Genomic DNA, 144179 nt, shown 5'->3' with positions numbered 1-144179 from the left:
CTCGGCTACTGTCTCCCAGAAGAGAGGTCTTGGGATAGGACCTCCTTGAAATCCCCTCTTCTCTGCTAGAAAAACTTCTTGACATCAGACTAAAACTGAATCACTGAGCAAGTTGGAAGGTAGAATTGGGGGTATTTTCACCAAAAAACGTTTTTAAGAGTTGATACAAGACTTTTTCTAGGATATACGGAAACAAACCGGAAAAAGTGCTCTGGGTCCTCCCGGAGCCCGTCCCCTCAATCTATACACACCTTCCCTGAGCCCTGTCACTTTCTCAAGTCTGTTCTTGCACCCTCTCCGTCCAACTCCAGATTCTGGGAGAAAGAAGTCACCCCCTCCTGCCTCTCACCCTATCAACCCTGCTGACCTCCACCTCCCCACGCCCTTCCCGCCCCTAGCTGGCCTCCCTCTTTGTGGGACCCCCTGAATGCCCTGCCCCTGTGCTCTGAGGGCCTGGTCACCCCTGCAGCGGGGTCCTCCCTAAGCTGCCAGGACACAGCTACCTCTCCGCTGACTCCTCCCCGCACCGCCCCAGGGTCAAAGCTTCTGGGTTCCCTTCTGGGCCTTTCATTCTTTCTAGGCTGTGCTGTCTTTCTGCCTCACACCCCTACACTAAATGGGTTCTGAGTCTATTACCTTAGCACTTTCTCACTCCTGATTTCCTCAGTCTTCTGGTTGCCTATAAGTACTGCCTTTTGCATGTTCTACTAACATCTCCAACTCAATGTGCTGGTAATGCAACAAGCATTCATTCTTGGGACTTCCCTGGTGGTCCAAGACTTGATGGTCTCAATGTAGGGGGCCCAGGTTTCATCCTTGGTCAGGGAACTAGGTCCCACATGCTGCAACTAAAGATCTCACATGCCTCAATCGAGATTGAAGATCCTGTGTGCCACACCTAAGACCTGGCAGCCAAGTAAGTAAATCCATTAAAAAAAAAAAAAAGAATTTATTCTTTATCTGCATCATCCTTCTGAAACCAAAGCAACAAGAGTTCCTCCTTCAGTGCTCTGTATTGTTTTTTAATATATATATTTTAAAAAACAACTTTAGGTTCACAGCAAAGATGAGTGAAAAGTACCAGAAGAGTATTGATAATTCCCATGTACCCTCTATCACCCCAACACATAGCTTTCTCCACTGTCTACATCCCAAGCCACGGTGGTGCGTTAGTTACACTGTGAACCTACATTGACTCTTCATCATCCCCAAAGTCCATGTTTACATTAGAGTTCACTTTAGTGCCGTACATCTTATGGGGCTGGACAAATGTATCATGACATGTATCCACCCTTATAATATGCTACAGAATCGTTCCACTGCCCTAAAAATTCTCTCTTTGCCCCTCCTATTGACCCCTCTCTCTCCTAGTCCCTGGCAACCACTTATTCTTTTATTGTCTCCATAATTTTGCCTTTTCCAGATTGTTATATGTATGCCATACAGTATGTAGCCTTTTCAGAATGCCTTCTTTCACTTAGCGATATGCATTTAAGTTTCCTCCATGTCTTTTCACAGCTTGATAACTCATTTCTTTTCAGTGTTGAATAATATTCCATTTGACTTCACATTCCAGGATGTCTGGCTCTAGGTGAGTGATCACACCATCATGATTATCTTGGTCGTGAAGATCTTTATGTACACTGGGCCTTAGAAAACATCACTATGAACAAAGCTAGTGGAGGTGATGGAATTCCAGTTGAGCTATTTCAAATCCTGGAAGATGATGCTGTGAAAGTGTGACACTCAAGTTCAGTTCAGTTCAGTTCAGTCGCTCAGTCGTGTCCGACTCTTTGAGACCCCATGAATTGCAGCATGCCAGGCCTCCCTGTTCATCACCATCTCCCAGAGTTCACTCAGACTCACGTCCATCGAGTCCATAATGCCATCCAGCCATCTCATCCTCGGTCGTCCCCTTCTCCTCCTGCCCCCAATCCCTCCCAGCATCAGAGTTTTTTCCAATGAGTCAGCTCTTCTCATGAGGTGGCCAAAGTACTGGAGTTTCAGCTTTAGCATCATTCCTTCCAAAGAAATCCCACGGTTGATCTCCTTCAGAATGGACTGGTTGGATCTCCTTGCAGTCCAAGGGACTCTCAAGAGTCTTCTCCAACACTGCAGCTCAAAAGCATCAATTCTTCAGCACTCAGCCTTCTTCACAGTCCAACTCTCACATCCATACATGACCACAGGAAAAACCATAGCCTTGACTAGACAGACCTTAGTCAGCAAAGTAATGTCTCTGCTTTTGAACATGCTGTCTAGGTTGGTCATAACTTTCCTTCCAAGGAGTAAGCGTCTTTTAATTTCATGGCTGCAGTCACCATCTGCAGTGATTCTGGAACCCCAAAATATAAAGTCTGACACCGTTTTCACTGTTTCCCCATCTATTTCCCATGAAGTGATGGGACTGGATGCCATGATCTTCGTTTTCTGAATGTTGAGCTTTAAGCCAACTTTTTCACTCTCCTCTTTCACTTTCATCAAGAGGCTTTTTAGCTCCTCTTCACTTTCTGCCATAAGGGTGGTGTCATCTGCATATCTGAGGTTATTGATATTTCTCCCGGCAATCTTGATTCTAGCTTGTGTTTCTTCCAGTCCAGCATTTCTCATGATGTACTCTGCATAGAAGTTAAATAAGCAGGGTGACAATATACAGCCTTGACGTACTCCTTTTCCTGTTTGGAACCAGACTGTTATTCCATGTCCGGGTCTAACTGTTGCTTCCTGACCTGCATATAGGTTTCTCAAGAGGCAGGTCAGGTGGTCTGTATTCCCATCTGTTTCAGAATTTTTCACAGTTTATTGTGATCCACAGAATCAAAGGCTTTGGCATAGTCAATAAAGCAGAAATAGATGTTTTTCTGGAACTCTCTTGCTTTTTCATGATCCAGCAGATGTTTGCAATTTGATCTCTGGTTCCTTTGCCTTTTCTAAAACCAGCTTGAACATCTGGAAGTTCACGGTTCACGTATTGCTGAAGCCTGGCTTGGAGAATTTTGAGCATTACTTTGCTAGCGTGTGAGATGAGTGCAATTGTGCAGTAGTTTGAGCATTCTTTGGCATTGCCTTTCTTTGGGATTGTAATGAAAACTGACCTTTTCCAATCCTGTGGCCACTGCTGAGTTTTCCAAATTCAAGCTGGATTTAGAAAAGGCAGAGGAACCAGAGATCAAATTGCCAACATCTGCTGGATCATGGAAAAAGCAAGAGAGTTCCAGAAAAACATCTATTTCTGCTTTATTGACTATGCCAAAGCCTTTGACTGTGTGGATCACAATAAACTGTGGAAAATTCTGAAAGAGATGGGAATACCAGACCACCTGACCTGCCTCTTGAGAAACCTATATGCAGGTCAGGAAGCAACAGTTAGACCCGGACATGGAATAACAGCCTGGTTCCAAACAGGAAAAGGAGTACGTCAAGGCTGTATATTGTCACCCTGCTTATTTAACTTCTATGCAGAGTACATCATGAGAAATGCTGGACTGGAAGAAACACAAGCTAGAATCAAGATTGCCGGGAGAAATATCAATAACCTCAGATATGCAGATGACACCGCCCTTATGGCAGAAAGTGAAGAGGAGCTAAAAGCCTCTTGATGAAAGTGAAAGAGGAGAGTGAAAAAGTTGGCTTAAAGCTCAACATTCAGAAAACGAAGCTCATGGCATCCAGTCCCATCACTTCATGGGAAATAGATGGGGAAACAGTGGAAACAGTATCAGACTTCAATTTTGGGGGCTCCAAAATCACTGCAGATGGTGATTGCAGCCATGAAATTAAAAGACGCTTACTCCTTGGAAGGAAAGTTATGACCAACCTAGACAGCATGTTCAAAAGCAGAGACATTACTTTGCTGACTAAGGTCTGTCTAGTCAAGGCTATGGTTTTCCTGTGGTCATGTATGGATGTGAGAGTTGGACTGTGAAGAAGGCTGAGCGCCGAAGAATTGATGTTTTTGAACTGTGGTGTTGGAGAAGACTCTTGAGAGTCCCTTGGACTGCAAGGAGATCCAACCAGTCCATTTTAAAGGAGATCAGTCCTGGGTGTTCTTTGGAAGGAATGATGCTAAAGCTGAAACTCCAATATTTTGGCCACCTCATGCGAAGAGTTGACTCATTGGAAAAGACTCTGATGCTGGGAGGAATTGGGGGCAGGAGAAGGGGACGACCGAGGATGAGATGGCTGGATGGCATCACCGACTCGATGGACATGAGTCTGAGTGAACTCCGGGAGTTGGTGATGGACAGGGAGGCCTGGCGTGCTGCAGTTCATGGGGTTACAAAGAGTCCGACATGACTGAGCAACTATACTGAACTGACCTGAATATCCCATTGTCTGGGTATAATATCTATTCACCTACTAAAGGACATCTTGGTTGCTTCCAAGTTTTTGGCAATTATGAATAAAGCTGCTATAAACATCTGCGTGCAGATTTTTGTGTGGATTTAAGTTTTCAGTTACTTTGGGTAAATACCAAGGAGTGTAATCGCTGGATCATATGGTAAGAGTATGTTTAATTTTATAAGAAACTGGTAAACTGTCTTCCAAGGTGACTATGGTGACTATACCGCTTTGCATTCCCACCAGCCATGAATGAAAGTCCCTGCTGCTCCACAGCCTCCCCAGCACTTATTGCCTCAGTGTTTTGGATTTTGGCCATTCCAATAGGTGTGTTGTGGTATCTCATTTTTGTTTTAATTTGCAGTTCCCTAATGACATATGATGACATCTTTTCCTATGCTTACTTGTCATCTCTTGTTTGGTGAGTTGTCTGTTCAGGACTTTGTCCATTTTGTAATCAGGCTGTTTGCTTTCTAATTGTTGAGTCTTTGGAGTTCTTTATATATGTTGGATAACAGTCCTTTATTAGATATGCCTTTCGCCAATATTTTCTCCCAGGCAGTGGCTTGTTTTCTGATTCTGTTTACATTATCTTTCACAGAGCAGAAGTCTTTTACTCTAAAGAAGTCCAGCTTATCAATGATTTCTTTCAAAGACTGTGCCTTTGGTATTTGTGTCCGAAAAGTCATCACAGTACACCAGGTAAACTAGGTTTTCTCCTGTATTATCTTCTATAAGTTTTCTAGTTTTGGGGGTTTTACATACAAGTCTGTGATCCATTTTCAATCAATTTTCTTGAAGAGTGTGAAATCTGTGTAGATTCTTTCTTTTTTCTTTCTTGCTTTTTGTGCCTGTGGATTTCCAGGTGTTCTAGCACTATTGTGGAAAAGACTATCTTTTCTCCATTGTGTTGCCTTTGCTCCTTTGTTAAAGATCAATTGACTATATTTCTGGGCTCTCTATTCTATTTCTTGATCTATTTATCTATCTTTTGCCAATGCCACAGTGTGTTTTGATTATTGTAGAACAACGAACTTGTTCCAAATGAGGAAAGGAGTATATTGGCTGTATATTGTCACCCTGCTTATTTAACTTCTATGCAGAGTACATCATGAGAAATGCTGGGTTGGATGAAGCACAAACTGGAATCCAGACTGCTGGGAGAAATATCAGTAACCTCAGATGACACCAACCTTATGGCAGAAAGCAAAGAGGAACTAAAGAGCCTCTTGATGAAAGTGAAAGAGGAGAGTGAAAAAGCTGGTTTAGAACTCAGTATTCAAAAAACAAAGATCATGGCATCTGGTCCCATCACTTCATGGTAAATAGATGGGGAAACAATGGAAACAGTGTCAGACTTTATTTTCTTGGGCTCCAAAATTACTGCAGATGGTGACTGCAGCCATGAAATTAAAAGATGCTTGCTCCTTGGAAGAAAAACTATGACCAACCTAGACAGCGTATTACAAAGCAGAGATGTTACTTTGCCAACAAAGGTCCGTCTAGTCAAAGCTATGGTTTATCCAGTAGTCATGTGAGAGTTGGACTATGAAGAAAGCTGAGCGCCGAAGAACTGATGCTTTTGAACTGCAGTGTTGGAGAAGACTCTTAAGAGTCCCTTGGACTGCAAGGAGATCAAGCCAGTTAATCCTAAAGGAAGTCAATTCTAAATATTCATTAGAAGGACTAATGCTGAAGTTGAAGTACCAATACCTTGGCCACCTGAAGCAAAGGACTGACTCATTTGAAAAGACTCTGATGCTGGGAAAGATTGAGGGCAGGAGAAGGGGACGGCAGAGAATGAGATGGTTGGATGGCATCACTGACTCGATGGACATGAATTTGAGCAGACTTCAGGAGTTGGTGCTGGACGGGGAAGCCTGGTGTGCTGCAGTCCATGGGGTTGCATAGAGTAGGATACGACTGAGCAACTGAACTGAACTAAGTCTTAAAGTCAGATCTTCCAACTTTATTTTTCTCCTTCAGAATTAAATTGGCTATTCTGGGTTTTTTGCCCCTCCATTCAGATTTTAAAATCAGTTTGTTGATATCCACAAAAAACTAACTGGTATTTTGATTAGGATTGCACTGAATCTGTCGATCACACTGGGGATAATTGACAGCTTGACAAAATTGAGTTATTATCTATAAACATGGAATATCTCTCTATTTAGTTCTTCAATATCTTTCATCAGAGTTTTGTAGTTTTTGTCATATAGACCTTATATATATTGATTTATACATAAATATTTCATTCTAGGGGATGCTAGGTAAGTGATAGTGTGTTTTTAACTTCAAATTCCTCTTGTCCCTTGGCTGAATGTAGGAAAGTGATTGCTTTATGTATATTAACCCTATATCTTGCAACCTTGTGATGATCATTTATCAGTTCCAGGAGTGTTTTTGTCAGTTATTTCAGATTTTCTATATAGATGATCATATAATCTAAGAAGAAACACAGATTGATTTCTCCCTTCTTAATACTTTTTTTTCCCTTCTTTTGTTTTGCTGCATTACCGAGGACTCCCAGGACAATATGGAAAATCAGAGAGACAGGGGCACCCTGGCCTTGTTTCTTGTTCCTTAACAGGAACAAGCGTTTAGTTTCTCATCATTTAGTATGAGGTTAGCTGTAGATTTTTTGTAGATGTTCTTTATCAAGTAGAGGAAGTCTCTTTCTATTTCTAGTTTACTAATAGTTTTTATCATGAATGGATGTTGACTTTTGTCAAATGCTTGTTTCTATGCCTATTGATGTGGTCACATGATTTTTCTTCTTTAGCCTGTAGATGTGATGGATTACATTAGTTGATTTTCAAATATTGAACCAGCTTTGCATATTTAAGATAAATTCCATTTGGTCATGGTATATAATTCTTTTCATACATTGTTGGACTGGATTTGCTAATATTTTGTTGAGGATTTTTGCATCTATGTTCATGAGAGATATTGGTATATAGTTTTCTTTTCTTGTATTATTTTTGTCTGGCTTGTATTCAGGTAACGGTACTCTCATAGAATGAATTGGAAAGTATTTCCTCGGCTTTTATCTTCTGGAAGAGATTGTGTTAGTAGAAAACTGGTATAATTTCTTCCTTAAGAAAAGTAAAGTAAAAAAATTCACCATCTGGGTGAACCCATCTGGGACTGGTGCTTTCTGTTTTGAAAAGTTATTAATTATTAATTAAATTTTGGTAATAGATATAGGTCTATTCAGATTGTCTGTTAGTGTTCTCAGTGCTTTTGAACTGTGGTGCTGGAGAAGACTCTTGAGAGTCCCTTGGACAGTAAGGAGATCAAAGTAGTCAATCCTAAAGGAAATGAATCCTGAATATTCATTGGAAGGGCTGATCCTGAAGCTGAAGTTGCAATACTTTGGCCACCTGATGCGAAGAGCCAACTCTTTGGAAAAGACCCTGATGCTGGGAATGATTGAGGGCAGGAGGAGAAGGGGATGACAGAGGATGAGATGGTTGGATGGCATCACTGACTCAATGGGTATGAGTTTGAGTAAGCTCTAGGAGTTGGTGATGGACAGGGAAGCCTGGGGTGCTGCAGTCCATGGGGTTGCAGAGTTGGACACGACTGAGTGACTGACCTGAACTGAATATTCCACTGTCCTACAGTTTGTTTATCCATTCAGTTGTTTCTAGAATTAATTTTTATTGGAGTATAGTTGATTTACAACATTGTGTTAGTTCCCGCTGTACAGCAAAGTGAGTCAGTTATACAAATACACACATCCACTCTTTTTTAGATTCTGTTCCCATATACGTTATCACAGAGCGCTGAACACTCAATTGTTGAATGAAACATTTGCGCTGTCTCCAGATTTTGACTGTTACAAGTAAGGCTTCTATGAACTTTCACGTGTGTCTGTCTTTCTACATTTGCTTTCCTCTTTGGTCGACACTGCAGAGTGGAATGATTGGATGATACGGTAGGTATATATTTAACTTTTAAGAAACTGTCAAACTCTTTTCCAAAGTGGTGGTACCATTTTACATTCCCTCAACAGTGTATGAGAGTCCTAGTTTTTCCATATCCTTGCCAAGACTTCGTATGATCAGTGTCTTTTCTTTTTAATTAATTAATTTTAATTTTAGGGTAATTACTTAATAATTTGAGCTTCTTTTTTTAAATTAATTAACCTATTATGTTGTGGTATCTCACTGTAGTTTTAATTGGGCATTTCCATAATGACTAATATTGTTGAGCATCTTTTCATGGGCTTATTTGCCCTCCATATATTTTCCTTAAAAAATATCTCTTCAAATCTTTTGCCCACTTTTTATTGGGTTGTTTGTTTTCTTACTGTTTTGAGAGTTCTTTATGTATCTATAGATACAAGTCCTTTATGAGATAATATGCTTTATAAATATTTTCTTGTGTTTTTAAAAATAAGCTTTTAATTTTAGAATAGTGTTAAATTTACAGAAAAATAACGCAGAGAATTCCCACATATCCCACACCCAGCTTTCCCTGGTGTGTTAATGTGATACATTTGTTACAAGTAATAAACCAATTGTTATTGTTCAGTGGCTAAGTCCTGTTCAACCCTGTGTGACCCCCATTGACTGTAGTCTGCCAAGCTCCTCGCCATGGGATTTCTCAGGCGAGAATACTGGAGTGGGTTGCCATTTCCTTCTCCAGGGGATCTTCCCACATCAGGGATTGAACCTGTGTCTTTTGCATTGCAAGTGGATTCTTTACTGCTGAGCCACCACAGAAGGCCAATAAACCAACACTGCTATATTAATAATAATTATTATTATTATTTTGGCCACACCACATGGCATGCAAGACTTTAGTTCCCAGACCAGGGATTGAACCTGAGATCCCTGCAGTGGAAGGGCAGACTTAATCTCTGGACTTCTAGGAAATTCCCAGATTTCCTTACTTTTTATTTAATGTCCCTTTTCTGCTTCAGTATCCCATCTTGGACACTATACTTAGTCTCCTTAGACTTCTTAGGCTGTAACAATTTCTCAGACTTTCCTTGTATTAATAACCTTGACAGTCTGAGGATTTTGTAGATTATCCCTGGTCAAATATTTTGTGGTGTGTCCCTCCACTGGGGTTTTGTTTAATGTTTTTCTCGTGATTAGACTGGGGTTATGGATTTGGGGTATCATTTTTATCATACTATATCAAGGGTATGTTAACGTTGATCACCTAGCCAAGGTTGTTTGTCACGTGTTTCTACTGTAAAAATACTCATATCCCCCCTCTTTCCATACTGCATTTTCTGGAAGGAGTTCACACTTAAAGGATGGGAAGCTATACCATACCTCACAAGTAGGATATGTATTATTTAGACTTCTCTGCATGAGATTTGTTTCTTCTCCTCTATTTACTTACTCAGTAAATTTATTTATATCAGTAGGAACTCATGGATATTTATTTTCTACTTTGAGCTATAATTCAACACTGCTTCACTTATTCTATTGTGCAGTTTTTCCCAGCTTTGGCCACTGGGCTGTCTTTCAGTTTGGTCTGGGTTCCTTTGACATGTCTTCATGACTGTGTGGGGGGGGAGGCTGCCTTTTTGTGTGTTTTGTTTTGTTTGAGTAGTTTCTTTCTTCTGGCACTGCAAGATTCTCCAGGCTCATCTCGTATATTTCCCGTCCAAGTCCTGCGTGCGTGTGTGCTCATTTCAGTTGTGTCTGCCTCTTGGCGACCCCATGGACTGTGCCTTGCCAGGCTCCTCCGTCCATGGGATTATCCAGGCAAGAATACTGGAGTGTGTTGCCAGGGGATCTTTTCGGCCTAGGGATCGAACCAGCATCCTGCATTTCTTGCATTGCAGGCAAATTCTTTACTGCTGAGCCAGGAGAGAAGCCCATTCATGGCCTAAAATCAATTTTCTAAAAATCCCTTGTTCCTTTCATTGGAGAATGGTATTAGAAACCAAGATCTGGGCACTAAAGTGCTCATTTCTAATAGTGTGTGATTGCTTCTAGGCTGTCTCAGTTGTTACAGCAAGGAAATATATGTATACAAATCCATGTATATAGATATGCCTATACATATTTCTATATATAACCATCTGTATCTATATTAAGTTGAACATGAGTTTATACTAATGTCTCTAACTGTAACCCACAAATCATTCTGTCATTCTAGCCTCCTCTCCTTGCTTACGTTTATCACTGCATAGTGAGAAATCCAGCTTCTACAATCCACTATCCATTTATGTAGCTGTTCAATCCCAGTATATACACATACCAGAATAGAACTGTGAACCTGTGCCCCTGCAGGAAATAACTTTACCAGCCAGAATCCCGTACTAAAGTACCATTTCTTCTGACTTTAATCCTATTGATGGGACTCATTCATAATCTCCTCTAGCGAGGTTGTTTCATACATTCATTAACAGATTATTTTGTCACAATCTGCATTCTTTTATAGCTGAGCTTGGGCCTTCCCAGGACAGAAGTCCCCATCATGTCCCTAGACTGCCCCCCTCTTGTTTGTAGAAAAACTTTAGCCTCCTAGGCCTTCTCCAAGTTCCAAAGAATAAATTTAATCAGAAATGTGAGAAAAACCCAAAAGAAAGGAAAACAGTCAAACAAGGCAAAATAATAATAATTTTGGCATTAAATAAGCTCAAAGACCTTTAGTTCGTCCTCATGGGCTATAGACAGTATTCTGGGTCATACACTTTGAGCAGTTTTGCAGATACTGAAACTCTCACCAGGTGGATAAAGTTTGCTGATCTCAAGCCATAGACCCTGATCTAGAAGGTTGGAACTAGAAGGCTGATGATGCTGACTCCTGATTACCTCACCATCAACCAATCAGAAAAATGTTCTTGAGTTGATCACACACTTCCCAACCCCTTCCCTCATCCTGTCTTTAAAAACCTTTCCTTGAGAGCCATCAGGTCTTTTAAGCACAAGCTATCTGGACTCCTTGCTTAGTGCCCTACAATAAACACTACAGTTTCCTTCACTACAACCCAGTGTAAACTGACTTTACTGCACATAGGTGAGCAGACCTGATTTGGTTCTGTAACACTTTCCTGAGATTGCTCAGTTCCCCAGATGAATTTCTAAATTTGCAAGCAGTATGGTGTACTCTTTGTGCTGTAAAGTAATGTGCATTTAAAATTAACCCATGACCTTTCTTTCATCACTGAATAATACTCCCCTGGATAGATGTGCATGGTTTCTCTACCCATTAACCCATGGAAACATCTTGATCACTTCCAGTTTGGGGCAATTATCAATAAAGCTGATAAAAACATTTGTATGTAGGTCTTCGTGTGGACATAAAGTTTCAAGTCAATTGGGTAAACACATAGAAGTGTTATCATTAGATCAAATATTTAGCTTTGTATGAAACTGCCAAACTGTCTTCCAAAGTGGCTGTACCACTTTGCATTCCCACTGGCAATTGTTTCTTATCCTTGCCAGCAATTGACATTATCAATATTTAAAATTTTAACCATTCTAATAGGTATGTCATTTTGTTTCAATTTTCAATTAAATTTAAATTTTCTTAATGACAAATGATGTTGAGTGTGTTTTCATATCCTTATTTACCATCTGTGTGTTTTCTTTGGGGAGGTATCTGTCCATATCATTTGCCCATTTTTTAATTGGTTGGTTTTATTTATGTCAAGTTTTAAGAGTTCTTTGTGTATTCTGGATACAAGTCCCTTTTTTTATACAAGTCTTTTTTTTTTTAATACAAGTCCTTTTTCAGAAATATGTTTTGCAAATACTTTTTCCTAGTCTGAGGCTTGTCTTCTCATTGTCTTAATGGTGTCTTCTGAAAAGATTTTTATTTTGATGAAATTCAGTTTATTAACTTACTCTTTTATGTATCCTGGTTTTGATGTCATATATAAGAAATCTTTGCCTAACCCAAGATTATAAAATCAATGACCTTTTATTAATGTTAATAATTAACATTTAATTAATAAAATTAAAACATTTTCTCATGTTTTCTTCTAGAAGTTTTATAATTTTAAGTTTTATGTTCAGATCTATGACAAATTTTGAGTTTATTTTATATATGGCATGTTATGTGAATCAAGATTTTTGTTTTTTGGCTGTGGGGAGTTTTGGACATACAGATATCTGATCATTTTAGCACCATTTGTTTTAAAAACTACACTTTCTCTATTAAGTTGCCTTTGTAACTTTGTCGAGAATCAGTTGCCCATATATGTTGGTTATTTTTGGATTCTATTCTATTCCATTGATCGATTTGTCTATCTTTGTGCAAATACTATATTGTCTTGATTAGTCTGTCTAGTCAAAGCTACTGGTTTTTCCAGTAGTTATGTATGAATGTGAGAGTTGGACTATAAAGAAAGCTGAGCACCAATTGATGCTTTTGAACTGTGATGTTGGAGAACACTCTTGAGAGCCCCTGGGACAGCAAGGAGATCCAACCAGTCCATCCTAAAGGAAATCAATCCTGAATGTTCTTTGGAAGGATTGATGCTGGAGCTGAAATTCCAATACTTTGGCCACCTGATGCAAAGAACTGACTCATTTGAAAAGACCCTGATGCTGGGAATGATTGAAGGCGGGAGGAGAAGGGAGCGACAGAGGATGAGATGGTTGGATGGCATCACTGACTCAATGGACGTGAGTTTGAGTAAGCGCCAGGAGTTGGTGATGGACAGGGAAGCCTGGAGTGCTGCAGTCCATGGGGTCACAAAGAGTCAGACACGACTAAGTGACTGAACTGAACTGAACTATAGATTTATAAGTTCTGAAATCAGGTAATGTTAGTTCTCCAACTTTGTTCTTTTACAAAGACAGATTCAGAGTGATGCTCGGGCTACTCATTGCTATCACTGAAGTAAGACCTTCCTGCATAGTCTGCCCAATACTGCATGAATTATGAGTTTTTCCAGCCAGGCTGGTGGAAACAGGTGCTATTCCCAGATGGACACTGCTGTCTAATCCTTTCGGATTCTCTTTCCCAGCTGTTGGTAGTTTTCTCAACCGCATATGCTGACTGGTTCTCTGTCTAACACTCAAGAGATTCCCCTCTGTAGATCTAGCGGTAGCCTCTGAGCAGGTCTCTCCTCTCAGGTGCCCTTTCCTGTGACTCTAGACTCCTTGGCCTGCTTGGACTCTCATGTCCACTCCTCCTCTCCAAGAGCCCCTCAGGCTCTGCCTCAGTCTCTCCTTGTGCATGGCCTGAAAACCCTCTCTAGGCCCAGCATGTGGTTTCCCATTTTGTCCAGTGCCTTGATGACCTTCCTTCACATCTGTCTGGTTGTTTGGGGTCGTTTTGAGGACAGGCAAACGCAATCTGTATTACACTATCCTGGGAAGAAGCTAAAGGATTTTAATGTCTCTGGCTCTGTCTGACCCAGGAGCTCAAACTCAACTGCTTGCGACTCTGTCTGCTCTGAGAGACCAACAAAAAAGATAAAGAGAGGGCTTGCATGTGGCCCAAGCCAAGCCAAGGGACCCTGCCAGACGCTCCTAGCTCCCAGGAAGAGCAGAAAAAGTGGGCAGAACTGGGCTTTGCTGGGTTGAGAAGGGCCTCTTCCCTCCAGAAGACTGAAGGGAGACCCTGTTATGTGAGAGGCTTGCCTCTGGAGGGCTCCCAGGAGCTCAGAGCTCCCCCCAGTGCCCGTGTGGTGCCAAGGACTGGGGGGGCAGGGGCGGTGTCTCAGGGTGGACACCTTGTGTGCTGAAGGTTCTGGGCGTGGGACAGGTGCAGCCCTGAAGTGTCAACCTGGCGACTTGCTGAATGTGCAGAAGCCCAGGCCCCTGCCACCCACCAGGATGGAGACTAGGATTCAGTGGGGCTGGGCCTCTGAGTCCCCAGTGAGTTTGTGGCAGCAGGTGGTTTGGGATTCCATTCTGAGAGGCCACGGGCATCTTTCATCAAGAGTAGATGAGGCTTGGGGTGCACAGGCAAGTGTGGAAGGAAGGAGGCCAGGTAGACAGGCAGAGGTGCGCTAGGAAGGGGGCAGCTGTCGGCACCCCTTTAAAGTCTGTTGAGCCCTGGGCTCCCTCTCATCCCAGATCTTATCTCAGTGCTGGCCCCGGATGGTGCTTTCTCCAGGGTACCTTGGGATCCCTGGGGCAGGAGGAAGGGCAGATCAAAGGGCAGGCGCCCCAACAAGGGAACCTGAGATGGCTTCTTTGTCTGCACCCCAGCAAGGCCCGCCCTGAGACAGGATGGATGGGAGCCCTGGGCCAGGGGGTTGGGAGGGAGTGTGAGCAGAGAAACCAAATCCTGATGCATTCACTGTGGACAAAGGGAAGGGCTTGCAGAGGGGCTCAGCCTCCTCTCACAGCTGCTCTGGCTGAAGGCTTCCGGCACAGTCTGGGGACATCTAGGTCAGTTCTCTTCAGAGGCAAGAAGGACCCAAAGGGGGTAGTGGTTTGCACGCCTGTCGGTTGGGGACTTAGGCCCACTCACTAAACCCTGCTTTTAGCTGATTCGAGAGGGGCCCTAGGAGCAGAGCTGGGGTTAGGAGGAGTAGGAAGCAGCGCCAGCCCCCCATCCCAGACTCTCAAATGCCAGACACCCCCGACATCACCATCCTCCTGGGAAAGCAGCCTAGCCACTTGGGTGTAACTCTAACCCCAGGCTTGGGGCTCCCCCACATCTGGAGCCCCAGCTGCCGACCCACCATGGAGGCTGTGAACTCTTCCCCCTAAGTCTGCCTGGTCCCACCAACAGAAGAAAAGCCGAGGGAGCAGCAGCTGTCTCCCTGGGGCGTCGGGGCCACAGGCGGGCGCCGGTGCTCGCTCTGTAGGGGGGTGAAGGGGGAGGATCTGGGTTTCACTTGCTTCTATGGTAATTTGGGGCCTTGCAGTTGGTGTTAAGTTGGGGGTGTATTGGGGATACAGTTAACCTTATTGTAACTTTGGTCTGAATTCAAGGAGACCCAGAGAGACTAGGACCCTCAAACCATATACCCCTGCCCCTCTGCAAGACCCCTGCTGGTACCAGTTGGATTCCACATAAACTTACTGGTCCAAGCACCCAATTCAGCCAGGCCAGGTCTGGAGGTGGAGATGGGTGGAGACTGGGCAGGGAAAACCCAGCGGCAGCGGGGGTGTGAAGGCCTGAATTCAGTCCTCTCTCCTCCAGTTTTCTCACTCCCCTTGATCCTCCCCCTAGCATTCTGCCTGAGGCTGGTTGTTCTCAAGCCCACCCAGGCTAGTTACTGAGTAACAAATTATCACAAATTCAGCAACCAACAACAGTGCATTTATTATCTCATGGTTCCCACGAGTCAGAATCTGGGTCCAGCTTAACTGGGTGCTCTGTTTGGGTCTCACAGGCTGTAGTCAAGGTGTCCGTCCGGCTGCTTCCTCCGTGAGTTCGGCCTCTTCTGAGCTCACGTGATTGTTGGCAGAATTCAGTTCCTGAGGCTACAGGGCTGAAGTCCTGATTTTCTCCCTGGTTGCCAGCTGAAGGCTACTGTCAGCTCCCAGAAGCTGCCCACACTTCATTGCCATGGGGCCCTCTCCCAGCCCTCTCACTGCAGGACACTTTCCTTCTTCAAGATCAATAGGAGGATCTCTCTGACCTCAGTCTCTCTTTGAGGAGCTTTTATCTGATTAAGCCAGGCCCACCCAGAATCAGCTCCCTTTCAATGACTCATCATCCACTGATTTGGAACCTAACTATAGCTGCAAAACTTCATTACCTTTTTCAAATTCTACCAGATTCTGATCATGAGCGAGGGAGGGGATTATATGAAGGTTTGACTCACTGAATATCCCTCTTAGCCCTGCCTCTGCCACATCAGCCACTGAGGGTCTTTGTAAGGTGACTACCCTTCCTCCTTCTGTAGAGCTCCGCCATCTCTGGACTGTGGCAGCAAGAGAACCAATTACCTGGTCAGGGACCTGTGTGGACTCTTCTTTTCTTGATTACCTGTCAGCAAAGGGCTGAGATGTGTACAAGGCAAGGCATGGGGAGGGGCGGGGAGAAGTGGCAAGGCTGAGACCCATCGCTGGAACTCACATCCTCAGGGATGAGGCCAACCCCATAAAGAAGTCACTTTAGGAAGCTTCCAAGAGGAGGGATGGTCTGAGCTGACTCCGGTGGGATTTTGAAGGCAACCAAGGTTGGGAGTGGAGGAGAAAGGGCTGCTCTGGCTGAGGGACAGGCTGAGGGAGGTGAATTTGGGGAACAGTGTGCCTATTGACAACAGGGGCTTTATTTGTTTATTTGACCACACTGAGGCAGTGTGGGATCTAAGTTCCCTGACCAGGGATCAAACCTGTTGCCCCCTGCATTGGAAGCAGAAAATCTTAACCACTGGACCACTAGGGAGGTCTCTACCACAGGGCTTTGGCTGGAGAGATCAGACTAGAAAGCAGATGCAGGAGGGCTGAGAACGGCAGGCTGAGGCGGCAGTGTAGAGCCACGAACCTGAACCTCCATGAGCCGGGGACGACACGATAGCCTGCCGTGACCACATCCTGGGAGGCCCGCGCCCCTTTCTAATTTGAGCCCCCACTCCAAGCCAGACACACACGGTTTGGTGCTGCGAACACAATATTGAATCAGCAGAGCGGGGATTTCAGGGATCTGAGAGACACAGACACTAACCAAATCACCAATTCCATCTGGAATATGAACTCAGAGGAGAGAAAAGGGTGTCGTATGAGCAAAGACCTGGTCCCTGACCAAGTCTGGTGAGTCCGAGGAGGCCACGGAGGGTGAAGGTGGCTGGGTCATCACACCCCAGCAGAGAAAAGAGAAAACCGGAGATTGGGCCCGGATTCAGACTGAAAGCAGCTGCCCTGTCCCCAGTTCTCGCCCTCTCTAATAGCAAAGGCCACCAGCACGTGCCCCTCCGGTGTGCCCAGCTCAGGGCCCTCCCTCTACCTTCACACGCTGGGAAGGAAAAGCCCTCCTCCCCGGGCACAGAGCCCACAGCGGGGTGTCCCCAGGAAGTGAGAGCCACTCTGTGTGACCACAGCAGGCCCAGGGCCCTTCCCCACCGCCTCGATGCTCCGCACCCCCAGCCCCAGCTGTTCTCACGCCCCATCGCCCCAGACGCAGCCCCGAGAGCTGCACAGCTGGTGGCCTGTGGGGCCGAGGGCCTGCCAATAGCCCTGGGAAGGAGGGCAAAGAAGGGACACCTCAGACAAACAGAGCTGGCTCCCTGAGCCAAAGCATACACTGCTCGCTCGGAGGCCTGAGTGAGCAGGCTGGCCAGGGGCTGGGCTTAACCCTTTCCCACCCAGCAGGGCTCCATGGAGCCCCGGGTACTCTCATCTCTGCCTTTCCCCTGCCTCCAGCCAGATGTCTCCGCCCCTCCACCATCGCAGCAGACTCCTCTGGCTGGACAAAGGGAGTCCTTCCCTGCTCCCCGTGGGGCAGATTGGTTCATTTTCACAGAAGCAAGACACGGGTCTTGTCCCCAAGGGGCCAGGGTCTGGAAGTTGTTTCTGCTGTTTGACCTTGCTCCCTGTCTCTGACTTGGTCACTGGCGTCCATCTGCTCCGGCAGCTGCTGACTCCCCTCCCCGACTGGCCCTGATCTCCAGGCAGAGGAACAGGAGACATGTCCGGGAAGAGCAGGGGCACAAGGGACGGAGGCAGGGTCTGGAGGCGGCTCCAGACCCTCGGTGTCCTGAGGGTGTTGCCTTGTTCTGGACGAGGCGCAGGGCAGCAGGTGAAGCCTGCACCCCCATCTCAACCCCCCACCCACTGACAGTGTGTCCCTAGGCAAGCTGCCGAGGTCTCTGCTGACTTGTGTGTCAGATGGGCCAGACTGTTGGAGCTGCCTCCCCAGGGCTCCCAGGAAAAAAGAGGCAGTTCATGCAAAGCACCCGCTTAGCCAGAGCTGCTGGCTGCTGCTCAGACGGCAGGGCCAGAAAGCTCCAGGCAGAGATGGAGTCTGAGCCATCTCCAGCTCACTCGCCAGGGGCCGGGGCCAGCAGTCCTCAAAGGAGATCAACCCCAGCTGTGACAGGTGATATAGGAAGGTACTCAGCAGGGTGAGCAAGCGTCTGGATGGGTGGGTAGGAAGCAGAGTGGGGAAGGCTGGGTGTCAGACAGCGGCTGTTTGTCCATCTCTCTGTCTGCGCCCTGGCGAGCAGATGGAGACTTAAAGGTAAGTAGGTGCCAGGCCCTGCACCCAAGACAAATACTCAGAGAGACACAAGGCTACAGGAGCAGAGAGCAGACATCCTTCATCCTCGGGTGGGCAGAGGGAGAAGAGGCTCGGGGCTGTTGGAGGGAACGTGTGACTGGGACGAGATAAAGAAGCCCTGTGAGACCAGGAGTGAAAGGCTGTGAACGCCAGACAAGGAGCTGGAAGTGTGGAGCCATGGAAGGTTTAGGCCCAGAAGTGATTGTTCAGATGTGGATCTTGGAAGGACCACTCTGACTGCCGTGAGGAGAAGAGATGGGAAAGGCTGGCCTGGGCGTGGCAGGGAGTCCAGATGGGCCAAGCCTGTGATTTTTGGAGAAAAACCAGTAGCTCCTGGCAACTGACTGGACCTGCAGAGGGGAGAAGACCTAGGTTTCCCTGAGCTGGACTGTGAGTGTCCCTGCCCTGTTCAGTCCAACGCTTCTCAACACGTCTGCTGGGGGCCAGAGACAGCCGTGAACAAGCCAGACGTGGGCCTGATGAGGGCCTCGAGGAGATCCTAGCCAGTGGGGGAATCAGCTGTTATGCAAACTGCACTGGGAATGCTGGCTTCTGAATTACCGCAGGGATGGGGATGGGCTGTTTGCTTTAAACTTGAGCTCCCTGAGGGCAGGGGCTGTGTCTCCCCTTCACCCTGGAGCTGCCTCAGGTCGAGGAATGTTTTCTCCATGAGGCTGGAGGCTCGCTGAGAGAGGCTCTGCTTCCTGTTGGCGCTGGGGCTGTGGTCTGGCAGCCAGGAGCCTGGCCGCTCCCCACACCTCCCGGGAGGCCTGGAGCAGAGGGAGCGGGTCATGTCCTCCTCCAACGCTCTCCAGCCACCCACCGCTTGCCGGGGAGCCCACAGCTCCTGAGGTGGCAGGGCCACCCCTCTATCTGAGAAGGGCCCCTCGGGGTGTGACCAGGTCAGGGGAGGGTCAGCTCTCCACAGGGGGTCTCCGCAGGGGCTCGCCGCCCTCCCCGAGCTCCACCCTTACCTGCCTATTCTCCCCCAACTGTAAGCTCACTCAGCAGCCCATGGCAAGGGAGACTGCTAAACGGGGCCAGGTGGGAGCTGGGCTGAAGCCAAAGGCCTACACGCATCCTCAGGAGGGGCTTGAGGGCAGGACCAGCATGGAAGAAGACGCGTGAGAGGCTGCCAGAGCAGGGAGGGTCTAGAGCCAGGAGACAGAGCCTCTGCCCTCAATTCCCAGGGGCCTTGGGCAGGCCCTTCCGTCCTATCAGCCTGTTGACCCACGAGGTGACGGGCCTGGGTTAGTCGCTGCAATCCCTCTGGGCTTCACTTTTTTTTTTAACTTTAAAAAATTCAAATAGGGACAATACATCTTGGAAAACTGTAAGATTAGGAGACCTCCTGTGAGAGCCCCAGGAAGCCCAATGAGAGGAAATGCTGTGCAGCGTGGGGGAGGTTTGAGGCTGACGCTGAGGAAGCCTTCCTGGGAAGAAGGAGCTTGAGTCCCTGGACAAGCCCGGGGTCACTGCTGTCCAGGGCTCCAGCTGCCTGGGCAGCGGGAGGGACCTGTGAGCAAAGCAGTGTTGGGAGATACCTCTGCCCTTGTCGCTGGGATAGCAGGACTCTGTCCTGGTCAGGCTGGATGTCTGATCCTGGCCCTCATGAGATCTGACTTTCGACCTTTGGCTTAATCATAGAGTGAGGTTGTTTGTCCAGTCACCCCACACCATTAAGATTGTGCGGAGTCCAGTGCTGGCTCTGAGCAGGGCGGGAAGTCTGTCTGAGGAGGAGGCACAGCCTCTGCCCTCAGGAGCCCAGTGGAGGGGCAGTTAGCTCTCCCCCAGGGAAGAGACCTGTCACAGGGACAAACAACCTGGGAGGCAGGCGAGCCCTCCTCACCCCTCCTCTAGGGGCAGCTGGAGCCTGAACTGCATGTGAATCTGAAACTAGATCAGGGAAGAGCTGGCAGCGGGTCGGCAGACAAGCCCTTGGCTGTAAGGGACGAAGGCTGGGTGGGAGAGTGTACACTGTGGGCAGATGTTCAGGCCTGGGAGAGGGGCGTGCTGGGCTCTCGGTCCTCCATGCTGGTGAGTGTGCTGCACACAGAAGATGCACGAGGCATCGGTGACGATGTGAGGCGCAGGTGTGTGCACTGCTGGGGCAACACGTGTGGGTGAGCCAGAATGCAGCCCACAAGGGGAGCAGGAACTGGGCCAGTGTCTGCCCCGTGAGGTGGCGCTGGGAAATCTGCCCCTGCTCCCTGGACCTCAAGGCCCCTGCACACAGGGAGGGGTCGGCAGACGGCTGCGTAGGCCCCCCCAGCTCCACCAGTCTGTGCTCTGAGCATCTGCTCCAGGGGAGCCCCAGGGGCCCTGCCCGCCCACTGCCAGGCTTTCTGTCTCCCCTTGATCCCTGGCCTTGGCGCCCCAACAACTGTGCCTGACCAGCAAATGCAGACTGAGCCAGCTGTTGCTGTGACATCCATTCTCCTTGGTGGGCCTGGGCGCTCCCACCCAGCTCCCCTAGCTCCTGTCGCCCACCTCCCTCCCAGCTACACCCACATCTGGGAATTAGGCAGGGTGACACCTAAAAGCCTCCAGTGGCCGTGGAATCCCAGGGGGTTCTAAGCCTTAATCCACGAGCTGGGAGAGACCAAGGTAACAAGAAGTTCTGCTCCCAGCACCCTCAGAGCCCCACTTTCTCTGCCCCAGGGCTCTGGGAGGATTCCTGGGGCACCAGCCCAGAACAGGGAAAAGGCGCCTTATTTGCATAGCACTTTCATCTGATTTGCACGTGCCTCCTGGTTTGGCCATTTCTAAGCAACCCTAGAATTTGGATCTCACAGGATGCTGAGCCGTTTCTAGGAGCTAGCTTCTCTCCATCTCCCACTACCCAGGTGCCTCCTAAAGGGTAGTCACATGAGCGTCCCTGCAAATAATCCACCTGCCAATGCAGGAGACGCAGGTTTGATCCCTAGTTCAGGAAGATCTCTTGGAGAAGGAAGTGGCAACCCACTCCAGTACTCTTGCCATGGACAGAAGAGCCTAGTGGGCTATAGTCCATGGGGCCGCAAAGAGTCAGACACAACTTAGTGACATCAAAGGACAGTCACATGCACAGAACTCTCCCTCCACTTAGCTGCACTTGCACACAGGCACAAGAGGATAGCAGCCTCCGCCTACAGGCAGAAATGCAGAGTCCTGGGCCCCAGCCCTGTGCACCCTCACCATTGGCCCACGGAATATACACTGAATATACACTCACAAGTGTAACTGCATACTTCTGTCTTCACACGCACTCAAAACTCACACACATTTGTCTACACACAGCCTCAGGGCACAAGCAAACACAACTCAGCTTCACATAGGAGTTGGGTGGGTTACACACAGTCTCTGTGCCAGGGTGGGCTGCCAGTGAGGTGCCCTATGCAACAGATCCCACCCAGCCCCTGAGATGGGCAGGACTGGCAAGGGCACTGCTGTGTGACTGGCTGGGAGGAGACAGCGCAGCTCAGGTGGCTATTTTTAGTGGCTTTACCACCAGCAGGTCCCTAGGATACACAGTCAATGTAGCAATCCTTTAGTCAGAGGTTTGTCTTCCCTGAAATATGGTTTCATCCTGCATTTGCTATACCATTTCTGGTCCCCCAACCCCAGTCCTCCTGCCCTTATTGGTCCCCGAACAGCTTCCTTGGGTGGGCCTGGCTTCTGACTTTATTCACCCTACTCCCTACCAAGCACACCTCCCTGCCTTCTCCAACATGGACACTCAACACCTTCGTTCGTGCCCTCTTCCTAGGTGGGCTTCCTTCCCTGTTCTCTCAGCACACTTCTATACATCCTTCAAGTCCCACCTTGAACGTCACATCTCGGGTGAATCCTTCTCCAGTCTTACCAGGCAGAAGTAATCTCGTTCCTCACTCTGTAAATCCAGAGGCAGAGCAGGGGGTAGAAAGACACAGTTGGCCCTGGATATCTGTGTAGAGGATGTTTAGGGGTTCAGAGGCTTTATTTGAAAGGAAGGGCAGGGGGCTTTTCAGAAAAACATAATTACATGGTGAGTGTCTGGGTGTAAATTATATTTTGTGTTTATTTTCGGGGAAGAGCATAGACACCAGAATCAGACAATGCTGCTTCGACCATTTCTGCTGTGCACCTTTGGGTGAGTGTTACAGCCTCTCAGGCCTCAGTTTCCTCATCTGTAAAATAGTCTCATGGGGGGATTATGAGGACCCCATTAGAGCTTAAATATTTATGGCTTAAATTCTCATTTCACTGAACAGTACAGACTAATTTGGCTCAAAGGATTTTTGCTCACTTCTCTGTCTCCCCACTGGACTAGAATTTCCTTTACAGCAAGGGTTATGTCTCCATCTACAAAATGGGGATAATAATAGGACAGACCTCATCTGCTTATTGTTCTTGTTCAGTCACTAAGTCATATCCGAGTCTTTGCAGCCCCATGCACTGTAGCAACTCCAGGCTTCTCTGTCTTTCCCTGTCTCCCTGAGTTTGCTCAGGGACTCATGTCCATTGAGTCAGTGATGCCATCCAACCATCTCATTCTCTGTCACTCGCTTCTCTTCTCGCCCTCAATCTTTCTAGCATCAGGGTCTTTTCCAAAGAAGTTGGCTCTTTGCATCAGGTGGCCAAAGTACTGGAGCTTCAGCTTCAGCAACAGTCCTTCCAATAAATATTCAGGGTTGATTTCCCTTAGGATTGACTGCTTTGATCTCCTTGCTGTCCAAGGGACTCTCAAGAGTCTTCTCCAGCACCACAGTTTGAAAGCATTAATTCTTCTGCACTCGGCCTTCTTCATGGTCCAACTCTCACATCCGTACATGACTACTGGAAAAACCATAGCTTTGACTAGATAGGCCTTTGTCAGCAAAGTGATGTCTCTGCTTTTTAATACATTGTCCAGGTTTTTCATAGCTTTTCATCTGCTTATAGTGAGGATTAAACAAATCAATTCATGCAATACACTTAGAAGAGTTTCCTGGCACTACTCAGTATTTACTATTATAGTTATGACTACATACCTGATTTAACTCCTACAACAATCTTGTGTTGGAGATACTGGCTTTCCACTTTGTAAGTGGAAAGTGGACTCAGAACATTTAGGGGCTTCCCACGTGGCACTATTAGGGGCTTCCTCACCAAGGTCACACAACGAGCATGTATCAGAATCTAGATTTTAATCTGGATTTGGCAGAGTCTTAATCATGGGTCAGGATGTGACAGTTCTGGGCAGACAGATCAAATGTCCAGCCTAAGACTTCCTGACATAGCTTATTTGCCTAAGTCCCCGCCCCTTACTGTGTGGCCCATAGGCCTGTGTTTCATCTGGACTCAGCAACTGATCATAGCGTGGGGTCCAGGCTCAGAGAACCAGATACTCGAGTTCTGTGGACGCTAGTGTGACCAGGGCTGTAGAGAGGAAGATTTGGTTGATAGGGTCGCAGTGATGCGCGGGGCACACCCAAAACCTCAGCTTCAGCAAACTGCTCAGGGTAAGGCGATGCCGCAGCGCCCTCTGTTGGCCAGAGGATGTGGCCATCTTGAGCGCTCCGATGATGAGGGGGGAAAGAGATTGCTTGCAGACGCTTGCTGTCCAGTCGCTAAACCTTGGGCGACTCTCTGCAACCCCGTGGAGTGCTGCACAGCAGGCTTCCCTGTCCTTCACTACCTCCCTGAGACAGTGAGTCAGTGTCACTATCTCGCTATCACTGAGTCATAATAACTTACCATCTAATCATCTCATCCTGTCACTCCCTTCTCCTGCCCTCAATCTTTCCCAGCATCAGGGTCTTTTCCAATGAGTCAGTGGCCAGCGTATTGGTGCTTCAGCTTCAGCATCAGTCCTTCCAGTGAATATTCAGGGTTGATTTCCTTTAAGACTGACCTAAAGGAGTTTGATCTCCTCGCTGTCCAGGGGACTCTCAAGGAATGCAAGCTTCCTAGGGCCCTAGGAGTCAGTGCCCACTGAAGTGGTCATCTGAGCTGGGAAAACTTTAGTGACTCCTACATCAATCCCTATTTTGTTGCTGGGAAAACTGAAGCCAAGAGAGGGGTGATGGTTGACCCCCCCAAAATAGCTGGGGCCAGGGACTGGATGAGGCTGGCTAAATCCCAGGGGTGGTGTCACGGAATGACCTAGGCACCCTCACCGGTCAGGCTCCCCACCAACCACCCCAGCACAACCTACAGACCACTCCAGATCTCCTAGCTCTGCCCCTTCCTCCTGCCCCTTCTACCCAGTCCCCTCTTGTAAGAATTCTAGAATCTCCTTGTCTTGTCTCTTTGCCACCATATTCTCCAGTCCTCTTCAGAAGCCCATCTCAGGAAACTGCCCGTGCTCTCTTACAACCAACTTCTCATGTAAAACCTTCTGGTTTTTTCTTATTTTTACCCCCAGGAAATGAAAACTTTAATTTCTTTCTTTTATTTTTTAAATTAACTTTATTGGGTTTTCTTTTTAATTACAAACCACCATACTACATGTTCTTTGTAACAGCTAAACAAACCACAGTTATCTAAAGAAAAACTTGATAAATTTCTCCCTCCCTTTCCAGCCCCACACCCCTGAGATCACTAACGTGGCTGAAGGAGGGCTGTCTTGCCTTATTGTTCTAAGGCTGTTCACTAAGCAGGTAGGAAGAATTGAAACCCACTATGTGCTGAGCCCTGTGCTAAGCCTGGGCTACGGGAAAACAAGACAACCACGATGCCCACTGCTCTCATGGGGCTTACATTCTAAGCCCCATGAGAGAGTGAACATTTCAGATAGTAATGCAACCTCTGGGTGGGGGTTGGGGCGAATGGTGGGGTGATGGGCTGGGAGTGATGAGTTCTGGGGCAGGGACCAGGCTGGTTTGGGTGGAACAGCAAGGGAAGGGCCCTTCAAGGAGGGACGTTTGAGTTGATGCCCAATAGAGGGCGCTGTAGACCACTGTTTGAATGTTATTCTAAGGGCCCCAAAAAGCCTCTGAGCATAGGAAGGGGTTGCACAGAGACCCCTTGGAAGAATGGAATGAGGCTGAGCCAGTATGGCTGACAGGAGACAGAGGAGAGAGAGAGATTTCTTTTTTCAGATGTTCCTTCTTTTTATGTAAAATGGGCTTAGACTATATACATTTGCTCATCTCTTTTTCCTTCCAGCGCTTTAGTCAGAAAATGCAATTCTAGTTCCAAAGGGACAGCAGTTCACACTCTGAGCAGCCAGCACCCCACAGATGCCACAGCCCCAGCTGTTAATCAGTCTTTTAATTTTTTCAATCCAAAGGGTAAAAAATACATCACAGGGATTTGAACAACAAAATTAATAAAGTAGTATTGGATTACAACCCAAAGCATAAAATAAATATACATGAGTCCATAGTGGTTTTAATAAATGATTGAATAAGTTAATAAAAGGGGAAAGAAGAATTCCAGGAAAATGATGCAGTCAGTTCATCCTAGAAGAGGGGCTTTTCATCCCTCCCTCCTTAACTGTGGGCTGCACATAACCACATCCTTTTAAAGAGTAGAGCATGGAAGAGGCAGGCTAGGGAGTGAGGGATAACTACAGAGAAAGAGCCTGACAAACGCTGCTGCAGCCAGGTAATCCAGGTCAACATCAACTGTCATAAGGCACGTTGACATTATTTGTTTCTGAGTCCAAACTGGCTCAGTCTGTTCACTGCACAGTTCAGTTCAGTTCAGTTGCTCAGTCATGTCCGACTCTTTGTGACCCCATGAATCGCAGCACGCCAGGCCTCCCTGTCCATCACCAACTCCCAGAGTTCACTCAGACTCATGTCCATCAAGTCAGTGATGCCATCCAGCCATCTCATCCTCTGTCGTCCCTTTCTCCTCCTGCCCTCAATCCCTCCCAGCATCAGAGTCTTTTCCAATGAGTCAACTCTTCGCATGAGGTGGCCAAAGTACTGGAGTTTCAGCTTCAGCATCATTCCCTCCAAAGAAATCCCAGGGCTGATCTCCTTCAGAATGGACTGGTTGGATCTCCTTGCAGTCCAAGGGACTCTCAAGAGTCTTCTCCAACACCACAGTTCAAAAGCATCAATTCTTCGGCACTCAGCTTTCTTCACAGTCCAACTCTCACATCCATACGTGACCACTGGAAAAACCATAGCCTTGACTAGATGGACCTTTGTTGGCAAAGTAATGTCTCTGCTTTTGAATATGCTATCTAGGTTGGTCATAACTTTTCTTCCAAGGAGTAAGCATCTTTTAATTTCATGGCTGCAGTCACCATCTGCAGTGATTTTGGAGCCCAAAAAAAATAAAGTCCGACACTATTTCCACTGTTTCCCCATCTATTTCCCATGAAGTGATGGGACCGGATGCCATGATCTTCGTTTTCTGAATGTTGAGCTTTAAGCCAACTTTTTCACTCTCCTCTTTCACTTCCATCAAGAGGCTTTTTAGTTCCTCTTCACTTTCTGCCATAAGGGTGGTGTCATCTGCATATCTGAGGTTATTGATATTTCTCCAGCAATCTTGATTCCAGCTTGTGCTTCTTCCAGCCTAGCGTTTCTCATGATGTACTCTGCATAGAAGTTAAATAAGCAGGGTGACAGTATACAGCCTTGATGTACCCCTTTCTCTATTTGGAACCAGTCTGTTGTTCCATGTCACTGCACAACAGGCCAGTAAATCAATGAGTTGTTGGGGCAAGTAACAGCCACTTAGCCAGCAGACCAAGATGGCGGACTAGTGTCCCAAAGAACCGTCTGGCCCAGGTATGGACGCTAGCTCCCTTTCTGGAAGAGAAGGGACGGTGAGGAGGTAAAAGCAGGAATAAGTTGCTCCAAATAACTCCTGGTTCTAGCCAGACCCTGGAGAGGATGTGTTCATTTCTTCTTTCTTTCAGCCATTCACAGATAGACCTGGTCAGGATACTACCTGATTACTAAACAAGGTATTTTAGCTTCATGCTCAGGCCAGGGAGGCAGGGTTCCCAGAGATGAGACATTATGTATATTTTAAGTTATAGGCAACATCCTTTCAGGGATTAACTTGTAGAAAAAAACAATAGAATACAGAGGTACAAAATAAAAGAAAGAGATCCAATATGGAGTCAGATTTGTTCTTCCCTAATATATATGTGGGCTTACCTAGTGGCTGAGTGGTAAAGAATCTACCTGTCAATGCAGGAGACGTGGGTTCAATCCCTGGATTGGGAAGATTCCCTGGAGAAGGAAATGGCAATCCACTCCAGTATTCTTGCCTGGGAGATCCCATGGACAAGGGAGCCTGGCAGGTAACAGTCCATAGGGTCTCAAAAGAGTTGGACACAACTTGATGACTAAACAATTGCAAACGTATCCTTGACATGATGTGATGAGAATGGCACTTCACTTCTGCGGTCAACCTCCCCAAAATGCATAGGCCCAGTCTACGAGAAAGAGAGCAGACAAATTCCAGCAGAGGGTATTCTACAAAAAATAATAATAATAATAATAGCCTGACCATACTCCTCAAACTGTCAAGTTACCAAAAATAAGAACAGTCTGAGACTAAATGTAACGAGGTATCCCGAATGGGATCCTGGGACAAAACATGGTAAAAATTAGGAAAATCTGAATACAAGTATGGACTTTAGTTAACAATAATATATCACTATAGGTGACTCAGACAGTAAATAGTCCACCTGTAAGAAGGAGATCTGGGTTCAGTCCTTGGGTCGGGAAGATTCCCTGGAGAAGGGAATGGCTTCCCACTCCAGTATTCTTGTCTGGAGAATTCCATGGACAGAGGAGCCTGGTGGGCTAAAGTCCACGGGGACACAAAGAGTCGGACATGACTGAGTGAATAACATTTGTGTGTAACAATAGTATTTCACTGCTGGTATCTTTAGTTGCAGCATGTGGGATCTAGTTCCCTGACCAGGGATCAAACCTGGGCCTCCTGCATTGGCACCAGAGAATCTTAGCCACTAGACCAACAGGGAAATCTTACTATTGTTTCATTAATTGTAACAGATGTACCATGCGAATATAAGTTGTTAATATTAGGGGAAACTGTATGGGGTGGGGCAAGGGATATCGATGGGAACTCTCTATACTATCTGCTTGATTTTTTCTGTAAATCTAAAACTGTTCTCATGCAACTGACAAGGGCTTAATCTCAAAATATACAAACAGTTCGTGCAACTCGCAACAACAAAAAACATGAGCAACCCAATCGAGAAACAAGCAGAAGACCCAAAGAGATATTTCTCCAAAGAAGACATATAGGTGGCCAACAGTCACATGAAAAGATACTAAATCTTGCTAATTATTAGAGAAATGAAAATCAAAACTACAATGAGGTGCCACCTCACACTGGTCAAAATGGTCATCATTTAAAAATCTAGAAATAACAAGTGCTGGGGAGGATTTGGAATAGAGAGAACCCTCCTACATTGTTGGTGTGACTGTAAACTGGTGCAGCTACTATGGAAAACTCTATGGATGTTCCTCAAAAAACTATAAATAGAACTACCGTATGATCCAGCAATCCCATACCTGGGCATATATCCTGACTAAACTATACTCAAAGAGAAACATACATCCCTATGTTCGTAGTGGCACTGTTCACAATAGGCAAGACATGGAAACAACCTAAATGACTGGATAAAGGAGACGAAATACTATCAGACATAAAAAGGAATGAAATAATGCCATTTGTAGCAACATGGATGGACCTGGAGATTATCACACTAAGTCACAAAGACAAATACCATGTGTTATCACTTGTGTGTAAAATCTGTAACGAAAGCTGAGTGCCAAAGAATTGATGCTTTGGAACTGTGGTGTTGAAGAAGACTCTTGAGAGTCCCTTGGACTGCAAGGAGATCCAACCAGTCCATCCTAAAGGAAATCAGTCCTGAATGTTCATTGGAAAGACTGATGCTGAAGTTGAAACTCCAATACTTTGGCCACCTGATGCGAAGAGCTGACTCATTTGTAAAGACCCTGATGGTGGGAAAGACTGAAGGCAGGAGGAGAAAGGGATGATAGAGGATGAGATGGTTGGATGGCATCACTGACTCGATGGACATGAGTTTGAGCAAGCTCTGGGAGTTGGTGATGGACAGGGAGGCCTGGCATGCTGCAGTCCATGGGGTCGCAAAGAGTTGGACACGACTGAGGGACTGAACTGAACTGGTATGTAGAATCTAAAGTATGACACAAATAAACTTATCTACTAAACAGAAACAAACTCACAGACATAGAGAACAGATTTGTGGTTGCCAAGAGGGTGGGGAGATGAATTGGGGGTCTGAGATTTGCAGATGCAAACTATTAAGTACAGAATGGATAGCAAACAAAGTCCTTAGTGTACAGCCCAGAGAGCTATGGTCAATATCCTGTGATAAACCATAATGAAAACGAAAATGAAAAGGACTATATATATATTATTGGAGAAGGCGATGGCACCCCACTCCAGTACTCTTGCCTGGAAAATCCCATGGATGGAGGAGCCTGGTAGGCTGCAGTCCATGGGGTCGCTAGGAGTCGGACACGACTGAGCGACTTCACTTTCACTTTTCACTTTCCCGCATTGGAGAAGGAAATGGCAACCCACTCCAGTGTTCTTGCCTGGAGAATCCCAGGGATGGGGGAGCCTGGTGGGCTACCATCTATGGGGTTGCACAGAGTCGGACACGACTGAAGTGACTTAGCATATATATATTATATATACAAGTATAGTTGAATCACTTTGCTGTACAGCAGAAATTAACATAACATTGTAAACCAACTATATTTTAATAAAATAAATTTTTAAAATATCTATCTCATTGTTTTAAATTGTATTTCCCTGACGCCTTCTGAGGCTAAGTCTCTTCACATATGTGTTCTGTCAACTGCTTGTTTCTACTTCTGCCCACTCTTTTATTTTTTTGCTTTTTTTCTTATTGGCTTATAATTTTTTTCATAGTAAGGCTATTAACCCTTTGTTACACATGTGTGGCAACAGTATTTTTGGGGGGCTGTGCTAACAGTATTTTCTTAAGTCTGCTGTTGGCCTTTCTGTTTGTGGAAACATATGTCACCCAGAAAAATGTTCTTCTGTAAAAAAACAATCTTTCTCTTTTGTAAGACTTCTGAGTCTTCTGTCCCTGCAAAGTTAAAAAATTATTCTTCTAATTTTTCTCCTAATATTTTTAGCTTTTATTTTTCACCCATCAGGGATCTATTTTGCAGGTGGTGTCAGGTGAGAGGGGAGGATGTGGCTTTATTTCATTCCAGATGGACCATCGATATTGGCAGCATCATTTATTAAATATACAGACTTTGCCACTAACTTGCCATTCCTCTTTAACGGAATATAAGTTGCCATGTAGAGCCTTAGATCTGAGTCTGGGAGACTGTTCTCCAAGCTGTCATCAATATCCACCTCAAGAACCCACACCCACCTTCTCCTTAAAAGCTGTAACCCCCTGCCCCACTCCTCCCAGCTGGAATCGCCCTTATCCCCACTTGACCTCCCTTACCCCCAACTTGACCTCCTACAGAAGTCATTCATTCAAACCATATGCTCATATATCGTGCTCCTCCTGAGTGTTAGGCACTGGCCCAAAGAAGACTGCCCCTGTCTTCTAGGAATTCACAATCTGGGAAGAGAAAGGAGAACAAAGTGAGGCCAAGTAACTCTGAGGGAATATTGATGGGAGAGGTGTCAATTCCATTTCGGAAATCTTCAAGAAGGGCATGACACTGAGGTGGGTGAAGGGTCCAGTGGTGAGCAGGCGTTCACCAGACAGTCAAGAAGGAAAGAGCTGCCAGGAGGCATGAATAGTGTGTACAAAGGCACCAAGGCAAGGCAAAGCTTGGTATGTTTGGGGAGATGCAAATGGTTCAGAGGCCCCAGAAAGGGGGTGCTGGCAGAGAAGAGAAAGTAAGGGGCAGGCTGGCATGGTAAGTCTGAGACAGACTGGGACCTAGGACCTGGGACCCTTCGCTGCAATGGTTGCATCTGGACAAAATACAGGGACAATATAAGGGACAAAAAATAACTGCATGCATGCAGAGTTGGAACAAATTATGGACAAGATATAAAAAGGCCAAAAAAACCCAGTTGCCACTTTTGAAGAGCCCAGAGCAAGGACAAAAGCAGGGTACCCTGCATGCCACTTGCACACACCACCAAAGGGGTAAGCAAGTCACCTAAGCCACCCCTCAGGTCTGATCCCTGGACACACTCCTACCCTCACCGCATGTAAGGAGCCAGCTTACCCTTCCTAGGTGAGCAAGCAAGCAGGGGGACCTGTTACTTGTTCTCGTTCCCCCTTGCTGCAGCAGGGCCCCAGTAAAGCCTAGCCTGAATTTCTTGTCTGGCCTCTGGTCAATTTCTATTGATTTAGGAGGTCAAGAACCCACATCGGTAACAAGCAGGGCCAGAGTGCTCACAAGTGTGCTGCAGTGTGTCTGCCTTCTGCGAAGCACAGTGTGGCAGCCAGCGCACCAACTCTCATATCCCATCTCCACATTCTACCTGGCCTGTCATATACTTACTACTTTGCTTTCAGTTGGGCTTCCCTTGTACCACAGCTGGTAAAGAATCTGCCTGCAAAGCAGGAGACCCCAGTTTGATTCCTGGGTCGGGAAGATCCCTTGGAGAACCTATGGGCTACCCACTCCAGTATTCTTGGGCTTCCCTGGTGGCTCAGACAGTAGAGAATCTGCCTGCAGTGCAGGACACCTGGGTTCGATCCCTGGGTTGGGAAGATCCTTTGGAGAAGGGAATGGCTACCCACCTCAGTATTCTGGCCTGGAGAATTCCATGGACTGTATATCCATGGGGTCAAAAAGAGCCTTCTGAGTGACTTTCACTTTTGCTTTCAGTTAGCTAATCTTTTTCCCTAAAATAAAATCATTTTAAAAAGTCACTTTGTATCACCTCCATAAATGGGAAACCAGTATCCCTTGCTATAAATAAAATAAAATAGAAGAAAAAGCCTTAAATGGAAACGTATTTCTACAAAAACTAAAATTGTTCATCTGTACTATTAAAAAAAAAAAAAAAAGGAATATCCCAGCCAACACAACAAATACTTCACATTAGGACACACTGGTGTGCTGAGTGAAAGAATGGGCTGCCTGGGTCCAAATCCCAGCTCTGAAGAGTATTAGCTATGGATCTCTGGGGAAGCCACCTTATCTCCTGAAGTCTCTGTTTTCCCATCTGTAAAATGTGGCGATAATAGAACCTCCCCCACTAGGGACTGGCCACAGCCTGAAAGGGACCTTAGTTGGGCAGCTCTCAGGAAGGGTCAGTGCAGCTGTGAAGAGGCAGCAGGAAGGAAGCCAAGGAGGTGTTGTGTGATTAAATGAGAGAATTTGGGTACCATTTCATGAGTGTTCTCAATATGCCTTGGCTAGTTTGAGGCTGTAGGAAGTCCTCCAAGGATATGAAACAGAAGACCATCTCGTTTGCATCTTTCCTTTGACTCTGGAGTAGGTTAAGGAATGACTGGGAGAGACCCGTTCAGGCTGCTGTGGTCCTAATGAGCAGGGATGGAGTCCTGAAGCCTCCAGTGGGTTGGAGGAGATGCAACTGGACATCAGGAAGAGAGACTGGGGGTAAGGCTGGCACCAAGATTCTAGTGAGGTAGATGATGGGGCCCTTCAAGGAAGGAAGAACACAGGAGGCAAGACCATGGTCCAGGGTGTGAGGAGTATGATTCTGTATACGTGGAGTTGGCAGCCTGTGAAATCCCACATCCAGAGTTGGCTGATGCAGGGCCTGACATTCAAGGGTGAGTAGGTTATGCCTTTGGGCCGAGGTCAGTCCTCGCCCTTCAAGCCTGAAAGGCGGCAGAGTCTCCCTAGTCAGGTGTGGGCACTCAGGAAACACCTCCATGGCGTCCTTCCTGCGGCCTTTTCACAGCTGCACTGATCCTTCCTGGGAGTTGCCTGACTAAGGTCCCTTTCAGGCTGTGGCCAGTCCCAGACTCATCTCCCAGTGTACCGCCCTACATTGAAATCTGGGAAGGGCTGGGGCACTGGAGGGGAGCAGTGATGACCCCAAATGGGGTGGAAAGAGAATACTATGGAAGTCTTCCTCCTGAATTCTCTGGGGTCTCATTTGGCTCCCACTCCAACCCTGCCCCTTCCTGAGGGCCCCTGGACTACCCCTGCCCCATCTTTAATCGGCTTAGGAATTGGAAGGTTTTGATCCCATCTCCCCAACAGAAACCCAGGTCAGCGCTGCTCTGGGAGCCCGTCACCTCTGGGATCACCCTGACAGTGTCTGCTCCACATCTCAATGCCCCCTAACACTGCCCGCCACTCCCCCGCACCCCCACCCAGGGGTGCCCAAGAGTTTAGATAGGAGTTCCTTAAATGGAGGGGAGGTCCCGGTAGTCCTTCCTTCCACCGCTAGGCGTCACCATCGGCCTGGAAATGGAAGGCGCAGCCAGGCCCTCTGGACGCACGCCTGGGGGGCAGCGGGCCCCGGCTACCTCTATGCCGGGTGCCAGGGACCCTGCAGGAAGGACGCCTCGACCTCCGGAGGGCTGCCATTGGGTGCTCTGGACCCAGTGTCCGTCGGGGGTCCAGAGGGGCACGTGTCCCGGAATTCTGGCCCCTGTGACCTGGAGTGGAGACGAACTGGAGGGCCAGGGTGCATGTGAGCGTTGGAACCTGAGGGCGCCCCGCCTCTCCGCCCACCCTGCGCCCCTTCCGTGAAAAGAAAGTGGAATTTGTTCAGTTACGGATGTTATGCTGACCCTTTCACAAATAAAGAACTCGAGGCTCCCTTTCTGTGCCCAGGTGGACGCCCCCTCTCCCTGACTCAGTCGCGACCATAACTACCCCAGAGCCGCCTCCCTGCCAAGCTCCTGATCCGACAGCGACGTGTGAACACCTGAGGTTGAATGAGTAGCCGAATGCAAATATAACGACAGGTGGCACTCACTGAGCACTTTCTATGTGCCAGACGCTGCTCCCAACAAGCTTATACGTGCATACTGTTAACTATCCCCATGAACAGGCTGGGCACAGAGAGGTGAAGGCATTTACCCGTCACAGTGACAAATGAAGGACTGGGACCTAGGCAATCTGGCCCGAGAGCTCGATTGCTCAACAACGCCTCCGAGCCGGACAGGCCCTCCCTTGGCTTCAGCAGTTTCCACCAAGCACTTGGGCGCCAGGCTCTGGCGCTAGAGAGAGACAGAGGAGCACAGCGGGCGGGTGCGGCGTCATCTTCCTGGCGCGGCAAAGCGCCCCCAGGCGGCGCCGCGAGTGACCACCAGGCGGCGCGCTGACCCCACTCGCGTCCCACTCGACACGCCCGCGCGGTCTCCGCGTCCTCCCGGTGGGAGCTGGCGCTGACCACGGCGACCTGGGGCCAGCCGACAGGTGGAGAACAGCTGACCTGGTGTCAGGTGTGGGGTCCCTGCCAGGTGCCCCGCGGTCTAGCGGCCCAGGGCCTGTTTTCTTCCCCTTGCTTCTCACCTCCGAACATTCTGGTTTGTACCGTGAAAGGAGCACAGGCAGACTCCTTACGTTCAAGGGCTTCACTGTTTACAAAGCTCTTTCCACCAGCTCAGTGCAGACAAAAGACTGAGGTACTCTGTGCCCACTGGGAACCAGATGTTCTCACCCTCGCAGTCCTCACCCGGAGAGAGGGTCAGTGCCAGCTCCCTAGACCGGCAGTGCCAGCCCCCCTAGAAGACAAGATGTTCTCCCAAGATCACCCACACAGCCAGTCTCAGGGCCAGGCCCTAATCCAGGGATCCTGGACCCCAAGTTCTTACCCTTTCCTCTCAAGAAAGCACGCGTGGGTGTACAGCCACGCAGCCACGTGTAGAGCCCTCCTGGGTGGAGAGTCCCTTGAGAGGCAGGGGCACAGACAAAATGACCCCTCAAAGAGGCAAGCACAGTGTGGGATGTTAGTGGGAGCTTCCCTCAGGCCTCTGGGGCCGGGGGATTCCCGCCTGCTTCCTGGTCCCCCTGTTCCCGCTGTGGTCACTCCTCCCTGCATGACTGGCCCTGGCATCCCACTGTACCCTCACTGTCCGTCTTTTGGGAGTCCCTCACACTCTCACCTCTGATAACTCTCGAGGTTTGCACACCTCCCAGCCTGAACCTTCCAGTGGGACCTCCACCCTGCACCCAGCTCTTCACTGCGCCTCAGCACCTGAAGCAGTTAACACTGCCTGTCCAGGGCAGGGCACTGCAATCTCCTGCAAACCTGCCCTTCATCCTGTGTCCCCGGGCTAGAAAGCTGGGGGCATTTCTGACTCCTCAACCACTGTCCTAGAGCCTAACTCCTCTTTATCCCACTACTTACATGTCTTCCAGGACCATCCCCTCCTCTCCATCCCCAGGGGATCTGCCCTAACTCAGGACACCAGCACCTCCAGGCTCCTAGTATCATCCACTCTCTTAAATCTACTGCCAGCAGAGTGATCTTTCTAGTGATCATTCTAAGTACAAGTCTGCTCCCTGTTTAAAACTTGTAAATTAGAAGTTTGTAATACAAAACATCGTAATCATAGGACAAAACCCAAACCTTTCACCAGCCCTGTAAAGCCCTGGGCCATCCAGGCCCTGCCCATCTCTTTGCCCCCTTCTCACTCCCCACTCCTTCACTGCCTTCTGCTCCTCCAAAGCACCAAACTCTTCCTAGGCTCTGAGCCTTAGCATGCGCTGTTCCCTCTGCCTGGAAGGCCCCACCCTAGCTTGATAGCTGGCGAGGCCTCCTCACCCTTCTGATCCCAGCTGCAACCTCACATCTCACAGACCTCCCCCTGACCAATTCCAGGGAAAGTGGGACCCCTCCTTAGTTCCTCTCTCACTCAAAACTGGCTAGTCTTCTTCCTTCACACCACTTGTCAACATCTCAGAGCTTGTATTTTCATATGCTTAGCTATTTACTCTCTGTCTCTCCCAGAGCCCAAATTCTCCACTTGAAGGACTGCCATCTCTCAATCACAGCTGTACCCCCACACCCAGCCTAGGACCCAACATAAAAGTAGTCATCCGATAACTATTTGTGGAACAAATGAATCTTTCATCTTGTTCTCATCAGAACCCCATTCCCAGCCTTTCTTTCATCTCTGGCCTTTGCATGAGTTGCTTCCTCTACCTGAAAGGTTCTTTCCTTCTCCCACCTCAGCTGATCCACATATCATAAGACTAGTTTCTCTAGGATTTGTCCTTGGCCTCCTCATTAGAATTAGGGTTTCCCTCTGGGCTCCCCTGGTTTCCTCTAATAGCATTCTATCATAACACTCAAAAATTGCAAATTTCCAGGTAAACAGGAGAGATTGTTAGCAACAATGATCTACTCCCGCCTCTCCCGCGACCTCTCCGCTCCAGCTGGCTCAAGGGCATCCATTCTCTGCCTTTCAAACCATCAGGAGCCCCATTTCCTATTCATTCAATAAGCACTGATCAGGCACCCCTGTGTTTTTTTTTACTGCAGCACTGGAGTGGCAGAGAGGAGGGGAGGGATACAGACAGGATTCTTCCAAAGGTGAGACTGAAGCAAGTGAAAGCATCAGAAGTGCTAAGCAAATGCCCAGCCAACCCACATCCAGGGTGCAAGAAGGCACCAAGGAGGCTGGGGGCCAAGGGCAGGACTAGCACATTGAGTTCCACCCTCTTCACTGAGCACCTGCTGTATGCCGGGTGTGACGGGTGAGAGGGTTAGGGATATGGAGAGGTGACCCTGAATGGCAGACACATCTGGGGTTAGTCACCTCCAGCACAGCTGTGCAGAGGTCACTGAATTTGTGGTCTGTCTTCCCATCCTGGGAGCAGCTGGAAGAAACAGTGTTGGGGCCACTTCCCAGAGGACCCTCTGCCAAACCCTACAGTCTCTTTTATGCCAGGCTGCTCTGCTCCTGTGAGCTGCTGCTCATTCCCTCTTTCTTGACATTCCCCACACACCAGTTTATCAAAGTCCAGAGGCCATTACCTGGGAAAGGGGCAAAAATGCATGGTCCTGAGCTCCCATCTGCTGACCCTGGAGTGGGACCTGGCATCCGCATGTGTACAGTTGCCTCAGTCTGGCACACTCATGTGAGAGCCCCACTGCTTCTGTTGCTTCTGGGATCAGCCCACAAACCCTCCTTGCCCCTGGCTGCCAGCTTCTGCCCTCTGCCCACCCCTTAAATCCATCCAAGCCCCTTGTTCTACTTGCACATCCACACTCTAGTACCCCAGGCTAGACTCTGTTCTGCCTTTGGTTGGCTAACAGCACCCAGACTTGACTTGACCAAAGCCAACCCCCCGGGAACCAACCTGCCTCCCCACCACTGGTAATGCCCACTTCAGAGAGCATCCTGCCTACCGTCCAAGCCAGAGACTTGGTTATCAGACTTGACTCCCTGTCTCCCTTCCTCCCTTATTTCAGCAACAACTCAATCCTGATCTGCCTCCCCAGCATGTTTCCAGTCTCCCCGTCTCTCTCACCCCAGATTGCATTTATCCCCTAACTGGTTCCCTCCAGAGCACTAGTCTTTCCTCTTTCTTGTGAATTCTCCAAAACGTTCTAAAATGCAAATCTAACTATAATTACCAGCCCCCTTAAAACCCTTCAAAATGTTTTCAAGGTCCTAACCCCCTTGACCCACAGGAAAGACCTTGGATCAGCTGTTACCAGCTTCCTGCTCCAACTTCTTCCCCTCCCCTCTGAGCTCCAGTAACAGCAAACTGCTTCTGGTTCTAGCCTCCAGATCTTAGACCATTCATTCGTCCTTTGGCACCACCTCCTCCAGGAAGCCATCCCTCTCCACCCACACCCACACGGTCCTTGGAGTATACGTACTGACTGCTGGAAGGATCTTTCTACTCACCACACCGAGTTATAATCATTGATTTTCATGTCTCAGTTCCACACTAGCCAGTGAGATCCTTGAGGGCAGGGATGGAGTTCCATTCATCTGTGTATCCCAACCCCTGGCCTGGTGCCTGGCACCAAGGACAGGCTTGGCCAGTGGTTGATGGATGAATGCGGAGTGGAAACTTGAAGGAAGAGAGAGTCAGTCAGGAAGGACTGAGAGGGCAATGAGGGCAAGCCTGGCAGGAGGCTCAGCCAGAGCAAATGTGTGGGCAGCAGAAAAGAGCTTCCCTTTATCGCACGCCATGACTGCCCGCAGCCTCTGTGCCTGCACTCTGCTTCCACATTCTGTCTCATTTAGTTCTTGCAACAACAGATCAGGAAACTGGCTTCAGAGAACCAAAGCAACCTGCCCAAGGTCACACAGCCAGGCCCGGAATGGAATCCAGGACTGTCTGGCCTGAAAATCTGTGCTCTTTCTGCTGGGTCACACTGCTCTCCTGGGGATAGGACCTTCTGGAGATGGACAAGGAGTGGGCCCAGCTACGCCTCTGCCTAGCTGAGCGCCGGAACCAGCTGCCCACGCTCAGGCCAACAGCTTCTTCCTCCCAGCCGGACCAGAGGCTCAGAGGCCAGACAAAGATTTATCTGTTCCTTCCTCCCCTGGCTTTGCTGGGGTGGGGGGTGGTCTTTGATTAGACATGCACACCCCCCACCACCCCCAGAGAAGGGCTGCTGTCTCCTGTACTGCCCAGGGTGCCTGGGGAATGCAGGGGGCCCTGTGACGCTGTCTGGGTTCTGCAGAATCTGTCTCCCTCATCGCACTTGGCCCAGGCTGATATTAAGATTCATCTGCATTCCCCATGCACCCGCCTGGCAGATGGTGGGGGAGGAGGCTGGGTGCGTGCTGGGGGCTGCAGCCAGAGACCAAGCTGGGCCTCGAGGGCCACAGCAGAGTGCCCACCCACCCTGCCCCATGGGCCAAGCCCAGGCTGGGGCTGTTCCAAATGCTGGGGTACCTCCTCAGCCTCACAGCCTCTGAAAAGTGCTGGGTGCTGGGACTTGACCTTTGATTTTTCTAAGGACTAAAGGGGCCCTGCAATTCCAAGAAGACAACGTGGAGATGTGGGGCAATGGGGGATGGGCCCCACTTTGCAATCTCGAATGAGGGTCTTTTTCTTCCTTCTTGCCCTGGAGGGTTGCAGAAACCTGAGACAGATACCCTGCTGGCATAGGAACCCCACATCCCTCATAGGAAGGGCAGAGTGAAGAATGGAGGTACAGCCTCCAGGGGCCTTGCTCACCTCACTTCTCAGCTTCTCAGGAGGCTTACCCTTGACCCCAGCCCCAGATATCCAGCCTGGCCCCTAGCTGCCTTTTCATCCCAAGACTCCAGTCAAGTTTCCTGTCACAGCGACTGGACTGAGAGGTACTGGGGGGAGGTGAGGAGGGTTATCCCAGCCCCTCTGAGTAAAGCAGAAGAGGATAGGAATTGAGATTATAACCAAAGGAGTTCAGGCTAGACACCCAGAAGAACTTCCCCCAGCACAAAAGCAAGTCTTGCAGACAGAGGTGGACTTTGGGCTGTGGAGACGGAAGGAAGACCTTCTTTTCTGGCTCTCTTGTAACGGGGTTTGGGAAAAATAATCTTTCCACATTCCAGGTCTCTTGGGGTTCAGGGCAGGGCAGCAGATTCTCAATGCTCCTTACCAGGAACAGAGGCCCTGCTCAGGGTTGGAATTAGTAGGGTTCCTATCCCCGAGGTCACCACCCTCTCCCTGCCTCGCGGAGTGAACTCCGCCCCCAAATCCTGCCCCCTGCGTCCTAAATCCCCGGGTTGCGGGCCGGCAGGGGAGGAGTTAACTGCGGAGGTACCGGCTGGGCTCACAGTACCTGCCGCCGCCGCCGCCGCCGCCGGTGGTGGGAGGGACGAGGAAGCGGGAGCCGCCTGGGCGCCAGGAGCGCTCCAGTCTGGCGGGAGGCAGCGCGGGTAGCGGCGGCGGGGCTTGGCGCGGCCAGGGGCGTCCGCCAGGGGGCGCGCCGCGACGGGGCGGGAGGGGCCATCTGGCCCGGGGAATTAGCTCTGGGGCGAGCGCGCGCGCGGGTCCCCAACACATCTGGGCGAGAGCGACGCCGCTGGAACCGAGGGGGCATATCTGCGGCCGCGGAGCCACCGCGCAGCTGGGGCCCTTCGAGGCGGTCGGGGCGCACATCTGGGGCCGCGAGAGGGGGCCGCGCCGCGCGCAGCTGGACCGGGGAGGGGGGCGGCGGCTGCACAGCTGGACCGAAGGGGGCGGGGTCGGTCCTGGGCGGCTGGCCGCGCGGAGGGCCGCCGGGGGCCGGGGGACTGGAGCATGGGACGGCGCGCCTGAAGGAGCGAGCAGGGGTGAGGAAGGGCCTGGGACCCTGAAGGGAACAGACGCGAGGAAGGGGCACGAGAGCAAAGAGGAAGATGCAACTGACTCGCTGCTGCTTCGTGTTCCTAGTGCAGGGCAGCCTCTATCTGGTGAGTGATCCGCGGGGAGCGGCGCGGAGGGGCGGGGGCTGGGAGGACTGGGGGAGAGCGCGGGAAGCTTCCGAGCCCGAAAACTTTCTCCCTTCCCCCCAACATCCCGGGGATGGAGGAGAAGCCTCGAGGCTGGGGGAGAGGGCGGGTCCGAGGCCGGAGACTGTACAGGAAGGGTTAATAGGGGCGGGGAGAGGGTGCTGGGCTGGCCCACCTACTCGGCCGCTGGTGGCGGGAGGTGCGACGGGCACGAGGGAAAATGCCCGCAGACGTCGCCAAGGGTCACTCGACCTCTTCCCGGGCCCCGGGCCGTGCGGAAGGGTAGTGGAGGGTGGCTGTGGAGCTGATGATCTGCCAGGGTAGGGGGCATGGGCTCTTCCGTGACCTCGGGGACGCGGAGGGACCCGGAGGGCCCCGCGCTCTGGGGCCCCCAGCGCACGAGCTGGCCCAGGCGGGGGGTGGCCCCCGCGTCCCTCGCTCCCGCCTTCCCTCCCGCTCCCTCCCTCCTTGCCTGTTGTTTTCCTCCTCTCCCGGCTGCGCGCAGCCCGAGCCCCACAGGACCTGGGCAGGCGGCTCCCGCCCCGGGCGCTCGCGGCAGCTGAGCGGAGCGCCCGAAGCCCGCTCCCCGTGCGCTCGCTCGCGTCTTCCTGGCGGCCCAGGACGCGGGGAATCCACACTAGACCCCAGCTCAGGGCGCGAATCCCCTCCGACCGACCGCCACCTACCAATCCTGTCGTGGAGAAGCCTCAGAGCCACATCTGGGTCTTCTCAAAACAATAATCCCCTTTGCCATTGTGTGGAAGAACCCTTCCCTTGTCATATCTCCCCCTAGGGCCCTTCTCTCCATCCTCCAGACATTCAGCTGTGACCCCCGCCCCCTCAGGGTTAAGTACACGCACACGTCTTCTGCCTTGACCCCAGCCCCGCGGCCCTCCCCTCCTGCTGTCCCTTTCCCCCACCCTTGGGTCCTGGCAGGCAGGGACACCGCGCACAACCGCAGACATGGCCAGGGCCAGAACAGGGGACATGAAGACCCCGAACCCCTTTGTAGCCGTGCGTATGACAACCTCAGGCATTCCACATCCTTATCCCAGGTCCCAGCAAGTCCAGATGCTGCCCAGCTGTGAGCTGGTGCACCTGGCGCTGGCTGTGAGACACAGAGGGCCTTTCTTGAAAAGCTGAGCATACCCATGCTGGGCAGCTGTCCTCAGGGAACCTGGTCCATTCCCCGGTGCCCTCCTGAGCTGTCCTGTGTTTGAGCTTGTCAGGCTGTCCTGCTGGCCCTCCCCACAGCTCCTTCAAGAAGCCTCCCCAGATGTTGCCTGTCAATAGAGCGGATGCCGCAGAGGCCATCCGAGCCTCCACAGAGCTTTCCAGAGATCCAAGATGAGGGTAGGGTTTGGATAAAACTCCCATAGAAGGACCCATCTGGTCTGAGAGCCTGGGGGTATGGTGGATTAGGAGGACTGACCCTGAGGGACCTAGTCTTGTGGTGATGTACACTGTGAGGCTGGTGTCCCCATCTGAGAAATGGGAATAAGAAGAGCTCCCTCCTAGTATGTCGTGTCCTGGCATGTTATCATCAGTGGAGTTTGGTTATCCTGGTTATGGAACTCACCCAGGTCTCCCTCAAACCCTCCCATTAAAACCTAAACCTCATTTGTGCTTGAGAGAGAACTTCACTGGGTTCTGTTTTCTTCTCTATCCTCTGTTGGTTCTCTTTGCCTCTGAGGGTAGAAACTCCCCCAGTGCAGGAATGGCGTCTCATTCAACAGACTAGAAAGTTCCCGAAGGCAAGGGCTGTACCTCCCCTGTCAAACGAGGGGCTCTCTCAGCAGAGAGATGGAGCACCCCGACCTGGCTTGGGGCTCTTTGAAGGCAGACAGTGTACCGCCCCCATTAGCCTGGGAATATCACAGAGGTGGAGACTGTATCTCTCCTAGACAACAACTGCTCTGTCAACGGAGGGGTGTACTGCGGTCTGATGAAGGCTCTCCCGAGATCAGGAGCTGGGCCTCCCCCATTAGACTTGGAGCTCTCTTAAGAGGAGAAGCTGGGTACCTCTGCAACCTTGGTCCCGGGAGAGAATTCCGCACCATCCTTCCAGAATTTGAATAGTGGCCAGAGGCAGCACAGTGGTGAGAGGAGCTAGGCATGACCTGAGTGTCAGAACGTGAGATGGAACCATGACACAGGCCAGAATGCACACCCAACCCCCAGTGTAAGTGAGCAACGTGCCGGGGCCCCTTGGCCCCAAGTCAGAGTGGAAGGGAGGGGCAGAGAGACGGTGCTGGTGGTAAGGAGTGGTGGGCTGGAATTCCTGAGTCCTCAGAAGGAGGACCCAGGTGCTCACTCTCCTCCCAACTCCCTCCGCAGGTCATCTGCGGCCAGGATGACGGCCCGCCAGGCTCAGAGGACCCTGAGCATGATGACTCTGAGAGCCAGGCCCGGCCCCGGATGCCTCGAAAGCGGGGCCACATGTCCCCTAAGTCCCGCCACATGGCCAACTCTACTCTCCTAGGACTGCTGGCTCCACCTGGGGAGGCATGGGGGGTCCTTGGGCAGCCCCCCAGTCGCCCAAACCACAGCCCCCCGCCGTCAGCCAAAGTAAAGAAAATCTTTGGCTGGGGTGATTTCTACTCCAACATCAAGACGGTAGCCCTGAACCTGCTGGTCACGGGGAAGATCGTGGACCACGGCAACGGGACCTTCAGTGTCCACTTCCGACACAATGCCACAGGCCAGGGCAATATCTCCATCAGCCTCGTGCCCCCGAGTAAAGCTGTAGAGTTCCACCAGGAGCAGCAGATCTTCATCGAAGCCAAAGCTTCCAAAATCTTCAACTGCCGGATGGAGTGGGAGAAGGTGGAGCGGGGCCGCCGCGTTTCGCTCTGCACCCACGACCCAGCCAAGACCTGCTCCCGAGACCACGCTCAGAGCTCAGCCACCTGGAGCTGCTCCCAGCCCTTCAAAGTCGTCTGCGTCTACATCGCCTTCTACAGCACGGACTACAGGCTAGTCCAGAAGGTGTGCCCGGATTACAACTACCACAGCGACACTCCCTACTACCCCTCTGGGTGACCCTGGGCAGGCCACAAAGGGCAGGCCAGGGCTGGAAGGACAGGCCTGCCCACACAGGAAGCCATCTGTCTGGATACTGGGCAGGGAAGGGAAGGGGCCTCAGGCAGGGAGCTCCGGGGTGGAGAGGAGGAGAGGCCAAGTGTGGCCAGAACCGGGTCTCAGGTGGTGGGGAAGGGGTTGCAGGTGCTGGCCCCAACCTGAGGCTGTGGAGCGAGCAGGACACAGGAGCGCTGGCCAAGGAGTGGGTTCTCTGGGTGGCCTCACAGGGCTTTCCCACTGAGCGACAGAAAGATGCCGGGTCCAGGAATCCCCTGGGGCAGGCAGACCAATAGTTATTGAGAGGAGCCTAAAATCTTGGCTCCCTCCTTGCCATCCTGAGAAAGAACAGCAATGAGGAGATTATTTCGTCAGTGTGGTCCAAGTGAGCACCGCAGGATGGTCGAGCTGGGGCATCCTGGCAGCCAGCAGCAGGAACTCTCCAGCCCCACCCAGGGGGCAGCCCTGAGCCCCGATCCTGGACTGTGGTCTGAGCTCGGCTTGAGGCGGAAGTGGTGACCCTTGGAGTCTTTGATGTTTTGGCAGAGAGGGAACCTGCTCCTAGCCAGGCCTCCCCTTTCCAAAATCGCTTCTCTTGCCATTCCTCCCCACCCCACCCTCAAGCTGAAGTACCCCTCTGTCCTTAAGACAGGACAATGGCGATTCTCCCAGCACCAAGGCCACAGGTGGAAGCCTCCCGTGAGCTGCGTGTTCCTCCCCCGTCCTGCCCCTGCTGGCTCCTCTGGGAGTGACCTTATCCAGCAAGTGAGCCTTCCACAGCCAGCCTTGCCCATCAGCCCAGGGCTCGCCTGGATAAAGATGCTGCCTCCCTCGTGGCCTGCTCAGGGTGGGCGAGGCCACACTGTGGTGGGTGTGCTGGACCTGTCCCGTAGTGTCTGTCTGTGGGGGTGGGGGTGGGGGGGGGGGGTTTGTGAAATCACTTGATGGTCGACTTGTGTGTGCAGACTCTTGTTCACCGAGCAGGGAATAAAGCTTTCCTGGATATCGGACTCCGAGTTGTTGGGGACAGGGTGGTGGGGGGAGGGCCCCAGGTGCCCGGTGTCTGGCCGGCGTCTCTCAGATGTCAGCAGGACATTTCCTGAGGCCGAGCTGCAGAGCTCCAACAGCTGCTGGAGCTGATGCTCCAGGGCTTCCCTCCCCGCCCCCGCCTAGCCCCAGAAGCTGGGCTGATGCTGGGTGGGCCTGGCATTTGCCAAGCACCTGGGGAGGAAGAATTAGCAGGTGGGTGGGCCACACAGGGTGGGTGATCCTGGTCACCTTCCTGGGTTGCCATTTGGGTAGGCCCACTGGGGTACCAATGCTCTGTCAATATTTGCTCTGTGGCTTTGGGCAAGTCCATTGTCCTCTCTGGTTCTGTTTTCATTCTTCTCTATAAAATGAGGAGCTTGCCCAGCCCAGAGGTTCTCAAATGTGAGTGGGCTTCTGAACCAAGAGGGCTGTTAAAGCACAGACTTCCGAGTTCTACCCCTGTTTCTAATTCAGCAGGTCTGGAGCGCAGCCTCAGGAGTTGCCTTTCTAAGGAGCAGCGAGTGCCCAGGTAGACACTGATGCTCCTGGCCCAGGGAGCACACTTTGAGGGCCGCACACATGTCCTCGGAGTCCCTTTGTGGCCCCCTCTGCGGAAGTCTCCTGGGAAGGGTCCCATCAGAGAATCGGGTATTTGGTTTCCAGTCTAACATGCTTGGGGAGGAACAGGCCGGGGCGTTGGGGGAGGACAGTAGGGGCTTGGAAGCGGCTATCTCTGTGCTCTGGCCCACAGGAGGGCACCTCATCTGTGAGTCAGCTGGGCCCTTTGGGGGTTCATGAGGGGAAGGCAGGAGCCAAGGTCGTGGTGCCCCCTCTGGAGGCCACTCAAGGTCTGCTCTCCTGGGAGGGCGGCACGCAGGCCCCCTGCCTCCTTTGCGGCCAGGTAGTCGGAGTGAGGAGAGTCCTAAGGTGCTCTGGCCACCCCAGCCTATCTCCCTTGCCCAGCAGCACTCAGCACAGACTATGCCCTCACAGCACAGAACAGAGCTTGTGGGGCCATAGAAACCATCTTGCTGTCACCCCAGGTTGTAGGAAGTGACCCAGGAAGGGCAAGTGACCGGAGCCCATGCTCCCATCCCAGCCGCTTCCCCACCCACCACACTGTGCTTCCCAGGGCCTCTCTCCTCAGCAGAGATTTGAGAGCTCTTCCATGCCTCCCACTTCCTTCCCACCCTGGGGACAGGGGCCTGGCCTTGCCCTTGGGGGTCTGGGCTTGCTGGATTCTGCTGCATTGTCCCACCTGTGGACACACACTGGACACCAACCCTGAGCAGCTCCCTCAGCCCTGTGGCTGTACTGGGCTCCTCCCCCGTCCAGCCTGGCTGAACTGTCAGCAGGGCTGGGGGCACTCTGACCCAACCTCTCTGGCTCCTCTCCTCCTGCGGAGAGCCAGATGCTGCCGACAGCTGGAGGGCTGGCCTGCCTGGCACACATTCCGCCTGCACAGGGGTGGGTTCATTTTAATAACTTCATTTCACCCGTGTGCACACTCTGCTGCTGCATCCCTCCTTTTCCACCTTCCCGGTAACCGGCGGCTCCTCTCAGTTAAGATCTTGCTAACAAATTTCCTCCCGAATCATAATTCTTTTGAAATAGTCCTTGCGCCCTGCTGATCTTGCAATCACCAGACACTTCTGCTCCCACCCCCGATCCCCACAAAGGGTAGGACACTAAGCATCTGGCTATGAAGGTGCCAACCTTTGCCCCCTTGATGAACAATGCCTAGGGCATCTGCCAAGGAGATGAGATGGACCCCCAGTTCCCAGCAAGTGCTTGGACCACTCATGCCATTCAAAACTCACAGGAGAGCAAATTCTTCAGGAACACACCTGTCTCCTGTCCCAGAGAGAAGCTCTAGGTGCCTATCTTTGCCTACACCCTGCTGCCGCTGCCTGCTGTTCTTGCGGCCCTGCTCTCCAATCTGTTCAACTTGGCTGGGGAGCCAGCCAAAGGCACGGGCCTTATCTCCTCCATTTGAGTGGAGCCTCTGGGACAAGCCCTCCAGACTGGGGGCTCTTTGGGAACATGACTTGTAAATCCCCACCAGCCTGGGGAGCCCCTGGGGTCAGGGTCTGTACCTCCCAGGTCAGACTGAAGAGCTTCTGATGCCAGGATCTGTACCTCCCTCATCAGACTGGAGTCTCTCTGAGAGCAAGAAATGCATTATCGATGCAGCAGGGAAAGCTTGTTCTTTTTTAAGTATTGGAACAGCTGGAGGTGGCCTCTGCCCTCATCCTGGTGCACATCCCCTCCTGAGCCTCAGCATCCCCATCTCTAATGGGGTGAATCTTCCCAGTGGTCTGTGAAGCTAACAAGAGGGAATACATGTCAACTGGCAACGATGGAGAGTCTTCCTTTTGGTGACGCTTAAGGCAAAAGCAAATGGGTGCCTGGGCCCCTCCTCCCTCCTCTCTCCACCCTTCCTCCTTACCCTCTTCCCAGGGATGAGCAAGCAGGAACTGAGTCACCCTCTTTCCCATCCTTGGCAGGAATGCTGGTGACCTTGCATATGGCAGACTTCTGTGGTGAGGCCCATTGCTCACAGATGACTGAGGTGGTAGGTGGGGAATCTGGGGAAAGGTGTGTTTGGGGGTGGAGTGGCCAAGGTTCTGGATTATCAAGTGGGTATGTGTAGGGGGTTGTGGGAGACACGATGAACCAGTTGCTCTGTGCTGGGAAGTGATCCAATGTCAAGGTTGGGAATAGGAGAGAGAAATGTTACTTCCAAAGGCTCTGAGTCCTTTGGTACCGCCAGGAAAACCGGGGGCTGGATGATGGGTCAAGGAGAGGGACCACCAGCCCCGCTAGATGGAGCCAAGATCAGCTGTGGGCAGCACTTGCCCTTTATACCAAAGTCCTGGAGAGGCAGCTGCTACCATTTCCAAGGCGCAATGCCACAGGAGACTGGCACTCAGCTGGGTGCTTGGTTCTGGTTCCACAGGAGCCTGGTTTCCTGTTGGTCTGCCAAACTCAAAGGCTGACCTGATAACAATCCAAGCCAAGGTGTCTCGTTCAAAGCTTCCCAGTTCATCTCAGAGCCACTTGGCTAGATGGTCCCAGGGGAACAAACTAGCACCTCCTGAACCACAGAGGCTACCAAGGAACTGCCAGCATGACAGTTGCAGAAAAATGTGTCTGGACCCAACTTCTGAGTCTGTAATTTACGAGCTGGGTGCCCTGGACAAATGACACAATCTCCCAGAGCCTCCTTAGGTGAATATCTAGGGGTCTCCCTTCCTTGGAACATTGTTGGGAAGGTTAAATGAGTTGCTCAACAAATGTTACTTTCTCCTGTTTGTTTCTGGATATGGGTTTGTGTTCACTTCAGCCTTACTCCTAGTGTGGAGAAGTGGAAAGGTCCCAGGCTGGAGGTAGGAGACTTGGGTACCCATAATGCATGTGGCAGAGACCACTAATATCTGTTTCCCCTTTCTACATATTAATAGTAATAGCAGTTGGAGGTCTGAAAAAAAATTTAATTTCACTGCCTCTCTTCCACCTCGATGTGGCCATGTGACTTAGATCTAGCACGTGACATATGAGCCAGTTACTTGGCAACTTCCAGAAATCTTAAGACTTTGCCCCTTCTTCTTTATTTCATCCTGCTGCCTGGACTATATTGCTGAAACTCTGTCATCTTAGACCAAGAGGGATAAGAGCCATACCCTAGAAGTGGCAGACCAATGAGCTGGAAGAAGACGCTGATTCCTGAAAATGTTGCGGAACAGAAATATCATATCAGGGGCTTCTCTGATGGCTCAGAGCTAGAGACTCTGCCCATCAATGCAGGAGACACAGGTTCGATCCCTGGTCCAGGAAGATCCCACATGCCACAGAGCAGAGCAGCTAAGCCCATGGGCCACAACTACTGAGCCTGTGCTCTAGAGCCCACGTGCTGCGGCTGCTGCAGCCTGCGTGCCCGAGAGCCTGTGCTCCACGCCAAGCCACTGCAAGCAGAAGCCCACTCACTGCAGCTAGAGAGGAGCCCCCGCTCACCACAACTAGAGGAAAGCCTACACAGCAAGGAGGATCCCACGCAGCCGCATAAATAAATAATTTTTAAAAAGAAATATCACACCAGTCCTAGGCTCCTACCTTCAGACTTTTAGGTAAGAGAAAAATCAAAATTTTATCTTAGTGGGTCTCCATTTCCAGCAGTTAGGTCTAGCCCCACTTGATTCACGGGATGTGGTTGAGTGCTTCACTTCTAAGGCTCTCATCTGTAGAAAGGAGAAAATGCTCACCTATCTTCCCACCCTTCCAAGAGGTTCTATCAACTCACAGGCAAGAAGGAACTTGGGAAAGCTCTGGTATTCTGCCCCCTCTCTGGCATTGAGGGGCATAGCCACCATTTGGCGGGTATAACAAGTTGCTGCCGCATTGCAGGAGGCCCCTGAGAAACCCAGAAGGATCCTGTATCCCTCTCTGAAAGGCCCCTCATCCCCAAAGTTAGTCCCCATGCGTCTGAGTCCCTGTCCACATTTAGAGGTTGGTGACATACAATCATCGTTAAGGGCCTGACTGGTCCCAGCCAGATGGGATCCTAATTTAATTAAAACCCTTTAATTACCTGCAACAACACAGCTCTGGAAGTCCAATGCAGAAGGGGGCATGTAATGAGAGGGGGACTGTTGACAGAGTAGGGGCTGCCCTTTCATCGCTCTGGGGACCTGGGCTTGTAGAGCGTTTCTCCCACAAGGGTGGGCACAAACTGAATGGAGCAGCCTGTGCAGCCTATGCTTCTGGCGTGGTGAGTTGACTGCCAATTGGGGAGCGAGGCAAACCAGGCCCTTGGGGACAGAGTACCAGGCTCCTGATCCTGAAGCTGTCAGTGTTGGTTTTGTGTTTATACTGAGACCAGCACAGGCTGTATAAGCTCCGATTTGAGCTCCCCAAATCAGTCTGGGTAGGAGCAGGCATGGTTCTAATTTCTCCTGAATTGGCCTGGCTTAAGAAACAGGGGCACTTCTGCTTCCACCCAGGAAAAGCAATGCCCCTGTGGACTCAAGAGGTGTTATCCACCTGGGGAGGGAGATGAAAGGGGGCGACTCAGGTAGGCTACAGAGGGACCATGTGGTTTCTTGGGGTCTAGCAAGGAGCCCCCTTCCCCCAACTTGGTGCTGGCCCTCAACTGGCTTCTCCCTGTGAAGGCAGAAGGCACTGGCCCAGGCCAGGCTGGAGCCTGCCAAGCCTTGGCAGGGCAGACTCAGAAACCTAGACTCCGTGAGTTGGGCTATTTTTAAGCCTTGTGGATATAATACATTAATACCCTTCTGTTCTCCCTTAGTATTTATTCATTCAACAAATATTGTTTAATAAAGCCTCTGAAAGTTCCAGCTGGTCTCCATGGGGCCAGATCATCAGGGGAAGAGGTTTCAGTTCACACTTGAACCAGAGCCTTAAAGGACATATTCTGCTGTGGTCAGCGTGATGTCAATGGCTAGGATTGAAGCAAGAAACCTCAAGAAGAGGAAAAAACTCAAGGAAAAAAGTAGGAGCCATGAGTCCCCACCACTCCATACCCAAATGTTCTCCTTTAGAAGCTGAAGCCAAGAGCACTGTCGTTGAAAATGTTCCCCAGTACCCAGGCTCTGGCCTTCCCATCTTCCTCCTCCCGTCCAGCATCCAGCCTCAACTCTCCATTCCACCTTGCTTCCTCTCTTATCCCCCGGCATCCACGGTCCTCTCAAAAGAGCCTGCTTCTACCTTTGACTCAGGTTGAGTCTGGAGTGCTATGTAACTGCCAGCTTGGGGACTGTCCCAGCAGGAAAGTAGGTGTGGCCCCAGATTAACTGGAAACTGGACACAGGAGCTGTCATTCCCCATCAGATTGGAGACTCGTGAGGGCAGGTGCTGTGCCCCTGTCCACCTGGCCTGGAGGCTCCCCAGAGGCAGGAAGGCCTTCCTTTGAGGCATATCTGCTCAAAAGTGTCCTGCACACATCCTCCCCCTGGGAGGTCATCCCTGATGGGCCTCATTGGATGGTGCGCTGAGGCGTGATTACAGCCTTTGCTCTGCCAGCTTGGGAGAGGAAGTGACAACGGGGGGACAAGCTGCCGCACTGTTCTCACTCCAGCAGCCTGGGTCCTCCTGGCTGGGGGAGAGGGTGTGCAGGGAAGGTGAGGCAGCATGTCAGTGCTGGCACACCCCTCCTCCCACCTGTCTTGTTAGCGTATGCTGTCTTCTCTAGAACGGTCTTCAGAGACCTAGGTTATCTCTGGGGACTCAGTGAGGGGCATTGTGCGTCACAGGAAAAGCCAGGGTCTTTCAGCTCTTAACCGAGTACCTGCTCTTTCTTGACACCAGGCTTCCTCACCCCTGATCCTCTTCGTGACTTGAGGAGTGGTCCCACCTGGGGAAGGATGGTCTGTTCAGCCCCAGGGAGATTGGGCTCCCCCACCTTGGGGTCAGAGCAAGGCTATTCCCCAGTCAGGATGTGACTGGCTTGGTTGCCATGTGACCTTGTTCTGGTCCCCTCAGCCCTCTGGGCCTGGATGGCAGTTCTTTCCCCCACCAGCTCACAAGGTTCCCTCAAGGAACAGCTCTGGTGCAATCGATCTGGTCCATGTAGGACTGTTGCCATCTGGCTGGGCTCACAGGCATGGGGGAAAAGGGCTGATTTTTCGTCTGTCCAGGGAAGGCTGTGGAGGGCAGCACTTGATCACACCAATGCTGGGGTCAAGTTGCCCGGATTCAAGTCCTTGCTCTGCCACTTCCTAATTGTAGAATTTTGGCAAGTTATTGGACATCTTTTTGCCTCCTTTCCCCATCTGTAAAATGGGGGTGATCTTTACCTGTCAGAGGGCTACTGTGAGCTGGAAGATGTAAAGCAGTTGAACTGTGTTTGGCACAGCTGCCCTGAGCACAGTCCAAGCCTGTAGCCCTCTGAGCCTGGCCAAGCCTGGGTACAAGGAAGGGAGAAGAATGGCCATGGGCGGGAATGTGCAGGAAGAAAGATCCACAGGGAAGGTCAGAAGTCTGTCCTGTCTACAGATGACGACACATATGAAGGAATCTACTGATTCTGGTTCAGAAGCAGAGCTCTTGGTTGCGTTCCTACTGCTTCTTGGGCCCCAAATCCCCCTTCCACACTCCAGAAGCCCTGGGGTATTTCCCCCGGGACTTTGATTGGTAGGTACAAGGCTTGGGGAATGCAGGTGGCCAAAGGGTCTTTATTTAGAAGCAGAGTTAAACTCCCAGAGCAGTCAGCCAAGCGTGCTCCCAGGGCTGATGCAGCCTCCTTGGGCCTCTCCTACCTTACTTTGCCCCACCCCCATCTCATCTGTCTTGATCACCTCCACCCAGTGGATCAATTTCTCATCAACTTGGATGGTCTGTGGTCCCTTGCTGGTACTCCCGGGAACTGGGTGTGTGAAACGTGCCCATTTCAGACTGTACCCTGAGGGTGAGTCCCTGAGGACTGGGCCTCTGTGACCCATTTCTTCCACACTTCGAGAAGGTCCAAGGGCATGAGGTAGACATGGGGCCTGGCCGTAAATCTTGTGCCTTACAGATAGCTCTGAACTCTATCATGGGAGTCTTTCACAGGAACAGAGAGAAGGGAAGACACAGGTCAAGAGGCAGCTGAAACCCTGCCCTGTGGCATCTGCAATAAATGAGGAGGATGCTGTTTGGGGAAATCAGGGGTAGGTGGAGGATACTAGAGTGTGGAAAGGTATATAAATGCCCCATTTACCAGCCTTGGCAGCTCCCAGGCCAGGGGTAGGAGGGAGCCTGCTCTGCTCAGTCAAGCTCTGCCATCTGCTGCATCTCAGTGGAGAGCAGCACTGGAGGGCTCGTTGTAGGCAGAGTTTCTTTTTTTTTTTTAATGCGACAGGATCAGGCTCAAGATGTCACTCTAGTGAGTGGTACTGGAGACAGGAGAGAGAACTGTCTGGAAAACAGGGGAGAAATAATAGAAGCTTCCATGCTCCAGGAGGAGGGAAGGTCAGAGAGCAGAAAAGGAAGGGAAAAAGAAAAGAAGCCAAAATGGAAAATTGTGTTAAACAGAAAAGTGGGATTGGATTAGCAGGTATGCATCATCCGTCACTCCCTGGGCCCTCACGAGGCAGCGGCCATCCAAGACCAGGGCTCGAGGGCCCCCAGGTTACTGACATCCTCTCCCCAAGCCCTGTTTCACACCCCCAAGCTGAAGTGCTTCTGTCCTGCCTCTTACCTTCCTCTCTGGAATGCCCAATATCAAGCACTCCTAGCTTTTGGCAATTATAACAATGACAGTGGTGACTGTAAACGAAGAATGGAAGAGCTGATCCAGGTGACTGAAAGGCTGGTGCTGGCACTCTTCCTGAGACTCCCCCCGTTACGGCAGGTGAGGGCCTCAGAGCTTGCAGGATGTGGGGCTGGCCAGTCCATGCAGGATGCTCTTCCCACAGGTAATTCTCCCTCAGAAGATCCCCACACTCTCAAAGGGGCCCACTTCAGGGTCCCACTGCAGACTGACATTCCATTTCAAGAAATCCTAAACAGCAATGGACTCAAAAGGATACATATGGCTTAGGGTAGGACCAACAACAGTACCCAGCAATAACAACGACATCAGCAGCAGTTTACTTTCCTGGAGCCCATGAATGGCAGTTCCCATGTTAAGGACTTGATATATATTTAACTCATTAATTTCCCATGGGAACTCTATGAAATATACCCATTTCACAGATTAAAAACAACAACAACAACAACTAAGGCTTATACTTGCAGGCGCTTTGGCCAAGATCATGAGTGGTGGCAAGAGATCAGAGCCAGGCTCCTGAACACCAACCCTGGCTGGACCCCCAGTGCTGCCTGCACTCTCACTAACTCCTCCCCAGCAACTAGTTCCAATCACACCCCCACCCCCTTCCCAGGAATTCTCTGCCACTAACCTTATCTCCTACTTAACACATGACAACATGTAAGTCACCAGATACAACCTTGCTCAACTTCCCACTGAGACAAAGCCCCTTTCTGCAGGACTCTCCTCCCACCCAGAAAGGGTGTCCCTAGTCTTTCTACTCGTGCCCACCAGCCTGCTTCTCCTCCCAGCTCTCTTGGACTTCCTGCCCAGATGATCCTTTCTCTGCTGGATCACAAAGCTTTAACTGCTTCCTCTCTACTGGATCCCTCCTGGTGACTTGAAACATGCTTCTCTCTCTCGTCCACACAATAGGAAAAATGGAACTCCTTCCTCTACTAATTTTCCTCTTTCAGTTTTGCCCCAACTTCGTTTTTCCATCACAGCCATACCTTGAAGACTTGCTGTACTCTCAACTCCCCATGACTCACCACTCCTCACCTCGCCCCACTCAGGTCCCTTCACTGAAATGGACCTGGCTGAAGTCACTAATGACTTCCATGTTGCTAGCTCCAACGGGCAATTTTATTCTTATTCTATAGCATTTGACACTTTTAACAGTTTTGTATTTGTCCCCTGACATGTATTTCAATTTCTAGCCAATTCTTCTCCTCCTTTGTGGTATTTTTTTTTTTTTTAACCAGCCCTAAAATATAAGCGCTTCTTAGGGTTTACTCCTGGACCTCCTTCTCTCTTTACTCTGTACTCCTTGATGATCCAACACACCAAGGGCTTCACAACTACACCTCTAAACCAGTATATTCCAGAACCTTCTCTCCTCTGAATCCTAGGCTTGTAAATTCAATAGCTGGCAAGATACCTCCATTTGGATTTCTCAAGGCATCTCATGTGAAACTCAGGCTTCCCTGATAGCTCAGTTGGTAAAAAATCTGCCTGCAAACCACGAGACCCCAGTTTGATTCCTGGGTTGGGAAGATCTGCTGGAGAAGGTATAGGCTACCCGCTCCAGTAGTCTGGAGCTTCCCTTGCGGCTCAGCTGGTAAAGAATTCACCTGTAATGCGGCAGACCTCGGTTCCCAGAAACTTCTCTCCTTGGAATCCTAGGCTCACAAATTCAATAGCCTGCATGACACCTCCATTTGAATTTCTCAAGGCATCTCATAATCAACAAGTAAAATGAAATTGATCATCCAGCTTCCCTGCTTATGTTTCCGCTGGTCTCTATTTGGGTAACCTAATCACCTCTGTCCTTTCTCTATCCAATCATCAAGTTCTGACAGATCTGTCCCCTAACCTCTCTCTAAAGTATCTCTTCTCCAGCTCTGCCATCTCTGTGGCTCAAGTTCTATTTCTTGCCTTCTTCCATCCCCACTCACATTGTTAACTTTTCTACACTCAAGCCAAAGTTCTATTAAAATGAAAATCTTATCATTCCCTCCTCCTTAATAAAGTGCTTCCAAGATTTCCCCACTGTTCTTAGCATAAACACCCAGACTCTGAATGTGACCTTTGAAGGTCCTGCCAAGGTCTGGCTTCTAACTTGCTGTCACACCTCTCCATATTCCAGCCACTCAGTCTTCCCTGGGTGTCCAGAATGCAAGCACCATGCTCCCTCCTGACTCTGGGCTTCATGCAGGTGACTTCTTGTGTGTGGAATGTGACTCTCCAACTTTACCACGTTGACAGCTCTTCATCCTGCAGCTCTCACTTCCAAAAGTCGTCGTAGGGAAGCCTTTCTGGATCCTCCAGAAGAGATTAACTGCCTACTCCAGGCTCTCACGGTGCCTATACATTTCTTTCAGAGCCCTCCCCACGGCTTGGTGTTATGGATTTGTGAGATTATTAAGGGCCTTCTCTCTCCATTAGACTGTCAGGTCCAATGAGGACAGGGAGCAGTTAGTTTCCTACTGTTTATCCCTAGAAATTAGCATAGCTTCTGGCACATCACATATCAAATTTTTAGCAAAGAAAACAAAAAGGGCTCTAAAAATTAATTTTTAAAAGGCCAAACCCATGCAAGGTTCTTAAATTCTGGTGGGTGCAGAAGGCCCTGGGGACTATCCATTGTATGCTGACCATGCTCAGATGCCTCTTTAACTTTTGTTCAGAGGTAATGGAGACATGAAGGATACCGCGTGGAGACCACATCCCTGGAATGACTTAAGATTACACTGGAAAATTTACTGAGGGCTGTGTGTGCGCCTATTTTCCATTAGTGTGTCGATAAACACTTTCAATACCTCTGAGAGATAGAAATAAAAGTATTTATTTACCCAGAGAGATTAAAATGTGTAATATGACTATTGGTTCATGTATCTTCATGCATCAATGTCAATCTATCTATAAATTTCCAAAGAGGCAGTACTTCATTTTACCATTAAACTAGTAAGTGCATTCTAGAGTGCTGCAGGATAACAGGAAATAAAGCACAAAGAAGCTGCAGGACAAGCTTGTAATCACACCAGTGGTATGCTGGGAGCTGGTTCACATTGGCTCCATAGAGCCAACTGGGAGCTGGTTCACACTGGTTCCATAGAGCCAATTGTTGAGGGCTGGTTGTTAAACGGTCAATTAAAAGTCAAACTGTATTAATGTACAACTAACAGCAAAAGTAATGAATACTCAAAATTCATCTTATTTATCTTACACTTTACCATTGCCTATGGATTGAGGAGGAAGCACAAGCTGGAATCAAGATTGCCGGGAGAAATATCAATAACCTCAGATATGCAGATAACACCACCTTTATGGTAGAAAGTGAAGAACTTAAGAGTTTCTTGATGAAAAGTGAAAGAGGAGAGTGAAAAAGTTGGCTTAAAGCTCAACAGTCAGAAAACGAAGATCATGGCATCTGGTCCCATCACTTCATGGCAAATAGATGGGGAAACAATGGAAACAGTGGCAGAGTTTGTTTTTCTGGGCTCCAAAACCACTGCAGATGGTGACTGCAGCCATGAAATTAAAAGACGCTTACTCCTTGGAAGGAAAGTTATGATCAACCTAGACAGCATATTCAAAAGCAGAGACAACTTTGCCAACCAAGGTCCGTCTAGTCAAGGCTATGGTTTTCCAGTAGTCATGTATGGATGTGAGAGTTGGACTATAACGAAAGCTGAGTGCTAAAGAATTGATGCTTTTGAACTGTGGTGCTGGAGACGACTCTTGAGAGTCCCTTGGACAGCAAGGAGATCAAACCAATCAATCCTAAAGGAAATCAGTCCCGAATATTCATTGGAAGGACTGATGCTGAAGCTGAAGCTCCAATACTTTGACCACCTGATGTGAAGGACTCACTGGAAAAGACCCTGATGCTGGGAAAGACTGAAAGCAGCAGGAGAAGGGGATGACAGAGGTAGATGGTTGGATGGCATCACTAACTCATTGGACACGGATTTGGGTAGACTCCAGAAGTTGGTGATGGATAGGGAGGCCTGGTGTCCTGCAGTTCATGGGGTCGCAAAGTGTCAGACATGACTGAGTGACTGAACTGAACTGATGGACTGAGGCTATATACATCTACTGTTATCTGTTTGGTGGCAGTTAATTGACAACAGGGAGCTGCGCTTCCCCTTCCAAGTCTGCATCCAGCAGTATCACTTTGAAGCTTGAAATGGCCACAGTGGGAGTATTTACACTGGAAACTGGCAAGTACTACCAACCAGGGCTTGTATTTTGGGTAAGTGAATATTATACTTTTAGTAGCACACCACTGAACCAAACCACTACCCACAGAAACATTTTAAGGGTCTATAATAAATGTGAAGCCAACTTTTACTTGGAGGATGGACAGGATAAAGTATAGAAACATGTCTGTCTTCAGGAAATCATTCTCAAATCTGTGGGTTTCCCTGATAGCTCAGTTGGTAAAGAAACCCCTGAAGGGATAGGCTACCCACTGCAGTATTCCTGGACTTCCCCCTGGTGGCTCAGCTGGTAAAGAATCCACCTCCGATGCAGGAGACCCGGGTTCGATCCCTGGGTTGGGAAGATCCCTGCAGAAGGGACCGGCCACCCACACCAGTATTCTGGTCTGGAGAATTCCATGGACTATATAGTCCACAGGGTCACAAAGAGTGAGACACAACTGAGCAACTTTCACTTTTCTCAAAACTGTGTAAGGGTTGAAGGTAATTGTTTTCTCAGTTTGAGGCTGTAATTATTCTACAGACATGATTTTTGTTATAAGCCATCAGCCACTAAAGTGTCTGTAATTTTATGGAACCTGTACACCATTACTTCTAGACAAAAGTGTTGACTAAATTGAGACATAAGTTCTTAAGAGTGGGAGAGATTCCCTTCCTCTCTCCCTGTGAAACTTCTAGAAAGAGTAGCTTATAGTCAAGCCATGTTTGCTTACCTTCTCATCAGTCTTGGCTTCTGCTTCCACCACTTGACAGAAACTGCTCTAAGGGAACCGCTGACCTTATTGCTAAATTCAAGTTTTTCAGTCCTCGGTGCTTTGACTTTCCGGCTTTGTTTCTGTGGGCCACTCCCCTCTCCTTTGTTAGACTGGATTACTGCAGTGAAAATCCTACTTGCCCACAAGCCTAGCCTAGCACAGTGTTTGGCACTTTCTGGATGCTTAGGCATCATTTGTTCAGTCAGTGGCCTCAGTATCTCACTTCTCTGGATATGTTTATCTCACACATGAAAAGAAGATGAATTACGTGGGGACCCCCTTTTATCCCAGCAGTTTGTCAAGAGCTCATCTTTTAGGGTCTTGAGTTGGCTAAAGCTCACCCCATTTCAACTGAGCATTATGAGCTGGTGTGTCCACTGAGGCAAATTCTTAGATTTTTCACTTTTCTTTGGTCTGCAGGCCTATGCCCCAAAACTATTCCTTTGCCTTCTGTTGCTTCTTGGCCAAAAGCCAGGGTGAATGACCTTGAGGATGTTACATTATCACCTTGGGATGAATGGGAGTTGCACAATCCCAAGACAAACGGCAAGTGCTCAGAACTCTGCTATTCCCATACTTGAGTAATGCTTATTTCATCTTAAAATGTTTTCCCCCCAGAGTTGATCCCCTTCAACTCCTTAGTCATTTCTGTTGCTTGTACTGAATTCTCTCAAGTCTAAGATTCTCTTTTCCTAGAGCTGCAGGAATCAGAACCAAACAATATTTCAGATGCCACTTTCCACTCCAGCATTACAGGATTTACAAAGGGGGAGTGATTATCTTGCTAATGGCTTAGTGGCATAAAGATCCCATCAGTGAACAACATTCAAGTTTCTGCTCTCATCTGGAGGTGAAAGCTGCTCATTTTCCCAGCTCATTTTCCCAAATACTGATCATCCTACATTTGCTTCCATGCTCACTGTCTCCAGGAGGTGTCCACCTATTGGGTCAAAGGGCCCAGTGTGGCACAGTCACTTCTGAAATCAAGAGGGGAAACACATCCACTTTGTGCATAAACATTCATAAAGAGCAATCTAACAACACTCACCTGAATGTTGGATTAGTCAGCTAGCCATTAGAAACGAATCTGAATGATCTAGGGCAGAGTTCAGGGAAAAGTCATGAGATAAAGGAAACACACAGGCCCAAGCTGATTAAAAAGATAATTAGTTGTGGAAAATAAGGTTGGGTTCCAGCCAAGAATTTTTCTTTGACAACGATAACCCAAAGGATCCAATATAGTCATGTTGGGGGGATTTAACTGCTGCTCTTTTATAGGAGCTGAACACCCAGAACAAAGCAACAGTCAGTTTCAAAGTGCAGCTCAACTCTCCACACCCCCACCCCCTGCCAGTTTGTTGTTTTGCTCATAAACATACAAGCTGTTTCCTTTCATCTGCACAGGCTCATACAATATGGAGAACCCACAATAGGTTTAAGCCAGAATTATAAATGACTGTGCAGAGTGCTGGTCAAACCAAAGATCTTTTGGCCTAAGAAAGAATCTTGAGGTCCCTGGCTGGAATCTAAAAAAGAAGAGATAGAGAGGAACCTTTTAAAGACCTAAATAGGCCAGCAGACAAGTAAGTGATAAGGAAAAGCAAAACACCTCTTACCTAAATTATTAAATGCCATAAAGGTGCCTGAGATGCCTAATAATCAATACAGGTTTAACCTTCGCTTAAGGAATAAGAAAAATGTTTCGTGAATGGCCAATTAGAGGGAGCTGACAAGGAAGGAGGGGAGTTGGGGAATGATGCCAGATAGTATTTGGACCTGAAACTGCAACTCCAAAGGTTCTGTGAAACTATGTGCTTGAAATATTGTTTTGATAAATAAGCCATATCCTAGTGGAATTTAAATCTCCAACTGTTCCACTGGCACGGACATCTCTGCAGTGACAGCACATGCCCCAGATTGTGGAGTTAACTTGAATTAAATTTCAGATGTGGGGGAGCTAAAGGAGAGGGTGGTGGCAGTGGGAGGTTTACAAACAGTATGCTGGGGCTCTGATGTTGTCATAACCAGATGGCTTCAACTGTATCATTTAAACAAAAACAAACATGTCCAGAAAGGATGACGATAGCAGAAGCATCGAACCGCTTCACCTGTACCCAAAGTCCTAACCCCTCTGTTTCCATAGTAAAGCCCATAGTGGAAATCCCATAAACACTGGGAAATCTCAGAAGAGACCTTTATCTTGCCAGGAGCCTGGTGACCAAATTGCTACCCTCCTGAAGACACAGTCCCTAAACCCAGCAACCCCCCAATCCACAGCTTTCTGTGAATGAAGAAAAGCAAATCTGAAGCCCGCTTTGTCCTCCTGGATCCTGAGTAACAGGCCAGCTGAGGCACCTTTATAGAGTTTTTGCTCTTGCTATTCCCACACGAAGAAGCTTTACCTCAGATTTCAGATATGGAACTTCCCCCAGTTACTTACACAATCTTTTCAGGGTATCATTAGAACTCTTATTCAAGTTGTGTGACCGTAGGCATGTCCCTCAGGGTTTCAATTTCTCTCTTCTATAAAATGGGAAGATGTTCTCTCTTACTTGTCCTACCAAACCCTTCAAGCTGTTGGGAAGTTCAAATGAGATATGTTATAGGAAGGTTTGCTGAAACCTAAGCAGTGTTGAGCCAGTGCAGTTACTTGAGAGACAACGTGGGTAGAGGAGATCCTGGGTACACCTCAGCCCCCAGCTCCGTGTGCTCATCTGGAAAATGAGAACTCAGGAGGCACAGGAAGGCAGCCAGGACATGGAGAACTGGGCACTTGCTCACACAGGTGACACTTAGGAGGAAACCAAGAAGTGCAGAGGAATGGTTTCTAATGAACAAATCCTGCCTTTGATTATACTGATAATGTGAAGTGAAGTCGAGCTGCTCAGTCATGTCCGACTCTTTGCGACCCTGTGGACTATAGCCTACCAGGCTCCTCCGTCCATGGGATTTTCCAAGCAAGAGTACTGGAGTGAGTTGCCATTTCCTTCTCCAGGGGATCTTCCTGACCCAGGGATCGAACCCAGGTCTCCCATATTGTAGGTAGACGCTTTACCGTCTGAGCCACTAGGGAAAGATATACTGATAACAGTCGTATCTATTTCATTTCAGGAGGGACAAGATAAAATGAAAACTGGAAAGTCTGCAAAGGCTAAAGTCACTGGAGAACAGTGGAAGGTGAAATGCTTTGAGTCTCCATCTAAGGTCAAATAATACACACCTTGGCCCAATGGCTGATGGTTCTCCAGTGTACCCCTCTGTCCTGTCCAACACTGCCATACGAAAGCAGAGTGGGAGCTCCAGAGCACTCTTGTGAGCTCAGTGGGAATTCAGATACTAAGTTTTCTGAAAACACATCCAGTCAGTGACAGAACCAGTCAGAGATAAGAATTTCCCTTTATTAAATCTCCACATTCATGTCCCCTTGATACTTTATAGTTAGTTAAGGGAGATGGGGAGTCAGGTCTTAAAACACACAGGGTGCAGAAAAGTCCACTTCTATTACTTGCCTTGGCAGTAGGAGCCTGATCCCTCATCAGGATGTGGACTGTGAGACACTCAGGAAAGACAAGGGACGGGCAGATGCTGGAAGCTCACAAAGGAAACTTGAGATTAGGGACACACAATGAATCCCTATTGGTTAGACATTTTGAGCAAGTTAAAGGATCAAACTAGGCCTTCAAAATCCCTTAAGGAATTCGGACCCCAAAGACAAGCCAGGTGAGTCAAACAAAAGACCAGAGATACCACACAGTACAAAATAGTAATTATTTATATTTTCAAAAAGAAAAAAATTTAACATTTGGAAGTTCTCCCCTGCAGGAAGAGGGGTGAATTGGAAGGAACAGGACTGGCTCCTATGCAGGCGGCAAGTCAGGTACAAACAGCTGAGCAATCTTGGGCTGGGAGGTTTTTCACATAGCATTAATAATAAAATTTCCTTTTCTTTTCTCTTCTTTTTGCTCTGTTATTGTTGTGTGTATTTGTGGTTTTTTTTTTAGAAAAAGGAGTGGGGGAGATGAAATAAAATCAGAGAAAAATGCCAAAAAACATTTTCCACAATATCTAAAAACAGAGAACCATAGTTCTTGTCAAGACAGTATGAATTCTGGATAAACTATTTTTTCCAGTTTCAACACCAATAAAGATTTTTTTCCAAAAGCTACCACATCAGAACACTCATCTTCTAGGTCAAATACTCTCCTTCCCCTTTCACCTCTGCTGGCCATTTTTCATCAAAGGGCAACAGGACACATTCTGTTCTTGCAAACAATAAGTGCTAACCACAAGAGAGCTCTTCTGATAACTTGCATGTGAGGAGTTTTCACAAATATCCAAGTTTTAGCACAGCTGGATGGACTAAAATTTCTCTCAACATAAATACTACTGGAATCCACAAACTGATTTTTGAGAAATTCTGCAAAAATCCTTTCTTCTTTCCTTTTCCCTTCTCTTAAAACTACATGTCCTTTTTAAGTTTTCTTTTTGCTCCAGGCACCTGACGATTTGTTCTGCTCAGTCAGATGCAGACAGGTTTCTCCAAAGTACCACCGCGGGGATGTCCTCAGGGCCAGCGCCTAAACTGAATCCCCACAGTATCAACCTTGGCCAGGCCAAAGGGGACACAGTGGCGCAGCAACAGGGTTTTCATTAGGTAGAACAGCCCCAAGTCTTGGGCCCTTCCCTCCCCCCACCCCCACTTCCCCCAAGTTTATTTAGTGCTGTATTGAAAGTCTGGGGCCACAATGCAGTCTTTTCCCCCCACAACAGAGTAAAAGCTCCACAGATTGCGCTGTCTACCTGGTGGTCAGTGGCAGCCATGATGGCTGCTGCTTCTGGAAAATAAACGGAGTCTTACAACCGGCAGGCTCTTAGGACTGCTTCAGGCGTTTGCGTGGGGGTCCCAGAAACGGGCACTGTGCTGAAGCCAGAGAGCGGTACGCCTCAGCCACCAAATGGGGATGTGACACCACCATTGACTTCCACCCGGAGGTCTCCAAGACATCCGAAGCATGGCTAGGAGAAACGTGAGAGATGGGTTACCAAAGGAGTATGCGAAAGATGAGCGAAACAGCCATCTAGAGAGCCCAGTTTCCCAGGGTTTGCTGTCTGGGTGTCAATGCAAGACACACTCAGACAGAACCCTTAACATGCAAGAGAATTTGCTTGTTAGACAATAGGTAGACAGGTGACCAGGTTATGGCTCTTGTAAGCCTGAAAACCAGAACTTTGAGCCACTATATTCTCAATTACAAAAGATGAAATGTTCTTCAGGCTTTTCTCTAAATCATCAAGGCTCTTTATATTCCTGATAAAGAGCAGGAGTTCTCTGGGTCAGACAGCTCTGAGTTTCCATCTGGCTTTGTCATTTACTAGTCCCATAACCACAAAGAAGATCACAGCCTGAGGCTTATTTGGTTATTGAAAAAGAGAGGCCAATTCCCGCACTTCGTTGAATGGTTAACATCTAAAAAGCACCAAGCAAGTGTCCAGTACAGAGTGAGCACTCAGGATAAGGAACATTTTGCCTCCATTTGGTACTCCTTCAAAATAGTCCTTCAGCCTTACAGAACATGTTTCCTTGTTTCAGGGCATTTTCTGTGTTAAATAATGTTTACTCATCTACCCTGCAACCTCTTAGACCTGTCTTACTCCAGTACGGCTATTGTGGGGGCTTCCCTTCTTGAGGTTTTTTCCCAAACTTTTGCCCCTCATTAGGCAAAGCAGAACATAACCCACTGAGAATTACTTCCCACTGAGAAAGTAATATGGCCAGGTCACTTGTCATTTAGGAAGAAGGAACAGATGTACTGGAATGGATACTTCTTTCTCAAAACAGTATTCCAAGATTTCATCTCCTAATTATGTTTTCTCTTTTCCCCATTCTGCGGTCGACTACTGGACACCCTTACTAACTCATAAAATCCATTTCTGTTTTCCCAGAGATCTGCAAGTCTTTTTGTAATAAGCTGGTGAGTGTGAAGTAAAGATGCTATTGCTTTGGGGGACAAAGGTTTTTCAGACCAGCGAGTTGTCATTTTCATCAATTCTCATCCTGCAAGGTAGTAAAGCACTTCACTCACCAATCAGATTAGACTGATGAAAGCAAAACCATTTTTCACACTGTCAAGCTGAAGGAAAAGACAGACACTCTCTACTTACTCCTGAAAGCTTAATGTTACTCATCTGTTTCACACACCAATTCAAAGTCTTTATTTTTCACTCTCTAGCTAACCCAACTATCCTGAAAGAACTTTGAAGATGGCAACTCACTAGTTGATGAAATCCACTGCCTGAGTTTTCAACTGATCTGCGCTGTGGAGGTCAGCCAGGATGAGAATTTCTGCGGCGTTCTCCACGGAGAGATTACTGCAGAGAGCATCCTCACACATGACCTTTAAACGCTCCAAGGCGTACTGTAAAACACAAGCGTGCTGCTGTCAGAACAGGAAAGGCTCTGAGCTGATTGCTACTGAAGTAGTTTTCTTCAACCATACCATCACGTAACTGGATACCGGAATAAAACTCTACAGACCATGAAAAGGCAATTATAAAACATAACCATACGCTGAAGGCTGAAATGAAGATGGCTAAAATAACTTGCAGAGCTGCCACTCAAGTTCTAAAGTCTATTAGAAAAACAGCAATATGGGACTATGCAATAGACCCACATCTTCAAGTTCTCCCTTACCCTGACTACGATTAAAGTCTCTCTTAAACAATCACCACCTACCCTTACAATGAGGTATTTCTCTGCTTCAAGTCAATCGGGACATTACATTTTAAATTTCTGCCATCCTTTTATTTAGAGCCAGACTAGGGTGCAGCACTGCCCTTTTTACTTAAGTACTGTCACCAGCCCAGCAGGATATCGGGCTGTGGAAAGGAGCCCTGTGGTGACTTTTACCAGCATCTCTGCCAGTAGTTGTTCCTGTCAACCAAAGGCCTCCTTTTCAATAGAAAAGGACAAATGGAGCCCTATTTTATTGGGGTTGAGGTTAAGATTCTGAGGGTAGAAGAACAAAGCAAGAGAGAACCTGGATTTAGTTTCAGTCTTAAAAAACTTCCTGTTTTTCAAGTAAAGGGTATAAGTAAATGTTCTAGAAATGAAGGTCTAGGTTAATATTGGGCACATCTAATCTACTTGATATGTTTTGATGCAACTGTACTACCTGCTCTGAAATATATCATGAACTTACTAAGAAATTTCAGGGCAAAGAGGGAAGATGGGGAAAAAAGGAGGCACAAAATAAAACTGTCACTAATTAGTTCACAGGAGAATGATTTGGTCTGAGGGAATCCACAGTCTCTGTACAGGTCCCATTTTAACGGCCTCAGAACTCAATGACACAATACTCCTCTGGGCTGAATCATGACAATCAAACCAGGACAATTTTATTTTTATGAGTTCTGGGTGAGGAGGCATATCTGCCGGCACTGTGATCTCCTGCAGCAAAAAGAGAGTTTTATTGGTTTTGGTGCAGCTTTAATTTCTTACATTTGAGTAACTGGAAAACAGTTTCCATGGAAAACAGGAATGACACTAGACAAGAAAGAAATTAGGTTGCCATTTTTGTTTTAGAAGACTGGAAAAAGTTGAGTAAATATTCAGTCTTCACTCAGTGCTGTGAAGAACATTCATCTTATCCTTTTTCTCAATGTATTCTTTTAAAAGGACTTTTGCTGTGAATAGCTCTGATCCCTGCTTCATAATTAGACAAAAGTAGCCATTTTTGTCCCTTGGGGACAGCTTTTTTTTCTTAATTATGCTTCTGAAAAACCTGCCTAATGGCAGTACTTACCCAAGAGGTTGAAATTTTGTCTCCTAGGCCTGGGCAACGTGTTTTGTTTTGTTTTTGGTCTAATTACACATGTCCCCAGGAGACTGGAAAAGCTCAGAAGAAGCTGTTTTAGTCTCTTGGGTAAATTCTAGATGTTTAGATCCTTCCGTGAAAATTTATTATTCTGTTTTCCTGAAGCTCACAAGGAGGTGTAAAGGTAAAAATGTTTTAAAATAAACTTAGAGCAAAGATTATCTTATCTAATGCAAAATTCTGAAAGGAACTTGAAAAATGAACTCTTCAGTTACTTCTCATTCATAAACTTAAAGCACTGCTGTGATTCAACTGCTTTTCTTACACACTGCACTGGAAATACCACCTTGGGATGTCAGTTCTGGCTGATCCCATGCTCTCTATACTTACAGTAAGTTCCCAACAGGCTCTCTGGCTGAGGAGCAGGAATGAAAGCCCAGGGACACAGCTGTCTAAACCTGGCTCTGAGAGTGTACAACTCTTAGTACTTCTGTCTGAAAACTGGACCTTGTGATACTATTCATCTTTACAGGAGCTGTATAATGAGAGGGGTAAAAGCCTGGTATGTATAAGCACAAGTGACGGCTTCACTGAAAATCAGAGGGCAGGGAATTCCTTGGTGGTCCAGTGGCTAGGACTGCAAGCTCTCAGGATGTGTCCAGTATTAACCAGAAGTTCAAACATTTATTTATACCCTCACCCAGAACTCTTCCTGAGGTCCTGGGTTCACAATCTGATTGGGGAACTAAAATCCCACAAACGGAGTGGTGTGGCCAAAAAACTGCTGCTGTTAAGTCGCTTCAGTCGTGTCCGATTCTGTGCGACCCCACAGATGGCAGCCCACCAGGCTCCCCGTCCCTGGGATTCTCCAGGCAAGAACACTGGAGTGGGTTGCCATTTCCTTCTCCAATGCATGAAAGTGAAGTCGCTCAGTCGTGCCTCTTAGCGACCCCATGGACTGCAGCCTACCAGGCTCCTCCGTCCATAGGATTTTCCAGGCAAGAGTACTGGAGTGGGGTGCCATTAGAGGGCAAATGAGGCATAATCACTATAAACTCAGTTTATGAAAACCAGCCATTTGAGCCATGTGTTCTACTTTCCCAGACCTCACAGCGAATGTTTCCTTTCTGTTTCCACTGAAAGCCAAGTTTTCTCTGGTTAGAACTGAGCTAGCCCGGAAGGGTACAGGATGTTTGCAAATGCCTAATTATACTTAAGAAAGTTTTGCAAGTTGATAAAACAATACAGTTATTATTCAATCCTCTCCACTGGAGGCATTGATTGGGTTTATGTGCCTCATCCTCTATAAACACGGCAAAAAGATCATCAGTAAAGATAAAACCAGCACTGTAAACACATTTTCCTCAGGAGTGTAAAGGGAGGAGGAAGGAGATGACTCCCCTGAGTGAATCCTGCAAAGCCTCTAGTGCCTTCAGGTCAGAGACAGCTGGGACCCTCAGGCAGCCACTGCAGCAGCAGGGCAGGAAAAGGAGGCACTTGCAGCAGAGACCACCTCTCAGAGTCTACTCCTGGCTGGGCTTATGCCCTTTAACACTCTTGCCTCAACTGCTCCCCAACAGAAGAAAAGTTTCCACGGGATAAACAGCAACTGTTTCCCCCACCCAATCCCCCCATTTCCTCACACCACAGGGCCTTGGAAGAACAGGTCACTGCTCTCGCTGGTGTATCTACACAATGAAAGTCAGTTTCCCAAACTGTGTTTTGGGGAACACTAATCCCTGGAAGGGATCCTTGAGAAAAGTGATTCTGGGTTAATGAAACTGGAGATATCTGTTTACCGTATTCTTTTTTAGAAAACACACAGTGCACACTAACATACTAAAGGTCCTGAGAAATGTGGTTGTAAAAGAGCAATATAAAAACCCCAGTTTGACTTGAGTTTCATTAACCTTTTCCCCACTCAATCCTGGGAATCACTTGCCTGTTGTTTTAGTAATTACAACAATTCATTAAGGCTAAGATCTATATTATTATTTTTACAGTTTTACATTTCTCAAATCAAAAATGTGTCTCACACACACAAAAAAATGTGTCTCACAATCAAAGTGTATGTTTATGGTAGAAGTATCTCTCTTACAATTTTGAATATGATATATTTCAATAACTTCTTAGGGAAAAGCTGCAAATGACCAGAACACTATGTAAAAGTTATTCTCTTATTGACAAAACTTAAGTAAAAGTTAATGAACTCAAGAACATTTTTGTAAACTACAAAGCCAAATCATAAATCCAAATGTTAATCTGAATCTTTCAAATCACTGAGTTAAATTTGAGATGGGCAAGAAAGAGAGGTAAACCTCATTTCTTTTCCATGGTGAGGGTGACCATATGATTTACCATTAAAACGAGGACACTTTTGAAAATAAAAAGGGTGCTACCGATAACTGCTGGAACACGAGTATGAACCAGGACTGTTCTGACCATACTAAGATATACGCTCATCCTGCCCACAAAGCAACATAAAAGCGCAGTCACGAAGCTCAAGAGGCCACCAAAACTCCTAGTCTTGTTATTATTTTCCTATTCCTATCTCACCTTGTCAGCTGCTGCCAGCAAATCATCAGCCATTTTGTCGAGGTTCGGCGCCTTCCCCGTGTAAATGAAGCACATCATTTCCTTAAAAACTTCAGGCTCCACATCATTGATTTCAACCCGATTCTATGCCAAAAAAATTAAAAATGAGAAACATTCCAACAGAACAAAATTCCTAAACAATCTTCATGATTTTAAGTTCTGAGGAAGAGAGGAGTTCATATCATTTAAAATCTAACATCAACAGAAATTCCTCTTTGCTCTATTTGATTGTTAATAGCCTTTTCTGCCATCTTATGTACTACCTCTGCTTTCTCAAATACACAGCAAGACAACTATATCTTTGATTTTTCACATTTCTTTACAAAACACATGCCTAATACCCCAACTCAAGACTATTTGAATGATCTGCTTGGAACAGTGAGTCTGCTTTACCCAGAATGCTTCCAGACCACCTCTCTCTGCTTTTAGAAATTGTCTGTTCAGGGTACTGTACAAACAACAACCAGGAAAATAAATCTGCTTCCAAATTGGGAAATAATCTGATTCTAGCCACCTAGCTAAAAAGACATATTTCTATCCTGTTACATACCTTTTTGCTTTCCTCCATTTCATGTTCAAACATGGCACTAAAAACTGGAGAACGAGCTATGAAGTGAAAGGAAAACAGACATAGATATGGTTATCACACCAAAAGCTCTTGGTTCATCTGCTATAAAGGAGAGATTGTTTTTTGGCCATGCAAAGTGGCTTGTGGGATCTTAGTTCCCCAACCAGGGACTGAACCCAGGCCCACAGCAGTGAAAGCATCAAGTCTAACCACTGGACAGCCACAGAACTCCAGGAGAAGAGACCATTTTCTTTCCTATCCCACCGCCGGAAATGGTCTTTTATATTCATTATGCCAGAACTATAAAATTCCTTTCTTTTTATATCAATGAGTGAATAATTATACATAGGGGAAAAAAAGATCACTCCCTTCAAAGTAATTTATTAGCTCCACTGCAACTATGATATTTCAAAGAGATTACTCAAATTACCTATGTTAGATGACAATGATATCCTCTGGGTAGATCTGGGGGTTCAAATGGAAGGTCCTTCAGGGTCTAAGCAGGGTGTCTTGATACCTACGTTTTTGTTTGGAACAGTGATACCTACTTTCTCCACTTCCAGAGTCCACATAGCAAGGAGGTCAAGAACAGGACTAAAAGGCATTCATTAACTACATGAAGTACAGACTTATTTATGACTGCTCCTTAAAGCCGTGCATTATCAACAGAGATTATCACCCAAAAAGGTGAAAACCATCTCAGGTACCACAGTCATTTATGGCCCTTCAGATTTTAACCCAATAGGACAAAATCTTATTCCTTAATGTCTCTTAAATGTTTTCCTCAGGGGTGAGAATCACAAAGAAAGGTTCAGAAACAGTGTTCTAAACAGTGTGTTCTGATCCCTCTAGACATCCCTCTTTGGACACTTCCTCTTTATTAAAAGCACCAGCCCTTTAGTCTTCAGCTTCTGTATGTATTTATATAGTGCCTCACAGTGCCATATATACATATATATTACCATGCCCATTCTAGTCTAATGAACACTATGAAAAATCAGTAAACGCAACTGCAACCATGAGAGTAATGAAATGGCTGGGAACTCAAATTTTATCATGTTGTCCAATAAATCAAGGATTTTGGTGAAAGTTGAGACTTTCCATCTCTACCTAAGAGAGAAGGAACAGATGAAATAGAGGAGTTTCAGCTAACGGGTACCCAGAACTTTGACCTAATTTATGACAGAAAAGGCTAATTTTAAATTTGCCATTTTCTAACCATATAATCTTAACCCTCTAAACCTCAGTATTTTAATCTAATTCCAAAAGAATATCAATCCTCACTGTTCTTATCTCTGAAAGGTTATAGACTATATGGTACTATATAAATACATCATAGAAGCTGAAGACTAAGGATTGGTGCTTTCTAGAAGGATCCAAAGCCAAGAGATGCCTATAGGGGTCAGTGGATAGACAGAAGCTGATGTTAAATCACCTAGGGAGATTAAGTAGAGTGAAAAGAGAACTAAGGCAGACTCTTAGGGAATAACAATATTTAAAGGGTGGGTGAAGAGGAACTGAACTGAACTGAAGAGGAAGGTCACACATTAGAAGTAGCCAGAGAGCCAGCAAGAGAAACCAGGAGTCAAATAATACATAAACTGAAAAGTTCCTCAAATTTAGGAACTAGCAGGTCAATGTAACTTTGGAAAACTGCTTTTGTGTCATGCAGGTGAACTGAGGATAAGTGTGAAGAAAGAGTCGAGAGAGGTAATATGCTAACTCAAGAAACTTAGCTCTGGAAAAGAGAGAGAGAATAACTAGAGGGAGAAACTTGAGCATGATTTAGCCTGAGGGCGAACAGGCAATAAGAGAAAGAGATGACGAAGATATCATATAACAAGGGTGTAACTGGCAAAGTAAGGCTTCTGGAAAGGCAGTGTGTGAAACGGAACAGCCGTAGAAAGTACCGTTTGCTTTGGACACTCCTCCTCCACTGAGAATGCAGAGAAAATGCAGGTAAGGGGACAGCCAAGAGCCAAGAGATACAGGCCTCAATTTTCTCCTGGAAGCAGCAGCAAGGTCATTTTTCAGGAGGTGGAGATTAAAGGAAGTGGTAAAGGTCTCAAGTGTCTATTGTTGAGAAAAAGAAAGGGAGCTGACTAATATCTGTATAAAGAGGTCTTGGCAGTAATGCGGGTCTGGCTGAGTGTGGAGACACTAACATAAGCGTTAATGACTTCCTTTAGCCATTCTCAGTACCATTCAGCTGAGAGGGGGCACAGTAGGATGGTTAGATTGAGCCAGACTGAGGCTTTGCCAGGTGTGCATTTTAGAATGACAAGGCCGGGGGTCTTGGTAAGAAATCTGTTGCCTGAAGGTTCATGTGATTTCCTCTCACTTATCATGGCCTGAATGTAAGTTTGAAAGCTATGCTTCCCTGTGAGGTAAAGGCCATCAGTCTGCTTTATCAGTTCCCTCCTGGGAGTCAGTCTTTCTGGTCTTAAAGACCAAGGGCCTATTATTAGAACAAGACCTGATCTTCCATGTCACTGGGAACATTCTCATTCTTCTATTGTTTGTATGCAAGAGACGGCTAAAACCTCCAGGGCTGGGGACTTGGCTATGTGGTGGTTTAGTCCTGAGTCCAGAATCTTCTCCATTACATCCTAAGTCCTTGTCTAGGGGCTAATACTTGCTCTTAACCAGTGTTTGGACATCTAACCTCGAGGCGCAAAGGCATCTAATACACATCATCAACCGTTCCTTGAAAATGGTGGTCTGAGTCCACTACAGAGAGAAAAGCAAGGTAGCACTTTTATGGAAAGTCTTTTTGGTTTTGACAACTAATGTCACCACAATATAAAAATATGTTTAGCTGAAGTTTTTCGTTACTAGTTCAAAAAGTTTAAGTTATTCAAAAGGTGATTATGCTGTCTACTGGTTTTCCCTGTTTAACCAAAATGAAACTCCCCATGAATAAATACCAACCTGCTAAGATAGCTTTGTGAGCCTGGAATTCCTGGCCAGCAACACACAAACAACAGTCTGTGAACCGGGAGTTCTCCCACAGTCCTCCTAACTCGTCTGCCAACCGGCACTCAGGAACCTTCACCATATTCATGGTATTCTGGCCAGAAATGTTGACGGAATCTTGCACCACACTCACCTGTGAAAGACAAGAGAAGACAGTCCAAAGCTTTTGTTACCGGGAATTTCCGTCCCAGCAGGAGGAGAGATGACTTTCACCTTGCTATTGCAGTACATTTAGAAACTAAATAAAAATTTAGTCATATTCTCTTGGTTTTTAATCACGGATTTATCCTCGATGAAGTAGTTCTTAACTGTCATAATCATACTATCCTACAACATCTCAAGACAATGAGGAGAGAGCCCCACAAACTCCTCTCTCTTCCAAATGTCTCATAAGCTATGCCTTCCCTGCCCTGAATGTGTGCTGGCCGCTCAGTCGTGTCCTACTCTTTGCAACTCCATGGACTGTAGCCTGCCAGGCTTTTCTGTTCATGGGATTCTCCAGGCGACAATACTGGAGTGGCTTGCCATTCCCTTCTCCAGGGGATCTTCCCAACCCAGGGATTGACCCCGGGTCTCCCGCACTGCAGGCGGATTCTTTACCATCTGAGCCAACAGGGAAGTACCTGGTCAAATCACCACAGGGAAAAAACAGACAGAAACAAATGTTGAGCCTTAAATATTTACCTTATTTTCCCTAAGCAAAAGGTTAAAAACAAAGAACTCCTATAGAAACTCCCATTTAAACTCTCTTATAAGCCTAAAAGCACTTCACTGATTTCCGCTGGGTCTAGAACATAAACATAAAGTACAGCTTCTGTTTTTGTTGCTGTTCAGTCGCTAAGTCGTGTCTGAGTCTTTGTGACCCCATGGACTGCAGAAAACCAAGCTCCTCTGTCCTCCACCATCTCCTCGAGTTTGCTCAAATTCATGTCCGCTGAGTCAATGGTGCGATCTAACCATCTCATCCTCTGCTGCCCCCTTCTTCTTTTGCCTTCTATCTTTCCCAGTATCAGAGTCCTTTCCAGTGAGTGGGCTCTTTGCATCAGGTGGCCAAAGTATTGTTGCTTCAGCCTCAGTCCTTCCAATGAATATTCAGAATATTCAGAATATTCAGGGTTGATTTCCTTTAGGATTGACTAGTTTGAGCTCCATGAAGTCCACAGGATTCTCAAGAGTCTTCTCCACTACCACAAATCAAAAGCATCAATTCTTTGGTGCTCAGCCTTCTTATGGTCCAACTCTTACACAGGGCATAGTAAATAACTGGTATTTCCTCACCAACGCTAACGAACAGGACTGAGCCTGGAAGATCTCGGGTAGTGATAACTGGGTAGGTATTCCACATCATTCACATGCTTATTCAGTCACTTGTGACAATGACACATAAGATGATTGGCTCCAGCTAGGTATCCTCTTATAGCTTTGGAACAGAATGATGACGAGTTTACAGAGAAATCCAACCGGCCACTTGGCTTCAGCAGCAGCCCTGTTTTAACTGTTTGGTCTAAAGAATCTAAAACCCTGGTACTTCTAGATAGGTCAATGAAATTCAGATAAATGTGTTAGAATACAAAATACAAGGACTGAGGCTTCCCTGATGGTTCAGTGGTTAAGAATCTGCCTTGCAATGCAGGGAAAGTAGGTTCAATCCCTGGTCAAGGAACTAAGATCCAACACGCCACAGAGCAACCAGGCCTGCACGCCACAACCATAGAGACCATGTACCGCGATGAAAGATCCTGTATGTCACAGCTAAGACTCCACAAAGTCAGATTAATTAATTTAAAAAGCCACAGGAATTTATAAATGATATAACACATTATAAGATAAGTGTAAATAACCCAGCTGAAGATGAGACCCAACAGACCTCAGTCTTCTGCCTGACAACCCTAGCTATGCTTCCTCTTCTACACCATATTAGGTTAGAAATGTTAAAAAGAAAGAATTCACAAACCTTGAGAATCAGCTCCCCACTCTTGCTATTCCTATGAGTTAGATGAGAAAGACAGCTAAGGAACATCCTAAATGACTCAAATTTCTTTTAACCTTCAAGATGCAAGTCATCCTTTCAATGCAATCATAAACCCAGACATGGTTAACGCCCCATCCAAATGGACTGGCGGCCCCTTCTGTATAAGAGTGAGATGTTTACTTCAGGTCAAGAAGTTTATTCGATTGTCTCAAACTGGCTGTTATGGTCCTGAACAATGAAGAGCTGAGCTAATTGATCATGAATGTGCTCAGCATTAGTAGCACATTTATTAGAGCCAGAATATAGTATTATTTTAACAGCCCAGGACCCAACACAAACCACCCCAGAGACTGTCCCGTGTCAGATCTCCAATCTGGTTCAGCAACTTTCTCTTATTAACATCCTTACTTGTTTGATATAATATTAACACCAAAAGTAGAAGCAGCCTATTCCCATTTTAGCTTCAAAATACTGCTCATTTAAAAATGAACAAACAAAACACCAAGGACATGCCCAATTAAATCCATTTTCCTCAGGAAAGGCAGGAATCTTACGGGATGGCCAATGAAAGGAACGGAGAATACATCTGGCACTGGGCTCCTAAGCTTGAATTAAACCAGTCTGACAGGAGCCCAACGTCATCAACACTTGATGGCAATTTACTAGACTGTGTAAAATGAACTGGCAAGAGCTAAGCTGATTTTCAAACTATGGTTACCAGTGGGCTCTGTGCTGGTTACATGTGTACTTGGTAATGAGTGGGGCCCAAAGCCAGTGACTCCTCTCACTGGGGTAATTCCTCTTTCTAGACTCAGACAGGAACACAGCAGGAAGGAGAATGTACCTTTACTGTCTGAGCCAGACTTGTTCTGCAGATATATGGATGCCTGGAGTCTCCAGAGCTCTGAATGTCTGGCACCTCTTACCAACATTAAATACGCTTAATTAAAAATAAATTTTAAATGGCATTCACAAATGAGTCTTCAGAGCCCAAACTTTTAACTTAGAAAGGGATTGTTTTTCTCTGCAAATGATGATACTAAAATGATACCATTTTGAGAAAAACTAAAGACTTTTTTTTTTTAATGTTTATAAAGTTGACTATGGAGACTCATTCAGAATTGCAGCTGTGAAGATGACGTGACTATGACATTTATGTCGTCTTAGACATGATGCATGAAAATGTCTCAGGAAGGCTCTATAACCCTCTAAATTTCAAGTTGTAAAAGGATCTCACTTTTAAAGTCAATTCTTTTCCTTAAAAAAAGAAAATTTCATGAAAGATTATGTCATTTCTTATATATTTTGTCCAAACATAGAAAGTCAAGATAAAAAACATTGGAAATACATTTTTAACTTCCATATAATTGAAACAATCTAGAAAAATAGACTGTATATAGACTGTTTATAGCAGCAGCTGACACTTTGCCAACAAAGGTTCATATAATCAAAGTTATGGTTTCTCCTGTGGTCATGTATGGATGTGAGAGTTGGACCATAAAGAAGGCTAAGCACCAAAGAACTGATGCTTTCAAACTGTGGTGCTGGAGAAGACTCTTGAGAGTCCACTGGACAGCAAGGAGACCAAACCATTCAATCCTTAAGGAAATCAACTCTGAATATTCACTGGAAGGACTGATACAATAACTGAAGCTTCAATACTTTGGCAACCTAATGCAAAGAGCCAACTCATTGGAAAAGACCCTGATGCTGGGCAAGATTGAGGGCAGGAGGAGAAGGGGGAGACAGAAGATGAGATGGCTGGATGGCATCACCAACTAAATAGACACGAGTCTGAAAAAAATCCAGGAGACAGTGAAGGACAGGAAAGCCTGGTGTGCTGCAGTCCATGGGGTCACAAAGAGTTGGACACGACTTAGTGACTGAACAACAACATAGCAGCAGCACTACTTCTAATCAAAAGACTAGCAACTCTCTAAACGTCTATCAGTAAGAAAGAGTAAACCAACCAATCAGATGGGGTGTGGATATACAACAGAATCCGCACAGCATCAAAATCAATGAACTATAGTTACATTCACAATGTAAATAAATCTCAGAAACATAATGTGAAAACAGCAGGTCCTAGATGGCTACATACATCCTGAGACCATCTTCATAAAGCTCAAAACAAGCAAGCCTAAGCAATATATTGTTCAGGCATACAAATAATAAACAATGGAATGAATAATAAATAGCTCAAAAGAGCTATTTATTATCACTGTCTGAGTAGGGAGACAACAGGTTTAAGGGATAGGGAAGAAGCATATATAGGTCGGTTCTAAGTTACTGGGGGTAATGCTGGGTTGGGTAGGAGATTTACTACATTATCATGTTTTATAACCTATAATGATAGTACACATTAAATCACCATTTTTGTAGGTCAAGAACAATCAATTATTGTTAGCATTTTCTTTCAACTAATATATACAAATAATCCATTAATAAATAGTAAAAGAAAAAATAGACCAACATATTTAAAATTTGGCAAAAATATATATTCCCAGGCTTTGAAGAGATATTGTTTGTTAAGGAAAGAGACATTTTAATAATTAACTAGTATCTAGATATTTCATATGGTATTTAATATTTAAACTTTAATTACAACATTACAAACAGGAACTGGAATCTTCTACCTGTCAGAGGCATATACAATGAAGATGGAATACATGGATCTTTACTGCTAACAGCTACCTGCTTTCAGTATAAATAAAGAGGATCAACAAAAGTGAAGCATTTCAAGTAGATTTTCTGTGGTCCAAATTATAAAAGAGAAAATTAAAAGTGTAAAGCTTTCATGATTCTTTCATTACCAAAGAAAACTCGGTAGAGCCCATGTTTCCTGGGGTGAATGGTGCTCAGCTCCACTTTAGCGTAGCACGGCAGACTAGAGATGGAAAGTGGAGAGCTGCTACCAATTTGCTGCACAATGTCAGGAAGAATTACCTGACCTCCCTAGGCACTGCTTCTCCCCCAGTAACATAAAATGAATCGAAAAGAACTAACCCAGCTCAAAGGACTGTGATAAAAGACAATTGAGGGAATGTGTTAACTAAGCAGTATCAACTTGGAAAACTCACCACATTTCCTAACAGTCAGAAAGAAAGATCAATAAGAACCAAAAGTGAACCCAGTGTGGCACATTACAAACGAGACTACCCATTCGGCATTTTTCATCAGCTTCATTAACGGTTATACAGTTATACTGAAATACAGCCGAAACACACAAAGGTGTGATTCTCAGTCCTTCACCTTAGGATTCCCTCTTGTGGCCTCTGGGAACAGACCAAAAATATTCACGAAACAGCTGTACTTATTACATCAGGACAGGACAGAAGTACCTGAGACAAAAACTGGGTAAGGAATAGAACAGTGCAGTACTCATAATTTAAATTTGTATGTGGACATCAACTTCAAAGAGACCTCTAAATTTTAAGAAAATGTAACTAAACCAATAATAAATAAAAATATAAATATGAACAAAACAGACTTTTTAATAAATATTCCATTGATAGAAGGGAGCAAAGGTCAAAGGGACAGAATTTTCACCAAAGGATGATCTAGCTCTGAAATGCACTAAGAACTTAGATGAGCTGCAGACATTTTTAAAACCCACACATCCAACACACACCCCTACGCAACTGTCTTGCAACGCTGAACGCTACTAAGTCCACAGAGAGTCTTGGAACAGAAACGAAATCTCACTAGGCACAAGCCCAAGAACGAGAAGCAACACTCAGCACCTGTGGCCAACAGAGAAGTGTGAGAGGAACAGATGGCACACCTGGTCCGATGGTAAGAAACCGATGGCATCAGCAGAACCCAGCCAGACGTTTCCCTGCTCAACATCTCCTCATTTCCAAAGTGTCATCTCACTTCCCTTCTAAGTCAGTAAGGCATTTCTAAACTTAACCACAGAATTTCTCCTAAGAGAATTTCATATGGGGAAGCAAAGAGAGAGTGCCTCAGACTCAACCACAGGATGAGAAATTGCCAAGTGAGGGCAGGTCAACTGGTTTCCAAATCGAGAATGTCAATACAAGGGCTGAAGCAGATGGAATGGATCTGGGTGGGGTGAGGTGCGGGGGAGAGCATGTAAGAAAACGCTGGACGCACTGTAGACTTAAAAATGTGGCAATAAAGGTTCTGGTATTGCCTAAGACACCAGATGCATTATTTAGAGGTGATTTCCTTCAGAGAATAGTTCAAAGATTGGCTTTCATTTCCAACAGAAATTAGAATAAACTATTTTAAATTTTTTCTGAAATACAGGATCTCTAAGGTGGGTGAATATTCAATTGATAGTCTGTTTATATAACATTCAATCTCACACAAAACCACCCAATTGTTCTTGCTTTCATTTCTCCACTTGGGCAATTGAGTATGATCTCTAACTACTTGGATTTATGTAGAATTGAAATTCCAAGATAAAAAATGACTGCAACATTTTATAAAACTTAACTGCAACTTTTTATATATTTTTACAGATACCTTCACTCTAGTATTTTATTTCTTTTCACTTAGCAATTAAAAAGGAGAAAAGGTAGCTATTATGCAAACTACATTTTATGTATTCAGTGTAGTATTTTAATAAAATATACCTCACAGGTTTACTAATCATCAGCAACTCTATGAAAATATTCAATGAGCTGTGACTTGGAAAAGAAGCCAGCTACTGCTGGCCAGGCCTCTTCTACAACAGGGCAAGACTCCTAAGGGACACCTTCCCCACTGCGCAGGTGGCGACATGCTATGCCTTTGGAGCTATTGTTAATGTTAACTTGCACTGTGGGCCTATTATTTGACAGAGTACACTGTTAGTTGGGAAACTTGCCTGCATCCTCCCCATGAAAGCACAGGAGACATTCTCTTGGTGATATTGATCAGGAATACAAGGAACACCAACATCCCAGCTGACTAGAGGTTTTACTCGTTTCTTACACTGTAAGCTTATTAGTATTTATAAATGCATTAATAACAGCATGAAACGACTAATTAGTATACACTCATTAAAGAAAACATTTTCCAACTCACTCTCAAGGAATTTTATCTCTAGGCTTCTCCTATAAACCTGAAAAGGCTCTTTAGGTCATTGGGGCTCTTATAAGGCTTCTCCTAAATGACTAGATAACCCTCTTCACTAACAATGACTTAGCTTTACATAACCTCCACTCTAAAAATAAATGGTTCTTACCTTCCTATTTCACAACTTCTTCAGCAAGACAAACCAAAGACACTCAACAACTGATAAAAGTCATCTAGTTCAAAGAGGAAAAAGAAAGTGCTCTATCAAACACATGTGGATCTCATATTCAAGGAGGAGCCAGAAAGCTCAAGGAATAAATACACTCATCCAGTTGCTGGTCATTCTCCTCAGTGTAAAGTAATAGTCCTTCCAAATGCTTTCTGAAAAATTTTGCAATGAAAAGCCAGAATCATGACCCAAGATAGTACATACACAATCTTTGTTTTTCAGAACAGTAACAAGTGGAAAACTGAGCTGCCCAACAACCTTGAAAACACGGCACAGCTTTCAGTCAGTCGTGTCAATAATATTCGTGCAGCACCACTCCACTTGGGATTTTCTCACTCTCCATCCTTGATAACAAGACATCTACCGATACCCATCAGGTCTGGGAACTGCTACTCTCACAGCAGGGTAAAAGGACTCACCTCACAGAAGAGGGTAAGCTTGTCATCAGGAAGAAGCCCATTGGCCTCATCCAAGAGAAAATCTCTACGGATGAATTTTTTGAATCCCCAGTCTTTCCCCTGCACAAACCTATATGCCCGTTGACTCTCTGGAGTGAAAAAAAAAAAAGTTATATTTAGGGTTACTCAAAAAAAGATCAAATCAAATCCACAACTTGTCAATGTATAAAGTTGCTGGATGTGAAAACAGAGTCAAACAAAGATAACATTTACCCATAGCTTTGGTTTCTTCTCCCTTGGCATTCAGGATGGAGAATTTGAATTTTGCTCGAACTTCACTCTTTGGACAGCTGACGAGTAACAGGTAAAGTGACAGGTAATCTTTGCTTTCTTCATCTAGTCCTTTTGGGTTTACCCGCAAACACCTGCCCAAAACAGAAGGAAAAAAAGTCAAAAGCATCCACGTTTGTAGGCTCATGAAGTGATAGGAGGCAACTGGAACATAAGAATCAACAGGAGATGTTAAAAAACAAACCCAGGCCCCACAGCAGGATGTTTTGACTCAGTTAAAGGACTGCTTAGAAATCACTTTTCTAGAGCAACCTGAGGCACCTTTTAAAAAGTAAACAATAAATAGGCATCTTAGAATCTGACAACACATCCCTTGCATCTCCGCCTCTTTCCTCATAATCTCCCAAATCACTTTTCCCCCCTAAAATATTTTGAAATTCAGTCAAGTCTCAATCTATTTTAATCCTCAATCTCAGGAAAACCAGCCCCTTATTTTTTTGGGACTGCAATGAAACCAGGAGGAAAAAAGTCAGTGAGCCTTTCAACACCAATTTGGGAGAGAAAAAGAACTCTAGAGAAGTAAGTAATCTTTTATAGATATTTTATCAATCTGGCGATAATACTCTAAGATTAAAATAAAAGAGGCAATATGGAGGAAGCACAGACAAAGGTAAACTCCCATTATGCGGGGCAGAGTTCCAAGTCAGACTTCTAAATAGAGTTAGCGATGCCAACCTGTTACCAATGGATCAAAACAAAATTCAGACAGAATTTAACAGGTTGAACTCAGTTAACTTATAAATGTCATTAGCTGAACTGCATGTGGTTCAGACACTGTTTTACCACGTATAATACATAGGCCATATGCATCCTTAGGCCTTGCCAGTATTATGACACCTCTCTCAAACAGGTGGCCCAATTCACTGCTTCTCTGGAAAGTGCATACGCCACAGACATCACAACACATTGTGCTGAAGATGTGAATTTAAATACAATGCCTAAGAATGCTTAAATACAATGCCTAAGAATTCTCTCAGCACCTAGTAATTCACTACTTAATGTACATGGCCTACAAATACTAAATGAATGGAAAGTCATTGAACTTTTCAGTGGGTTATCAGAGGTCAAAATGGTGGTTCACAGACAAGTATCCTGGTCTTTGTAGAGTACATGGTTTTATACATAACAGCCTGCTCCTCAAGAGAAGACAACTGGAAGGAACTGACCCACCCTCCCAGATCCTATTTCCCTTGCCACAGGGATCAACTGAGGGAACCTAGATCTAAACCAATCAGTGCACATCTGACACATTCTTGGCCACACAGTTCACAGCAAGTTTTAAAGACTGTTGGATGGTAGTGGAAGATGCCCATTGCTACTGTCAGTCAACTTTTAACTACAAGGGAAGCTAATCTTGAGATGCCAAAAAAACAGTGTGGAGAGCAGGGCAGAGCAGAGAGTGCTGGGGTCCTTAATCTAACCATTGGGCTGGCTCTTGGATCAAATTACCTTAAAAGATATCCTATACCCTGGACATTCCAGTTACAAGTAAATAAACCTCCTTTGTTTAAAAACAGGCAATCTAAAAATCAAGAGATATTACATTATGAAATCTAGATTTTCTGTTCTTCTTGAAAAATCAGAGAATCTGGCAATGGTGAGACCTTATTCACATGTGGCTATCGTCAGGCGGAGCTGAAGCCACCACTTCTTTTAGGACACTTAACTAGTTTGCAAAGTGGTCAACATTCACATCAGGTACGGATATTATTTACAGTACTAGCCGTCTTAACTCACTGACTTTACTCTACAGCCATTTGAGCTTGCTGACCTCGATATACTCACTGAACTAATTCAACAAACATACAGTGAGTATCTGTTATGTATCAGACACTGGGGAATAAATAAAGAACAAAACAAAGTCCCTGCCATCAAGGATCTTACGTTCCAGTCAGTCTTCCATGAAGCCAAGCAAAACAGGTAACTTTTAGAAACATTTTTACAGCTAAATGTATTCTTCCTCACCATTTCAGTTTATCATTGGCTCCTGATGAAAAGGTTGAACTTTTAATGACTTCACCCATTTCCTCCCGGCAAAAGCTAAAGTTATTGATGGTCCACATGTAGGAGAACTTCACTACCTTGATCTGTTGATAGAAAACCAGGAAGTAATTACATAGGAAGTGAGCAACCTGAAAAACAGGCTGGAGATCAGATAATTTCCCCCTCCCTCCCTTTGCATAATCCCATAGGAAGACAGCACTGTTCGGCCAGCAGAGAGGCTCAGCCTTTTCCATCCCTCATCTACATTTTAAGAAATCTCACAGTGATCAACTGCTTCCACTGCTTTTCTTTTCAGTTTCTGAGAAATACTGGATGGAAAGTGAGAAAAGTACAGACAATGTTGGGAAAGCATGTGATTAAGCCACTCCTAAAATGAACCTCTGCTCAGAGCAGTGTTTAATGATTTAGATATTGATACCACTGCCTGGGGTTGCAAATCTCAAACCTAGTTTCCCCTTGAGTTGCCCAACAAAGTCACTCATTACCATCAAGGAAGATGTAGAGAGTAGATCTAGTTTCAAAGATTCCCCTCCTTCAACCTCCTGTGAAAAACAGTGGCCTAGGCCATTCAGATTCCTCGTAGAAAACCAAGGAACGGAAAGCTGACATGTACTTTATCTATTTGACATGTATGACTCAGAGAAAGCAGGAAAGCCAACATAGAAAACAAACCTGATTCCTTTCGTCCACCGAAATCCTCCCAAGAAGCACCTACCTGTGTGTAGCACCAGCTCTCAGCCACAGGGCCACTCGACATTTCTGCCGGAGGTGGAGGACTTGGAACCCTTGACATCGCCAGTTTGAAGGTTAAACAAGATTTCCGAAGTCAGGGGACAAAAACTTCTATTGTTTCTTCACCCTGGTTGATGCCAGAAGCGAGAGAATTTTATTAGCATACTACCCTACTATTTCCATTTGACCTTCCAAAGACTGGAACCTTTGTCTCCTGCCTGGAATGCTTTCCCGTTAGCATTCAAATGACTCCTTAGCATTCAATGTTAACCTCAGAGAACATCACCTAACCTAAGGCAATCTCCTCATCACAAGGATACAATCCTGTTTTAATTTTCTGCACAAAACTAATTTAATTATTTATATAACTTATATATAATTTATATAATTATAAGATAATTAATATTATCTTACCAAATGAATTTACTTAATGGGTACTTAAAGTAGGGTCTTCCTTGATGGCTCAACAGGTAAATATGCCTGCGATGCAGGAGTCACAGAAGACACGGAGGAGAATGGCACCCCACTCCAGTACTCTTGCCTAGAAAATCCCATGGACAGAGGAGCCTGGTGGGCTACAGACCATAGAGTCACAGAGTCGGACACGACTGAGCGACTTCCTGAAGAGGAAACAGCATGGTGGACCCCACACAGCTTTACTACTGACTCCTCCCCTTGGGGGTACAAATACAAATGCTCCTAAAGGAAAATAACCTTGTTACCTTTCCAACTACTGTCTATTTTCTACACATCAGTGGAAACTTATTAATAAGAATAGTCCTTGGGAGGAAGGTTCACAATGAGGGGACCTATGTATACCTATGGTTAATTTATGTTGATATATGGCAGAAACCAACACAGGATTGTCAAACAATTATCGTCCAATTAAAAATAAATTTAAAAAGAATAGTCTTCTGTTTCTTAACCTACTGTTAGCTGCTCTCTCCAAGGGTAACATTTACCCATCTTAGATGTGTTCCTTTCTATGTAGCATTAACGACCTCTCGTTACACTTCACCAGTATCTGATTTTCCAGATTCTTCTCCTTGCCTTCTCTGTTTTCTGATCATTCCTCAATATCTTTTTTTGAATTCTCTTACTTCACTGTTGTTCCCATGGTTTAATATTGAATCATTTTCTTAAACTACATTCTCTTTTGTGGTAATTTTATCCACAACAGTGTCAAATTTCTGTCTTTATATAAATGCTTTCCACATCTCCAACTCTGACCTCTCTCATAAGCCTCAGACCATTCCTAAATAATTGCTACACATCTCAACAGGGTGTCCCAGTAGCAAACCAAATCCAACTCAAAACTCTCCCCTTCAGGGTCTTTCTAAACATAAAAGACATTAAAAACAGTGGTGAATACAATTTTTAAGTACTATGAACAAAGCCAAAAACAAACAAAGCTTACAATACATGGCAAAGAGTTAGCTGTATTAACATAAGAAGTAATATATAAATTGTTTTTACAAAATAAATAAGAAAAAGACCAACTATCCTATGAAAATACCAGCCACAAAAAGTAAATAAAATAGCTCTTTGTTTAAACACTGTATATCTTTCAGGTTTGGAATGGGTTCAAGAATTTCTATTTGTAACAAGTCTGGACATGGAACAACGGACTGGTTCCAAATAAGGGAAGGAGTATGTCAAGACTGTACATTGTCAGCCTGCTTATTTAACTTATATACAGAGTACATCATGAGAAACGCTGGGCTGGATGAAACACAGGGTGGAATCAACACTGCTGAGAGAAATATCAATAACCTCAGATATACAGATGACACCACCCTTATGGCAGAAAGTGAAGAAGAACTAAAGAGCTTCTTGATGAAGGTGAAAGAGGAGAGTGACAAAGTTGGCTTAAAGCTCAACAGTCAGAAAACTAAGATCATGGCATCTGGTCCCATCACTTCATAGCAAATAGATGGAGAACAGTGGAAACAGTGGCAGACTTTATTTGCTTGGGCTCCAAAATCACTGCACATGGTGACTGCAGCCATGAAATTAAAAGACACTTGCTCCTTGGAAGGAAAGTTATGACCAACCTAGACAGCATATTAAAAAGCAGAGACATTGCCAACAAAGGTCCATCTAGTCAAAGCTGTGGTTTTTCCAGTAGTCATGTATGGATGCGAGAGTTGGACTATAAAGAAATCTGAGTGTCAAAGAAATGATGCTTTTGAACTGTGGTGTTGGAGAAGAGAGTCCCTTGGACTGCAAGGAGATCCAACCAGTCCATCCTAAAGGAGATCAGTTCTGAGTGTTCACTGGAAGGACTGATGTTGAAGCTGAAACTCCAATAGTTTGGCCACCTGATGCAAAGGACTGACTCACTGAAAAAGACCTTGATGCTGGGAAAGATTGAAGGCAGGAGAAGGGGACGGCAGAGGATGAGATGTTTGGATGGCATCACCGACTCAATGGACATGAGTTTGGGTAAATTCCAGGAGTTGGTGATGGACAGGGAGGCCTGGCGTGCTGTGGTCCATGGAGACACAAAGAGTCGGACATGACTGAGTGACTGAACTGAACAAGTTCCCAAGTGACCTTGATGTGCTGGTCCTGGAATGTTTTGAGAGCCACTGCCCTAGAAGATCCCAGGGACGGGGGAGCCTGGTGGGCTGCCATCTGTGGGGTCGCACAGAGTTGGACATGACTGAAGTGATTTAGCAGCAGCAGCAGCAGCAGCCCTAGAAAAACTGCCCACAGGCACAAGAAGACATGGACAAGGTCGTTCAATGTGGCAGTTATAAACAAACTGAAATCCAGTAAGAGGGAAACAGGTAACTAAATGGGGTTATTTCCATACAATGGAAAACTATTTCAGTATTTAAAAGCAATGAACTGCACCAAGGAGATGAGATCAAACACAATACTAACGAAAAGAGAGTTTTGGAATGTCTTGTTCAGTACATTATTTATACAAATTTAAGATTTATATATTATTTACAGATATCTGCATACAGTTCAGTTCAGTTGCCCAGCCATGTCTTGACTCTTTTCGACCCCATGGACTGCAGCACGCCAGGCTTCCCTGTCCGTCACCAATTCCTGGAGCTTGCTCAAACTCATGTGCATCGAGTCGGTGATGCCATCCAACCATCTCATCCTCTGTCGTCCCCTTCTCCTCCTGCCTTCAATCTTTCCCAGCATCATGGTATTTTCAAATGCGTCAGTTATTCGCATCAGGTAGCCAAAGGATTGGGGTTTCAGCTTGAGCATCAATCGTTCCAATGAATATTTAGGACTGATTTCCTTTAGGATGGACTGGTTGGATCTCCCTGCAGTCCAAGGGACTCTCAAGAGTCTTCTCCAACACCACAGTTCAAGAGCACCAGTTCTTCGGTGTTCAGCTTTCTTTATGGTCCAACTCTCACATCCATACATGACTACTGGAAAAACCACAGCTTTGACTAGATGGACCTTTGTTGGCAAAGTAATTTCTCTACTTTTTAATATGCTATCTAGGTTGGTCATAATTTTCCTCCCAAGGAGCAAGTGTCTTTTAATTTCATGGCTGCAGTCACCATGTGCAGTGATTTTGGAGCCCAAGAAAATAAAGTCTGTCACTGTTTCCATTGTTCCCCCTTCTATTTGCCATGAAGTGATGGGACCGGATGCCATGATCTTAGTTTTTTGAATGTTGAGTTTTAATGCATACAGTAGAAGTGAAAAAAAATCAATGACAAGCTATGTAGCAGATTCAGGATGGGGGAGCAAGAAAGAATGAAGTTGGGAAAAGAATGCAAGACATTTCAAGTTGATCTCTCAAGTTTCTTTTAAAATTACAACGACCTAAGGCAAATATGACGATACAAATGTCATTTAATTTGGGATAACAGCTACTATTGTGTATAATATCCTCTGTACTGTTCTACTTTATCTTTAAAATATATTAATTGCAGGAATAATATAAAAAGGATATACTTATTTCATTATATCATATATTGTCTAGTTTATAATATACAAGGGAGAAATTTCTTTCCCGAACTCCCAGTTTATTTTTAGTTAGGGACTGACAATATGAATCTTATAAATGTCTGTGTTGTCCTCTGTGCTTGACTACTATGAAGCTCTGAGACAAATCTGTCTTGAAACTACAGGCTCACATGCTCATTCTATAGTCTATTATATGCTGCTGCTGCTGCTAAGTCGCTTCAGTCATGTCCGACTCTGTGCAACCCCATAGACGGCAGCCCACTAGGCTCCCCTGTCCCTGGGATTCTCCAGGCAAGACACTGGAGTGGGTTGTCATTTCCTTCTCCAGTGCATGAAAGTGAAGTCACTCAGTCGTGTCCGACTCTTAGCGACCGCATGGACTGCAGCCTACCAGGCTCCTCTGTCCATGGGATTTTCCAGGCAAGAGTACTGGAGTGGGTTGCCATTGCCTTCTCCGATATTCTATATAGCTCATATTATTACTGTTCAGTTCAGTTGCTCAGTCATGTCCGACTCTTTGCGACTCCATGAATTGCAGCACTCCAGGCCTCCCTGTCCATCACCATTTCCCGGAGTTCACTCAGACTCATGTCCATTGAGTCCGTGATGCCATCCAGCCATCTTTCATCCTCGGTCGTCCCCTTCTCCTCCTGCCCCCAATCCCTCCCAGCATCAGAGTCTTTTCCAATGAGTCAACTCTTCGCATGAGGTGGCCAAAGTACTGGAGCTTCAGCTTCAGCATCATTCCTTCCAAAGAAATCCCAGGGTTGATCTCCTTCAGAATGGACTGGTTGGATCTCCTTGCAGTCCAAGGGACTCTCAAGTGTCTTCTCCAACACCATGGTTCAAAAGCATCAATTCTTTGGCGCTCAGCCTTCTTCACAGTCCAACTCTCACATCCATACATGACCACAGGAAAAACCATAGCCTTGACTAGACGGACCTTAGTCGGCAAAGTAATGTCTCTGCTTTTGAATATGCTGTCTAGGTTGGTCATAACTTTTCTTCCAAGGAGTAAGCATCTTTTATTTATTTATTTTTTTAGCATCTTTTAATTTCATGGCTGCAGTCACCATCTGTAGTGATTTTGGAGCCCCTAAAAATAAAGTCTGACACTGTTTCTACTGTTTCCCCATCTATTTCCCATGAAGTGATGGGACTGGATGCCTTGATCTTCGTTTTCTGAATGTTGAGCTTTAAGCCAACTTTTTCGCTCTCCTCTTTCACTTTCATCAAGAGGCTTTTAGTTCCTCTTCACTTTCTGCCATAAGGGTGGTGTCATCTGCATATCTGAGGTTATTGATATTTCTCCCGGCAATCTTGATTCCAGCTTGTGCTTCTTCCAGTCCAGCATTTCTGATGATGGACTCTGCATATAAGTTAAATAAGCAGGGTGACAATATACAGCCTTGCCGTACCCCTTTTCCTATTTGGAACCAGTCTGTTGTTCCATGTCCAGTTCTAACTGTTGCTTCCTGACCTGCATACAGATTTCTCAAGAGGCAGGTTAGGTGGTCTGGTATTCCCATCTCTTTCAGAATTTTCCACAGTTTATTGTGATCCACACAGTCAAAGGCTTTGGCATAGCCAATAAAGCAGAAATAGATGTTTTTCGGGAACTCTTGCTTTTTCCATGATCCAGCGGATGTTGGCAATTTGATCTCTGGTTCCTCTGCCTTTTCTAAAACCAGCTTGAACATCAGGGAGTTCACAGTTCATGTATTGCTGAAGCCTGGCTTGGAGAATTTTGAGCATTACTTTACTAGCGTGTGAGATGAGTTCAATTGTGTGGTAGTTTGAGCATTCTTTTACATTGCCTTTCTTTGGAATTGGAATGAAAACTGACCTTTTCCAGCCCTGTGGCCAGTGCTGAGTTTTCCAAATTTGCTGGCATATTGAGTGCAGCACTTTCACAGCATCATCTTTCAGGATTTGAAACAGCTCAACTGGGAATTCCATCACCTCCACTAGCTTTGTTCATAGAGATGCTTTCTAAGGCCCACTTAACTTCACCTTCCAAGATGTCTGGCTCTAGATTAGTGATCACATCATCATGATTATCTGGGTCGTGAAGATCTTTTTTGTGCAGTTCTTCCATGTATTCTTGCCACCTCTTCTTAATATCTTCTGCTTCTGTTAGGTCCATACCATTTCTGTCCTTTATTGAGCCCATCTTTGCATGAAATGTTCCCTTGGTATCTCTAATTTTCTTGAAGAGATCTCTAGTCTTTCTAGAGATCTGTTGTTTTCCTCTATTTCTTTGCATTGATAGCTGAAGAAGGCTTTCTTATCTCTTCTTGCTATTCTTTGGAACTCTGCATTCAGATGCTTGTATCTTTCCTTTTCTCCTTTGCTTTTCGCATCTTTTCTTTTCACAGCTATTTGTAAGGACTCCCCAGACAGCCATTTTGCTTTTTTGCATTTCTTTTCCATGGGGATGGTCTTGATCCCTGTCTCCTGTACAATGTCATGAACCTCATTCCATAGGTCATCAGGCACTCTATCTATCAGATCTAGGCCCTTAAATCTATTTCTCACTTCCACTGTATAATCATAAGGGATTTGATTTAGGTCATACCTGAATGGTCTAGCGGTTTCCCCTACTTTCTTCAATTTGAGTCTGAATTATTACTGTACTATAGCTTTATTATTTTCTTAACACTGTAACTAATTTTGCTGTAAGTCCTTAAACTGTTTACTCTTTTGATATGTTAAGTATTTCTGGAAACTGCCTCAAATCCTTCATAGAAAGAGGTATAAATGAATAAATTTCCCCTGCCCCTAAATCACTCAACTCATACACATTCAGTAGCTACTTAAGTAATAAGCATGGAAGAGTATTAATAAGATATAGGGCAGCCTCACGGAGTAATACCACTAGTATTATTAGTCCCTACTGGTTTAAACACTATCCTACATGTGTTTATAATTAAAATAGCCCATGTAATGACAGATGAAGTTAAGACTTATACACATGATGTGCTATTTTACTTAAGCCAGCAAACTAAGCACTGCAATGGCCTTTGGGTCTCCCTGGTTTATGCAATTCAAGATTTCATGATAATATCAAGAAAAGAGACCTGTGATCAAGATAGGCTTGCACTTGATGGAAAACACATTCTCACCCCGTGGGCTGCAGCCTGCCAGGCTCCTATGTCCAGGAATTCTCTAGGCAAGAATATTGGAATGGGTAGCCATTCCCTTCTTCAAAGGATCCTCCTGGATCCAGGGATGGACCCGGGGTATCTCCTGCATTGCAGGTAGATTCTTTACCATCCGAGTCACCAGAGAAGCCCATTTATTTGTCTAGTAGTAAACGCATCTTAGGTAGTTTTATAAATCCAGTTACCATTACTGCTAGTAGGAACCAGAATGGAATTTCAAAATTCCCAATTAAAACTATCTTTTGGGCAGGCTGGCAATGAAGATGTGAATTTTACACGTTAGTTAAGAGCATAAAACTTGGCTCTGTGGGTGTGCAGGCTCAGCTCTATATTGATGGATCATAAAATACTAATTTTAGTTTATTGTTAAAGATTAAAAAATACTTCAAACTTATCTAACAATTAATAATTTAGGAATTCTCTAGGCCTAAGAAAAAAAACAAGCTTAAAAGCCAGCTTATTTTAATGGATTAACTGTTGCTACAGAGCTATGGTCCATTATCACAACCAGAAAATAAAATAGAACTTGTCTTGGCCATTGTTTCTTATCTTTTTTGTTTCTCATTTATTCTGTACACAAGTCTTTGTGTTTGTTTTTTTTTTAAATAGTATCACCCACCCATCTTCCAATTGTTTAAAAATGTCCACCCAGCAGTCAGCAGAACTAGAGAATCAGTTTTAGACTCTAAGGAGCTCTAACCACACTACCTGCCAGAAGGGAAATTGACTAGGATAGCACAGCCCTAATTAATTTCACTCAGAGTAGGCACCATGTGCAAACATGTTCATCAGCAAAGTAGCCTGGTGGTACATGAACTCTTCAGCACTTCATGCCAATTGCCACAGATGCCCAGCAGAAAAACAGTTTTAGAAAAGAGGAGGTCTATTTGAGGGTCATGATCTGAGAATCTTTAGGAGACAACAAGCATCAATATAGACTGTTCGTGGCTTCAAACAAGTTAAAACACGACTTCCCAAGTTCTCTAACAAGAAATTTATTTTCCAAAGCTTAGCAAACTTCCCAGTATGCTGACAACTCGGAGGCTGAATGTGTCTGTTACATGCGTGCTGAGCTGCTTCAGTTGTGTACGACTCTTTGCGATCCTATGGACTGTACCCTACCAGGCTCCTCTGTCCGTGGATTTTCCAGGCAAGAATACTGGAGTGGGTTGCCATTTCCTTATCCCAGGGGATTTTCCCAACCCAGGGATCCAACCCAAGTCTCTTATGTCTCCTGCACTGGCAGCCGCGTTCTTTACCACTAGCGCCACCTGGGAAGCCCTATCTGTAATACACTACCATTTATTTTCCTGTTCACTCTATTAAATCCTGACCTGTCAGTCTACTCTTCTGAGTGTATCTTCATTCTATAAGATGAAAAAGATTGATTATTTTTCCCTTCATTGTGAAGACATAAATCAGTAATTCGAACTGAACTCTTATGTAATCAGGATACTTCCCAATAGTGTAACCTGTGGTATATGCTAGAGCTAGGCTAGACATTCTCTGCAAAATGTTATACAGATAGCTTGTGTAGTTTTCTTTTTTTCTTTCTTTTTAGTGGAAAAGGGATTCAACCCTTAAGGATTTAAAAAAAAAAACTTTTTATATTGTATTGGGGTTTAGCTGATTAACAAACAATGCTAATAATTGAGAATTCCAGGTGAAATTATCAATGCTAAAAAATGATAATTTCAGGTGAAGAGCAAAGGGAATCACCCATACATATATACATATCCATTCTCCTGACAGCTTGTGCAGTTTTTAAATCTTTTATTCCTTATAAGCATTCTTCCATCTTTAATCTAATCCAATCATCCAGAGAATTAAAGAAAAACAACAAACAATTAATACAGGCATATCGCATATATGGTATCTTTATATCCATCAGTCTTAAAATTACAAGATAAAATTATGGAGATACTAGACTGAATCATTGTTTTTGTAGGCCAAAGACAGTCAAAAATTGGCAATTTCATATGGTTTAATACATAAACATGCACAAGCTAGAAGGCTGGGAATATGGCTTCTTGCCAAAGCATAGTTTTTTAGGGACTTTTTAAAAACCTGTAACTTTTTTTTTCATGGTTTAAAGCCTGGTACAGTTTCCAAGTAAGGAAAAATACCAATGTCGTTAACTATTTTAAACTTGAGAGACGTCTGCATTTTCCAAAACAGAAGATGCCAAAAGACTGTTCACACACACACACAGAACTATAGAAAGACTTGGGTATATTCATTTTTAAGAAACTGTTGGGACCTCAAAGGAGTGTCTGTATTTCTTCTGTTACATATCCTCAATCATATACAGCCCAGGAGGTAGTATCTTTCTCATTACCCTATAAATTACAGGTCATACTGATTTCCTCTGCTGCAAGGTTTGAATGACTTTTGAATATCTGTTATGAGTAAACTTTTTGCAGTTCAGTCTAGTTGGTGCCCTGCTTAGTCGTTCAGTCATGTCTGACTCTTTGCGACCCTATGGACTGTAGCCAGTCAGGCTCCTCTGTCCACCGGGATTCTCCAGGCAAGAATACTGGAGTGGGTTGCCATGCCCTCCTAGAGCGAATCTTCCCATCTCAGGGATCGAGCCCAGGTCTCTCGTATTGCAGGTGGATTCTTTATCATCTGAGCCACCAGGGAAGCCCTCAATGTAGTCTAACAAAATACTAAATGCACTTAAAAACAAAAAATTTAGAGACACTTCTTAAAATGAAACTAGGGGCAATCAAGAGAGATTTCAATCAGCAAAGGAAGACTGGGGTTTCTCATGTCTCATATTAGGTACACGCTTTCTAAAATTTACAAGTTAAAGATGACTGCTTTTTTAAAAAAACCTGAGATATAACTGACATGTAACACTGTATTTTTTTTTAATCCTGTAACACAGGGATTTAGAATTGAGTGACTCTAAAGAGCAAGAAGAAAAAAATCAATAGCGTAACAGAAAAATAGGCAAAGAACAGCCAATGGTTTACAGATAAGTAAATATCAATGGCTCTTAAATATGTGAAACAAGTTCAACTCTCATTTATAATGATAAATGCAGAGTAAACCACACATTAATTCACCCAGTGAGTCTGGAAAGATTAAAATGTTTGATAACACTTGCGGCTCAGGCGGTAAAGCGTCTGCCTACAATGAGGGAGACCTGGGTTCAATCCTGGGTCGGGAAGATCTCCTGGAGAAGGAAATGGCACCCCACTCCAATATTCTTGCCTGGAAAATCCCATGGATGGAGGAGCCTGGTAGGCTACAGTTCATGGGGTCGCAAAGAGTCGGACACGACTGAGCGACTTCACTCACTCACTCACTCAGGATAAGAAGAGCATTTCTGATTGGAGTATAAACTGTTATAAACTCCACAAAGAGAAATATATATCAAAATGAATAAGAAATGCATATACCCTTTGATCTAACAGTCCCATATAGAAATTTATCAAACTGATATATTTAATATGATAAATATAAAAGGTTTTTCAATGTAGCACTATTTGCAATCACAATAACTTAAAAAAAGGAAATAACCTGAAAGTCCATCAACAGGGGATTGATTACATAAATTATGATATAGACAGTGCAATAATAATATTTATTTTAAAAAGGAATGGGGAAGCTCCTTCTATCTAAACACGCCAAAATATTTAGTGTGTGTGTATAAAATATCTCTGTAAAGCTACACAAGACTCTAGGGACACTAGCTACTTCCAAGGAAGGAAACTCCTTCCTTCCATTGGGTGGGAAGGAGAATTTCCAGTATGTTCCCTTTTGTACTTACTGAATTTTGAACCATGTGACTATATTACCTTTTCAAATAGTGAGTAAAAATATCTTAAGAGAATTAGCAGACTTTACAATTAATTCCTCTAAGGTATGAGATGGCTTATAAATCAGACCCTTATGAGAAACAAGATAGGAATTCTTCAGTGGCTTCCACTGTTATCCAAATAAAATCTGCCTTTTGTCATGACGGCCAAAGCTTCAGTATATCTCTTGACCTCACCTAACACTTACTCTTCTCAGTCATCAGGCTTTAGTTACTCAGGCCTTTAGTGAACACATCAGGCTCTTTCCTCACCCTGGAAATCTCTTTCTTCCCTCATATTTTTTCACAGCTGGCTTCTTCTCGTCATTTAGGTGTCCTGTCAAATGTAGTATCCACAGACAGGTCATCCCTGACCACGGGTTTAGAAGTAGTCCTCACTTACAGCCTCTTTCATCACATTACTCTGTTTATACTTCTTTTTTATTTTTTTAACTTTAAAGTTTTTATTTTGTATTGGGAATATGGTCAACTAACAACGTTGTGGTGTTTCAGGTGAACAGCGAAGAGACTCAACCATACATATACAGGTATCCATTCTCCCCCAGAGCCCCTTCCATCCAGGCTGGCATATAACACTGAGCAGAGCTGCATGTGTTATACAATACGTTTTGTTGGTTATCCATTTTAAACACTGCAGTGTGCAGATGACCCTCCCAAAGTCCCTAACTATCCCTTCCCCTGGCAACCATGAGTTTTATCAGACAGAGGAGAAATATCCTATGACACCCCTTACATGTGGAATCTAAAAAGAAATGATACAAATGAACTTACTTTACAAAACAAGGAAGACTCACAAATTCAGTAAATGAACTTACATTTTTTTAGTACCACTATCTGAAATTGCCTGTTTTTATATTTTCATTTGTCTACTGTCTCTCCCACTAAGAAGTTAAAGCACAATGAGAGAACAGCATTCCCCTATGCCTAAAATGGTATCATAATAGGTATTCAATAAATATTTATTCAATGAAATTGCTACCGACTAACTAGACTACTGTCTTTTGGGAAAGTATTTTTCTTTAATGAGCTCTAGTTAATAGGAGTTGCTGAATGAGTAACAGCTATAGGAATCCAAGCATACTTTTAAAACAAAATATTTTAGGGACTTCCCTGGTGGTCCAGTGGTTAAGAACCTGCCTTCCAAAGCAGGGGATAAGGGCTCACTCCCTGATGGGCAACTAAGATTCCACATGTCGCAGTGCCACTAAGCCTGGGCATATACTCTGAAAAAACCATAATAAAAAGTGACACATGTAAAAATATATATATGTACACATACTCCACCAAATGACACACGCACCCCAATGTTCACTGCAGCACTGTTTACAACAGCCAGGACATGGTGACTCAGATGGGCAAGAATCCGCCTGCAATGTGGGAGACCCAGGTTCAATCTCTGGGTCGGGAAGATCCCCTAGAGAAGGAACGGCAATCCACTGCATACCCTTGCCTGGAGAATCCCATGGACAGAGGAGCCTGATGGCCTACAGTCCATGGGGTCGCAGAGAGTCAGCCGCGACTAACACTTTCACTTTCAGGACAAGGAAACAACCTAAATGTCCCATCTACAGATGAACGGACAAAGAAGACAAGGCACATGTGTACAAGGTAATATTACTCAGCTATAAAAAGGAACAAAACTGGGTGGCTGGTGGAAATGTGGATGGACCCAGAGTCTGTCATACAAAGTGAAGTTAAGTCAGAAAGAGAAAAATGTCATATATTAGTGCATATATGTGGAACCCAGAAAAATGGTACCAATGAACCTATTTCCAGGGCAAGACTAGAGGCACAGACACAGAGAATGGACACGTGGACACAGGGAGGTGAAAGGAAGGTGAGACGAGTCAGGAGATTAGGACCGACACATACGCTACCATGCGTAAACAGCTAGTGGGGAGCTGCTGCACAGCACAGGGAATTCAGCTCAGTGACCATCTACGGGGGTGAGGCGGAGGGCGTGGGGGGGAGGTCCAGACGGAGGGGATATATGCATGCACACAGCTGATTCATTTCACTGTGCCACAGAAACCAACACAGCAGTGTAAAACAATTATACTATAAAAAAAAACAACTAATGGTTCATCTTCAGTTTTAAAGAACTAATTGAACATATTTCAAAACTACGTTCTTCTTTGATTAAAAAAAAATCCAAGAAAAGTTGAGAAAAAAGAGAAATGTGCAGGGCTAAATGGGAAGTTCCTGAACCCACAACAGTTAAGATAAACATCTTCCAGTATAAGTCAATCCTGAAAGTATCATCATAGCAGCTGTCGCAAACTCATGCTAGACCTCTCAGTTATTCCAAGTTAAATTCTATATGGTAAAATTTCCATATATGGATAAAAATGAGGTAGATTATTAGCATTTACTTAGAACTGATCTATATTTTCATGTCTGACACAGGGCTTGATTCCCTTAAAACTGACATGTAGAGAAGTGATAATTAATATTAAATATATGCATGTGCAAACATGTGTATAGAAACAAATATACAGAGAGAGACACGGAGATAGACACATCCACCTTTAAAACATGTCCAGACACATTACTAAGTTTTTTCTATACCAGGCTATGATGCAGAACATATTTTCTACCATAGTCAAATATTTATCTAAGAGTTCAACTGTTTTTATATTTGTTGCATATAAGGAAAACTTAGAAGAAACTTCTGTATATAAGGAAAACTCAGAAACAAGTATAGTATTACATATGCATGTCAGTACCATTAAGGTTTTCCTAGTTTATAGATCTCTTCGGAGAAGGCGATGGCAACCCACTCCAGTACTCTTGCCTGGAAACTCCCATGGACGGAGAAGCCTGGAGGGCTGCAGTCCATGGGGTCGCTGAGGGTCGGACTCAGGGTCAGACTCGACTCAGCGAATTTACTTTCACTTTTCACTTTCCTGCTTTGGAGAAGGAAATGGCAACCCACTCCAGTGTTCTTGCCTGGAGAATCCCAGGGATGAGGGAGCCTGGTGGGCTGTTGTCTATGGGGTCGCACAGAGTTGGACACGACTGAAGTGACTTAGCAGCAGTAGCAGTAGGCAAGCATGGACTCTAAAATGACTGTGAGGATTAGGTATGCTTTTGAACATAAAAAGACTATTTTTTTCTTCTTCTCAATGTGTTGTAAGAGTTTTATAGAAATAGCTTGGCTAGTAAGGCTCATCCAAAGTCAAAATGAAGATGAACAAGAAGATACATGAAAGAATTTCAAGTCACTGAAAGCAAAGGAATAAACAATAGACTGCTCCCACTGACTCCCAACCTCAGCGTGTGCTGGCTGTTTACAGTCTTACTGCCCTTCTCTATAGGTTATAAATAACTACAAAGTGTCCTTGTCCCCAAGGAGACCTCAGCAGCCAGCTCAAAGGTTAAAATATGGGATACTTCTCAATCTAGATGCAACTTTTCCAGTTAGAAAAAAAAAATCAAAGAGCAGAAAAATTTATTGCCAATTCAAGTTAAGGGCTAGGGAATCATTCCCTCTCCCCCCAAACTATCCATTATGTAAGAGAAGTTAATATAGACCTATTAGCATAATCCCCTACCCGAAAAATATGTCCAGGGAGAGCATGTGCGTGGGTGCATACTAAGTTGCTTCAGTCATATCGGACTCTTTTCAACCCTATGGACCCATCAGGTTCCTCTGTCCACAGAACTCTCCAGGTAAGAATACTGGAACGCGTTGCCATGCCCTCTAGGAGATCTTCCCCACCCAGGGACCGAACTCACATCTCTAATGCCTCCTGAATTGGTAGGTGGGTTCTTTACCATTAGCGTCACCTGGGAAGCCAGCCCCCCAGGGAGGGCATGTTCTGCTCCAAATGCAGAGGTCTGCCCTGGAAAGAGGTAGATGCCACTCACCAGTCTTGTAGGACTGCATCTCCTTAGAACTTAAAAAGACTTCTTGGGTTTTTGTTTTGCTTTTTAATTCAGGCCCAAATAACTTGTATCTACATAACAATGTAAAAGAAAAAAAAATTCCTGTCTCCACTTGAATGGAGGATCCTGCAGAATAAACCATAAGTACAACAAGCACAGGTTTCACAAAGTCTGGGTTCTTTCATCAGGTGATATGCTGCTGTTGTTAATCACTAAACCTCTGCTAGGATAAGATACAAAACAAACAAACAAAAAGCCGACTTCCTCCAACTGCTTTAAAAAAAAAAAAGGCAGACAGTGTTCATCAGATTAAGCTTCTCCACACATCACTTTCAAAACCCATTATTTGGGAGATGGCTAAAATAGAAAGACATGAATTCAAATCAGCAAACAAATCTGACTATAAAGGGGCTATTTCACCTCAAAGCGGATCTCAGCTCCAAAGGAAAACACCTTTAGAAATGAAGTTAGACAGGCAGAACCAAACAACCAGCAACTTCTCTCTCTTCACAAATAATAATAATAATGTGTATTCCACTGATGGCTTGGGCACAAATCTCTAGGGCCACAAAGAGCAAACTTAGGAAAAATGAAGATTTTAACACATCCCACATGTTATCAAAGACTTCTCCTCTAGGTTGAGAAAATTTATTCTAAAACAAGAGCTGGAACAGAATTTTAAAAAAAGAAGAAGGAAGAGGAAGAAGAAGAGGGACAAAACCTTATGGTTAAGAGACTATTATATAATTATATAAAGCTTTTTTGAGATTTGAGAAGTTACATTTTTTCACCTTCTCCCCTCAACCTCAACTATGAAGAACCTTATAAAATCAAACAGCAAACAGATGAGTGGCTTGGTCTTAATACAATTTAAGCATGTCCAATCTGTAATGAATTCAAAAACTAAACAGTCATTTTATGCAACAAACAGGCAGAGGCTGTATAGCCTCACAGGGTCTTCTGGCCTTCGGAGAAGCCAAATTCAACAAGCAGTTCTCTTTGCCCACCAATGTTTTAGTCAAACCATTTAAAAATATTTCTTGCTAACGCAATCTGGCTAGAGAAGGGGCCCAAGAATGCATACCAAAGAAGAAATTCTAAGCTGGCCTTGGGGTATACAATCTGGGGTAACTTCATTAACTCAGAAGCTGAAGAGACCCACCTGCTCCAGAGGATTTGGTCTACTCAAGGGCAACCAATCCTCTTCAGCATGTACGACTGCATGCTATGTAGCACTGCAGACGGTGACCGCAGCCACGAAATTAAAGGATCCTTGCTCTTTGGGAGGAAAGCTATGACAAACCTAGATAATGTATTAAAAAAGAGACATCACTTTGCCAACAAACGTCCACATAGCAAAGCTACTTAGTCATGTACAGATGTGAGAGTTGGACCATAAAGAAGGCTGAACACCATGGAATTGATGCTTTGGAACTGTGGTGCCAGAGAAGACTCTTGAGAGTCTTTTGGACTGCAAGGACATCAAACCAGCCAATCCTAAAGGAAATCAACTTTGAATATTCATTGGATGGACTGATGCTGACACTCTAATACTTTGGCCACCTGATGCAAAGAGCCAACTCACTGGAAAATATTCTGATGTTGAGAAAGATTTAAAGAAAAAGGAGAAGGGGATGGCAGAGGATATGATGGTTAAATAGCCACCACCAACTCAATGAACATGGATTTGAACAAACTCTGGGAGATAATGAAGGACAAGGAAGTCTGGTGTGCTACAGTCCATGAGTTTGCAAAGAGTTGGACTCGACTTAGCGACTGAACAACAACTACTATCCAGTAGTATAGAATTCAGTGTTCTCTGGAAACTTTTGATGAGAGACATCTAGACCTCTCTGTAACCGCAAAAGAGACAACTGAGGTATACGTGTGCTTTTATTTCCTTCAAGTGTGGTCTGAAGTAGAGAAATCTGATGACTGTTTACATTGGATCCATGTTCCCTACCTAAACCCACCTGCAAAAAATAAATTCTCCTTTCCAAAGTTCTTAAAAATAAGCCAATTTCTAGGTTCTAACTAAACTAAATGGGACAAAGGATGAGCAGGAAGTTCTCGGTTTTAAGTGTTCATTCCAAAATTCATGATGCAAGGAAAAAGTAAAACCACACAGGCAGACAAAACAGGTCAAAGTTAAAATGTCTGTCTTAACACAATTTCCTGGCTCCTGATGACTTGGCAGAATGTAAAAGATTAAAATGCAATAACATCTTTTTACCCAATAAAACTGTGTAAAAACATACATAAGCATTTAAGGTAAGAACCTCATGCCACAAGCAAAACTTTCAAGATGGTAGGTAGCGAGAATGGTAGAAATATCTAAGTTACACACAGAGAGAGGAGTTCTGAGGTACATACACACAGATAATTTGCTCAAAATCAAACTCCTTTTATATAGAGTAAAATGAAGCCCTTTTCTAAAATGAAGATCTTTTCTAGGGAGAAAAATAATCTTACTCTAAAAATGTCCAGATCATGTATTATCAACCATTAATTAAAAATTAAAACATCTTTTCTCATCTCCATCATTAGTGTAAAGCCTTATCCTATATATAGCAGGCACCAGAGAAGACCTGAATAAATAACTCTGGTTTACTCCAGGAAAGAATATTCATAATTAGACCTCTTTTCATAAACCAGTTGTGAAAAATGTTTAACATTGATTGTACTGCTCATTATTAAAAAAAACTTAATATTATCACCTTATATGACTTCTAACTTTACATACTATTTGCACTGAAATGAGACAGAAGATTGCACTCAAGATGTGTACTTTTTAAAGTCATGATAAACACTTCTATGCATTTCATTCCACTTCTGTCCTCATGATCTTAAACTATGTTTAAAATAAAACTATGTAAAAACTCACCAAGTCAGTAGGAAGACTCTAATTTGTCTTGTCTAACAGGAAATCTCTGTGGGAAATAGAGATGATGAATCAGACTTAAGATTCTCAATCTCATACAAGTCTCCACTTACCTAGGCTATTTTGAAAAGAGAAAATTTCACAAAAGCAAGTGATACATTAGGTGGGATTTACTAGTCAAAACTGCCATTCTTGTATCTCAACACCAGTTCTGAGTGCTCTAGTTACTAGTCATCTCTCAAAAAGGTTATACTTAGAAATTAAAGTCAGAAAAATTCAAGTTAATTCTTCTAATGAACTGGCCTATGAATACAGCAATAATGAAATAAGTGACTTGCCCCATGTCAACATTTATAAGAGGAGAGCAATCATTTTTGCCAGCAACTGCACAAAATGCTTTAAAAACTACTGTCAAGTTTTTATGTAAAATACCCCTTATAAAAAGTGCTCTGTGGGTCAATTACACCGAAGCAAGATGCATTTAAACAAAGCTATGTATCCTATGGTTTTAATAAACAGCTGCCACACTGAGGTTGCTGTTGAAGACCAGTGAGATATCTTAGCTAACCACCACCACCACCACCCTAAATAATTTACCATATCCTACAAAGTCACTCAAAACAAAAACAGGGATAAAAATGGTTGCTAGGCTTCTAGGAACATGAGCTAGGCAGAAAATTCTGGTGCTATCTTCCTTTTTATGAGAAAAAGAAATACTGCCTACATTGGGGGTAATCCCTAAAAAACAGAATATTTTCCTGAAAATGTAGATGTTATCTTTAACTGATACCCTGGTACAAATAAGCTCCTCTTACTTTGGTTAACCAAGTCTAGTTACTATCAGCAGTGGATTTGAGCCCTCACCAAAAACCATACTAAACTACTGAATCTAAACATGGACAAGGCATGATTAGAAGATTTAAAGTAGCAAGAGTCAGGTCAAATTTATCTAGCGGATATTTACCGAACACCAACTGCGTTTAATATTTTGGTTTCTCAGTTAATTAGAACGCACACTTTTAGGCCTAGTGGACAGGCAAAATTTAGTGATAAGGACTAGAAGGAACAGGAACACTTTCACCCTGTTCCGTGGGTAGAAAGACAAATCAGTACAACCATTTTGGAAATCAGTTTACTCTTACGCCACCTGGGAAACCCCTAACTAAACTAAAGATCCAACAATTCCACCCCCAAATATGGCCCAGAGAAAGTCCTGCACATGTCCATCAGCACATATAAATGAGAACATTCACAGCAGCAATGGTACTAACAACTAAAAATATCAACAGAACAGATACACAAACTGTGATACATTCATGACAGGAATATATATACATGGCAATTAAATTACAGTTCTACGTAACAACACAGATGAACTTTACAAAACATATAGTTAGGTTCTGAAAGAAGACATGAAAGAACACATGTAATGTTATCCCATTTAATTACATAAAGTTCAAAAACAGACAAAACTAAGTTATACTGGTCTGCAATGAATCCTACGTGGTGAAATCACAAAGAAGAATCTACTACCACAAATGTCAGGTCAGTGACACCTCTGAGCAGTGGTAGGGGCTATGATCTAGAACACAACAAGCTTCTTCTAGGTGCTAGCAATGGTATTTATAGGTATAAACGGTGGTTATACAAGGCATTAACATAAAATAGAGTACATATGGTATGTATATATCTCCTCCAATGTCTAAGGGTGAATACAGTGTCTTCCACAGAATACATCCTTGACTTGTTTTGCAAGGCAACTCAGGGTAAGAACTTAGCAATAAAGCAGGGCCACTCAGGAATGAATATCTATAGACAGGCTTTCCTATTATACTTCCTTTCTCTGAATTTAAATGTAATACTTAAGATCTGTATTTCTGGGAAATTTTCAGTACTGACACAAATGTTTAAATCTTTGTACGACTGCTCACCAGGAGCCATTAGTTAATACCCGAATTATAAGAAACCATAACTTTTGAACGTAAGTATTTTTTGCCATTACCTTTTTAGTTTAATCATGGATGAAACCTCCAATGATTTCCATCTCACTCTGAGTAAAAGCCAAAGTCTTTAAAATAACTGAAAAGGCCCTGCACAATCTGGACCTCATTACCTCTCTCGCCTCATCTCCAATTATGTTCTCTGGAGCTCTGTGTTCCAGCCACATCGCTCTTCTCTGCTGCTGTTTCTCAGACAGAATAACGCTCGTTCCTGCCTTAGGGCTTTGTACTTGCCCTTTATCCTACCTGGATAACTCTTTCCCCAGATATTCTCTTGGCACACAACCTCACCATTGTGGGGCTTTCCCTAATAATCACCAGCTCTGTGAGGCCTTCCCTGACACCTTTAAACATGTCATCCCCAGCCCCCACAGCCACAGTCTCATTTTTCCTTCATTTTTTTCTACAGCACGTAAGGTCATCTATCATACTTTACCTGAGATGTAGGACGGCAGATGTCTGTTTTGTTGCTATACCCAGACAGTGTTTGGCACATGGAAAATCAGAAATAAATACTTATTTAATAAATGATTGAATTAATCTGCTCTTTAGATTTCTATCCTTGAAAGATTAGACAGTAACGTCATACATTTGAAAAAAAGGTTTCCCCTCTCTAGAAATCAAATTTATTAACAAAGTTTTACTAAAAAGATTTAGATTTCTACTCTTATCACTACTGACTTATAGGTAAATAAAAAGTCGATATGAACTAAATTGTATCTTCCCCTAAAACAAATGTGCATCCCATGTTTTAATGATGACAATGCTGGGAAACCCCACAGCTCTCCTGTACTGCTGGTGCAGAACTAAGTCGCCGTAACCACTAAGGGAGCTACTAAGACTGAGGGACTGTTCCCTTTAGTTATACTTTCTATTATTTTAAAGTTTGTTGTTTTTTTTTAAGTGAGCATATTTTCATAAAATCAAGAAAAAGATGTTTTAAGTAAGAATTATGCAAACAAAATATAATTCAAGAAGAAGATTCTTTATATTCTGATGCCTACAGAAACAGTAAAGTCTTTTATTATGGATCCAGATGAAATATCCCAATACGGTAACTATGGTTCCAAGAACAAATTATTTTTGACTTTAGGAACTAAAACTTTTTATAGCAGAGTTTCTAGAGTGGAAGGAAAAACAAAACTTCATGGTGCTGGTGTTCCACATAAGAACATATTTTTATTCTGAAGAAAGATTTAAAATAGAAGCATTTCTCTGCAGCATAAAACATAGGACTAATGTGATAAAGAGCAGGTAAGGAACTCCATTCAAACTTGGTGATTACAAGATAAGGAAGGTATAATTCACTGAACAAAACTGCCTACTGGGTGATCAGACAGATACTTCTGAACATACAGATAGAAGTTATACTTTCACTGGAACACTTCACCTACAATAAAGTCAGAACAAGCCTAGATCCAAAGGTTACTTTCCAACCACAATAACTTGTGACTTGAACTATTTCTTAAGGATATAAACAATATCTGGAAGAAAATACACAGCCACCTGATATTCTAGTTATATTTATTACATTTCCATTTTAAGGTCTTATCAACTGCTTTTAAACACACTTAGCACATAAATTCTTAAAGATATATATTGTGTCTTAAAAACATAAAGTTGATATATTCAAGAAAGGAAGTCCTACTAAAACACTTCAGCAGGTGGTAGGGGTTGCGGTGGGGCAGGGGAGCGGTATATTATTAGAGAAGAGAACCGGTTTTCCTTTATAACACTTTAGCATTCCAAGTGCTCAAAGCTCTGAATGGGAATCCAGCTTTTAAAAGGGGGTAAGAACCATGCAACATAAAAATTACAAATACGCCCAACCTCACAATAATGACTAAAGTACAGTGGATTAATGGAGAAGGAACTGGCAACCCACTCCAGTACTCTTGCCTGGGAAATTCCACGGACAGAGGAGTCCTGCGGGCTACAGGCCATGTGGGCACCACTGTGGGAGCACGCAACCACACAGCAGATTAAAGATTCCAGAAAAAGATGCAAGTGAAACACTAGTCACTGAATCATATGATCCCTAAACAAAATTTACCTGTGATAGTTCTAAGGTAAAGGCTTACACTTTTAAAATGTTTACTTTGGCTAAGAATGCTACAAGAAACTCTTTTGTAAGTATCAGCTACATTTGGATCATGCTGAATTTATAAGACAATATAAGAACTGCATGAACTGGACTGGAGATCATTAACTACCAGTCCTACATTTAATGGGTGAGACATATTTTAGGAGTTAAAAAGTAATAAAACATATAATGTTTGAGAAAGGGAAAAGATGAGCAGTCACTGATGTATATGAAAATCAGCTACTGGATATGAAACAATAAAAATACAGAACATTAAATGCAAAGGTTGCCATATTTATCCAAGTCCAGAGAGAATCCACAGGAAAAGAACATTTCAGAGCCTCTGGTCTTAGTAAAAGAAAACTGGCAAAATGGGAGAATTAAAATAAGATATTTTGGATAAAAATCAAACCAAAAAAGCAATAACAAGGAACGAGGAGGAAAAAACGATATGAGGCGGTTGTTCAATGAAGTTTTGTCTGTAATGGCAAAAAGAAAAATGGAAACGATTTAAATATCCATCATGGAGGTTTGGGGATTTGGTAAACTGATATATTCATACAGAAGGGTAAAAAGCTAAAACAAGGTACCTAGATCTCTGTGGAACCACGTGGATCTTGAAAAAATAGAATAAATAAAAAAAGTGACTGTGATAGAATTTATATGTCCACACAAACACCCCGTACTGGATGGATACGAAATTCATGGTCAGAGATTAGAGACTGTCTCTTGGGAGTGACGTGGGAAAAAGAAACTGAGAAAGTCAATCAGGAGGACTTCAACTGAAGGTGTCACAATCTCTCTACTTCTTGTTAGGCTTCCCCACCGCCCCCCACCACCCCCCAAAACAATAAATTCAGAGGGAGCTGTAGGTTAGAAAAGCTTTAAAAAAAAAATCAACATCACAGCAATATGTTAAATACACAATAACATAGTCTGAACCAAACCAAAAAAGCCAATGAATTCAGTCCAGTTCTTCTCAATAATAAAAAACTTAGCTCTTGGTTAAATACTGCCCCCAGTTAATGGGAACAGAGCACTACGGTTACTTAAGCAGAGGGAGCAAAGGGACTGACTTTATACTTCAATAAGAATAACACACAGTAACCCAGGACATGCTCAGTCAGTTCTCACGTTTCCACAGAGCACCTTCTCCTTCCTCCTCCTCATCTACCTCTAACCTCCTGAAAGCCTGTCCTCCATCTTTCCCTTTCACTCACTCTCCTCTAAGACCAACCCCTTCTTCAGTCACCTCAAAGAATAGTACCTGAATTCGAAGACAGATTTTTAAAAAGAAAACTTGAGCCTTCTGGAAAATGATTTAAATGCTTTTTCTTGAGCATGCCTTGAAATCTGTTTTTCCTCCTTCTTGCTTCACATTTTCCATTCCCCAACCTGTATTCCCCCCCCCAGCTTTTCTCTTGCTGACCAACAGCTGCTTTCAACTGCCAGCAAGCCTCTGGCATGTTTACACTTCTCCTTTCTTAAGAAAAAGATACTCCAAGTAAACCAAACAAAAGCTCACTCCATAGCCCAAAGAGCAAATAAAGGGGGAAAATTTTAAGTAAAAAATACTAACCACATTCTGCTGCCTTTCATTTTCATTATGTCAAGGAATAAAATTCTAACTACCAAATAAGAAAGCAAAACCAAACTTTCATTATATCATCCTCATCGCATTAATCTGGGGTTCTCTGTTTCACAAGTCATTTGGTTAATAATTACAAGGCCACATAGAATAGGTATACAGAGTTGAGTACTACTACAGTTTAATGGAAATCATAACCTCAAGATTCACAGTCAAGATATAGCCTGAACACTCCCACCACTACCTTCCTTGTCTTTTTTGTGGAGGAGGGGTATGCTAATCCTCTCTGTATCGCTGTATTGTTCAAATTTTAGTATTTGTGCTGCTAAAGCAAGAACTTCTTTGTCATCTTTAAAAGGACTTCTAAGGTCCTTTTGTGGTAAGTGCTTTAAGCTATATAACCATTTCCTTACAAGCAGTAGTCAGTGCTTCACTGTCTTCAAAGTACTCTCACATTCATGATTTTCTTTGGGATTTTTTTTTTTTTAACAGAACTGTGAGGCATGCAGGGCAAGTATTTTACAAATAAGGAAACAAACAAACAAAGAGAGACAATACAAATAAGGAAACAGAAGTTAAGGGGTTTACAATCTCTCATGGTTCAGTTCAGTAGCTCAGTCGTGTCTGACTCTTTGCGACCCCATGGACCGCAGGATGCCAGGCCTCCCTGTCCATCACCAACTCCCGGAGTCCACCCAAACCCATGTCCATCAAGTGGATGATGCCATCCAACCATATCATCCTCTGTCGTCCCCTTTTCCTCCTGCCCTCAATCTTTCCCAGTATCAGGGTCTTTTCAAATGAGTCAGTTCTTCTCATCAGGTGGCCAAAATATTGGAGTTTCAGCTTCAACATCAGTCCTTCCAATGAACATTCAGGACTGATCTCCTTTAGGATGGACTGGTTGGATTTCCTTGCAGTCCAAGGGACTCTCAAGAGTCTTCTCCAATACCACAGTTCAAAAGCATCAATTCTTCCGTGCTCAGCTTTCTTTACAGTCCAACTCTCACATCCATACATGACCACTGGAAAAACCATAGCCTTGACTAGACGGATCTTTGTTGGCAAAGTAATGTTTCTGCTTTTTAATATGCTATCTAGGTTGGTCATAACTTTCCTTCCAAGGAGTAAGCGCCTTTTAATTTCATGGCTGCAGTCACCATCTGCAGTGACTTTGGAGGCCAGGAAAATAAAGTCTGACACTGTTTCCACTGTTTCCCCATCTATCTGTCATGAAGTGATGGAACTGGATGCCATGATCTTAGTTTTCTCAATGTTGAGCTTTAAGCCAACTTTTTCACTCTCGTCTTTCACTTTCATCAAGAGGCTCTTTAGTTCTTCTTCACTTTCTGCCATAAGGGTGGTGTTATCTGCATATCTGAGATTATTGATATTTCTCCCAGCAATCTTGTTTCCAGCTTGTGCTTCCTCCAGCCCAGCGTTTCTCGTGATGTACTCTGCATATAAGTTAAATAAGCAGGGTGACAAAATACAGCCTTGATGTACTCCTTTTCCTATTTGGAACCAGTCTATTGTTCTATGTCCAGTTCCTGACCTGCACACAGGTTTCTCAAGAGGCAGGTCAGGTGGTCTGGTATGCCAGTCTCTTTCAGAATTTTCTACAGTTTATTGTGATCCATACAGTCAAAGACTTTGGCATAGTGAATAAAGCAGAAATAGATATTTTTCTGGAACTCTCTTGCTTTTTCGAAGATCCAGCGGATGTTGGCAATTGGATCTCTGGTTCCTCTGCCTTTTCTAAAACCAGCTTGAACATCTTGAAGTTCATGGTTCATGTATTGTTGAAGCCTTGCTTGGAGAATTTTGAGCATTACTTTGCTAGCGTGTGAGATGAGTGCAATTGTGTGGTAGTTTGAGCATTCTTTGGCATTGCCTTTCTTTGGAACTGGAATGAAAACTGACCTTTTCCAGTCCTGTGGCCACTACTGAGTTTTCCAAATTTGCTGGCATATTGAGTACAGCACTTTCACAGTGTCATCTTTCAGGATTTGAAATAGCTATCATGGTTACATGACTATTAAGACAGCGGACTGAGTTCAGAACTCCAAGTCTTTCAGCTTCTAATCCAATACTTTAATTCCTGTGACCAGATGATTCTTAGATCAAGGATTATTCAACATGGAGGAATTGGATAAACACCCTGATAGAAGATACCTAACTATATATCCTAACTTTCAATTCTGATTTCATTTTCAAGCGGTAACTCTGTTGAAAATTATGCCCTTTTGTTCTAACAAATTCTGAGCACCATTATTAATGACACCTGGGCAAACCGTTAATAGGCTCAGGCCTACTTTCATGACTAGAACCTGGGAAAAAAAATCCCATGTCCTAATACTTTTTAATAACTTTCTATATTTTAGCACCTAATCGTTAATTTTTTAAAATGAAATCTCTACTGTTCTAATATGTCCGAGTTTTCTGAGTTTACCAAAAACAAACAAACACTGTCTTTTCCAGAGGAGATCTCTCTCCTTTGCCAGAAGCTTACAGAATTAAAAAGCACAATTTCTAACATTCCTTAATTATATTCATTTGAGAAGTCTAACATGACTAAAATACTAAATGGCACCATCTTCTATCCGGTTGCTCAAGCCAAAACCCCTATCTTTCCATATCCCATCTATCAACAAGTCTTGTCAGCTGTACTGCTTCTCTAATGTAATCTACATTAATCCATTTCAAAGTTCATCCATTTTTGTGCAGTTTTCTCTCAGTGGCACCAGTGTTACCTGGTTTCTAATTGATCTTCCAATCTATTCACCACAGAGCAGCCACAGTGAACTTAAAACAGTAAACCAGTGTCAACAATTCACCTTGTAATGCAGAGGACACTGGTTCGACCCCTGGTTGGGGAACTAAGATCTCACATGCTGTGGAGTAGCCCAGAGCATGCGCTACAACTAGAGAGTCCTTCCAGGGAAACAAAGATCCTGAATGATGCAGCGAGGATCCCACATGCTGGGAACGACACAGCCAAAGAAATAAATACACATATTTTTAAAAGTAAATCAAATCATGTCACACTTCCATTTATCCACACTTAAAATAAAATTCTGTCTCATTTACCTGACCCTCAGTTCAGTTCAGTTCACTCAGTCGTGTTTGACTCTTTGCGACCCCATGGACCGCAGCATGCCAGGCCTCCCTGTCCATCACCAATTCCTGGAGTTTACTCAAACTCATGTCCAGTGAGTCAGTGATGCCATTCAACCATCTCATCCTCCATCATTCCCTTTTTCCTTCTGCCTTCAATCTTTCCCAGCATCAGGGTCTTCTCCAATGAGTTAGCTCTTTGCATCAGGTGGCCAAAGCACTGGAGTTTCAGCTTGAGCATCAGTCCTTCCAATGAATATTCAGGACTGATTTCCTTCAGGATGGACTGGTTGGATTTCCTTGCAGTCCAAGGGACTCTCAACAGTCTTCCCCAACATCACAGTTCAAAAGCATCAATTCTTAGATGCTCAGCTTTCTTTATAGTCCAACTCTCACATCTATACATGACTGCTGGAAAACCACAGCTTTGACTAGATGGACCTTTGTTGGCAAAGTAACATCTCTGCTTTTTAATATGCTGTCTAAGTTGGTCATAGCTTTTCTTCCAAGGAGCAAGCATCTTTTAATTTCATGGCTGCAGTCACCATCTGCAATGATTTTGGAGCCCTATAGGGTCCTAATGGAGAAGGCAATGGCACCCCACTCCAGTATTCTTGCCTGGGAAATCCCACGGACGGAGGAGCCTGGTTGGCTGCAGTCCATGGGGTCGCTAAGAGTCGGACACAACTGAGCGACTTCACTTTCACTTTTCACTTTCATGCACTGGAGAAGGAAATGGCAACCCACTCCAGTGTTCTTGCCTGGAGAATCCCAGGGACAGGGGAGCCTGGTGGGCTGCTGTCTATGGGGTCGCATAGAGTCAGACACGACTGAAGTGACTTAGTAGTAGTAGCAGTATAGGGTCCTAATAGAAACTGGCCCATTATGCCAAAGTCATCACCTACCCCTTACTCCAAACACACTGGCCTTTCTATAAATAAGCCGAGCCCGTTTTCCATCTCAGGACCTTAGCACTATCTTCCCTCAGCTTGGAAGACACTTCTAGATATTCATATTGCTTGCTTCTTGTTATTTACTTTTAGCTCAACAGTCATCTCTTTTTAAAAAGGCGTTCAGTGACCACAATCAAAGTAACAGCCCCATCCTCATTCGTCCATGGATTTGTTTTCTGTGAATTAATTCTCTACACTGTCTACAGTTTATATAGCCTGATCATCTTCTGAATGCACTTATAATACTGACATTCTGGTCCTGCAAATCTGAAACCAGAACCTAAAGAGTGGGAGCTCTGGGAAGATAACACCCAGTTCAAAGTCAGAAGCAGTCCCCTTGTCTTTCTCTTGTTCACGTCCAAAAGACAATTAAACCTTCTTTTTCTTTTGGGTGTAAAAATGTTTAACAAAACCACCCTTGATCTTTGAAAATCATCTTATTGCGTCCACTTAGGCTTCTCTTTTTAAAAATGATAATATCAAGCCTGGATTCTATCTTGCCTAAAATAAATTATTAGTTTTTCTGACCACTAAGAAGGCTTCAAGTACACAGTTTATTTTCTACCAGTTAAGGAAAACAGCTGATCATAATGGGACTGACTGGGAGCTGAGATCTGTTTTTCCTGAAATGAGAAACTGGTTTACAAGTAGTAAAAGAAAAGGTACACATAAAAGCATTTTTGGAGATATAGAAATAAATAGTAACAAAAACTGTAAAAAATCCCTTTTGAGTGATACTAAAAAAACAAGAAAAGTTGTAATACTACTTGATTCAAGGGAGCCTGAATACTCTTTGAGGGCAAGGGACATGCGCCCAGAGAATCCTGTATTGTACCTGGCACACAGAAGGTGCTTCATAGACATCTGCTGAATAGAGGAATTAGGAAAATATTCTAGAGATAGAAAAGGATATAATGAATATCCAGTAAAATGACTGTTTTCCAGTCATACCTAATTCAACTGCTTAACTGTCAGGCTACCCAATTCCACAGGTCAGTTTGCGTTTACAACACAATTAAATTGGCTACAGAAACTGGATTCCTCACCAAGGATATGAGGTTACAAAGATAAATTTGCAACTCTTTGTCCCTGGCCCTCTATAACCTTTTCTTCCTTTCAATTCAACCAAACCTTAACTGATTAAAACTGCAGAGATATTTGACTCTGATCCTCAAGATCTAAAAAGACTCCTTGATTTCTTGAAAGCCCTTTCCTTTCAACCACCAAGTCATCTTAGTGGCCAAATCAAATTATTATCAAATAGAGATCCCATCTGGGAGAGATCTATGGATTATTTAACTTTTGGAAGACTGTTTTTCCCACCTATACAACTTGTCACATCAAAAACAGATTTTACTTGACATCCAGCAACTACCCTTAGCATTAATAAATGTGTTTCCTGGAGAAGGAAATGGCAACCCACTTCACCATTCTTGCCTGGGGAATCCCATGGAAAGAAGAGACTGGTGGGACATGACTTAGTGACAAAACATTGTTTGAACTTAGTGACGAAACAAAAAACCATTGCTTGAACCCTAAAGTCAATCAACCATAAAAAATATTCATTGACTGCAGTTTGGGTGTCCAGTCTCAAGCTAAACCACCAGTCTCAGCAGTATCAATTTCTTTGCTTGGTTTGAATTAAGAGAAAATGTTTCTGGCCCTGAAAAGCCCAGAAAAGACTCAACTTACAGTTAAAAGAAGAACTCATATTTTAAAGAACTGAGAATTCATCTTCAATGTATAAAATTCCTCCATTAAACAATTTCCCTATTATCTTTTTCAGTACACTTGATCTTTAAATAGCAAGCCACTTAGAAGACACAAAAAGTATTTATCCATCTATTCACTCCTGAAAATTAGGTGGAACAAAACCTCATAAAATCATTTTAAAAATCTAGATAGTCAGCTAGTACTCAAATAAAAAAGAGAAGGTTTGAACTCATTTCAAATATTAAAAACTTACAGAACTCATAAATAAACTCTCTTTTAAGGATAAGTTACAAATGTAGGTAAGAGTTAACACTACCATTTTACCTTTATTGCCAGAGGTAGTTACATTAAGATCTGTCTTACAAAGGTCAACATTTTGCTGTGTCTTTCAAAATCAATTCTTCACAATGAGAAATGGACATCAGTTAAATAAACTGTCAGAATAAGAACAGAACATATCAATATATTCATAAGCTCTTGAAGTCCTTTAGATCCAAATTCTAGCGTAGGTGTTGCTGATACTTTCCTAAATCTAAGTTTTCTTATACTTAAATTGAGGGCAACTATCCAAGGTTCTCTAAGGTCCCTGCCAGAGTTAGAGTTCTATGACCCTTTGGAAAAACTTAAAATTACATTTGCCTCTCTTCATGTATGCTTTTTAAAAACTAAAAGCAACATGTATTCAGTATAAATAATTTCAAAGTCATAGGAAGCTAAAATTGAAGAGTAAAAGTTACCTTCCAGACACCCAAATCCTCTTCCTTTGCCAGATCCCCAGGCTGGGAAATCTGTTTTGTGATCAAGACCATCCGCAATAAAAAGAAATGCAAAAAGGCAAAATGGTCATTTGAGGAGGCCTTAACAAACAGCTGAGAAGAGAAGCTAAAGGCAAAGGAGAAAAGGAAAGATATAGCCATTTGAATGCAGAGTTCCAGAGAATAGCAAGGAGAGAGAAGAAAGCCCTCCTCAGTAATCACTGCAAAGAAACAGAGGAAAATAATAGAATATGAAAGACTAGATATCTCTTCAAGAAAATTAGAGATACCAAGGGAATATTTCATGCAAAGATGAGCACAGTAAAGGACAGAAATGATATGGACCTAACAGAAGCAGAAGATATTAAGAAGAGGTGGCAAGAACACACAGAAGAACTGTATAAAAAAAATCTTCATGACCCAAATAACCACGATGGTTTGATCACTCACCTAGAGCCAGATATCCTGGAGACCAAAGTCAAGTGGGCCTTAGGAAGCATCACTATGAACAAAGCTAGTGGAAGTGATGGAATTCCAGCTGAGCTATTTCAAATCCTAAAGGATGATGCTGTGAAAGTGCTGCACTCAATATGCCAGCAAATTTGGAAAACTCAGCAGTGACCACAGGACTAGAAAAGGTCAGTTTCATTCCAATCCCAAAGAAAGGCAATGCCAAAGAATGTTCAAACTACTGCACAATTGCACTCATCTCACATGCTAGCAAAGTAATGCTCAAAATTCTCCAAGCCAGGCTTCAGCAATATGTGAATTGTGAACTTCAAAATGTTCAAGCTAGTTTTAGAAAAGGCAGAGGAACCAGGCATCAAATTGCCAGCATCTGCTGGATCATGGAAAAAGCAAGAGTTTCAGAAAAAAACATCTACTTCTGCTTTATTGACTACACCAAAGCCTTTGACCATGTTGGTCACAACAAACTGTGGAACATTCCTTCAAGAGATGGGAATACCAGACCACCTTATCTGCCTCCTGAGAAATCTGTATGCAGGGCAAGAAGGAACAGTTAGAACCAGCCACAGAACAACAGACTGGTTTCAAATAGGGAAAGGACTATGTCAAGGCTGTATACTGTCACCTGGTTATTTAACTTATAGAGCACATCATGCGAAATGCCGGGCTGGATGAAGAACAAACTGGGATCAAGATTGCCTAGAGAAATATCAATAACCTCAGATTCATAGATGACACCACCCTTATGGCAGAAAGCGAAGAAGAACTAAAGAAACTCTTGATGAAAGTGAGAGGAGAGTGAAAAAGTTGGCTTAAAGCTCAACATTCAAAAAACTAAGATCAAGGCATCCGGTCCCATCACTTCCTGGCATATAGATGGGGAAACAATGGAAACAACAGACTTTATTTTCTTGGGCTCCAAAGTCACTGCAGATGGTGACTGCAGCCATGACATTAAAAAGCAGAGACATTACTTTGCCAACAAAGGTCTGTCTAGTCAAGGCTATGGTTTTTCCAGCAGTCATGTATGGATGTGAGAGTTGGACTATAGAGAAGGCTGGGTGCGGAAGAATTGATCCTTTTGAACTGTGGTATTGGAGAAGACTCTTGAGGGTCCCTTGGACTGCAAAGAGATCAAACCAGTCATCATTTAGGAAATCATTCCTAAATGTTCATTGGAAGGAATGATGCTGAAGCTCCAGTACTTTGGCCGCCTGATGAGAAGAACTGACTCACTGGAAAAGACCCTGATGCTAAGGAAGACTGAAGGCAGGAAAAGGGGGTGACACAGGATGAGATGGTTGGATGGTACCGCCAACTCAATGGACACGAGTTTGAGCAAGTTCTGGGAGTTGGTAATGGACAGGGAAGCCTGGCGTGCTGCAGTCCATGGGGTTGCAAAGAGTCCGATACAACTGAGGAACTGAACGGAACTGATGTAAACATCAGGGAACTCCAGAGGGAACACATAAGTTTCTAAAAACTGATATATATAAAAGTTTACTTTTCTATAATGTGCTATTTTAAATACTTATTACATCTGCAGTTGTAGTATGCTATCCCATAGGGGGAGAAACAACTTGGGACTTTCACTGAAATGCAGAAAAAAAATTTTTTTTTAATTTTCGGACCAGGAAAATGAGGTATATCTAATGCAGTATGTCTGTTTTCAACAGAAGCTCCCTCTAATTTTATAAGAAAAGTGGGAAAACAGTTTAGGAACACCCACTATGAAATTACTCCTGACATATTTTTTCCTTTCCTCACCCATGTAAATCAACCACACCCAATATTAAATCTCTTAAGAAAACTGCCACCAGTTTCTTCTTTTATCAGGGGATCTCTAAAATATAAAAAAGCATCACAGTTTTAAGCATCAACAGGAAGCACTCAAATCAAAGCCAACCTTACATACACCTACACGTAAAACTCACCAAACATAGCAAGTCCCACACTAGGGCCAGAAGGATCTTTCAAAACGAGAGAAGTCTTCTTAGTGCTTGCTCTGACTACACCACAAATTATCAGTGGGGTCCAACTCCAGACTCTGGGTTCAGAGCAGATAACCTAGGTATCCAACAAGGCATCAATTGGGAAAGGAAGGAGCAGTTGAACTAAATGGGACATGAAGTCAAGTATAAGGGTTATTTGGCAAGGATCCTGCCCGTGATATTATCAAAAAATTCACGTGGGAAGTCACAAAATGCCATCACTAACAACAACAATCGAAAAAAGAAAAAACCCTTACCTGTAGGCCCTCTAAGACTGGCTGCAACTGAAATTAGTCTTCCAGGTACTAGCAAAGTCTACCTATTGGAGTTCAATGTTCCATTTAAGAGAATGAACTGCATGAATTAGTAGATACAAATTTTAAGTTTAACAGTTTTCAAATAAAAATGATAAACCAGAGAAAAAAAAATTACAATCACATAATCAAAGAGGCAGGTCTCAGGTGGAGATGAAATTACACCTTTCAATACAGTCTACTGTTTCCAAGACACTTAAGAATCTGTTTCTTGGACTTGAGATTGGTATTAAGTGGCAATGGATCAAGAAGAGAAAGATGACTACTTGAAACTAAACCAAAAATCAAACCCAAAGACACTCAGTTTAACACTGAGCTTGCGCATACTGTCGAGAATAAAGCGATCATTAGTTGAGTTGCTATGTTAAATGGCAAACGACTATGATGTAAAAGAAAATAATGGTTCAAAATGGGCTGCAGACAATCTGACAACCAATGTGCGTATTTATTGGTTACTGTCCATACTGGCCAGAAAAGTTTATCCAGTCAGATAAGGTAACGCAGATTACTTCCAAAAGTAAGTAGTAATGTGTTTCTTTCCCCCATTTTATAAGTTTTTAACGACCACATACTCCCTACAAGGCAACACTGTCAAGGCACTGTCGAACAGAGAAAAGGGAGGTGTCTGAGTTTTCCACTGCTGCACAACAAGTTATTAAAAATGGAAACTACAAGTTCAATGTCTTTAGGTCTTCCACATAATTTATAATCAACCCAATTACTCCTATAAATCTCTCATATCTATAAACTTTGACTTTCCCAACTTTAGCTAATTCAAACTATTTTTATGAGAGGGGCCTGGCAAAGAGCCGGGATCCACAGGGTCACAAAGAGTCGGACACAACTTAGTGACTAAACAACAGCAACAACAAACCCTCATTCTTTACTCTAGAATGAGATTATAACCGTATTTCCATTCCTACCACACATGCCTGAGAGAGAAATATTCAAAAAGAAATAAGTATCCACAGAACTCTGGAATAAACTCTGGATGAATTTACTTATTTAGCAATTTTTAATACAATAAAATTTACCTTTCTGTGTACAAACTGTTTGACAAAATTGACATGTAACCACCACCACAATCAAAACACAACAGTTTTTGTGTGCATTTTAACATAAGCACAAATAAGAATTACTAAAGCACTTACTTAAGCAGACAAAAAAGGACCTAAAAATTTAACAAGGATTTACTGAAAACAGAAGAATAATGGTCCCTCTTTTTTTTTTTGCCCCTGCCTTCTAGACAATCAAAATCACTATAATCACCCCCATTTCAGTAATTTCTATGGCTTTATAGTTACCACAGACGCTCCTGCCTAGCTCTTCTGCAATGCAAACCAACTTCCTGCCATGAGACGTCACATGGCTATCTGGTTGACATCTCAAACTAAGTAAGTCCAAAATGGAGGTCCATCCTTCCTCAAAAAACCTGCTGTCTTCCAGTGATCCCACCATTCATCTAAGTACTCAAGCTATAAACATTAGCTTCAACTTCTTACTCTCCCTCACTTCCCTACCTCCCCCTCAACTTAATCATCATGTCTTATCAATTTTACCTCAGAAATACATCCCAAGCTTGTCTGTTTCTCTTGATCTCCAGGAACAACAACCAGTTTAATTAATTCAGAACATTCGTATACTGCAATACTACCTTAATTGTAAGATTTTCTTATTTCATTCCTGCTGAGTAAGCTGTTTTGACCATACCATCTCTGCATTAAGGTTTCCTCTACCTAGAACGCCTTTCTTTCTTCTTTGGAGAGGTAAACAGCTACTCTAATCTTTCCAAGCAGAATGAAATGCTTCCTTCCTATTTACTCTCAAAGTGTAGCTCTCTTGCTATTATAATTATATGTCTTTCCCACTAGACTGAGTGACCCAGGAGGGCACTAAACCTTAGTAAGCCAAGTATTTAGGCAGTGCCCAGCTAATAGTAGGTGCTCAGTAAATATTGAAAAAGGAATGAGTGAATAGATCATGATCCAGATAGAATAGCTTCAAGGATTTTTACCTCTCTTTGCTAAGTTTCATGCTTACCAAGTGATTTTTTGCTTAGAACAACACAGTAGTTACTAGTTATATGATCTCAGGCAAGTTACTAAAAAAAAGCCTCTCTATACCTCAGGGGCAGTGGCTGAGAGGAGCTACCCCACATCCAAGGTAAGGGGCGGCGGCTGCACTTTGCTGGAGCAGCAGTGAAGAGAGACCCCACATCCAAGGTAAGTGAAACCCAAGTAAGACAGAAGGCACTGAGAGAGGGGATCAGAGGGCAGACAGACTGAAACTACAATCACAGACAACTAGCCAATCTGATCACATGGACCACAGCCTTGTCTAACTCAATGAAACTAAGCCATGCCGTATGGGGCCACCTAAGACAGATGGGTCATGGTGGAGAGGTCTGACAGATTGTGGTCCACTGGAGAAGGGAATGGCAAACCGCTTCAGTATTCTTGCCTTGAGAACCCCATAAACAGTATGAAAAGGCAAAAAGACAGGATACTGAAAAAGGAACTCCGCAGGTCTATAGGTGCCCAATATGCTTCTGGAGATCAGTGGAGAATTAACTCCAGAAAGAATAAAGGGATGGAGCCAAAGCAAAAATACCACCCAGTTGTTAATGGGACTGGTGATAGAAGCAAGGTTCGATGCTGTAAAGAGCAATATTGCATAGGAACCTGGAATGTTAGGTCCATGAATCAAGGCAAATTGGAAGTGGTCAACAGGAGATGGCAAGAGTGAACATCAACATTCTAGGAATCAGTGAACTACGATGGACTGGAATGGGTGAATGTAACTCAGATGACCATTATATCTACTACTGCAGGTAGGAATCCCTTAGAAGAAATGGAGTAGCCATCATAGTCAATAAGAGAGTCCAAATGCAGTACTTGGATGCAATCGCAAAAAGGACAGAATGATCTCTGTTCATTTCCAAGGCAAACCATTCAATATCACGGTAATCCAAGTCTATGCCCCAACCAGTAATGCTGAAGAAGCTGAAGTTGAACAGTTCTATGAAGACCTACAAGACCTTCTAGAACTAACACCCAAAAGAGATGTCCTTTTCATTATAGGGGATTGGAATGCAAAAGTAGGAAGTCAAGAAACACCTGAAGTAACAGGCAAATTTGGCCTTGGAGTACAGAATGAAGCAGGGCAAAGGCTAATAGAGTTCTGCCAAGAGAAGGCACTGGTCATGGCAAACACCCTCTTCCAACAACACAAGAGAAGACTCTACACATGGACATCAACAGATGGTTGACACCAAAATCACACTGATTATATTCTTTGCAGCCAAAGATGAAGAAGCTCTATACAGTCAGCAAAAATAAGACTGGGAGCTGACTGTGGCTTGGATCATGAACTCCTTATTGCCAAATTCAGACTGAAATGGAAGAAAGTGGAGAAAACCACTAGACCATTCTGGTATGACCTAAATCAAACCCCTTATGACTATACAGTGGAAGTTAGAAATAGATTTAAGGGACTAGATCTGATAGACAGAGTGCCTGATGAACTATGGATGGAGGTTCGTGACATTGTGCAGGAGACAGGAATCAAGACCATCCCCAAGAAAAAGAAATGCAAAAAAGCAAAATGGCTGTCTGAGGAGGTCTTACAAATAGCTGTGAAAAGAAGGGAGGCGAAAAGCAAAGGAGAAAAGGAAAGATATACCCATGTGAATGCAGAGTTCCAAAGAATAGCAAGGAGAGATAAGAAAGCCTTCCTCAGTGATCGATGCAAAGAAATAGAGGAAAACAACAGAATGAGAAAGACTAGAGATCTCTTCAAGAAAACTACAGATACCAAAGGAACTCCTTTTCCTATTTGGAACCAGTCTGTTTTTCTATGTCCAGTTCCTGACCTGCACACAGGTTTCTCAAGAGGCAGGTCAGGTGGTCTGGTATGCCAATCTGGTATGCAAAGATGGGCTCAATAAAGCACAGAAATGGTATGGACCTAACAGAAGCAGAAGATATTAAGAAGAGGTGGCAAGAATACATAGAACTGTACAAAAAAGATCTTCACGACCCAGAAAATCATGATGGTGTGATCACTCACCTAGAGTCAGATATCCTGGAATGTGAAGTCAAGTGTTCATCACTATGAACAAAGCTAGTGGAGGTGATGGAATTCCAGTTGAGCTATTTTAAATCCTGAAAGACAACGCTGTGAAAGTGCTGCGCTCAATATGCCAGCAAATTTGGAAAACTCAGCAGTGGCCACAGGACTAGAAAAGGTCAGTTTCGTTCCAATCCCACAGAAAGGCAATGCCAAAGAATGCTCAAACTACCACACAATTGCACTCATCTCACTTTGAGCTAGTAAAGTAATGCTCAAAATTCTCCAAGCAAGGCTTCAACAATACATGAACCATGAACTTCAAGATGTTCAAGCTGGTTTTAGAAAAGGCAGAGGAACCAGAGATCCAATTGCCAACATCCACTGGATCATCGAAAAAGCAAGAGAGTTCCAGAAAATATCTATTTCTGCTTTATTCACTATGCCAAAGTCTTTGACTGTGTGGATCACAATAAACTGTGGAAAATTCTGAAAGAGACTGGCATACCAGACCACCTGACCTGCCTCTTGAGAAACCTGTGTGCAGGTCAGGAACTGAACATGAAACAACAGACTGGTTCCAAATAGGAAAAGGAGTACATCAAGGCTGTATACTGTCACCTTGCTTATTTAACTTATATGCAGAGTACATCACGAGAAATGCTGGGCTGGAGGAAGCACAAGCTGGAAACAAGATTGCTGGGAGAAATATCAATAATCTCAGATATGCAGATAACACCACCCTTATGGCAGAAAGTGAAGAAGAACTAAAAAGCTTCTTGATGAAAGTGAAAGACGAGAGTGAAAAAGTTGGCTTAAAGCTCAACATTCAGAAAACTAAGATCATGGCATCCGGTTCCATCACTTTATGGCAGATAGACGAGAAACAGTGAAAACAGTGGCAGACTTTATTTTTTTGGGCTCCAAAATCACTGCAGATGGTGACTGTAGCCATGAAATTGAAAGATGCTCACTCCTTGGAAGGAAAGTTATGACCAACCTAGATAGCATATTAAAAAGCAGAAACATTACTTTGCCAACAAAGGTCCGTCCAGTCAAGGCTATGGTTTTTCCAGTGGTCATGTAGGGATGTGAGAGTTGGACTATAAAGAAAACTGAGCGCCAAAGAATTGACGCTTTTGAACTGTGGTGTTGGAGAAGACTCTTGAGAGTCCCTTGGACTGCAACCAGTCCATCCTAAAGGAGATCAGTCCTGGGTGTTCATTGGAAGGATTGATGTTGAAGCTGAAACTCCAATACTTTGGCCACCTGATGCAAAGAGCTGACTCACTGAAAAGACCCTGATGCTGGGAAAGACTGAGGGCAGGAGGAGAAGGGGATGACGGAGGATGAGATGTTTGGATGGCATTACCGACTCAATGGACATGGGTTTGGATGGACTCGGGAGTTGGTGATGGACAGGGAGACCTGGCATGCTGCAGTTCATGGGGTCGCAAAGAGTCAGATATGACTGAGCGACTGAACTGAACTGAATACCTCAGACTCCTCACCTGTAAAATACAGATTAATACCCCCTCATAAGGTTACTGTGAAAATTAAATGAGCTAAATACAAGTAAAATGGGCTTCCTCAGTGGTTCAACAGTAAAGAATCCACCTGTAAAGCAGACGACTTGGTTTTGATCCCTGGTTTGGGAAGATCCCCTGGATAAAGAAATGGCAACCCTCTCCAGTATTCTTGTCTGACAAATCCCATGGACAGAGGAACCCAGTGGGCTACATACAGTTCATGCGGTCGCAAAAGAATCGGACATGACTTAGCAACTAAACAACAAGTAAAATGCTTAAAACAGAAGCTGACATATATTAAGTGCTCAGTAAACATCAGCTATTATTATTATTTTTTAAAATACTGTGACACTAGGAGGGGAAAGGACTGAGCAGACACACGTTTTCTAGATTATGGAAAGGACTTCGCCTCAATGTACCCAAATAAAACCTTCACCATATAACTTAATAACATGGCATTCTGGGGCCTTCCCAGGTGGTCCAGCAGTTAAGAATCTGCCTGCAACTGCAGGAGACATAGGTTCAATCCCTGATTTGGGAAGATTCCACATGCTGCAGGGAAATAAGACCATGTATCCCAACTACTGAAGCCTAGTGCCTAGAGCCCGTGATCTGCAACAAAGCAGCCACTCCAGTGAGAAACCTGCACACCACAACTAGAAAGTAACCATGGAAAGTAACCACAACTAGAGAAAGCCTCTGCATAACAATGAAGACACAGAGCAGCCATGAATAAATAAATACGTCAGTTCAGTTCAGCTCAGTCACTCAGTCGTGTCCGACTCTTTGTGACCCCATGGACTGCAGCACACCAGGCCTCCCTGTCCATCACCAACTCCTGGAGTTTAATCAAATTCATGTCCATTGAGTCAGTGATGGCATCGAGCCATCTCATCCTCTGTCTTCCGTTTCTCCCGCCTTCAATCTTTCCCAGCATCAGGGTCTTTTCAAATAAGTCGGCTCTTCGCATCAAGTGGCCAAAAGATTGGAGTTTCAGCTTCAACATCAGTCCTTCCAATAAACACTCAGGACACATCTCCTTTAGGATGGACTAATTGGATCTCCCTGCAGTCCAAGAGACTCTCAAAAGTCTTCTCTAACACCACAGTTCAAAAGCATCAATTCTTTGGCACTCAGCTTTCTTTATAGTCCAACTCTCACATCCATACATGACCACTGGAAAAACCATAGCCTTGACTAGATGGAACTTTGCTGGCAAAGTAATGTCTCTGCTTTTTAATATGCTGTCTAGGTTGGTCATGGCTTTTCTTCCAAGGAGCAAGTGTCTTTTAATTTCATGGCTGCAGTCACCATCTGCAGTGATTTTGGAGGCCAGGAAAATAAAATCTGACACTGTTTCCCCATCTATTTGCCATGAAGTGATGGGACAGAATGCCATGATCTTAGTTTTCTGAATGTTGAGCTTTAAGCCAACGTTTTCACTCTCCTCTTTCACTTTCATCAAGAGGCTCTCTAGTTCTTCTTTACTTTCTGCCATAAGGGTGGTGTTATCTGCATATCTGAGGTTAGTGATATTTCTCCAGGCAATCTTGATTCCAGCTTGTGCTTCATCCAGCCCAGCGTTTCTCGTGATGTACTCTGCATATAAGTTAAATAAGCAGGGTGACAATATACAGCCTTGATGTACTCCTTTTCCTATTTGGAACCAGTCTGTTGTTTCATGGCCGGTTCTAACTGTTGCTTCCTGACCTGCACACAGCTTTCTCAAGAGGCAGGTCAAGTGGTCTGGTATGCCAACCTCTTGAAGAATTTTCCACAGTTTGTTTTGATTCACACAGTCAAGGGCTTTGGCATAGTGAATAAAGCAGAAATAGATATTTTTCTGGAACTCTCGTTTTTTCAATGATCCAACGGATGTTGGCAATTTGATCTCTGGTTCCTCTGCCTTTTCTAAATCCAGCTTGAACATTTGGAAGTTCATGGTTCATGTATTGTTGAAGACTGGCTTGGAGAATTTTGAGCATTACTTTACTAGCATGTGAGATGAGTTTGAACATTCTTTGGCATTGCCTTTCTTTGGGATTGGGATGAAACTGACCTTTTCCAGTCCTGTGGCCGGTGCTGAGTTTTCCAAATTTGCTGGCATATTGAGTGCAGCACCTTCACAGCATCATCTTTTAGGATTTGAAATAGCTCAGCTGGAATTCCGTCACTTCCACTAGCTTTGTTCATAGTGATGCTTCCTAAGGCCCACTTGACTTCGCATTCCAGGATGTCTGGCTCTAGGTGAGTGATCACACCACTGTGATTATCTGGGTTGTGAAGATCTTTTTGTACAGTTCTTCTGCGTATTCTTGCCACCTCTTCTTAGTATCTTCTGCTTCCGTTAGATCGTACCATTTCTGTCCTTTATTGAGCATCTTTGCATGAAATGTTCCCTTGGTATCTCTAATTTTCTTGAAGAGATCTCTAGTCTTTCCCATTCTATTGTCTTCCTCTATTTCTTTGCGCTGATCACTGAGGAAGGCTTTCTTATTTCTCCTTGATATTCTTTGGAACTCTAAATAAATAACTGAAAAAAAAAAAAGGCATTCTGGTTTATCCCTCAGCCCAATGTGAGCTTGGCTAGCCACTTTTCTCTGAGACCAATCAACTCTGGTGCACCAAAAAAAAACAAGTGCGCTTGAAAAACTAAGAAATGGATCCTAAATCCTGAAAACCCCACCAAGTTAAGAGCATCCTGATAAGGCTTGACAAAAGAGCTAGACAGTCAAACTTACAACCTTGGTTCCATCTAAAAGGCAACACTGGTCGAAAATGACTCAGTGAAAAGAATGTGACGCTATGCAGGAGATACTTAAAGTATACCACAAATTGGTTTTATCATGATTGTATAAAGAGAAACTCTTAGCTTTAAGAAGCACTAGTCAGGGGCTTTCCTGGTGGTCTAGTGGTTAAGAATCCACCTTGCAACCTTGGGACATCAGTTTGATCCCTGGTCCGGGAAGATCCCACATGCTGTGGGGCAACTAGGCGCCTCTGCCACAATGACTGAGCCTGTGCTCTGGGGCCCATGTGCAGCGACACATGCAGCAACCACTGAAGCCCTGAGCACCCTAGAGCCTGTACTCTGCAACAAAGAAGCCACCACAATGAGAAGCCCATACAAAGAGTAGCCCGGCTCTCTGAAACGACAGGAAATCTGCGCACAGCAACAAATACCCAGTGCAGCCAAAAAATTAAATAACAAATGTTTATATCTACAAGTTTTCAATTATCTATACTAAAGGAGGTGCAATGTCGTGTAAATAAGTCAAAACAGACAGTAAAAGAAGAAATCCTAAACATTTCACTTTGGAATGTATTATGTAATTTTTCCTATAGATGTATAACCAAAATTGCATATGGGCTGAATAACAAAATGTATTTACACAGCTTGGCCATATATTAAAGACATCATGGAAGTGAATTCAGAATAAAAGAAGAAAGCCAGCGTGAGATAAATTCCTATAGATAATTTACATGAGGATCATTTAAAACTATTATTATGTTAATAGTTCCTCTCAACCTCACAGCATCCTCTTGAGGCTCAATCTTAGGCCACAGATTCTTTCAAATGAAAATCTGTAATTGTCATTTAGAAATACAAGGTGAGAACAAGTGAGTTTCCAAAAGTGAATGAATCTAGACCTGGGGAGCCATGGGACAATCATGCAACTGATGGGTTTTGCTCCCACAGATATGTAGGTGCATTACTGTGCCTACAGAGGTTGCCATTTCCTTCTCCAGGGGATCTTCCTGACCCAGGGATTGAACCCGGGTCTCCCGCCTTGCAGGCAAAAGCTTTAACCCCTGAGCCACCAGGGAAGCCCAAGTATCAACCTAACTGCAGGTCAATTTATTTCAAAAACTCAAGCTATTCTTGAAAGTTTATGTAACAATTTCAAGTGCCAGAAAGGACTTCAGCCATCACCCTGTTTAAACCCTTTGATTTTACAGAAGAAACTGAGATACACAAAAGCTGGAACATGTCTGTCAAGCTATATAATAAAATGAATATTTAAGTATCACTTCTTTATTGAGATATAACATGTAACACTGTGTTAGTTTCAGCTACACAACATAATGATTTGATATACACATATATAGTGAAATTATCACCATGATAAGTTTAGTTAATATCCATCATCACAGTGTCACAAAAAAAACTGCGTGTGATAATAACTTTTAATATCTACAGGAAGTTCATTATCTAAATAATTCACTTATATAAATAAATAAACTATATTTCTTGTAAAAAGAGACTTTATTTTGCTTAAATTGGACCACATTATCTGCTTTATCTTAAAGTTCCCTACTGTACAACTTCAGATGTACCAAAAATAAAAGCAGTCCTCTGGAATAGAACGTTACTCCCATAAAGCCTCTCCACTATAGCACAGCAGGAACCCTCCTTTCCGATTAGTCTAACCACCTACTCTAGCCTATTTGTCAGCTCATACACGCATTCCTCAAATTTGTTATTCCACTCTGAAGGCTAGGAAAGTTCTCCTACCTCGTATGTGAATACCACTCTTCTGGATCCAGGTCACACTTCACCTTGCCTCGAAGTGTTTCCTAATCACCTCCGTTCCCTCTGAATTCCCATCATGTTTACTGTCACTTTCTTGGCAGTTAGCAAATGTTACTTAGAATCCCTTACCTGATCATTAATATAGGATGCCCAGAGCTATAACTGCATGTGTTTTTCCCTACCCTCAATTATCTTTTGGTAGGTGTAGTGAGAACTTAAAACAGGCACATAAAAACCAAAACAAAAACAGTTGGTGAAAAGATAAAATCGATTTTTTCCCCTTTACTAAAACGTCCTTTAATGCTGTTTATCTTTTCAATCATAAAGATACTAAAAGAATAATTATGGGAAATGGAATATTATATAACACATCTTCAACACAGCAATTCCACTTCCACTTTAAGAGTCCATCCTAAGGGATCGATCTGATCAGTGTATAAAGATTCATCACAGCATAATTTATAAGCAAAAATTGGAGAAAAAAGTTCATTAGTAGGGAATTCACCACATAAAATATGATGCCCCCATATAACTCTATTTTTATGTAGTTATTTTAAAAGCTTATTTTTAATGACATGAAAATTTTTAAGTTTTTTCTATTTTTCTCTCCACGATTTAATAATCAGAAAAAAGCAAATCTTCTCACTCTGAAAAAAATAGAGGGTAGATTTGAAATAACATACAACTCTTTATCACTTAAGAAGTAAGACATTCGCTTAGGAACAGAAGTAGTCCCTAACAATGTATCAAAGTCAACATATAATTATTTTCATAACTAACATGTTGCTTCTTCATGCCAGAAATTTCTGAAATAATTACCCACAACTGTTCACCTATTCAGAGGACATCTCTGTAAGTGGTGACAAGACAGCAATGAGTCATCAAGTCAAGTCAACAGCGACCACCACTATCATCCCATCATCAGACCAAGGAGGCAGAGGGGAAATCCACTTATTTAGCACCTATGATCAACAGATTTGAATACTGAAGTACACGAAGACCAAGACGGTACTCAGCTGCCTTTTGCTGACTGGACTTCAACTTCAGTGGCTCCCACAGCCATTCCATCTCAGGCCCTCGTTCACTCTCATACACTAGCAAGGATCTCTTGGAATTGTTTCTAATTTCCAGATGCTAACTTCTGAATTTTTCTCTCTGAACTTCTATTCTGTTTACCAAGAGGAAGGGAAGACTCACGATGAGAAAATAAGTAGGACCTAGCTGGGCATACTGGAGGAACAGAAGGAAAGCCTGTGTAGCTTGAACATGGTGCACAAAGGAAAACGCCACAAAGAATAGACAGGGACCCTATCACAGACAGCCTGACAGGTCATGATAAAGTCTCTGGATGTTGTATTTTCAATTTTTTTTACACTCCCATGGTGAACTAATTTCATGTAAATAAAACACAGGTCTATGTTGCAAAGCTCACCTGCTCTTCCAACAGATTAAACTGCCTGCCTGCTAAGCAGCCTCTCTTAAATGTCAATACATGCAAAGCCAAATGCTTTATTTATATCTGCTAACAGACTGGGCTTCCCAGGTGGCTCAGTGGTAAAGAATCTGTCTGCCAAGCAAGAGCCATGGGATCGATCCCTGGGTCGGGAAGATCCCCTGGAGAAGGAAACAGCAACCCGCTCCAGTATTCTTGCTTAGAAAATCCCATGAGAGAGGACCCTGGTGGGCTACACAACTTAGTGACTAGGGAACAACAGACCATTACCCAGGCTTGACATCTCAAAGCTGTCTTTCATTCCTTGTCTGCTGTCCACCCCCACCACCTAGGGGCTTCAGAGGCTTCCAAGTCTCCAACCTACTCCTTCTTTTCTAGTCCCAAAGCCACCATCCTAGTTCACACCAGCACCATTTCTTGGTCAGATTGCTGGAACAGTAGCCACTTTCTAGAGTTTCAGTTCCTTCCACATCAAATGTATCCTGTGTGATGTCGTTTAGTTTGAAGACCATCAGCAAGCAGGTTATATACAAATTTATTAACTGAAATCCTGACTTCACTTCAAGCTCCACTCACATTTCTGCCTACTTAATATATTTATACTCAGCCTCATTCACATCTCAAATTTTAACAGGTCTAAAACTGAAGATCCTGACTTCTGATCTTCCCTCCAAACCCTCACCTGCTCCTCCCATTCCTATCTCCTGCTTCCATCTCAGTAAGTGATACCTCTACCCACCTATATACTTGAGACAGAAACCTGGAAATCATCCTTGACACTTTCTTCTCCCAAACCCCCACATTCACTCTAAAATTTGATAGAGTCTCTGACATACTTCTCAAATACTTCTCTCCATCACCTCTGCCACTGAGTTCCACCTGCAAAGATTCTTATTTAGGTGTTATAAGGTGCAGCCCAGGCTTTAGGAGCTTCAAAAGCTCCCCAGGTGATTCTAACATGCAGCTAAGGACTCATCCACTGTTCTACAGGTCCCAGACTCCTACTAACCTCTCCAAGGTTATTTCTACCACACTTTCTCCCTTGTTCACCTAACTCTAGCCACCCTGGCCTCCCTGCTTGTTTCTTGCACATGCTGGGCACATATATTCCTCCTGGCTTTTGCCCTTGCTACTCCCTCTGCCTGGAGGGTACTCCTCCACTTTCTACTTCTACAGATATTACTCAAATATTACCTTTGTAGTGATTTAATGAGACAGTCCCTGGCCATTCTATCTAAACTTGCAATACCCAACTCCACCCAAACACTCAGTATCTCTTTCTCCAGCTTTATTTTTCTCCTTGGGATTTACCACCTTCTAACATGACTATATATTTTATTTATCTTGTTTACTGCCTGAATATGCACTTCATGAGAATAGAGATTTTTATCTGTTTTGTTCCTTCACTATATCCCCAGCACCTAGAACATCATCTTGCACAAAGCAAGTACTTGATTAAAAATTTAACTCCTCAGCAAGGCCTTCCCAGATTCCTCAATTAAACTTAATTTCCCCATTTACCCCCCCCATAGTAATTTATTCCCTTCCTTCATAACATTTACAGTAATTTGTAATTATATTTTATTTATTGAAGTTCCTTTCCTAGAGTGGAAATTCTCAAATATGGATTTTTTGTTTGGTTCACCATTATATACAGCATTTCTCATGCTTAAGTGGCACAGAGCAACTATTTAAAATTTTTTTGATGAACGGACTAATAAATGATTGAGGTCAAATAAATTTTCTGAAAGCACATTCTGATATTATTTTTTCAAAACATTTCAAAGTCTCTCCATCACTTACCACATTAAACCCTAACTGCCTGGTCTTGGTAGAAAGTGAAAGTCACTCAGTTGTATCCGATTCTTTGCGACCCCATGGACTGCAGCCTGCCAGGCTTCTTCATCCATGGGATTTTCCAGGCAAGAATACCGGAGTGCGTTGCCATTTCCTTCTCCAGGAGATCTTACCGCCCCAGGGATTGAACCCAGGTCTCCCATATTGTAGGCAGAAGCTTTACCTTCTGAGCCACCAGGGAAGACCGCCCATATTCTGAGCCAATTTACTTTCCTTTTTTATCTCCTATTTTCCCATGTGTCTTCTCCTTCAGCTACACTACACTGCTCATTATTTCCAGTACACACCCTATACTAACAATGCATTTACCCACCTCCACATTTTTGCTCTCGACATTCCTTCTGCCTGAACTAACTTTTTATTTCTGCCTATCAAAATTCCAGCCTTTAAAATACCTACCCTTCAAAGTCCAGTTCAAATGCAACCTTTACAAAGACAGTCTTTCCACCCTAACTTTCCCAACTGAATGGTGTCTTCCTTTTGTTTTTTTTGGCTGCACCACACAGCATGGGGGACCGTAATTTCCTGGCCATGGGTCAAACCAGTGCCCCCTGTAGTGGAAACACTAAGTCTTAACCACTGGACAGCCAGGGAAGTCCCTCTTTCCCTTCTAAACACCAAAATACTGGGTTGGCCTAAAAGGTCAATCGGGTTTTTCCATAACATCTTACAGAAAAACTTGACGACTTTATACAACACTTTATATAATACCACAACAGAACATATAATATTGGTTTAATTCCCCACTCATTTCAGAACATACCCTTTACCAAACCTTTTGTTTACAGTCACTCAATAGGTATCTGTTGAAGTCAGTTAACACCACCAGTCCTGTCTCTGTCATAAAACATATTTAAATTTGGGGGGAAGGGTGTTTTCTTTCACAAGACTCTTAAATGACCAAAAGATTTAAAGCTGCAGTAACAGATTCTTAGCCTTAACCTTCCCTTCTATGCCTTTTCTGGAAAGGTAAGATCTTCCCAAAAGCAATTTTTGCAGCTCAGATTTTCTAATTTTTATTTAAATTTATTTATTTTTAATTGAAGGATAATTGCTTTACAATATTGTGTTGGTTTCTGTCATGTATCAACACGAATCAGCGACAGGGTATACCGGATGCCCCCTCCCTCTTAAACTTCCCTCTCACCCCACCCTACCAATCTAGGTTATCACAGAGCACCAGATTTGGCAGCTCCGATTTTTTTAATGTATTCAACTGCTTGGAAAAAAAGTGTTAAGCTACATGTGCTACTATGTGACTAAACTCCCACAGCGAGAAACTGAAAGTGAAAGTCACTCAGTTGTGTCTTACCCTCTGCGACCCCACGCACTATAGTCCATGGAATTCCCCAGGCCAGAATACTGCGGTGGGTAGCCTTTCCCTTCTCCAGGGGATCCTCTCAACCCAGGGATAGAACCCAGGTCTCCCGAATTGCAGGCGGATTCCTCACGAGCTCAGCCACAAGGGAAACTCCATAAGCCATGTCAAAATTGGTTACCCTACGATTATGACATGTTTGAAGGACTAGCTGAAAATCTGAATGCCTTAAATTCTGCTGTTTGAAAACAATAATTACTAGAAAACTATTTTTGTTCAAAAAAAATCTCAAACTTTTTAGAATCTTTCAAGTATCCCATTACTTTGCCAACAAAGGTCCATCTAGTCAAGGCTATGGTTTTTCCAGTAGTTATGTGTGGATGAGAGGGTTGGACTATAAAGAAAGCTGAGCACCGAAGAATTGATCCTTTTGAACTGTGGTGCTGGAGAAGACTCTTGAGAGTCCCTTGGACTGCAAGGAGATAAAACCAGTCCATCCTAAAGGAAATCAGTCCTGAATATTCATTGGAAGGACAGATGCTGAAGCTGAAACTTCAATGCTTTGGCCACCTGATGTGAAGAACTGACTCATTTGAACAGACCCTGATGCTGGGAAAGACTGAATGTAGGAGGAGAAGGGGACAACAGAGGAGATGGCTGGATGGCATCACCAACTCAATGGACATGAGTTTGAGCAAACTCCAGGAGTTGGTGATGGACAGGGAGGCCTGGCGTGTTACAATCTATGGGGTTGCAGAGTTGGACACAACTGAGCGACTGAACTGAAGTATCCCTTCATTTCTCCATCACATTAAATATTGTTAAGTAACAGTACTAGCAATCCAGTAAAATTCTACCATGAAACACTTGTTGTACCTCAAATAATATATACCTTTGTTACCCTACCCACTGTGGTTCCCAAAGTGTAGTTCATAAATCCCTGAAAGCCCCTTTCAGTGAGTCTGCTGAAACTACTTTCACAGTATTAAGAAATTTTTGCCTTTTTCATTGTCTCGGCATTTGCACTGGTATACAACAAAATCGAAGCCTTAGTATAAAGAAAGGTAATGGCATCAAACTGTACTAGAGTCATGCGTGTCTTTTACCATCATGGACTATTCTTTTGAAAAAGTCAATTTCACTTGAAAATATTCCTGAGGAAGCAGTATTAATTTTATTAAATCTGAGCCCTTGTATGGGTCTTTTAAATATTCTGCATGATGAAATGGGAAGTACGTAGATAGCACTTCTATAGGATACTCAAGTACATTGGCAGTCTCCAGGAAAACCTCTTGTGACTCTTGATTTGTGAGCTAAACTAACTGCTTTTTTCATGGAATACTACTTTTACTTGGAACAAAGGGCAAACTGTGGTTATTCAGACATGGATATTTAGCAGACATTTTCTTGAAAATGAAGTGATTCTGTCACTTCAAGGAAGACAACTGACAGTATTTGTAACTAATGGCAAAATCAAACTTTTTAATCAAAAATTAAAATCTTGGAAATATTGTAGCTGCATACATTCCCAATACTTAAAGATCTTTCTGATAAGGAGAATGATATTAGCTAATGTGGGTTTTTTGGTATCATATTATGAAATGTGTCATTTGGAAGATGTGTAACTCAATGAACCAACATTTCCAAACAACCAATGCATGATATCATAAAATCAAGTATCAGTTAAAGATCTATTTAAAGTACAAGAAAAACCAATGAATTTTAATATACAACATGATTTCAGATTCCACACTGCAACGTAACTCATGAAGAAACTACTGATTATCAAGTTTTGGTGTAGTATCAGAGAATATGCACAGCTGTCTGAAAATGCTCCTCCCTTTTCCAACTACAAGTACTTTGAGGACATATTTTCTTCATATATTTCAATCAAAACAATCTATCACATCAGGTTGAATATAGACACAGACATGATAGTTTAGCTGTCTTCTATTAAGCTGGATATTTAAGAGATCTGCAAAAATCTAAAAATGCCACTTCTAACTTTTTAGTTACTTTTCATAAAAATATATTATTTGTGTTAATATATTTAAAGTAATTGATATTTTAAAATGCTTTATGTTTTAATCTCTAATTTAGTAACTATGAATAGATATAAACTACACAAAGAAAAACTCAAAACTCAATTTTTAAGAGTGTAAAGAGTCTGAGACCAGAAAGTTTTGAGAACCACTGCTTAAGAGAACTTGCTTCTGATTCCAGCCACCCTCAAAACTGCTTTGTGTATCCTCAACCAGAGTTGAACCTGAGGCAGATATCTGGTCCGGGGGAAGCCAAACCTTAGACTGACGAAATCAAATATTGCTCAGGAATCTGAATTAAGCTTCATGGATCCTAAAGGTCTGTATGTGGTGGAACACTAGAATCTATTAAGTCTAACTGCTAAAATACCTGAACTGTTTCAGTGCCAGCCCTTTCTGAAGCCCTGGTCAGCTTTTCCTCGGATTCTATAACAGCTATTTCCTTTTGATAAATCTTTTATATGAGCTATTTTAAATAGGCTTATTTTCCTTATGATCAAGAGAGTCTTAATACCATAGAACCTCAATGTCATTACAAAAACCGTTTAATTTGGGTCCTTATATGAGACAACAAACTATAACAAGGCTCCCCTCCATTTGAAGATAATATTCCTATATAAAAGTAAGTATCACTCCAACAAAATTAAAAACTGAATGGAAATTATTGGTTCACTCAGAATAAGAGACAAACTTAATACCCAGCTGTTACATAAGAGAGGCTTGATAATTTTCTCTTGGAGAAGGCCCTTATATATATTATGTCAATATAATTTAGATAGCCTATGGTGTCATTAAACCACACCAATCTGACAGGGTTTTTCACAGAGGCTGATGAACCAGAAAAGAACAAGGTAGTGAGACCTGCCCTACCAGACAAAACAACTATTATAAAGCTATGACAATTAAGACAGTGTAGTATCAGCACAAAATATGCAAACAGACCAATCGTACAGAATACAGAGAACACAAACACAAACCCTCATACATTTGGAAACATGTTAAGTGGCATCATGGCATCCAGTCCCATCCCTTCATGGTAAACAGATAGCAAAACAATGGAAACAGTGACAGACTATTTTCTTGGGCTCCAAAATCACTGCAGACGGTGACTGCAGCCATGAAATTAAAAGACACTTGCTCCTTGGAAGAAAATCTATGACCAACCTAGACAGCATATTAAAAAGCAGACATTACTCTGCTGACAAAGGTAAGTCTAGTCAAAGCTATGGTTTTCTCAGCAGTTATGTATGGATGTGAGAGTTGGACTAGAAAGAAAGCTGAGCGCCGAAGAATTGATGCTTTTGAACTGCGGTGTGTTGGAGAAGACTCTTGAGAGTCCCTTGGACTGCAAGGAGATTAAACCAGTCAATCCTAAAGGAAATCAGTCCTGAATATTCATTGGAAGGACTGATGCTGAAGCTCCAATACTATGGCCACCTGATGAGAAGAACTGACTCATTGGAAAAGACCCGGATGCTGGGAAAGACTGAAGGCAGGAGGAGAAGGGGACGACAGAGGATGAGATGGTTGGATGCCACCACGGACTCAATGGACATGAGTCTGAGCAAACTCCAGGAGTGATTGGTGATGGACAAGAAAGCCTGGTATGCTGCAGTCCACGGAGTCACAGAGTCAGACATGACTGAACTAAACTGAACCGAAATGTTATCATAAAGTTATAGTGGGCAAACATCACTATTCAACACATGATGGTGGCTTACCAGGTGATCTTTATGGAAAGAAAATTAACCCTATTTTGGGTTATCCTAATAAAAAAAAATTAGATCTCTATGTAACACCAAACATCAAAATAAATTCTAGATGGATTAAAAACCTAAATGTGAAAAGTGTAACTTTAAAACTTGTAGAAGAAAACACAGGATGTAACTATTACCTCACAAAAAACATACACCATAAAAGAAAAAAAAATCTTTAAAGTTTAGTTTCAAAAAAAGATAAGGCTAAAAAACACATTAAAACATACCCATTAGGATGGCTACTATTTTTTTTTTTTAAAAAAAGCATAGGATAACAAGTACTGCCAAAGACACAAAAACTGGAACCCTAGATTGTAATATGGTGCAGCCACTACATTAAACTGTGTGGAGGTTCCTCAAAAAATGTAAAAATAGAATTAATATATGATTCAGCAATTCCACTTCTGGGTATAAACCCAAAAGAACTGAAACCAGAGTCTCAAAGAGATATTTGTCCACCTATGTTCAGAGCAGCATTATTCACAAGAGCAAAAGGTGGCGGCAACCCAAGTATCCATTGGTGGATGAATGGATAAACAAAATGTAATTATATACAAACAAGGGAGTATTATGCAGTCTCCGAAAGGAAGGAAATTCTGACAGCATGGATGAACCTCATGGATGTCATGCTAAGTGAAATAAGCCAGATATAAAAGGACAGGTACTACATGATTCCACTCATATGAAGTATCTAAAGTAGTCAAAATCATAGAAACAGAAAGTAGTACCTGTTTTAAATACCAAGAAAAGGACTGTGTAAATCTCAAATCAAGGTGAATGCTTACACATACATCTCTTTTTCCTTACAAATAAACAGACTGCTAGGAGGAATTAGAGGCCTTCAGAGAACTACTGCAAGCTCTTCGCTGATATAGCTGGTGCCTCAGCCCGAAGATTTATGCCAACAGCTTCTCAGAAAGCAACACTAAAGAATAAAGGTCTTTGGGAACTGCCTTGGTGGTCCAGTGGTTAAGACTTCATGATTCCATCATAAGGGGTGCAGGTCTGATCCCCGGTTGGGGAACTAAGATCCCATATGCTGCATGGCACAGTAAAAAAAAATTTTTTTTAATTTTTTGAATTGTTAAAAAAAAAAAAAGAATAAAGGTTTTCACAGTCAAGTAAGGGTTACTGTCCAACTGTACAATTCCCATTTTGAGGTCTGCATCCAGCATTCCCAAAGCTGCATGACCAACTTTACCACACACAGCAACTGTACAACTCCTACCAATTCTATTAAAACATGACCATAGTCACAAGAATGAAGGGCCAAGTGTTTCCTAAAGAGGCTAAGCTTCAAAATCTTTTTTTACTAGAACAGGAGCCTGTCAAAAACAAAAGTAAAGGAAGCTACTGGAATGATTCACCATAACTGAAAACAAACACAAGAAACAGGTGTGCTTCCCTGAATACACAAGCAAAATTTAATAAGGAGCCAGTACTGTTATGAAACCAGGTTGAGAATAAGCTTATAAAATCTGAAAGTAAATATGACAAGACAGCAAAAAGAAAACTGAATTTCAGATAAATATCAGAATACTGTTATTGTCAGGCTTTGAGTAACCTGAAATCAGTAAGTTACTCAAAATATCACTAAATGGTTAAGAGTCTTAGAAATCATTTTCTGCTAAGGCAGGAACATTTCATGCAAAGATGGGAACAATAAAGGACAGAAATGGTATAGACCTAACAGAAGCAGAAGATGTTAAGAAGAGGTGGCAAGAATACACAGAAGAACTATACAAAGAAGATCTTCATGACCCAGATAATCGTGATGGTATGATCACCAACCTAGAGCCAGACATTCTGGAATGCAAAGTCAAGTGGGTCTTAGGAAGCATCACTACGAACAAAGCTAGTGGAGGTGATGGAATTCCAGTTGAGCTATTTTAAATCCTGAAAGACGATGCTGTGAAACTGCTGCACTCATTATGCCAGCAAATTTCGAAAACTCAGCAGTGGCCACAGGACTAGAAAAGGTCAGTTTCATTCCAATCCCAAAGAAAGACAATGCCAAAGAATGCTCAAACTACCACACAATTGCACTCATCTCACATGCTAGTAAAGAAATGCTCAAAATTCTCCAAGTTAGGCTTCAACAATACATGAACCATGAATTTCCAGATGTTCAAGCTGGATTTAGAAAAGGCAGAGGAACCAGAGATCAAATTGCCAACATCCGTTGGATCACTGAAAAAGCAAGAGGGTTCCAGAAAAATATCTACTTCTGCTTTATTGACTATGCCAAAGTCTTTGACTGTGTGGATCAAAACAAACTGGAAAATTCTTCAAGAGACGGGCATACCAGACCACCTGACCTGCCTCTTGAGAAATCTGTATGCAGGTCAGGAAGCAACAGTTAGAACCGGCCGTGAAACAACAGACTGGTTCCAAATAGGGAAAGGACTATGTCAAGGATGTATACTGTTACCTGCTTATTTAACTTATATGCAGAGTACATGATGAGAAATGCTGGGCTGGATGAAGCACAAGCTGGAATCAAGATTGCCTGGAGAAATACCAATAACCTCAGATATGCAAATGAAACCACCCTTATGGCAGAAAGCAAAGAACAACTAAAGAGCCTCTTGATGAAAGTGAAAGAAGAGAGTGAAAAAGTTGGCTTAAAACTCAACATTCAGAAAACCAAGATCATGGCATCTGGTCCCATCACTTCATGGCAAATAGATGGGGAAATAGAGCAAACAGTGAGAGACTTTATTTTGGGGGGCTCCAAAATCACCACAGATGGTGACTGCAGCCATGAAATTAAAAGATGCTTGCTCCCTGGAAGAAAAGCTATGACCAACCTAGACTGCATATTAAAAAGCAGAGACGTTACTTTGCCAACAAACGTCCGTCTAGTCAAAGCTACGGTTTTTCCAATAGTGACATATGGATGTGAGAGTTGGACTATGAAGAAAGCTGAGTGCTGAAGAACTGATGCTTTTGAACTGTGGTGTTGGAGAAGACTCTTGAGAGTCCCTTGGACTGCAAGGAGATCCAACCAGTCCATCATAAAGGAAATCAGTCCTGAATATTCACTGGGAGGACTGATGCTGAAGCTGAAACTCCAATACTTTGGCCACCTGATGTGAAGAACCGACTCATTGGAAAAGACCCTGATGCTGGGAAAGATTGAAGGCAGGAGGAGAAGGGGACGACAGAGGATGAGATGGGTGGATGGCACTACCAACTCACTGGACATGAGTTTGAGTAAACTCCAGAAGTTGGTGATGGACAGGGAGGCCTGGCATGCTGCAGTCCATGGGGTTGCAAAGAGTTGGACACGACTGAGTGACTGAACTGACTGACTGAGGAATTAGTTTAGACCCTAAAACAAGTTTAGAATATAGCTCCACTGTATCTTTCCCTTGTATTAAGTTTCATTAGTGTGATGGGTTTTCAGGAAACACTGAGGATGTATCAACATTTTTGAGTCCACAGCACACAACAGAAATCCACAGCATTTAGTGCTGTTCCAGACCATGTGTTAAGACAGCTAGATATTAGAGCTCATGGCCTATGTGAAAATTTTCCTTAATTATGAACAATTTGTCACTTTTTCATGATGAAATCTAGTGATAATGAAAAATATATGTTATTACAGCATAATCTTACATAACACTCCAACTGTGTTGGAGAAACGCATGTAAATAAGGAAAAGGGAGGAAAGACAAACACACACTTATACATGTACGCACAAAGGTATATAATGCTCAAAACCCCACATCTCGAAAATATTATATACAAATTTTGTTTATAAGTTTCATCTTGTATTTCATCTCAGAAAAAAAGCAAGTTTGCTCATGAGAAAAGAAATTCCCCAGTCTCTTCTATGCTGTGCTGTGCTTAGTCATGTCTGACTCTCTGCCACCCTATGGACTGTAGCCCGCCAGGCACCTCTGTCCATAGGAATTCTCCAGGCAAGAATACTGGAGTGGGGATTCATGTCAATGTATGGCAAAACCAGTACAGTATTGTAAAGTGAAATAAAGTAAAAATAAAAATAAACATAAAAAAGAATACTGGCGTGGGTAGCCATGCCCTCCTCCAGGGGATCTTCCTAACCCAGGGATCGAACCCAGATCTCCTGCATTGCAGGTGGATTCTTTTACTGTCTGAGCCACCAGGGAAGTCCAGTCTCTTCTATAGCTAACATTATATTAATGATGTGGGGTTGGGAAGCAATGCTCTCTTGAGATACTAGCTGTTTTTCACAAAGACTACTCAAGATAAGAAATCTGTGAGGTCTAAGATTCAGGATCCAACAATGCCAGTGACACAGAAATGAATCAAACACTAGGTGCACTGTGTTAAAAGGACACCTTTAATTGCCAGAATTGGGGGCCAGCAGCTCCATACGGAGATGAACAACACAGTTTATTAAAACGGAAGGAAGTGTACTATAGATACATAAGCATACAGAGGTGAGGTGAGGGGACATCTGAGACAAGAAAAAAACAAAGTGATTCAGCGACTTCCTCTCTTAGAAGCTCATATACCAAGTGTAAAAGGCTCCCAAAGGTCAAACATGGGACATTTTGAGCACCCCCAAAAAAGTCTGTAATTATTGGTAAAACACAGAGTAAATTAAAATCCATGAGTTTATAAAGATACCAAAACAGAGCAAAAAAAAAAAATCATTTCCTATCATTAGAGGTATACGAACATCTTACTCAGAAAATTGCTAAAGGATTCTGAGTAAATTAAGAATTTATCTGAACTTTCGGAAAGAAATGATAATCTATTCCTAACTGATTAGAGATATCTTCACAGATGATGGAAGGCTAATCAATGTAAAAGGAATGCTAGAATTAGAAAATTACCATTTTGTAATAACCAAAGAAATAGCTGATTCAGGCAAAGATTGTTATCAGTAGGTGATAAAGGCTACTGAAGAAGCATAAGAGTATTGTGTCAAAGTGTCACTACTCTACAGATTACCTGCTAATTACAAAGTCTTTACAATGGAGAGATCTGGTATTTATCATCTTGAACAAATAAATCCATCACCATTCACAGTCAGACATTATGACGTGATGTTTCTCTTATTGTGATGTGACATGAGGCACAGAGCATCACCTATGAAGTATTATTACCAAAAATGTTTAACTGAATCTAACCAAGACTTCACTGCCAGTTTGTAAGGAAATATGGGGATAAGGGAATAAATTAAATGAAACTAAGAGGAAATTCCAGTTTCTCAGAAAACTCTAGAAGTGATATATTCTACAAGACAAATGGCCTGTCTGCAAAAGGAAAGACTGCATCGCTCCTAAATAAAGTGTTCTAGATTTAAAACGAGACTAAGGAAACATTTTTGGAGAAAAAAATACCAATAGCTAACAAGTGTTGTGTTGGAGAAAACTGGGAAAACCTGAACATGAACTAGATATTAGGTGGTACTGGAAAAGTATTGTTAATTGCCTCCGTTGTGACAATGTATTGTAAGATCAATGAACTAAAACAATGTCTATTTTTAAAAGATACATCAAAGTATTTAAAGTATTAACATGTCATGACATCTACAATGTAAAGATTTATATATTATATATAAACACTTATGCACATATAAAGTGGCTTCCCAGGTGGCTCAGCAGTAAAGAATCTGCCTGCAATGCAGGAGACCGGGGTTCAATCCCTGAGTTGGGAAGATCTCCTGAAGGAGGGCATAGCAACCCACTCCATTATATTTGCCTGAAGAATCCCACGGACAGAGAAGTCTGGTGGGCTACAGTCCATAGGGCCACAAAGAGTTGGACACAACCAAAGTGACTGAGTTCGCATGCATGCACATATATAGATAAAACAAATACAGTAAAACATGAAAACCTGTTGGAATCTAGGGAGTAATTGGTATAAAGATGACAACTGTACTATTCTTTCCATTTTTCTGTATGTTTACAATTTTTTACCTAGACAGCTCAAAATGTACTTCCTTTCCTCCAGGAAGGCCTCCCAAATGAACTCTCTACTCTCTCACAATTCATAGTGAAGCGCACATTCTGCAACTATCATTAAGAGTACCAGTAGCAATATTCTGTGCAGGCACTCAGAAAAGCATCTTAAATAACTGGGTTAGTCTTTTAATTTCTCAACAGAGTAGCAGTTCACTTGTATAAACAATCTTGAGTCACAGCTCTCAAAGGGAGATCATCAAACATCACTTATGGGCTTACAGAATTTCCCATGGAGGAACACTCAGCAAGCGTGATAGGGAGAAATTAGAATACAGGTTCTACATGTCTTCCTGGCATTGCTTTTAAAAAGCCATGCTATCCAGGCATATGACTTTATTCTCATGAGATTATTCTTCAGTCCAACACTTTCACCACGACCCCTGATCTGCAAAAGTGACAGTATTTATCCACAATTACAGGGGATAATGAAGCTTAACAAGCTACATAATGAACTTTAAAATCTTACACAAAAGAGTACACAAAGTTTTACTGTTTTAGTTGTTGTTGTTTTTTTGGCTGAATTGTGAAGCATGCAGGATCTTAGTTCCCTGACCAGGGATCAAATCCATGCCCACTGTACTGGAAGCATGGATTTTCCACATTGGACTGCCACGTAAGTCTCCTGCAGGAAGTTTAAAAAATCAGATAGTACAGTGCTGGTGAAGAAAAAGCAAGATTCACACTCCTGGCAAGAATATAAATTAATACAACTTTTATGAAAAGCAATTTAGCAATATTTAACAATATTAAAAATCCATATAGCTTTCCACCTGGAATTAATCCAACAGACACCGATGTACATAAAAAGGACATGTGAGGAATTAATTGTAGCACTGGAAACAACCTAACTATCCAATAAAAGCTGGCTGGATAATCGCACATCTATACATCAGAATATCTGCCAGCTTTCAAAACGGAAGAGAAAAAAAAAAAAAAAAAAAAGGGAAGAGCTACTCTATGTACTGTATGAAATGACAGCCAAGATATACTAAGTGAAAAAAGGAAAGTGCAGAATAGTAGGTATAGAATCTTACCATTTGTATAAACAACAATTAAAAACAAAAAACACCAAAGAATATACAGTTGTATATGCATGTAATAGCCTTATCTATGTCAAGGTACACAAGATACAGGTAACAATTTCCTTCGAGGGAGGTATCTAGAAGGATGAAAGGAGGACAGAAGAGGAAAGGAGGACATACTCCATGTAGTTTCTGATTTTTGTATCGTATGTGTGTACATGTGTTATCCATTTTAAAGAGTTATTTTTTTAAACAAGGCTCTACACCAATTTAGGGCTTCCCAGGTGGCGCTAGTGGTAAAGAATTCATCTGCCAACGCAGAAGACATAACAGATGTTGGTTCAATCCCTGGGTCAGGAAGATCCCCCGGAGTAGGAAACTGCAACATGCTCCAGTGTTCTTACCTGGAAAATTCCATGGACAGGGCAGCTACCGTTTATGGGGCAGCAAAGAGTTAGACAGAACTGAGCGACTGAACACACTGCACCAATCTGAATTATTTAATTAATACTTATCTTAACCTAAAAGCATTTCATGTCTTCACACCATACAACTTTTTTATGAGACTTCAGTAAATTCAACCAAATAAAAACAAAGCACCCTATATGACAGAAGTCTACCGAGAAGAAAAATGGACATTTATTGCCTCCATTTTACTTCAAAATTTTACCAGACTAGGGGACTTCCCTGGTGGCCCAGTGGTTAAGGCTGTGCTTCCACTGCAGGTGGCCAGGGTTCAATCCCTGCTCTGGGAACTAAGATCCCGCATGCTGCATGCATGGCCAAAACTTTTAAAACTTAAAGAAATAAAAAAGATTTTACCAAACTACCTGACAGAAGTCTGGACATAGGCAACATTAAACATCTCCAAGCACTAAACTAACCACTACGAAGAGCTCTAAAAGGATAAGTCCCAAAGTATCAAACGGACATCAACCACCCCCAGCCTAAGCACGAGGTGGTCACAATAACTTATACTTCTCAGTCTTCACACAAGAAAAAAGATGAATGTCCAGCTCTTTCAAAGGATACAAGAAGATATATGCCCCCCAAATTCTTGCCCTTCCCGTGTCATTGCTTGGCTCTAGCTGTAACCATGACAACAGAAAACAGCAGGAAAGACAGCTGAACCATGCAAAGGCCAGAGTAAAATGAGGAAGTAAAAAATATATATATATATTTTAAAGCCCAAGAACTTAAGGCCCTAGAGTTAAGAATGACAGCCCTTTCTCCCCAAAAAAAGCCTTGAGAGATGAGTATCAAAGAAAGAACACAAAGGAAAGAAAAGAGAAAATAAGGCTTCCTAATAATATGTCTGACTCAATGGACATGAGTTTGAGTGAACTCCGGGAGTTGGTGATGGACAGGGAGGCCTGGCCTGCTGCAGTTCATGGGGTTGCAAAGAGTCGGACACGACTGAGTGACTGAACTGAACTGAACAATGTGTCCCATTCCTAAGTTATCCAGACAGGAAGCAAGGTTGGCAAAGACAACTAAAAGAACACAGAAAATGTGCACCACCACCAGCCCCCAACAATTTAACTATTCACTTCAATGCTATTCAGCAAACCTTTTGCTTGTAAGAGTTTATCATCTCTTCATCCTGTTCTGATGGCAGCAACTATTCAAGAGTGGCAACACAGGAGCAAATAAGGGACCATGTATAATCTGCCAACTGAAAACACAGGTTCTAGATCACTGAGATATTACTGCACCTTAAAGTTCATTTTAAAAATTGCTCTTTGTTATTTGCAAATGTGAAAGAAACACCACTGTTGTTACTTAAAACTTCCACTGGCTAAGTTATTGTTCACCAGTAGTTTCAGATTGCTTTTTTCATGTGCTATTCAAAACATCAATAATGTACAGCTAAAAACGGAAGCACTAAAGAAGATCTTTTACCAAAAAAGAGGCAAATAGGTCACGCCGAGGAGGGCTAGAGATCAGAGAACACAGATGTCTTGATTTACAGTTACTACTCTAAGCATTATACTCTTTGCTCTTTATCTGGTTCTGTGAGAATAATAAATAATTTTACTAAAAGGAATCCCCCCTTACTTTCTTTTTTATGGCCCTAGTCCTCCTTAGAAAGGCTACCAAAATCCCTTGCCAAAACAATTGCCACCTACTCCTAAATTTAGAGGAGGTTTGCATTAGCGATGCAACATGACGATGGAAGAATCCGAGGAAAGAAAACGAATACCAGAACTAAAAGTTCCAATGACAGTTTCCAAAGAAGGGTCAGCGTGGGGAATGCTGGCTCTCGGAGGCGTTTGGAGCCTGGGAGTCCCTATGACAACACAAGACGTGAAAGGTGCTTTGTCATAAATTCCCTCAAATAATTTACACCCTCCCTTTTGCAGAGAAGCAACAGGCCCACTATCTGGCACCAAGTCTAACCCACTGCCTAGGAAGAAGGCGGGCGCGCGGTCAAGTGGCTCTTTATCCCGCAGGTCCCTGCAACACAGCGATGCGCATGCGCCCCGAGGGCAGCGACCAAGCACCCCTAGCTCGTTCACACTCGAGCATGCGCAGTCACCCATCTCGCCGCAGGCGACAGCTCACTATTTAGCAAGGGGGATGGGACTGGGAAAATTATGGGGGGGGCCGAAGGCAGGGGGCGCGTTTGTGTCTCCTGAATGCTTGGAATTAGAAGAAGGCACGACTGCTGGCATTCGCGGGCCATGTAATCCGGGATGTGGGAAATGGGGCAGAAAAGAGTCTATGTGCGGCGCGGGGTGGTGGGGGGGAGAGTGGGGGGTCAGTCACCTCTTAAGGGAGACACCCCCCCACTCAGACAGGACAACCCTTTCCCTCGACTTTCCTCCCCCCACTCACCTGAGAGCGGCGGCGACAGCTGCTGGTCCCCGTCCCCCTGCGCTCGCCTCATACTGTCCGCAACATCCGGGACCTGCGAGACCGCCGATACACAAATACACACACACAAGGAGCGCGCACACTCACACACACACACACACACCGAAACACACCGGCCGGGGCGTCATGGCGTCAGCACGTCGACGCAGCGAGCGCGTACCCGCCGGGGCCCCACCCCGCGCGGCCTCCGCCTCCTCTACTCCGCTCCCCTCCCCTTGTTAGATTCTCCAGCTCCTCCTCCCTCTGCCTCAAGACTCCGCCTACCTTCCCTAGTGCGCATGCGTCCCTTGTGTCGCCAGGGCCCGAAGATTTGAAGGGAAGGAGGGGCTTGGGAAAAAAGAGGCGGGAAG

At 44.0% G+C, this 144179-nt stretch overlaps 2 protein-coding genes across 6 annotated transcripts; one reads left to right on the top strand and one right to left on the bottom strand.

Moving 5' to 3' along the window:
- Nucleotides 1–40466: 40466 nt before the first annotated feature.
- NXPH3 (neurexophilin 3) lies at nucleotides 40467–44709 on the top strand. Its single transcript, XM_004012789.6, has 2 exons — nucleotides 40467–40684; nucleotides 43061–44709. Exons 1-2 carry the CDS (start codon nucleotides 40631–40633, stop codon nucleotides 43763–43765), a joined length of 759 nt encoding a protein of 252 aa, XP_004012838.2. The 5' UTR covers nucleotides 40467–40630; the 3' UTR covers nucleotides 43766–44709.
- Nucleotides 44710–61810: 17101 nt separating this feature from the next.
- On the bottom strand, nucleotides 61811–143957 carry SPOP (speckle type BTB/POZ protein). Of its 5 annotated transcripts, XM_042255839.2 has the most exons (12): nucleotides 143791–143957; nucleotides 142523–142627; nucleotides 100431–100476; nucleotides 82704–82847; nucleotides 81950–82071; nucleotides 79907–80058; nucleotides 79655–79782; nucleotides 71965–72142; nucleotides 69016–69071; nucleotides 68427–68549; nucleotides 64330–64472; nucleotides 61811–63072 (listed from the first exon to the last, which is right to left on the bottom strand). In XM_042255839.2, exons 4-12 carry the CDS (start codon nucleotides 82779–82781, stop codon nucleotides 62928–62930), a joined length of 1125 nt encoding a protein of 374 aa, XP_042111773.1. In that variant the 5' UTR covers nucleotides 82782–82847; nucleotides 100431–100476; nucleotides 142523–142627; nucleotides 143791–143957; the 3' UTR covers nucleotides 61811–62927. The 5 variants fall into 5 exon arrangements, with proteins under 5 accessions (XP_042111773.1, XP_004012837.1, XP_042111774.1 ...); XM_004012788.6 differs by lacking the exon at nucleotides 142523–142627; XM_042255840.2 differs by lacking the exons at nucleotides 142523–142627; nucleotides 143791–143957 and adding an exon at nucleotides 102864–105096.
- Nucleotides 143958–144179: the final 222 nt, after the last annotated feature.

Source organism: Ovis aries, chromosome 11 (genome assembly GCF_016772045.2).
Source record: "Ovis aries strain OAR_USU_Benz2616 breed Rambouillet chromosome 11, ARS-UI_Ramb_v3.0, whole genome shotgun sequence".
In the NCBI taxonomy this organism is placed as follows: domain Eukaryota; kingdom Metazoa; phylum Chordata; class Mammalia; order Artiodactyla; family Bovidae; genus Ovis; species Ovis aries.
The sequence above is the reverse complement of the archived record's forward strand: the minus strand, read 5'-3'. Positions and strand labels throughout refer to the sequence as shown.

What these genes read in the sequence shown, in the direction of transcription:
- NXPH3 (XM_004012789.6), top strand. Translation starts at nt 40,631, where the DNA reads ATGCAACTGACTCGCTGCTGCTTCGTGTTCCTAGTGCAGGGCAGCCTC. An exon ending in TGCAGGGCAGCCTCTATCTG is followed by an intron (nt 40,685 to 43,060) that starts GTGAGTGATCCG and finishes CTCCCTCCGCAG; the next exon opens with GTCATCTGCGGCCAGGATGA.
- SPOP (XM_042255839.2), bottom strand. Translation starts at nt 82,781, where the DNA reads ATGTCAAGGGTTCCAAGTCCTCCACCTCCGGCAGAAATGTCGAGTGGC. An exon ending in TGCTGGCAGCAGCTGACAAG is followed by an intron (nt 64,473 to 68,426) that starts GTGAGATAGGAA and finishes TGTGTTTTACAG; the next exon opens with TACGCCTTGGAGCGTTTAAA. An exon ending in GCAGTGGATTTCATCAACTA is followed by an intron (nt 63,073 to 64,329) that starts GTGAGTTGCCAT and finishes CGTTTCTCCTAG; the next exon opens with CCATGCTTCGGATGTCTTGG.